This window comes from Manis pentadactyla, chromosome 9 (assembly GCF_030020395.1).
Source record: "Manis pentadactyla isolate mManPen7 chromosome 9, mManPen7.hap1, whole genome shotgun sequence".
NCBI classification, from domain to species: Eukaryota; Metazoa; Chordata; class Mammalia; order Pholidota; family Manidae; genus Manis; species Manis pentadactyla.
This window is the reverse complement of record NC_080027.1, coordinates 68,326,307-68,470,485: the sequence shown is the minus strand read 5'-3', so window position 1 is coordinate 68,470,485 and position 144,179 is coordinate 68,326,307. Positions and strand designations below refer to the sequence as shown.

General features: G+C 41.0%; 1 protein-coding gene and 1 long non-coding RNA gene across 5 annotated transcripts; one reads left to right on the top strand and one right to left on the bottom strand.

Moving 5' to 3' along the window:
* The first annotated feature begins 43,074 nt into the window (after positions 1 to 43,074).
* On the top strand, positions 43,075 to 91,513 carry BDNF (brain derived neurotrophic factor). Of its 4 annotated transcripts, none has more exons than XM_036879079.2 (2): positions 43,075 to 43,289; positions 90,263 to 91,513. In XM_036879079.2, the coding sequence occupies exons 1-2, from the start codon at positions 43,287 to 43,289 to the stop codon at positions 91,025 to 91,027; spliced, it is 768 nt and encodes a 255-aa protein (XP_036734974.1). In that variant the 5' UTR covers positions 43,075 to 43,286; the 3' UTR covers positions 91,028 to 91,513. The 4 variants fall into 4 exon arrangements, with proteins under 4 accessions (XP_036734974.1, XP_036734977.1, XP_036734976.1 ...); XM_036879082.2 differs by lacking the exon at positions 43,075 to 43,289 and adding an exon at positions 44,197 to 44,362; XM_036879081.2 differs by lacking the exon at positions 43,075 to 43,289 and adding an exon at positions 62,410 to 62,732.
* On the bottom strand, positions 82,088 to 139,155 carry LOC118909010 (uncharacterized). Its single transcript, XR_005023459.2, has 3 exons — positions 138,990 to 139,155; positions 119,223 to 119,454; positions 82,088 to 82,379 (listed from the first exon to the last, which is right to left on the bottom strand). It is a non-coding gene; the product is annotated as an uncharacterized LOC118909010 (long non-coding RNA).
* Between the last annotated feature and the right edge of the window lie 5,024 nt (positions 139,156 to 144,179).

The window sequence follows — 144,179 nt, the reverse complement described above, 5'->3', positions numbered from 1 at the left end:
CACAGATCACCATTTTCTCTAGGGAATTCATCCTTACCCAGGCCTTTTTTCCCAGACACACACTCGTGCATGACACACACACACACACACACACCGTGCATATCACCAATTCCCATGGAAACCAAACAAGGGGGGAAATCGAAAGGCAGTACAGAAGCTGAAGAAGAGCTCTCTGACCCTGCTGCCTGTTTCTCCCCAGGCCTCCATCTCTGAGACACCTCTTAGATTTCTGCAGGGCTATGAGCATTCTATTACTGTTTAACTTATAGAGAAAGGGTGATTTCTTTAAGTTGAGAATAAATAACCAAATAATTGAGCATCACAATGAATAACTAAGAAATGTTAATTTTAAAGCAGCAACACAGCCACAGGAGTGGGCAGAAGCCACTTAGGACTTTTGATCCCAAAGCCACCTATGCCCAGTAAATATTACAGGTGTGGGAAGCAAGAAGGAGAGAATGAGGGAAAATATGAGTATTAAATATTTTTCTCCATCCCCAAATATCTATAAATAGGGACTGAATAAATAAAGTACAGCCATAAATGGAAAATTGTGTATCCTGTAAAGAATGAGAGAGAGTTTCTAGGTATTGAAAAGGAAAGATATTTAAGGCATATTTTATGTAAGAAGAATTACAGAGCTACATTGTTATATTAATCCATTTAAGTAAAAATAATTATGCATAGAAAACTATGTTTTTACTTATATTAGCATACATTTATAGAAAAATTATGGAAGAGTATAAACCAAAAGACCTTCAGTAGATTTTGGGGAATTTTTATGTTCTAAATCTTTCATTTCTGTGAAGTTTTTTCAAGAGTGAGAATCTACTGCACTTATAATCAGAAAAAGTAATACAGCCAAGTGAAATTATCTTTCTGTGCTCTTTGGGGACTTGTAACCTTGAGACTTGGGGGAACTCTATATGACATCTACCATAGCATTCCCAGAAGCCTTTATTTCCTTGCAGAAGCAGATGTATCTAGAAACACAGGCATGCCACATTCTAGCCAGATCTCTTTTCTTCTATTTTTGAGAAACCAAGAAAACCACAGTGACTTATGTTTATCATTTCTGGTCCAGCAGTCGCCAAGTGGGTAGGTGGCAGAGTTCCAGGTCTCAATGGATGGCAAGACTTCAGTGGCCAAAATGTTAAAGACCTTTCCTTCTTCTTCTCCTTCTGCGGTTTTTTTTTTTCCTCTTTTGTCCTGGCAAAACACATTTACAAAGTTGTTGTAATGACAGGTTATCCATCATTAGTCTGTAACATCGCCAAGGACCTGTCCTCCTGCCCAGTGCAGACTCGGGTCCCTTCTCAAATGAGAATGGCATCTGAAACATGTGAAATATTTTGACCAAGAAGAAACCTGAGGGAGGAACTTGGTCAGGGTTTCCCTTAACACAGTTTCTTGGCAGGACTTCTGATTGGAGAATGGGACACCCCTTTGATAACCAAGAAGACAGCATAGGATTAAAATGTGACCAAAGTCAGCAAACTGAGTGTTAAATTCTTTTGTTGTGCACAGTTGGTGGATCTAAGAAACCACATGAACCCCTTTCTCCAAGGACCACTGTAACTCTCAGCAGCCATGTTTGTTCTGCGTGATCTTCCCACCACCTCCCAATCCCAGTTTCATCTGGGAAAAGCACCTGTCCCACAAAGGCCAATCATATTTTCCTGGGATTTTGGAAACTTCCTGGAACTGGAAATCAGATTAATCAATTTCACTTTTGAGGCTAGAGCTGATAAGCACAAACCCCAGAAGCTGTGGCACTTATTGATAGTGTATGCCAACCAGCAAAGGAAGTCAGTCTTCAGAAAAGATCACATCAGAGAAGCTGCTCAGAGAGAAGCAACAATGAGATACCTCGGGGCACCAGACACAGATAAATACACACTGCCTGGCTCTATCCTTGCTCTTGGGTTCTTTAAGATCCTTCTGTATCCCTAAAATAAAGTCCCTTCTTGTTTGTGCCAGCTTGAATGTGCTTCTCTTACTGAACACCAAAACAATCATGGCTAAGTCAACATATGACAAAACTGTGACACTCAAATGAATTCCATGCATCAAAGCAGATACCTTAGAGGTTCAACATTCATTCAATACTGCTGTTCATGAAGTCAGTTTGAAACTTCCTCCTGAGAAGGGCTTTCAAAATGAGCCTGTCCCATTATTCGTTACGGTTATCACATGATTTAATTACTATGTTTATTGGGTGTTTACTCTGTAAGGTCCTGCAGTGAGAGCTTTACCTGCTCTATCCTATTAATTACCACAACAACCAAGGAGGTAGATTCTATATTATTATCCCCATTTTACAGTGACAAAACTGAGACTCAGTGATGTAGAGCAGCTTGCCAAAGGCTACACCATGAGTAGGTAGTGACGACAACATTCAGAAACTAGATCTGTATGGCTTAAAGCATGAGCTCTGTATTTCAATGCTGGCCTGCCTCACATCTTCTTGACTGAAATCTGTCATCATAAGCTTGATTAGTTATGGCAGTCAAGGACTGAATTGACATCTGGCTGATAGTGAAAATCACATTCATCCTCCATGGTCTGAGACTTGTTACCACTGATACAGGTCAAAAGAATGTGCCAATGGCACGGCCCCTGTGGAAAAGTTAGGTGGTTTCTCAAAAAATTAAACATAGAATTATCCTGTAATACAGCAATTCCACTCCTGGGTATATACTGAAAAGAACTGGAAGTGGAGATTTGAACAGGTATTTGTACACTAAGGTTCATAGAAGCATTATTCACAATAGTTAAAAGGTAGAAACAAACCAAACGTCCATCAACAGGTGAATGGATGCACAAACTGTGATATATGCATACAATGGAATATCAGCCTTAAAAAGGAAGGAAATTCTGACAAATACAATAACATGGATGAAACTTGAAGACATGATGCTAAGTGAAATAACCCAGACACAAAAGGACAGATATATTATATAAGGTATCTAGAGTAAATAAATATAGACAGAAAATAAATTGCCAGGAAATAGATGGGGGGTTGGGGAGAAATTATTGGTTAATGAGTGCAGAATTTCAGTTTAGGAAAACACAAAAGTTCTGGAGGTAGATGGTGGTGATGGCTATACAAAAATGTGAATGTACTTAATGCTTCTGAATGATACACCTAAAATGGGTAAATTTTATGTTATGTTTTGATTTTTACCACAATTTAAGGAAAGAATATACTAGAGCTCTAGCCAATATTTGTTTAGAACTGTGGAACCAAGCTAGCAGCTTTGAACAAAATGCATTCAATTCAATTGTGCAAATATTTCTTATTATGTGTCAAGCCTGCTAGGGGGTTATTCAAAGGATTTAGGGATTTATGAGACCTAGTCTAAGCCTCAAGATGGTCACAGATCTGGAGATATACAGAGATCTCAGAAAGCACAGAGATACAAGACAAAATGTGACAAAGCCATAAATAAGGAACAAATATACTTTGGAGGACTGAGAGTTCAAGGAAGAATTCATTGTATGTTTGACATATGAGATGTACTATGGGGTATCGGAAGCTGCTTTTGACTGAATATCTGTGTCTTCCCTAAAATTCCTATGTTGAAATCTGATCCCCAAAGTGACCGTGTTTAGAGACTGGGCCTTTGGGAGGTGATTAAGTCATAAGGGTGGAGCCCTCAGGAATAGGATTAGTACCCTAATAAAAGAGACCCCAGAGAGCATCCTTCTCCCCTTTTTGGCCATATAAGAACACAGCAATAATATGACCATCTGTGAATCAGGAAACAAGCTCTCATCAGACACTGAATCTGCTGACACCTTGATCTTGGACTTCCCAGTCTCTAGATCTATGAGAAACAAATTTCTGTTGTTTATAAGCCACCCAGTCTATGGTATTCTGTTATAGCAGCCAAAACGGAGCAAGACAGTAGCATTGTAGCAGGAAGGGGGCATTCTAAATAGAGATAATATGGCTTGAGGCTGTGAACCAACTTGAGGAATAGCCAATAGAAGATGGAATTAAAAATAGGCTCAGAGAAGGTTGACAATGAACATTTATTTGAGACTTACATTCTGCCAGGAACCATGAACAGTATTTTTCACATATCTCATTTAATCTTCACAGTAGTTAGGGAGTGTTGCAGAAGACGCTCCTGGTCACCTATCTGATAGCCTCTTTCCCTCCTGCTTCCTTGCAGCCGAGCCCTGGTTTCGTTTTGGGCATTCCTCTGGGACAGTCTTGTCTTCTGGAAGGATCTCTTCCCAGCTCCAGGGGATGAGTCTTCATTATTCCGAGGTAGTGGTAGTAATTCCATGCCTGTTGGCCCAGAGTATTTGAGCTAAGAGTAAGATGAAATTTGACCAAAGAACTTGGGCAAAGACTTTATTCCCTGATTAAAAGAAGAAAAATCTCATGAGGAAAGAGACCCCTCTTTCTGCCTCTGGGTGCTTCTGTTTAAGAATGTGAAGCCTGGGACCATAACTGTGTGACTCTAAAGATGAACTAGCCTTCTAAAGGCGATGTGAAGAGAACGGGAGGGAAGCTGCTGACTGGGAGGCCTGAGTAAGCTGACTCTGCGGCCACTTCCCTCCCTATGTTCTCTTATGTGAGAATTTAAGTCACTTTAAGTTGGGTCTTCTATTTATTGCAGATGAAATGTTACATGTGAGTCTCTGCATAGGTAAGAGATAAATAAGTAGCCTGTAAGTTAGAGATCAAGGTGTATGAATCCAGGTTAGGAGATCACTGGGCAGGGGGTGGGGGGTGGAGGGCGCACATTTAAACAGTAGTTTGGAGCCTCAAACACCTGGGACACTAGCATGCGGTCAGTCCTCCTCTGGCTGTGTGAGCAGCTCAGGAATGCAAAGCATCTGTCACATTACTTTAGAGTCGCACCTCTTGTCTATGCCCCGGGGGAGGGAACGGGATGGTGTTTCCGTGGTGACTCAGCCCTTCCCCTTGAAAACTCAAGGAAATGTCAAGGATGTCCTTGAAGGCAACCTTCCTTCCCTCTGTCACCGCTGTGTTTATACAGGGCAGTGCTGGGAAAGTCTCGCTCTTTCTTTACGCTTGACTTGTCCCAATGTCTCCCATCTCCTCCACTCCTACGGTGTAGGGGGCCGAATGTCAATCCAAGCCCCTCCTGCTGCCTCCCACACATTCCCAGGCCTTCTACGCAAGCTCCAAGGTGGAGTGACCTCCCTCACCAGTATTTTTAACACCCATTGAGAGGCAGTTACAACTGTTTAAGATAAAAATACAACTCTCCATGCTGGGAGAGGTTAGAGGAAGGTTTTAACCAGAGGCAGACATAGGCTGCCAGGTAGAGCTGTGGATGGGGAGTCAGAGAAACCTGGATTTGCATGCCAGCTTGGATAGCATGAGCTATGTGTCCTTGGGCAAGTCATTTAACCTCCAAAGACTCAGTTTTATGGTCTGAAGCACAGGAGTAATGCTACCTTGCCCTGCTTACCTCACAGGGCTAATGAGAAGATCCAAAAGAGACAAACACGACCACTGTGCCACTCAGAGGACTGGACCTTGAGGGACAAGGACTCTAACAGGAGTTTCCATTTGGGACAGAGGAAAAAGTTCAGAAATAATTTAGTACACCCAAACTGAGGAACGTTCCTAAAAGAATCTGAGAAAACAGAAGGGCATATATTCACTGGGGCTTTGCATATGTTATCTCATTCAACTGCCCCTGCTCCCTAACAGCCTTGTTCATGGGCATTTTCATCTTCATTTTGCAAATGAAAAAAGCCACCCCAGGAATCAAAAGTGCCAGTTGAAGGTAGATTCTGGCCTCCTAACAACTCAGGTTATGACTGGTTTTTCTGGAAGGTTAAAGGTTTCCTAAGTCCTTTTGGCTCCTTCAGAGGAATGAGAGGGAACAAAACCTTGAAAAGTAATCTTGCAGCATTGTGAGAATGTTCATGCCTTGCAGTTATAGCCCTATCCCGGGCAGTGTCTGAGAGAGTCTAATAGAAATAAGGCTAAAAGTGACTGAAATGTTGTAGCTGTACCATAAACTCTGTTGAATAATGAATAAAAGAAACTGATATGATAGTCCAAGCAACTTTCTAACTGTATAACCATGGACAAACTATTGAATCAGGCCTCATTTTTAACTAGAAAACTGACTGTATGTCTGTCATATCTAACCAATGGGGTCCGGCCTGGAGCCATAGGATGGGAAATATCAACTGTGACAAGCGAGGGGAGGGGGCAGAGCTGGATGTTAGAGGGAGCACTGGTGTACGGAGAGATCTCACAGCCCAGCCTTCTCATTTGTAAAGTGGAAGATCATGTTAGATCCACAGCTCTGAGCCTTGTTTTTTTTTTAAACAGTTGAAAGCTTTTGCTACCTGAAATCTGACATGGAGCCCCCAAATATTAGGTGAGCATGCTGCGTAGACTGAAACAGCAGAGCTTCCCCACCAGGATCATCCCCTAATGAATCTTCCTTCCCTCCTATCAAGGACACTTTGCAATACATTGGACCCCACAATATTTGTGGGGTCTCCCAAGCTTGACTTCAGTGCTAAGGAAAGATAGACTTCCTGAGTGTTTCCAGTGAACTGTTCCAACTGCCTTCCGTACGATAACTCTTCACCTTCACACATCCTATAGATTAGATATTATTATTAACCTCTTTTTACACATGAACAGGCTCAAAGAGCCTAAATAACACTGTCCAAAAATTAAGACTCCTAACAGAGAATGCCTCCTGCCATAATGGGAAGAAATTTCAGATCCCCAGGGACATCTAGACTGTTGACCCAAAGAAAACTAAACCAAGCTTAGAACAGAACCTTGGTTTTAAAGGATATTCCAGTCACTGATGAAATAATATTTTGCAGAAAAGCTTTTCCACAACAGTCCTTTCTGAGAGCTGAGCAGAGTTGGTTACATGGGCGTGGTATCTGGGTAGCGGAGGGAGATGTCCAGAAAAATTCATCGTATCACAGGCTCCTATAACAGCACCGGATGTGTCAGAACTCTGCCATGTGGGCTGATGCGGTGACTCTGTGTGTGTAAACAGGCACTCTTTAGGCGTTTTGGGGGGAAATGACTTTCCTGTTGACTCTGAGTGTGGATGTAGCAGAGGCTTGGACTGTACCCTGGCCTTACAGTGTGAGCTTATGCAAATGAGTGTCTATGTGCCTCTGAGAAGTGCTGAGAAAAGAAACAAAGCCATTGTCACTCAAACGAACAGCCCAAGTTCCTGGTAATGCTACAGAATGCACAGAGACTGACAAAAAAAATTCTTGTTCCTAGCACAAGGATCCTGCTCTCAGGAACTAGCCCAGCATCTTTCCATTTACACTTTGTGGCTGTCATTTGTGTGGCCAGACATATGACTTCCATTCATTTTGGTGTCATTCTATGCCTACTACATGCTAAGCATTTGTTAAAACCTTCACTGGACATTCACTGAGGCTCTTGGTAGTACTTTCCTCATCAAGAAATGTTCTCTGAAAGCCTATTATACACCAGATACAGTAAGGGTTTCTCCTGTCTTCTTTCTTTCATCCAACCAAAGAACATTTGTTGAGCTCCTATTGTGTATCCACCATCTAAATACTCACTTCATATGGATTTATTAGATGTCTATTATGTGCTAGATGTTGAAAAAGGACTGGGGACAAACATAATTCAGACAGTGCCCTTTTCTCTAAATCCCAGCACAATGGCTTTGTTTTCTGTAACTTGTCCCATATCATTTCATCATTAGATTCTAAGCTAATAGCAGCCTGCAAACAAAACGTTAAGAGCAATATCTTGGATCCTTGGATTCCATGCATAAAAGTACACCTGTAAAGATAACAACTATAAGTGGAAATTATGCAGCATTGGTCTTATCTACTTTACAGACTTAAAAACATATTTATCCCATGAATGCTTGTCTCCATATTATAAAAGAACTAGAAATTGGGGAATAGTTTGATGTTGCTATGAAAACAAAACAGGGAAAGGAAGAAATGGAAAGGCCAGTTGATACAATTTCCCCATCAATATTCATGGTTAAATCGACCAGATTGTTGTAGCATAATTTGGGGAGTTTGCTGTTTGGGATTTTTGTCTGTATGTGTTCAGGGCATGCAGTTCCAAGAACAACTGTGACTTGACTTCTGAAGTATATAAATTTACACATTTCCATCATCATCTTCTCTATCACCATCAAATGTCAGTTCTCTTCCATGAAGGCAGAGGGTGCCATGTGATTCGCTGAGCCCAAAACTATTCACGCTCTCTACTGCCCAAGCCAAGCTTTGTCCGCCCATGTCCAAAGTGCCATTTAGCCCATTCCTGAGGTGGAGGAAACTGGGGCTCATCAAGGTCAGCTTCGGCCAGGGTCTGAGTTGAAGCTACCAGGCTGAAAGGGCATCTACTTCTCTTTCTGAGGGTTCCCTTGATGTCAATACCTACCACTCATCATTTCCAATTGTGGAAAGTTGGCATTTGTTTCAGAAAATGCCAAATGTGTTTTACTTGTCTATATCAGTGATCTGTCCTTAATTACATTATTTTGAAAAAAAGGAAAGAATCAAGCAAGCAGATCTTTCTACTTCTTGCTTGGGTGACTTAACTGAACCTCAGTAAACTTAACAGCAGAAGCACTAATACCCATTGAACAGAATTACTGTGAGGATTAGATATAGCATCTGATACATAGTAGGTAATAATACTATTATGGATACTATTATTAATGTTAGTTGTTGAGTGCTTACATGTGTCATTTGGTAGCGAATGTTATTTCTTGAGTTATCTGAACTATATCACCTCTAAAATTTACCTTTGTTATCTGTATAACAGGCCTAATAATATTTTACACATTTATTTTAAGGCAGTGGTTTTCAAATTTGAATATGGATCAGAATCCTGCAGTATCTTTCTTAAAATATTGATTGCTAGTATTTTGGAGTTGGTAGGTCCAGGTTAGAAACTGAGAATTTGTAATTCTAACAATTTTCCAATTGATGCTGATATTAATGAACCCAGATTCACACTTTGACAACCCTTGCTCTAAGGATTAAATTTATTGAGCATTTCTTCAACAACTATTCATTGAACATCTACTGTGTGCTAAGAACGGTTTGAAAAGGAGTGAACCAAACAAAGTCCCTGTCTTCAAGAAGCTCACCTGTTAGCAGGAGAAATAGACAGTAAGTAAACCTATAGGTAAAAAGGAACATTTCAGTCATATGAAGTGAAATAAAGCAGGCTAAGGGGGTTGTGAGTGACAGGGTTTCAATGGAAAAGATATTCCAGATATAACAATCAGGGAAGGCATCTCTGAGGAGGTGGTATTTGATAATAGATATGATATCAATGATAACAGAACACGACATTTGATCTATGGGAAGAGCATTCCAGTAAGAGGGAACAGCAAGTACAAGGATCCCAAGGAAGAAACAGATTTGAAAAGATCCAGGAACAGCCAAATGGCTAGTGTGACCAGAATGCAGTAAGCCAAGACGAGAGAATGAGGATACAGAATCGAGAAATATTTAGTGGTGCAAGATCATGTAGAGCCTTGTAGGCTGTCTCAAGCAGGTTGCATCTTATTTGAAGCATGATGCAAAATGCCTGGAGGATGTTAATTAGGTGAATAACACAATGTGATTTATATTTTTTAAAAAGCATTCTGGTTGCTGGGCAAGACAAGAGTGGAAGCAGGTATAGAGTCAGGCTGCTGAAATCCTCTAGATGCAGGGTGAGCGGGGGCGTGGCCTAAGGTGGTAGCAGAGGATATACTGAGCAGTGATCAGATTCACATTATACTTTGTAAATCAAGCTGACAAAGGCTTGCAGGTGAGTTGGGAATAACATGAAAGAAAGAACGGGAATCAGGAATGACTCCTGAGATTTTTGGACTGATTTAGAAAAACAAGATCATCTGTGAGAAAGTATCTGGCATATAGTAAGGGCTCAATACTCACCTGTTTATTTTGGAATTGGTACATTTTCAGTTTCAAAATTCTAATGCCACTAAAAATGGCCATACGCCGGTGTACCACACAACTTATGTCAGCTGATATGAATGGAGTTGTGTCAAGCGGGTACTCTGGGAAAGTTCTGACTTTCAGAGCTCTGACTCTTTGTCAGTGCCATTGATTAGATTTTTCTACCTTTCTTCAACCAAACTCTAATAAACTGAGTTGAGTGTCCAGAGTGAAATCCACTGTGCCAGGGGCTGAGCATGTGTCACCTCTCTGGGGATATTCTAGAACTCAGAGGCCTCCCTCTGAAGAATGAGTTTGTAGCAAGAAAAGGAGGCATCATGTCATTAGTGATCGACACTGACTTTGCCTTCTCTCTCCCTAGTTCACTAAGATTCCTTGATCAAGGACTTTGGGCTAGTTGCATCCCTTGATTACGGGGGTGGCTGAGAGTGTTTATGATATGCAGCCTAGAAAGGCCCGCCAGCCTGTGTGCTCCCCACCACCCTCCCTACTGAGTGGGACTGACAAGCTTGTTGCTACACCAGCAGAGACAGAAATTCATGCATTCTGTGGGAGCTTTCACATTTGGACAATAGATCTCTCTAAATATCATCAAGAAACAAATATGACTCATGGAAATTCAGTTGTATTTTTCAAGAAATTTATTCTCATTGTTTCTAGCTTAGGTAATTTGGTCCATGTTACTCAGTGTGAAGAAGGCAAAGTTTGTTGTTATCAGCTTCTGGAGTCTACCTTGCCTCCTGTGCCTTCTTCAGCATTTACTACTGGATTTCCAGGATCCCCAGGGATGTCCACATCAGTTCCCTGTTCCTCTCCTCCCTGGACTTACCCAGCTAGCTACCCGTGCTCCAGACCTGAGTTTACCAACACCCATCAACACTTACTCATTCAGGAAGCACTCACAGATCACACTGTCTGTTTCACAAAGCATCCACTCTGGGTACTGCTCTTGTTTATTATAATAGCCAGTATTAGTCAATTGCTTATCATGTGTCAGGCCGCTGCACCAAGTGCTTTCAGTAGATTATCTCATTTAATCTTCACAGTAATCCTATGATTTGAGTACTATGACATAATTGTTCCCATATACAGTCAGGAATCTGTGAAGAGGTGAAATAATATCCAAGACCAAAAGAAAGCTTTTAGCAGGGTGGGATGCAAATCCAAACCTTTCTGATTCATAGTCTATGCCCTTAGCCACTGTCATATTGCCATTCAACACAGAAGAAAGCTAGCATTTATGGAGCACCTATCATGTGACATGCCCTTTGCAAATGCTATCTCATTTGATCCTCACAGCAGTTCTTCAAGATAGATATTAACATCCGTTAAAAGGAAACAAGGGTCTTAGAGAGGTTACCAATCTTATTCTAAGACCCACAGTGATTTTAAAAGTGACTGAACCAGGACACAAAACCAGATTTCCTGGATGCCAGTGTCCACGTGCTTTCCGTTGCATCAACTAATCCAGCTTCACTGAGGAGCTTTGGCATCTGGGGATTCTTTGAAGGTTGTATAGGACTTAAGAGATGGAGATGGAGGAAGAGCCTCTGGATGGAAAAGGACAGCATGAGCAGACCTAGCAGCCAGAACAGCTGGGAGAGCACACAGGAGCCACCGATGGCCTGGTTTCCCTAGGGTGCTAACCCAAGGAGAGAACATCCTTACTTTCTACATTTCATACATCCTGTCTTCCTTCCTCCTTTGTATCTTCAGTATCTTTCTGCTGTACAATGACTTACATGATCTTTCTCCTGCCTGCTTCTCTTCCTTCATGGATTTTACTTTATCCACTCTACAGCAGCCTCACTGGCCCCTTTCCTAATTCTCAAATTTATCAGCTCTTTTGCATGTTAGAGTCCACTGAATTTTCTCTGTGTTTCTCAGTAACTTTCTTCTACTTCATCTCCCCACAAGAAAGATCAGTTCAAACGTCACTTCTCAGAAAGGACTTCTCTGCCCACATAGTTATTCTCATTATGACATCTGCTTACTTGCTTCTTCAATAAATGCATCCTCAAATGTTCACAATTCAAGAAAAAAAATACAGTGTTTGTTATAGGCCTTTTTCCAAAATTGGCTTGTCTGCTGATAGACCCAGAATCAGTACACAGCAGAATCTTCAGACACTTTCAGAGGAGCTTCTTGACATATGAAGTTTGAAACTGAATACAGTCTGGTGGAAACCAAAACTGTGTAACAAACCCCAATTAGAAGAAAGCAATTGTGAGAGTTCAGGCTTTAAAAACTTGTACTGACAGATTAGAAGGATGAAAGAACTGTTTGCTCCTTAACCTAAATTTTATTTGCCCTGCTGACCTGAGATCATAGCTAATAATCCCAATGGTTTGGGAGAGTCCCTAACACTCGCATAAGGACAGATTTCAGAGATCATAAATAAATATTTTTAAATAATTCTCAGTATTAATTTCTAATATGGTAAATGTTGATAGGGTATAACCCATATAAACAAAAGTTCTTTGGGGGTGATAAATAATTTTTAATTGTAAGAGGATTCTGGAGCCACAATATTTGCATACCACTGAATTACACAAACCAATACATTCCATTTTTTGCTGAGGACATTTTTAATTGGGCCTCTGTCACTTTCAGATGAAAGAGCCCTGATACAGTGTTTCATTTCATAAGAAGAAAATATTGCCATGAGAAGTTGGTGGTGCCCTATTGGCCAAGAGTGAACTTTATGTTTTTTGGACAGAAAAAATCTTTTCCCCCTACTTGTCCCATAATCCAAAAATGAGGAAATGGCTTGCAGTAAATGAAAGAATCCAAGGATTGTCAGAGTATGTTACAATGTAAACCACATACAGGAAAAAGATCCTTCTGTCTCCTAACAAATAGATCTATGAAGCTTCTGTAAATACTGGCAAAGTATTTGCCAACCCAGAGAGACCCAATTATATATAGATAGCTTTACAAAAGAAATTTTGAAAAGTTTGTGTTTTTTTATTTTTAAAAGTTTTAAAAATGAATTCCCATTTAAGAAAATATATAATGCATTGTGATTGAAAAATATAAAAATAGCATGAAATCCTAATTCTACTGGAAAATTTGAGATATATCTAGAGCAGACACATGGATATGCTAGCCTCCCAATTAAGTCTGGCAAATGTGATTGAGACATCGTGCTTACAAAAGGGTTCTCTCCCCCTTAGTCAATTCAGTAAAGACACAGCTGCAAATAGCTTCTCTTTGATTAACAATGAGAGTTGCTGTCTCTACACATTAATCTCAAAAGGAGTAAAGAAAGAGAATGTCCTAAAATTTTTTTACCTAAATCTACCTTGGAAATATCATGCCTCTCTACTGTTGTGTATAGTGATTTGCAAATAACATATATTTAATTCTAATCATAACATGAATCCAATATGGTGTATTGACCTGGTGATGAAGGCAGTTATAGATGGCTAAGAAGTAACTAAACATGGTTCTAATAAAGGTCCTTGAGACAGGGTGGGCCAGAGGATAAAGGAATAAGATCTCAAGTGGTGGGCTGGTGGATTTAAAAACTAAGCCAAATTTGGGTTTATCCTAAAAACGATGGCAAGTCACTGAGCTATATTTAAAGACCTCATATGAGAAGGGATCATGGAAATCAAGGCCGTTATGAGAGCTCATGGCTACATTTCTAAACTGGGTAAGAAAATCAGGGACTCTCTTACAGAGGAAGTGACATTGAGGTTGAGGACCAAAGGAGGAGAGGAGCTAGTAGAGAAACAAGCGGTGAGTGTCCTCGGCAGACATGTAAAAGGCAGCATATTCAAGGAGCTGAACAAAATCCAGAAATGGCCAAAGCATTCCTGAGTAGGTGTAGGAGAGAGATGTGACCAGAGAAGCAAGCAGCGGGTAGACCATGGAAGGCTTTGAAAGTAGCTTTCAGAGTTCAGACGTAAGCGTGAGAGCTTTAGCAGTTCATTGAAGGGGACGGCCATGCCCACATTTATGTTTAAGCAAGATCAATCTGGCTGCAGTCTGGGGGAAGAGACATTAGCCTCTGGTTGTGGTCCTTACGTCAACACATGCGTATTACCATGAGTTGTATCTGCATAAATTTTCATAACTGGAAAAAAAACCTTCCTTTGCTTGCTAATTTTTTTTTCTTGATTTAAAAGTGGAATATAGGATTAAAATAACAGGGGTCCTTCAAAATTTGCAAAGAAGGAAACAAGATGTGTGTACTTGAAAAATTTAATTGTATGTTCAGTGCATGGTAGATCAGAGCCAAGATGGGTAAAGCTACCTAAAATTTGAAGGACACTGGTCAGCATAAGCATTTTGCCTAAATAAAAAAACCTATCCAAAAGGACAACTGATCATCCTTGTAACCCCAGATAAAGGCAAACAATGGAGGCAAAGTTTGGTGTTGTGATTCCAACCCCTATCCTGGAGAGAGAGAATCTCACCCAGTGGACTTGGCTAATAGGGCACCATTGCAAACTCATTCCTATTGTGGAGATAGATGTATGTTAGATCAATGGTCTCTACCCTGACTGACCAAGAGAACCACATGAACAGTTTTTAAGAAAAAATACAAATACCTTAGCACTAATCTTAGGTCTTGAAAGTTTGGTAAGCTCCACTGGTCCCAGAGATATAGCCAGGGTGGAGAGCCACCATTGTGTCAGGTCATCTTAGCCTGACATTGAATCCATTTCATCTCCCTCATACTGATTCCATGTTCACCACATAATCTCCTGGTTATGATCTGGTTTCCATTATAGGTCTTTGTATAGGTAAAGAAAGTACAGGTTCTTACCACACAAGTATTCCAGTTCAAATGATTATTTCATTTCTTTTTTGTGTCTTGATAAACTGACGTTGGCAATTTATACAACAATGTTACCTAGTTAATATTCCTAGCTAATATAAGACTGTCCTTGAGAGAATAACACTTCTCTCTAGGTAATGACAAATCAGGTTTCAGAAGCTGTAAACCTCAGACCATCTAACTTGATTTGAGGCTTTGTAGGGATCGGCTCGTAGGTGTTACTAACTGATTTTTCATTAACCATATACAAATGATTTGTTTTTCCCCAAGAAATGATCAAATAAGAATATTTTAAACTCAAGCTTATAGAATTGTGGTTTAGAAGTGAAAAATCCAGGTACTGGGACATTGAACAGATTCCTTAATGAGTCCCCTGGTTGTTCTTAAACTAAAAACCCCACTTAACCTTAAAAATACTGTTTTCATCATCAAGGGGAGTGTTCCCTGCAGTGTATTAAGCTGCTGTAGGGTGAAAGGGAAAATATTAGAATTTAAATGTAGAAATGAGTATCAATGATGCATCATAAACTTCACAGACCCAGCAACAAGTACTAAAAGAGGTCTTTATTTTATTAAAATATTAAACGACTATTCAGTTAAATAAATGGGACTGAAGCTGAGCTGCAGTAGGTATTGTTCTGACTTTACAACAGAGTCGCTACTCTCTTTCAAATGTAAATGGAGGGTATCTTTTGTCATCAACAAAAGTTACAAGGAACAATGGAGAATGGAAGAAATGTCATAAAAGCAAATGGAAGAAAGCACAGAGGTGGATAATTCAGCTGCAACATCCTTGAAAACATGCCAAAAATCCTTATCTACTGAGCGAGCTGCAATGCGGATTGAGGATTCTCTTATCCCCGAAAGCAGGGCTCCTTGTTTTCCTGTGGTGATGGCACTGGGCCAGAGTGGCCATCCAGAGGAAATTGGAAGAATGAAGTTTACTAGAAGGAGGCCCAGCTGAAAGCAAAGAGAGTTTGTGAGTGAAAGGGAAGAAAACAATTGCTCACTGTCTTCCACAGCCTCCTACGGAAAGCCAGCGCTGGAGGTGGGCTGGGAGCCTCACGGTCCCTGGGGCTTCTGTAGGAGACACCTCTAGTAGACAAAAGAAAAGCTAGTGCCTCTGTGCTGGCTCAGACAGCAGTAAGAAGCTGGGCCTCTTGACATTCCAGCAACCCATACGCCCTTACCACATAGTCCAGGTGTAAGCCTACAGGGTGCTCACCCTACAGTACCGATTTTTATGTGCCCTCAATTTAACCTGGTATTAGAAATATAAAAATGAGATAAAGAAGAGGGTGCAGCATTATTTGCTCAAATTGCACCTTTCTGGGCTGGTGATAGGGGTAGGGAATGGTTAGTTAAGCAAAAGCATTTGGGAACTAGAAAGCTGTAACTTTGTATGCCAGTGTTGTCCTTTACTACTTGCATGATCTTGTACACACTACTTAACCTCTCTGGGCTTTCTTTGTCTCATCTTTTAAATCAGAATATAATACCTTTTCCATGGGTTGTTAAAAGTTAGATGAGATGCCTGATAAAAGTTTTAGCCCAGTGTTGGGCAGAGAATGTCTTAATCAGTAAATTAAATGGTATCAGGGCAAGAGAACATTCTGAATTGTTATTCAATGCCCTCCCCACTCCACTTCCACCTTCATTTCTTATTACATTTCTTCACATGACACTTCAGCCATGGTAGCTACAAAGGAGTTCATCCTTGCTGAAAAGGAGGGTATGAGCATGGAATCAGGGAAGAAAAGTGTTTCGTTCTTGAGTTTCAAGAACAATGATGCAAGTGTAAATTCAAAAAGATGTATAAGAACAAATGATCGAGTTCTGTTTTCTCTCTCCAGACCTCATAAAGATGCCAGGTTTGACAAGAGAGAGGGACTATTGAGACAGACAGGATTAAAACAGAATAGGAAGAGGTAGCTGAACTTGGCTACAGTCCCATTAGTCGTCAGCCCAAAAGAGCCACAGCACAGACTGGATCAGCACCCTCATGGGGCTCTCCCTCCATGCCTGTGATCCGTGTGCATCTCCTGACTTGAGCAGCTGTATTCGTTTTCTTTTCATCATCTGGTGGGGATCACCCAATGATAGCAGCCAGCATGGTGCCCAATGATCACCCAAAGATTGTCCAAAAGTGATCCCCATTTGTTCCCTAAGACTTTGTTTATTCCCATCCAACTTACTTTATGACTCCCCTTCAGTGACCAGAATACTCATTAGCCGAGGCCACTTAAAAGAGTGATGGTGGTTAAAAAAAAAAGTCTTCCATATCTAGCAAAGATACTACCTGGCAGAACCAGGTGGAAATCCCCCTCTGAGCCAGGACAGTGTAGATCACCTGCATTCCCATGTTACAATATCTGGTGTTATTTTTAACCTGTACCTATTAAATCCCCAAATTCTGACCATCCTTCATGCTTAATTTAATCTCAAGAAGCAAAATAAATCTCAGCATTCTCTGATTGCAGGGGAATACCATTAACTGAAAACATTGTCACTATCTTCTGATCTCTGAAGAGGAGGAAGACACTGTAGGATCTCACAGTTCCTTTAAAGACCAAGTCATAATAAGTCTTGTAAGAATGTCAGTTTTTGTGTCAAATGAGGTTGGAGAGATGTCTGGAGAGTTTTGAGAAGAGGAGCAACTTGACCAGACTTCTACTTTAAAATGATCTCTCTGAGTGCTATGCTGAGGGATGCTAGAAGATACACCACCTAATTGAGCCAGGATGGGAGCAGGTAGCCCGATTAAGAGGCTGATGAAATGACCAATGTAATGATGGCATAGACCAGGGGAATATGGAAGAGTGGTGGGAAGTTGTTGGATTCTGGTTATATTTCAGAGATAAAGAACTAACAAATTTTTCTGATGGATTGGAAATGGGATGTGAGAGAAGGAGAAGAGTAAGGATGACATCAGTATTTTCATCCTGAGTAACTAGAAAAATAAAACTGTCACTAACAATAGGGGAAGTCCAGGGGAGAGGCATATTTTGGAAGCAGGGGCAGGAATCTGTAGTTCCCATTGGAGCACATTAAATTTTAGTTGCTTTGTTAGGTAACTAAGTCTCTATCAAGTAGGCAATAGGATATATAAGTCTTGGGTTAAAATGAAGTGGTCTGAGATAGAAGTCTAACTTTAAAGTCAAATTACATAAAAATTATTAAAGTAATGAGACTTATAAGCCATTGCATAAGTTGAATTACATAAAAGATATTTAAAGTCATGAGACTTAAAACTGATTGTAAATAGAGAATAACATCAAAACTAAAACCAGGGTCTGAACCTATGATCTAGAAGTCTAGGGGCTGAGAAACAGTCAGTCAACTAAAGACCAAAAGGAGTAGCCAGTAAGATAAGAAAACCAATAGAGAGGGCTCCAATAATTAATTTTTATTGAAAATGAATAAGTGACTGAGATCATGGGCTCTGGGGCAAATACCAAGTCTTAGTCATCCTTGCATTAATAGATACATATGGTGTTAAAAGGACAAATATAATTATGAAGGTAATTAGTCCTACTAGTAATGTTTCCAAATGGAACTATCACAGGAAATCCAGAGTACCAGTTCTGGGCCTCAGTTTCCCATCTGAAGCTATAAGGCATCTCAGTTAAGAATGTGAGCACTGGGACCAGTCTATGAGAGTCTCATTACAACTCTATTACTTACCAGCTACATGACTTTGACCAAGTTATTTAGCCTTTCTCTGCCTCAGTTTCATCATCTGTAAAATGAGGATAATAACAGTATCTATCTCACAGGACAACTAAAAAGATGAAAGCATAAGACATATAAACTCTCCAAACAGTTCCTGGCATACAGGAAGCACCAAGTAGCTGTTATTATTATGTGGCACATGATAGGTGGTCAATGACTGATCCAAATTTGTTTTATTTGGATTCCCTCAAAAGGAAAAACGAACTAGAAAATTAAGTTATAGTGGGGACATTCCAAAGGGGCTCAACATTTTCTGTTTAGTGATATCCAAGTCTAATTTATTTTTTTAGCAAATGCCAGACTTAATGTCCTTTTGCTAATGCAATATTTCTCTTTGCATATGTGCATACCCTCATATTTTAAAAATCTTTTATGGGTGCAGAGCAAAGTCCTTGTGTTTAGTTTGTTCAGGCTGCTAGAACACCATAGCATAGACTGGTGGCTTTTAAACACAAAGATTTATTTTCCACAGTTCTGGAAGCTGGAAGTCCAAGATCAAGCCTTCAGCATATTTGGAGTCTAGTAAGAATCCACTTCCTAGCTCCCAGACGGCCACCTTGTTATGATATCTTCACATGGAGGAAAAGTTGAGGGAGCTCTCTGGGGCCTCTTTTAGGAGGGCCCTGATCCCATTCATGAGGGCTCCAGGAATTAATTAGGCTCCATTAACCCTCATGAATTAATCACCTCCCAAAGGCCTTACCTCCAAATACCATCACTTTGGGGATTAAGCTTCAATTTAAGAATTTTGGGAGGACACAAATATTCAATCTATAGCACCTTGTTAAATTGAAATGCCTCACTAAAAATATATCCTGTGCTTTGTTAACTTATTAAGTATTAGACTTTTCTAAGAAAGCTAATCTAACAAGAATCAAAATACTTTCTCCATCAGGGAAGAAATGGAAAATGAATAATTTTTTTCTATGTCAAATGGAGGGGAGAAGAGATTACTATAGTAATTTCAGTTTTCATAATCTTTCCACTCACTCCCATTGAGTGTTTTAATTTTGTTTTGTACTCTGAATTGTTTTTTCCATGAAAAACCGTTCCTTTCCCCCTTTTTCTTCATCTCTACTCCAGTGAAGACAATTGAAACTGAACCCAGTTTTCCTTCTTCGAAATGTGATACACAAAGATAATTCAATGCATAGTTGATCTCACCAAACAGATCAATCAGAGGGTGATGATTTGCTTTTGAAGTGATTCTTTGCTTTTCAAAAGAAGGTCCCAATAGGATTTCCTTCACTTTCATCTGCAGGACATTGCTAATACAGTCTATTTTTGACAACTTAATTCAGCATATAGTAGATACTTAAGGAATATCTATTTTTGTTGATGATATGATCTACCGATATAATAGGTGTTTGTATATTGTCTGTGTGTGTGCATATATTTATATATCTATCCCTCCCCTAGAGTCAGGATGGAAAATGGATTTTATTGCTCATTCCAACTCAGATTGATTGGAAAGAGCTACCTAGAGCACTGAGTTTAAAAGAATTTTGAGACCAAATCCAGGTTCAGACAGAAAGAGCACCATGATCTATTGGAAATGCCAGATGTAGAAGCAAGAAAGGAAAGTGGCTACATATGTACATACCTAGCTCACTAGCAGTAAATATCTTCAGGGAAAGATAAGCATCTTTGAATGAGCAAGCACAGCGCAGATTATGATGTGCAAACACAGCATATATTCACTGAATTCAATTAAATGGAAAGATAGTGACTTTCAAGAATTATTTGCATTATACCAACAGGCTCTCTTATACACATCTAGTACTATTATCACCCAACCAACTCATTTATTAAGCATCTACCACTTGGAAGAATTCCCTCTATAAATGGGTTGTCAAACTCCCTCCCTCCTTTCTTAAAGTGGTTAGAATGTTCACACACATAGACACACACACCTAAATCATAAACCCATGATAATAGATTTTGGTTTTGTCTTGGTTTTCCTGTATGTCTCCAGGACCCTGCCTACAGTTACCTATACCCTAAGTTCCTGATCTCCATGAGAAGTTTGGCCTGCTTCTCTTTTCTAAATCATGACAGCAGACAAATAAAACACAAGTGACAGGTCTAGCCTAGAAGTCATATAAATACTTTGTCACACTTCTGCCTTCAGTATCCTAGACTAAAGAGTAAGTGATGATGGTCTGTTAACTAAACCAGATACAATCTCTGAAAAAGTACATGATCCAAAGGCTTTCTCACCATCAATAAAACTGTCACAAGATTATGAGAATTTTGACTATTTATAATAATGGCAATAAATTTAAGGTCATAAACACACTTTGGTCTTTTAGCAGGGAACTTCTGGTCTTGGGTAACATGGCTAAGCAATGCATAAAACCCTGTGACAAAGTCAATAATCATGTGGGAAATCTTACAAGTAGCACATGGCCTACTTTGTTTAGCAACTTAAAAGTTTTCTCAATTTTCACTTAAATATACTATTAAGGAGCTGGCTTGCATGGAGGAGTTTCTGGGGGTTGGTAAATACTCTAAAGCTCCAAAGTTTAGAAATCACATGCATTTTTTAAAATAAGAGTTTCCAGAAAAAGTGCAAAAATAATTAAGAAGACCTCCAACAGGGCCTTTACTGGGTAATTCATGACCATCCTCATTCTTTGTTTTCCATGCCCCATCTCCATTCATCTTCATTCCAGTGAAATTGTTAGTTTTTTCCAAGAATACATACTACCCATGACAAGGATGAGAAGGGTAACAGGGTCATATCCCATGCAGCAATGCTTCCATCACTCGTACTTAGCCAAAGGAAGTGCTTAGTAAACATTTGATGATGGAAGGAATAAACCATCTATTTATAACAGTGGACTCATTGAGCTGTTCAGTAAAACTATTACAGACCCTGAGTTAGGGTTTGATTTGGTATGATTGTGTTCACAACTTGATTTTTTTAAGAGCTACAGATGAAAGAAGGAACTCATTCTAATTCTGAATTTAAATATCACAATAGATAGCAATTAGCACAGATATCAAAGGAGTGGAGAAAATTTCATCGAGGGTAAGGATGTTATTATTATAACCAAAGAAAGATGATCAGATGCAAACCTATTATAGCAGCTGCTAATAAGATAAAGCTTGATAAAATGGGTTAAATTACCTCCTTAATATTAAACAAATGATTTTACAGAGGTATCTTGCTAGAACTGAACATGAGGGCAAGTCATGGCATATTAGATCCCCTGTTTCTTCATTCCATGACAAAGATAGAAAATAGGCAACTAAGTGTAACTGTTATCATAGCAATATTCTTAGTGCCACCTCCCTTTCCAATACCTTTCACGCATTCTTAATTATTCCTATATAAGAGTGAAAGGCAGGTAGATCAGGTCAGGTTCAGGGGGTTTAAGATGCAAATAAGTAACCTTCTAGAATTTATAGTTATTTTGACAAGGTGACACATGACCTCTGGCAGTTTTTAGAATTAAGACCATGCCTCTATAAGAAGGGGAGTTTAGATTCTCATTGTATTTCATTCTCTTCCCCTAAACACATGAATCAGTGTCTGGGATGGAATTCTCATGTCTCAGTGTCATTATTTAGTGGACAAATAATAAGGTTCTGAAATAGCTCTGATATAGTGTGCAGGAACAGCCTTTCCTCCATGGGAATCATTTGAAATCAGACAATGTCTTAACTGGTCAAAATTATTATTAAACCTTAGCAAAACTACATAGTCCTTCAAAAGAAAGAGCAAAGTGGCTTTACAAATGAGGTGACATCTCTGTTTAACAGCCAAGACAGCAGTGTAAAATCATTTGGGACTGGAAGCAAAGTCTACCTTATCCAATTGAAAATGCAAGGGAATTCGAAGGTGTCAGAATGCAATTATCCCTGCTGGAATTTGTGCAGGCCAGCATCTGACACTTCCAAGCTATGTCGTAGGCCTTTTTAATGAACATGAGGCCTCCAGATTGGATTCCACCTCAATTCAGGGTATAAAACCTGCACTCTGAGAATATAGAGTGCAGAGATGTTAATTAGTTCACTGCTGTCAGGTTCAGAATTACCCTCCTGGAGATCAATATGTATAACACCTTCACTTCACCAAAGGAAACTGAGGTCTGAAAAACATCACACAGTAACAAAGTGAGCTAGTAACTGCTTTTCTGTGCTCCCTTTTGTGCCCCTGAGTCTGCAGTTTTCTCAATTCAATTTAATTCAACAACTATTTCTTATCTCTTGCCAGCCAGATCTTTGGCTGGGCTTCTGGGAATTTATTGAGATGAAGGGTACCTGGTTTCTGCTTTCTAAAAGCTGCCACTCTGTGGAGGGACGGATATGGACACAAGTAATTCTATTAGAAAGCAGAATGTGTTATGGGCTAGAGTAAAGGGTAGATAGGACCATGGGAATATGTCAAAGGATAAGAATCCCTTCTCTGGAGGAATCTGGGAGACTGCCCTGAGGGAGGGCTACCTTTCTGTGCTTCCAAGACTCCACCCTCACTTCCCACTGGGGTTGCCTTCTGGGTCAGAATCCCTGCTCTGCATTTCTCAGACCCAAGCTTTTATTGAAAACTTCCCTAGAATTCATCCTCTTGGGCTTTCCTGAATTTTGGCTTGGGGATAGGGATGGGTCCAGGTGTTGCAGGACCTTAAGTGTATACAACCTGGGGAACTCTGTTTATGAAAGAATACAATGTTACAAATACAACCTTAGGTCCAAAAGTGACTTTTTATTTAGAATATGAAATCAACTCTTTACAAATCTTGTTGAAGACCTTGGGACTTGGGTCCTTTTCTTCTCGGGTCTCTGTCTATTTGGCAGAAATGCTTACAGAGAAATACTTCCAGATTGCTAACTGGCTTCCATCCCCCACTTTCAGCACTCTACAGCTCCTGGAAACTCCTGCCTCTCTGCTGAGATCCAAGCAAGTAAAGTGCTCCATTAGCTGCATGGTAAATCTGCTTTTGCTGGGGTTGATGATTGGCTCAAGATCACACGGTAAGTAAACAGGCCAAGGACAAGAACCAGAGTCACTTGAGTGAAATGAGCACAGACTTTGAAGTCACACAGGCCTGGCTCCAGTCCCATCTGGGCACTAACTAGCTGTGTGCCTTCAGGCAAGTCACTTTCAGTTCCACCTTTCCCTTCTCTTGAGTGAGAATAAGAATATTAAGCACATAAAGCTGGTAAGTATTCTAGTCGCCTAGCACCATTCCTGACTTAAAACAATGCTCAATAAATGGTAACTGTCATCAAGGCGATTTCTTTTCCTTAGTAATCCTTTCTTCTTCCTCTGTAATAAAATTCCTAAATTTTAGCGGGGCACCTGGATGTCCTGAATCAAGTCCACATTTCCCAGCCTGTATATGAGATAGATTTGGCCACAGAATTAAGTTTTGATCAATGGGCTAAAAACAGCAAAAGCAGTGTGTCTGACTCCTGGGAAGTGTCCTTAGTGACAGAGTACATCCTTCTCCAACCATTTCTTTCATGATGGTGAAGAAGTGGCAGCCATATTATATCCTGAGGTGACACTGCGAATGGGCCACATATAGCAGAAGATAGTCAAGCTAGAGCCTGGTCCCTGACACCATGGAATTGTCTTACTGTCAGGGGCTACCTACTTGAACTTTTGCCTAGAAGTCAAATTTATAACATTAAATCCACTGTTCATTGAATTCAGTTAGCAGCCAGAACTAACTTGAGAATACATTGTCCCATGCTTTTTACACTTTGCTACAAGGCCTCCAGTTTGTAATGTCGTTGCATGTGTTAATCTTGCCAGGTGGAACTGGAATTTTAAAGGATATTGAGTCCTTAAACTGAAATGCCACAGTTGGAAGGAGTCAAGGGTGGGGAGTTTGGCGCTGTGGTAGAGTGATGAGAGCTACTTGTTTAGAAGGCACATTTTGTGGATCTCCAGTGACAGCGACAGGCAAGATGACCAGGTTTCAGCGTCCAAGGCAAGAGCAGAAGCAGCATGTCTATTGCCGTGTCCGTGGCTGCTGTTTACAGGTTGCTCACTACCTGTCTAGCCAGATGGTACCTAATTAGCACATTAAAGTAGCACAAAACCTCACACAGCAGGGGTGATTATCCTTACTCTACAGATGGGGAAATTGAGATCAGAGATGTCCAGTGACTTTGAAACAAAACAAATAATTTGTCAATGGCAGAGCTTATCAAAATCGAAAGCCCAGTCCCTTAATAATTAACGTATTTACGTCTTTCACAAGATGACACCTGGAAAGAATGGATTGTATAGAATTGATGTAACCATAAGCATCCAGTAAATCAGTTCAGAAATGTTTATTACATCATTGTTACAAGCTACCTAAACCATAGTGGCTTACTTACATCAGCAACCATATTCTGTCCAATGACTTTGTGAGACAGGACTTCAAGTAGGGCTTGGCTAGGCAACTCTTTCACTCCACATGACACTGACCACAGTCACTTGATGGCCTTCAGCTACAGCTGGTCTGGAGTTTCCAGGGAAGTTTCACTGACACCTCCAGCTTCTTGGCTGGGCAAACGGAAAGGCTGGGCTCAGCTGGGCCCTTCTGCCCCTCCGCATAGTCTCATGGCCTTTCACATGATCTCTCCACCAGGGTAGTTGGATTTCTGAAGTGGTGGCACCAGGCTCCAAGAGTAAGTATTTCAAGACACAGGAAGAGGAAGCAAGAATATCCTAAGGCCTGGACCCAGAGACTATTACAGTGTCTCTTTCACTGGTCAACTCTTTCAGTTGGTCAGAGCAGTCACAGACCCCATCAAAATTTGGGGGAGGAGCACATAGATCCCAAGTCTTGATGGAAAAGCTGTCAAAGAATCTAAAGTCAGCTTCAGTCGATCTCAATACTAAACCTGTTGAGGAAATTTCACAGAAACAGGAAGGCAGATAATGTGGATGTTTGAAATATGTATTCATTTGCTAGGGTTGTCATCACAAAATACTATAGGCTGGGTGGCTTTAACCACAGAAATTTGTTCTCTCACAGTTCTGGAAGCTGGAAGTCCAAGCTTAAGGTACCAGCAGGGCTATTTTCTCCAAGGCCATTAATCCTGGCTCCCAGCCACCCACCCCCTTGCTTTGCCCTTCACGCTCTTTCCTCTGGGGCCATGCATCCCTGGCGTCTCTCTCCTTTTAGGACACAGATCCTACTGGATTAGAGCCCCACCCTAACATCCTCATTTTAACTTAATCTCTTCTTTAAAGATTCTGTGTCCAAATATGGTTACATTCTGAAGTACTGAGGATTAGGACTTCAACATATGAACTTGGTGGAGGGGATACAATTCAGTCCATAACACCTGTCAAATTTAATGTCATGATATGAGTGGGAAAACTGACATCTAGAGAGAGAAAAATGATATGCCAAGGTCAGACAGTACAATTAGTAATAAAGTCAGAATAAGAGTTCTTTCCAGTACAGCCCTTTCCTAAACAAGTCAGATGATTCCAGCATTTATGTCCTGCCTTACAGGAGGCAGGAAACAGAAATAGAGAAACCAAGGAGGGCCCAGTGTGAGAAACTGGGTCCTCCTTCCCTCTTGAAATTTCAGGCTTTTTACAATTGTCTTATTCAGAGTCATTGGTTCACAGGCCTCTCAGCTGACCCAGATCTCTGGCCTGCTCATTCTTTTTCCCGTTTTGTAGCTGACATTTCTGTGGTTCAGGTCACTATTTAGATTCTGAATCATAGTAATATTGAAGAATATGATGTCCTTGTTTCTTCCTTAACACAGATCTGTCAAGACTTTGGGAACATCTCCTCAGAGATTTGCAAAAGCAGACCCATTCTGGGACTCTGAGTCATCGCATTAGTGCCCCCTAATTTGCAGTGTATACCCCATCTTTGATTTGTAGCTCTTGGGTTTCAAGAATAACCTGCATGTTAGAAAGGAGTTGGCCTATGTTCTGCCTTGGCTGCTTCTAGGATATATCTGCCACCTTTTAGGATGGAGGTGGGAGAAGGGGAGACTCCAGATGTGGTTTAAGATTTCCCAAAACATTGGTGTTCAATGCTCTTCTTCCAGTCTCACTTTGCATTCCAATCTATTTTTTCTATGTTGTATGAGGTCAGTAAACAAGTCTTCCCACAGATAAAAGAAGCAGTTTAATCCCAACTCATATAAGAAACTTACATTAAGCTTCAGTTATATACCAGCCATGATGTGGAGGGCAGAGGGGGCAGTATAGTTCATTGAAGCCAGTTCACTGGTTTGTTGCAATAATCTAACAAAAAGTAGACTGAAAAAAAAATAATGGATATATTAAAGGAGGGAGAAGACAAGGAGGGGTAAGTGTAGTCAAGTGTCTCAATGCATAGGCTTTGAAATCTGAGTTTCAATTCCTACTCTACCACTGTCTGACTTTGGGAAAGTTAGTTAACTGCTCTGTGACTTAGTTATAATGGTCATATTATTGAGAGAATTAAAAAGAAGAATGTAGATACTGTCCTGAACACAATACCTGGCACAGAGTTAGTACCCAGTAGATGGTAGCTATCATTTTAACCTGTCTCCTGGTGTAGCTATAAGGCTTTAAATGACCTGGACTCTTGATCTCTCTCACTCCTCACCTACACCGTAAATCTACTTTTCCTCCAATGTTCCTCACTCAGTAAATTATTCCTTCAAACATGCCATTGCTCATGCCAGAACCCTCTCTCCTCCTCATTCCACATCAACCAATCAATTACAAATCCTTTGATTTACATCCCAAATATAGCTCATTTCTATTTTGACTTTTCTAAGTCAAAGCCTGTCATCTCTCAGTTGAGCACTGAAAGGAAAGGAGCGACACATAGCAGCAATTCACCAGAGAATTCCGCTTTATTAGGGAAAGGTGCTGGGTTATATAGGAAGTGGCATGGGGTGATGGTGGTGTTACTTCTATGGGGCTGGTGGCTATTGGCTAGGTGCTGGGATTGGGAGGGGGGAGAGAGGTGATTGGGCTTCAGGTGGCACCAGTGGGAACCAAGGACTCGGAAGAGAAGCAGGAATTTTGCCATCTTATGGGTGGGGGCCCTTCATTCCCCCCTTTCTCCTCTATGGGGTTGTGGACGTTGCTTTCTCTCTGACTGCTTCCTGCTGAACGGGGGCAGAGAAGGGAGTGAGGGCTTGAGGACCAGGAGGAAAGGGTTGATAGGACTCCCCACAGTAAGGACGAGTAGATGTGGATTTCTTCAGGTTGGAAATCAATGAAGGTTCCCTGTAACCATAGGTTGAGGACCTGTTGATTCCGATGGTGCCAAGAGGATACGGGTGCCAGAAACCAGGCGTCTGTGGCCATTGTTTCCAGGAACAGTTTCCAGCGGAGAGAGGGGTCCATCTCAGCGTGTGGTGAGGAGGTTACGTGAGGGTGAGGGATCTTCTGTGGCTAAAAGCTGGTAGTTCCTGAGTAAAAGCTGGTTGAAAAGTTTGATTAGAGTTTTTACCGACTTGGGATTTGATAAACTTTACTATACAAGGCAAGAAGAGACAGGCTAGAAGAATGATTATTATAGGGCCTGCAATGGGCCACAGCCAGGTGAGGAAGGGGTTTGTTAGTATTGAAGAGAATGGGTTGGAATTGGAAGCAGAGTGGAGGCTGGAGGCAAGGTCGGTGAGTTTGGTAATGTCAGTTTCTACAATGCCAGATTCATTGATGTAATAGCAGCACTCTTCCTGAAGGAAGATGTAGGTGCCGCCCTTCTCGGCTGTAAGCAGATCTAAGACCCGCCGGTTTTGAAGGGTGACCTTAGCTAGCGAAGTGACCTGTCTTTGGAGAGAGGCCAGGGAATTGGCAGTGGATGTCAGGGCTCTCTCAAGTTTGGTGTTGAGATCTCTAATTGCCCATAGAGAGTGACCCAAGGCTACTCCCGGAAACCCTGCCCCAATGGCTGAGGTGGTCAAAGAGATACCGACCATGATGGGAAGGAAAGCAGCCCTTTTTGTGCGTGACAGCAAGGGAGGTTGGAGCTCAAGAAATTCTGCCATGCTATAAAGTGTAAGCTGTGGGATTAGGGTGATGAGAATGCAGGGTATATTAGAGTTGGGAGGCAGTGAGTTAAAAAGACTGCCATTACACCAAAAGAAGTGACCTGGTTGCGTAAAAGTCTTAGAGCCGGAGGTAGGATTGTAGATAGACAATGAAGTGCGCTGGAGGGGGGAGGGGTTGGGCCTACACAGTGGTGGATGGTGAGATTATCTGCGTATTCTGGTTCCCATAGGGGTATATCTGCCAGGGGACGGAAGGGTTGTCCTTCTGCATGGAAGGAGTAGTTGGAAATATTAAGGGGCACGGCGGCCAGCAGTGGCGCTGTAGTGATGCACACAAGAAACAATTGTCAGTGTTGAGGGTGTGGTTGAGAAAGATGGTGGTGTCTTGAATGAGCTGTAACCAAGAGTAGGAGTGGGAGTAAGAAGATGAAGAGGTGCCGTCAAGAGTTTGGACAATAACTTTTTCAGAATGTCTGATGTCTGATGCAACTTGAGAGATCTGAATGAGAGGGAACATACTCTCAAGAGATATGAAGGGTACCGTGGGGGGTCGAGGACCCCCCATAGTAAACTGAGGCTGTGACTCCAGTGGCCCATCGAGAGTTCCAGGGATCTGGGGTTGATAAGGAGAATGAGCTATTGGGATATTTTATGAAACGGTTGGAGGAGTAATACTGTGGGTACCGGGAGTTACCCATGTAGTGAATGGCGCAAGACCTGTAGGGACATTCCCCATAGGTGTCTGGCCATCACCTGCAATAGGCTTGTTTTTGGTCATAGAGGAAGCAGAGGTAGGGAGAATAAAGGTAGCTGCTAGTGAACACTTCAGTGGAGGGAGGAAAGTGGAGGTATAAAGGCTCAGAGCAGCCTTTCAGAGGGCAGTCTGATGTGGCAATGAGGGTAGTAACTTTCATTTGATGCTGTGTGTAAGTCTGTCTAACTTTGAATCACCATACAAAGGAGGCTGGGGTGGTGGGGAAAACAATAGGAATGAGGGAAAAAAGCAAGAGAGCAGTAAAGGAGGAAAAAGTCATGATTCGGGTATGGATGGCAAAGGGGGTGAACGGGAGATGCGGAGTTTCAAGGGCTCAGAGGGATGAGGCGTGGAAGAGTAGACAGCGTCTTGGGCTGTATCCAAAGGACTCTGGATTGTGACTGATGGGTCTTGGGTGTCCAGAGAAGGTGGGTCCTGGGTGTTTGGTTTCAACCTGGAGATATGAATCCAAGGGGTGACAGAGTTATCAGGCAGTAAGAGCTTGGCGGCCGAGGGGGTGCAGAGAATAACTGGGTGTGAACCTTCCCATTTTGGGGTGAGAGAGGGCCGATCCTCTGGTGGCTTATAAAACACTAGTTGGCCGGGCTGTAAGACAGGGGGATTTGGGGAGGCAGATGGATCAGGAAGGAGCCAATCCTGATATTTCCACAATTCGATGCGGAGGAGAGAGAGTAGCGGAAGGGCCATATCGGGAGGAATCGGTCCTTTGTGGGAAGGGAGCCCTGGGGGTAGAATTGGGCAGCCGTACATGATCTCAAAGGGTGACAAGAAGGAAGGTTTCTTTGAGAGGGCCCGAATGCGGAGTAGAGCTAAGGGAAGTAAGCGAACCCAGTCAAGGTGTAGTTCTAGAGATAGTTTGGTCAGGATGTCTTTTAGAGTCCTATTGGCTCTTTCTACTTTTCCCGAAGCCTGTGGTCAATAAGGACAGTATAGATGCCAGGGGAGTGAGAGCGACTTGGAGAGGTTCTGAATGATTTGGGCAGTGAACTCAGGGCCGTTATCTGATTGGAGGGAAGTGGGCATCCCAAACCTAGGAAAGATCTGGGTGAGGAGGATACAGGCAACTGCGGACGCTCGTTTGTTAGTGGTGGGGAAAGCCTCGACCCATCCTGAAAATGTATCTACTAACACGAGTAGGTATCTGGTACGCTGTATGGAGGGCATGTTAATGAAGTCTATTTGCCAATCTGCGGCAGGGACATTACTCCTTGCTTGATGAGCCGGGAAGGGTCGGGCCTTGAGCGGGGTATTAGGGTTAGTGCATTGGCAAATGGTGCACCTGAGGGGGTTAGGTCAAGTAGGGTTTTGTCTTCAGGAGAGAGAGAAAAAAAGGATTGTAAAAAATGGATTAAGGATTGGGGGCTAGGATGGAACAGATCGTGTAAGAGGCGGAAGAGAAACTCTTTGTCCTGGGAACAGAGGGTGTTTTGTGATAAGGCTAAAACCGCAGGGGCAGACGGATCGCTGTCTGGTGCTTCTTCTGATAGGGCAATCGACCGGGCTACTCTGTCAACTTTATTGTTACCTCTTGTAATGGGGGAGTCATCCTTTTGATGTGATTTGCAGTGGACTATGCCCAGTCGGTGTGGGAGTTGTGAAGTCTCTAGAAGTTTAGTAATTAAGGCTGAATTAGTGATGGAATTTCCTTTTGTGGTGAGGAGGCCTCGTTCTTTCCATACTGCCGCATGAGACAAGAAAATGTGGAATACATATTTGGAGTCAGTGTATAGTGTGAGAGACGTGTCCCGGGCCAGAGTGCAAGCTCTGGTGGCTGCAATGAGTTTGACCTGTTGATTGGTTGTACCGGGGGGTAGGGCTCGTGCCTCGATGACGTCTTTGAGGGAGACTACTGCGTATCCTGTGTAATGGGTGCCCTCATGTTTAAAGGAGGACCCATCAGTAAACCAGGTGAGGTCAGAGTGTGAGAGGGCTCCTTCAGAGATCGTGGAGTGGCACAGAAGGAAGTTGTGAAGGGCTTCCAGGCAATCATGCGAGGGAGTATGAGGAGAGTAGGGTAGAGGAAGAAGAGTGGCCGGATTCAGGGGCAGGCAGGGGAGGAAAGAAATGTCTGGATTTTGGAGGAAAGAGGACAGTAAGGTCAGGAGTCTGGAGGGAGGGAGAGTCTGTAAACTTTTGTAAGTTAAGAGATCCTTTAGGTGATGTGGGGACAGAATGGTAATGGGTGCCCCGAATGTCAGTTTATGAGCTTCCTTCTCCAAGAGCTGTCCAGCGGCTAATGCCCATAGGCAGGGGGCCCATCCCCGAACTGTGGGGTCTAATTGCTTGGAAAGATAAGCTACTGGGGCAAAGGATGGGCTATAATATTGGCCTAGGACTCCTAGAGCTTGACTGAACCTCTCATGAATGTATAATGAGAAGGGCTTCGACAAATCAGGAAGATGGAGAGCTGCGGCTTCCACAAGGGCTCGACGGAGTTTAATGAAGGAGTGTCTGGGTGAGGAGGATAATGGTTCTTCAGGGGGGCCCTTGCTGAGGTCGTATAGGGGTCTTGCCAACTGGGAGAAGTTAGGGATCCACGCTCTAAAATACCCAGCCAGGCCCAGAAAGGAAAGGATTTCTGTCTTGGTTTTGGGAACGGGCAGGTCAGAGAGGAGCCGTTTTCTGTCTAAGGTAATGGATTTTCTTTGTTGAGATAGAAGGAATCCGAGGTAAGTGACAGAAGGGGAAGAGATTTGAGCTTTGACAGGGCATACCCAGTAACCTCTGGAAGCTAGAAGGTTAAGTAGGGAGGCAGTGTCAAGTTGAGACTGTTCCCACGAGGGACTGCAGAGTGGAGTGGAAGATTGTCCACGTATTGTAATAAGGTGTACTCGGAGTGATCATGATGAAACTGTTTGAGGTCCTGAGCTAGGACCTGTCCAAAAATATGGGGACTATCTCGGAAGCCTTGTGGCAAAACTGTCCAAGTGAGTTGTTCAGAATGTCTTGTGTATGGGTCCGTCCAGGTAAAGGTGAAAAAATCTTGGGAGGAGGGGTCCAGAGGGGTAGAAAAAAATGCATCCTTGAGATCTAGGACTGAGAAGTGGGAGGCCGAGGCAGGGATCTGCGATAAAAGGGTGTGTGGATTTGGAACTAAGGGATGGATAGTGACGATGGCCATGTTGATGAGGCGAAGGTCTTGGACGAGGCGGAAAGATCCGTTGGTTTTTTTAACAGCTAATATGGGGGTATTAAATGGGGAGTGAGTGGGTCTGAGGTAATTTTTGTTTAAAAGATCTTGAATGATGGGTTGAAGGCCTATGAGGGCTGAAGTGGTTAGGAGGTATTGGGCCTGACAGATATACTGAGAGGGGTCACATAATTTGATAGAGGCAGGAGGACATAGAGCCATGGAGGGGCTTGTAATGTCTCAAACTTTGGGATTTACAGGATGTATGAGGGTGGAACTGGAGCTTTCATTGGGTAGAGGGGGGTCGTCAGCTATGAGGGCCATTAGAAAGGGAGTACTGGGGGCTGTGGGAGTGGATATAGTTATGGAAACATGGAGGAGAGAAAGGATGTCCTGTCCTAGTAAGGGGATGGGACACAGGGGCATAACCAGGAAGGAGTAAGAGAAAGGTATGGGATTGTCTTGGATTGTGCATAAAAGGGGGGGGTTAATGGGAAAATCTGTTTACCTCCTACCCCGACTATAGGAGTAATGGCAGGCGTGGTAGGGCCCTGGTATTCTCGCAAGACTGAGAAGGTGGCTCCTGTATCTAGGAGGAAGGAGATGGGGCGACCATCTACTATTAAGGCAACCCTGGGCTCCTGGTTGGTGACAGAAATGGTCGGGCGAGAAGTCCCCAGGCCCCGTCAATCTTCTTCTGCCAGCCCCACTACAGCGGGCTTAGGATGGGGGTTGTTCATCCAGCCTCCCCTTTGGGTGGCTGGGCAATCAGACCCCCAGTGGCCCTTTTTGTGGTATCTGGGGCATGGGATGGTAGGAGATCTGGGGGAGGGGCACACCCTTGACCAATGTCCTTCTTGTCCGCACTTGAAACAAGTCCTGGGGAGGGCTTGTTTGTAGAAGGGCACCCAGGTTGTGGTTTTATCAGCTGGGTCAACATTTGGAAATTGGCCTGATCAGCCTTTTGTTTACGGCGTTCTTTCTCCTTCTCCCGGTTATGGAAGACTTTAAAGGCCACAGTTAGGATCTCAGTCTGTGGGGTAGCGGGGCCCTGTTCTAACTTTTTGAGTTTAGCTTTAATGTCGGGGTAGCTTTGAGCTAGGAAGTATGTCATAAGGACATGTCTCCCGTCAGGCGTTTCTGGGTCTAGGCTGGTATACTGTAATAGGGCTTGAGTGAGTCTGTCTAAGAACTCGGAGAGAGTTTCCTCCCTCCTTTGAATTATGTCTTGGAGCTTTTGAAAATTGACTACTTTACGAGCTGCCTTTTTCAGACCTGCTATTAAGCAGGAGGCAAAAATATCTCAAGAGCGGAGACCCAAGGCAGTGTTATAATCCCAGTGTGGGTCTTGTTCGGGGACAGCGGTGGGGCCAGGGGGATAGGTGGGGTCAGTCCTGTGGGTTTCGGTAGCATGCGTTTGAGCGAAGTCCCAAACTCATCTGCGCTCTTCAGGAAGGAGGGTATTGGCCAGGAGCGTGAAAATGTCATGATGTGTGAGGCTGTATGACTGGAGGGTCCATTGAAACTCTCTGATATATGTCGTGGGATCAGTGGAAAAGGAACCTAGGCGTTTCTCAAGTTGGGCTAAATCTCCTAAGGAGAAAGTGACTTGAACGTGCACGATGCCTTCGGATCCTGCTACCTCCCGGAGGGGGGCGATAATTTTGGGAGACCCTTGGGACCGAGTCTGAGGGGGACTGAAAGGTTCTGGCTCAGTCTGTGGGGGAGAAACAGGTGATGGGGCAAAGACATAGGAGGCTCCTGGGACTTAGTTAGAGGGGGGCTGAAAGGCTCAGGCTTGAACTGCAGGGGGGGTGAGGTGGGGGAGGAGATGGTGGTGGAGGAAGGGGGAGGGGTTGTTGTAGGAGAGGAGGGGGAAGGGAGTGAACGGGAGGCTTCTGCCGGGGTGGAGGTGGCTGCGAGGGCGGAAGAGGGTGGAAGGGTTGTGGGCGGGGAGGGGCTGAAGGGGGAAGCCTGTATGGCGGAGGTTCGTTGGCTGGGTCAAAGGTAATCAAAGAGGAACTAGGAGTGTGTTGAGGGGAGGGAGACGGCTTGCAGGCTAGGAGAACTTGGGGCGGGGAACAGGTGGTGCAGAGGCTGGGATTTTGAGCTAGGAGGTGAAAAGCTTTGATATAGGGAATCTCCTTCCATTTTTTCAGGTGCTGGCAGTAGTTAAAGAGATCGCGAGTGATGTTAGGATCAAGAGCTCCCCCTGCGGGCCATTGGTTATGATTGTCTAGGGGGTATGTCAGCCAATCTTGGGAGCAGTATTTACGGAGAAGTTTTGGTTTTATATCAGGTGTCAGGGAGAGGGTAGTTAGATGCTTGAGCAGGCATTCAAGAGGTGAACTTTCAGGGAGGGATGAGGAGGCTCCCATGGCTAAAGGACAGAGAAGGAGACAAACAGGGGAAGACGAATGGAGACCCTCGGACTGGGAGCAGACCGTAAGGAGACAAAGGGCATCCCCGATGATCCTTGGTGGTCTGCGGAAACTCATATACGAGTCGGAATTTCTTAGGAAGTGTGGTTGTCACCCAGACTTCTCTAAGAAGGCAGAGTGCCGGAGTCATGAGGAACCTAGTACTAGGAATTTTCGGCGGAAGGAACGGAATTTTCGGCGGAAGGAACAGAAGGAGGGGGGTGGGAAGGGAGCGTTCTCATCCGCAAAGGAGTCACCTCATTTATGGCTGTTGGAGGAGGGGCCTGAGGGTCCGCCGCAGCCGTGAAGGCCTAAGGCGGGGAGAATTCCCTCCTCGTCCCCGAGCATCAGGGCCTTGCCGGACGATCACGGTCAATGGCACTGCGATAGCTCAGGGAAGAGCGGCCCGCTCTGGGGGAAAACTTACCCAAAGGCCAGAGAGGAGTGGTGAGTGTGAGGAGCCAGCACCGGAAAAAGAGGACGAGGGAAAGCTGCTGCTGGTGTCGGGGGGAAGACGGGGCCCAGTTGGGGTGTCCCGTCTCCCGGGTTTCAGCACCAATGAAAGGAAAGGAGCGACACACAGCAGCAATTCACCGGAGAATTCCACTTTATTAGGGAAAGGTGCTGGGTTATATAGGAAGGGGCATGGGGTGATTGTGGTGTTACTTCTACGGGGCTGGTGGCTATTGGCCAGGTGCTGGGATTGGGAGGGGGGAGAGAGGTGATTGGGCTTCAGGTGGCTCCAGCAGGAACCGAGGACCCGGAAGAGAAGCAGGAAGTTCGCCATCTTATGGGTGGGGGCCCTTCAAGCACCACAGTAGACTCCTACCTAGACTCCATGCCTGTAGTCTTCTAATACAGTCTTCAAAGGAAAGCCAGAGTACTCATATTAAATGTTAAGTTGATTACATAACTTCTTCAATGTAATGGTTTCCCAAATCCCTGAGGATAAAATTCCAAAATGTTCTACAAGCCCTGTGTGATCTAACCCCCATGCTTATGTCTCCAGATCCATCTCACCCTCTTCCTCCTCCTCACTGTGCCCCAGTTGCATAGTGCTTTCTGGTGGCATATACAAGTTAAAGCTTCTCCTACCTATGATGGTTTTTAAAGTGTTATAAAACTCTTTTTCAGTCCCCCACTTAATAGGTGAAGTCTCATTTTCATCTCTTTGCATGTAGTCCAGACTTAGTGACTCAGTTATAACACACAGAACGTGATCTCCAAGGATAAGTTATAAAATGGATAGCTTCTGCCTAGCTTTCTATTTCTTGAACTGCCTGCTCCCAGGAAGCCAGCTGCCATATCATGAGGACACTCAGGCAGTCTATGTAGAGGTCCATGGGAGGTACTGAGGCCTCCCTCCAACAAACAGCACCAATTTATTATTTATGTGAATGGCTTGGAAATGGCTTCTTCAGAGAATTGCAGCCCTGGCTGACATCTTGCTGTGACATCATAAGATATCTGCCCTGGCCAGTCCCCCAAGCCAGAATTGCCCAGCCAAGCTCATCCAGTATTCCTGACCCACTGAAAATATAGATATTATAAATGTTGGTTTTAATTTTAAGCTACCTAAGTTTGGAGTGATTTGTTACAAAGCACTAACTAAAACACCAGTAGGAGCTTCACAATGGCTTCTTTCTCTTCTGGGAGCATGCTTTCCTCCTCTATTTCTCAGGCTAACACTTATTCAACATGCAGAGGATGATGGGATAATGTGAAAGTGGGCCTGGACAATACCATGTTGTCTTGGTGGAGGCAGAAGCAGTTAGAGATAATAGAATACACATGAGCATCATATATTTCTAAGGAGAAGCTGGAGAGAACTACCTCCTTCTACTATCTGTTTTCTGGAATTATTGACCATTCACAGCAGCCTGAGCAGTGGTGGACCCTCAGCAATTCCCACCAAGGGTTGTCTTACTTAAAAAGACAGAGAGCTGAAAATTAATTTTGACAGAGCACAAAAGTTGACTGACTTGTATGGCTGATATCTTCCAGATAGTTAATTGGGGAATTTTCAAAGTTTCTGGAAAGTATACATACTCCAATACCAAACAGAGAAAACTGCACAATTATCAATTCTATGAGCTCTATATTCCCCTGCTGTCAAAGGATGAAATGGACCAGAGTGACCTGCAAGTCCCTCCATCTCTGAGCCTCAGGTATCAGATGGAGATGTTGGGATCTCATATGCAAAGTCATGGACAATGCTTTTTTATTAACTGAAAATGAGAATGTTTTCCAGCATTAATGCAGAGGAAAAACTAACTTAGAGGAACAACCTTACACATTGTAACTGATAATTTACATTTCTTTGCTGAACTGATGGACAAAGTACCATTTGGGGATGAAGAGGAAGCAAAAATGTGATGTGTTATAGAAGCAGAGTCCTTGAGCCTGGGGAATGTTGGTAAAGCTCACCATGTGCTATGAGTACAGGACTTCTATAGGATTACTAAGTGCCCACCTGAAAAGGTTCTCAATGAAGAAAGAGGTAAGGTCCCTTTTGCCTTCTCATTTCCTGTCTCTCACTTTTTTCCTGATCTAAATCCAGTATTTACTCCTCCTTTTGTGACTACTGAAATTTTGCCAGTAGGAACACTGCTAAGTGAAGGTATTTAGAAAAGCTGGAGCCATTCTTCTGGCCTTCATTTCTTGCCACAATCCTTCTACTCTTGTTTCCATAAGGCACTCTTGTCCTATTACTTACACTGCTTTTAGAATGATATTACCTCAGTGAGGTACCATCTTTTCTCTCCTTACAAAAGAAAACAGACCTAGTTTCTTTAACCTTTCAGCAGAAGCAAATTCCCCAAATCCCTCTGTCATTCTGGTTGCCTTCTGCTATGCCTTCTCTACTTCCAAAATATCCTATTTATAGAAAGAAACCCAAAATGCGCTCAGGAGTCATAATATGACCTAACCAATCTTCTTTACATGACTGGAATAATTTTCCCTGTCTCCTTTTCAGTTTTGCAATGTCCCCAATATATTACAAGCCAGTTATCTTTTCCTTGATTCCAATATATATGAAATGACAAATATTTAAACTATGTCCAATGTTATTGACAATAAGTTGATGTCCACTGCGCTCAGGAACTTTCTAGAATTAATGGGTTCAAGAGTAAGTTAGGGTTTGTGCTTTGTGCAATATTAGGGTTAAAGGAAAAGGTCTAATCCTTGAATTATTTTTTTGTTATTTGGCATTCACTTTGGTTAATAAGGAGATTAGCTAGTTTTCGATGAAGCCATAACGCAAATGACAGCATAGGATGTAGCAGCATGTAAAAAGTGTGGTCCACCCCATCACCTGAGAATTAGTAAAAAATGCCAGATCTTAGTCCCCACCCTAGACTCAGAATCTGCTTTTTAACAAGCTTCCCAGGAGATTTGTGTGCATTTTAAATCATGAGAAGCATTGTTTAGTACCTGTGAAAGTTTCACTCCAGATATTCTAGGAAGATTAGATCTCAAATACTCCTTATTAGACCTTACCACAACATAGTCTTTATTACATTTACTAGTTTTCACTTGCCTTTCCATGATCCTAAGTTATATGACTCCTTGGGGATTTGCTTTCTCATTTTATTTGATTCCTAATGTGATCTTACATTTAGCTAAGTATGTTTTCTTGCAATCCCCAACCTGACATGTTCTTGACCTGTCTCAATCTCCTACCAACTTTTCATATTAACGTCACTTCTCCCCTACTTGCCACCCATACTTCCTCTTATTCATCTCTTCCTCAGTATTCCATGTGTCCTATTCAGCCTCATTATGGGGTTGTCTGGTTTTCCTGAAATTAAGTTAACTCATGTCCAGATCTTCACTCATGTTGACTTGTCAGGCTCAGGAATGTACAGAGGTTACTGTAACTAAATCATAACTTTTCAAGGCTTTCTCTTGCTTCTTTTTGATGCTCTGATTGTTTCCTTTCTAACTAAACTAGGTTTGTAGATGGAAGATTCCTTGAGTGTTTTTAAATATGAGCTCAACACCAGGTTCTTGGCAATCATTGCCTATTCTTGTTTTCAGAAAGCTTTCCAAATTGTGCATCGTGATTCTTTGCCTCTCTGTCTATTGCCTGTGGAGAACCATTAGAGATCAGGAAGTGACTAAGAGAGCCAATCTTTCTTCCTACCTGGTCAGAATCACTTCTTATATTATAAACAGAACTCTTCTGCTGTCTGTTTTTTTTTTTTTTAAGCCTCCAAAACAGCAATTAGGTCACCATCTGAGGCTTCTTTACAAACACTCTTCACTGATTATAACAAGTGATCCTGAGGTAATGACTGGGAGACTGCACTGTTGACATCTTGGTGATACTTACCCAAACACTCTGCAACTGTACTATCTTCACCCTAAGTCCCTAACTCTTCACCGATTAGGTCTTAGGTCTATTAGACTCCAAGACTCTTTAGGGTAGGACATTTTTAATGTATGGATCACTAGCCCCTATTAAAGTGCCTGGCATCAAATAAGTATTGAAGGGGAAGAGGAGGAAGTAGGAGTAAGATAGAAGGAAGGAAATAATTTATCAAACACAAGGTGAGATGAAGATCTTGACAACAGATTTAGAAAGACAAGTTGGAAGGAAAGAATGAAAGTACTCCCTTATTACTTCTGTGTTGATATGGGGGAGGGAATACCCAACCATTCTTTTTGGTTTGACTTGCTGAATTGCCTCTTAGAAATCAAGACAGTAGACTTTGTCTAAAGAAATATTTCAAGGGTCTATTAATTCCCTAAGAAAAAGCAATCCTCTTTCATTTCTGATTTTGTAAACTCCTGTTTTGTTACCTCTCTCCTACTAATTCTGAGACTTTTCACACCCCTACTTAATGATATTCTTGTGTCTCCTAGTCTTGATAAGCCCCTTCTTGTTAATTTTTATACCATCATCATAAAGATACAGGCAGAGAACAAACTTTTATAGCTATCTCTTTGGTAGAAAACTGCATGTGTACATCAAACAATTCACCTATAAGGAACACAATATTCATGGTTTGAAAGCCAAAATCCTTCCTTTTAGTTGATTCTTCTTTTTAAGTTTGGCTACATAGTTAGGCAGTGATCATTAAGGAACCAGATTTGTTTACTGCTCAGTTTGAAACTTTCTTACCATTACCTAAAATGAATGGGGTCAGATGAACCTAGAGAAGTGTAATATTCATATCACAGTTGAGTAGAGTTTAAAAAATGAGATGACCTCAGAAATAAGTGCTCCCGAGATTAAAATTGTGGCAGGTGCAGTGCTCGGCATCTATTTTAGTAAATGAAATGACAGCAACCTTTGCTTATATTAAACTGGATTTCTGCAGCTGGAAACAAAGAAAGTATGTAAAAGAGTGGAATGAGATGAAAAAAATGTGGATAGCTGATAATGTACCAAGAGAAGAGAATTCTCCCTTAGACCACTGAGAAACTCAGAGAGGAAAAAAATAATATGGCCAAACTTTATCCCTTCATTCCTCTCCCCAACTCTCTATAGCAACTCTCATTTTATAGCAACTCTTGTCCCTCATCTTGGTCCATGAGTTGCAGGTTTTAGTAATGACACCAAGAAAGAAGGGCAATGGTCCGAAATATTCCTTGGAAAATATTTGTAATACTACCGCATTTTATCTAAATCATTTCAGTTCCTGGGCACCCAAGCTAACAATTCAGGGTATACCACTATAAAATACGGAGTTAATTTTCAGAATAAAGATCCATAACTGATAGTCTCTATACAAACCACAAACTGCTGACACAGAAGTCAAATAAATGCATCACACATGACAATGGGAATAATTGTGTTCATATAGTGATCACCTGTATGTGTTACTTCAAGATTTCAGATCTGTACTAAACTCTCTGAATAAGCAAGGGAACTTAGTTACAGCATTACGAATTTCATTCTCAGGAAATCAGTTTTGTCTACAAAACCTGCACCCCAAGACCTCTGAGAATGGTTTGTACCAGCTGTCCCAGTCTTAGGGCAGCATCTGCTGGCTAATTCATGGATCAACAAAAAGTGGCAGTTTGTGGACAATCTGAGCAGTCCTTTTAGTTGGAGGGAACTGCTGTGTTGATAACTGTGGGGGTATTTGGCACTTTTTTATGATGACCAATCTCAGGGCCCCAGGAACCTGGCAAGTCTAGAACTGTTCCTAGTGCAGTTGGTCAAGCATTTGTATGTTTGTGCCATGGCTAGAGCCTAGAACACACTGGGTTGTATCTGGAAACATCTCTAGAGTAGTAAGAACTCAACACTGGACTTATAGTAATAATAACCCACTACCAATGGGAATTCCAATGTACAGAAGTCCATATACAGAATTAGAAAGTAAAGCCTGTTTTTCATAAAGGCATTTCTGGAATGGGAGGGGCAGGGGAGCAATTGAAGCAGCCACTGAATGTTCATGTGTAGCATGTCTAATCATCCAATCATGTAACTGAGGCTTTTACACATAAAGAAGCATGAATGACATTAAAACACAGCATTTCTGGTTGGCATAAAGAAACTGGAAATTGGTAAGGGCTGGGTGGTCTGAAAGTTAAGAGCTAGCCACCATCTTCTGCAGCAGCTCTCCGCCTCATCCGTGCAGTCAATAGCGCCACGGCCAGGGCCTGTGACGCGGCTGATGGGCTCCCTTTCGTGGGAACCCTGGGTGGAGAGTAAAATAATGGTGTTGGTGCCAAAACGACGAAACCTGAAAGGCGTTTTGGGACTTCCCAGGGCACTTGCGCTCCTCAGAGCGACCGGCATCTCCATAACAACTGGCTTACATTCATCCTCGGTTTCCTGCTCTGCTGTGCAGGCGCCGGCGGGGATAGGCAAAGGGCAGCTTCAGTGGAAAGATACCTTGGGTTAGCACCTCCCTCCGCTGGGGGACCTTGCCAATGATCGAGTTACAGCTTGTTGCCTGAGATTTCCCGAGTTCTCTCCCAGTCTCCGGCAGCGATCGGCGCCCCTCTCCCACCTCGCCAGCCTTTATTTTTATTTCACACTCAGGGGACTTGGGGGTGGGAAAAGAGGTGGGTTTGTTTTGTTGTGCTTTTTTTCTTCTCCTTGAAGTTCAAGTTACTTTCCGACAACACGTGACCCCTCCACTTTGCAGCCTGCGCAGCCGCTGGTGGGGAAGCGCGGGTGCCAGCCGCGGGGCTTCCTGGGAGAGCCCCCTCCCTCGGCTCGCAATCCCAGCCCCGCTCCTTCGGCGCTCGGCTGCTCCTTCCCGCCGCGCTCACCCCAGCACCCAGGCGGCCCCGGAGCCCCCGGATGCTGCGGAAGCGACTTCGGGGAGGAAGCACGAGAGGAAGCGGGACGCGGAGCGCGGAGGCGCTGCGGTGCACTCCTCTTGCCTGTGTCCGCAGCTCCATACTCCGCGGCGCGCCATGCCCACCTAGCTGCGCACCGGGGCTGGTAAATCACATTTGAGAAGCCATAACCCATTAGAGCAAACGCAGACGTAACTTTATTTAACTCAGCCGCTCCGAGAGCTCGGTTTATACAGGTTCCTGTGGGCAACTAGTGGCTCGCCCCGGTGCCTCTCGCCTAGTCATCAGTCCCCTGAGAAGGAAAGGGAAAGTTGCCGAGCTGATGCGCGCTTCGACGCATGTAGTTGTTCCCAAGGACAAGTCACTCACATACCGCCCTCCGCACCCCACCTCCCGCCCCGGCGCCTAGACCCCAACCCTCCATTTGATCATAAGTCACGACCTCAGCAGCTGGAGATCTTTAGTCATGATAGGGGAGGAGGAGGGGTACGAACTTTTCTAAGAAGTTTCTTTCTTATCGAGGGAGTCACAGTGAGTTGGTCACGTAAATAGCAAGGATAGTCGTCGTCGTTGCCGCCCCCCACCCCTCCCTCTGCTCTTTTCTGGCATTATTATTAAAGCGGTAGCCTGTTGGCGCTGATAAGCAACAAGTTCCCCAACGGTCTTCCCGCCCTAGCCTGACGAGGCGAAGATTTTCTTACCTGGCGACAGGGAAACCTCCCGAGCCGAGCTCAGCTTTGCCAGAGCCCCAGCTGTGAACTGAGCAGTGGGCAAGGGAGCGGTGTGCAGGCTGAGTTATTTTTATGAGGGTACCCTGAAACTCCTCACTTTCCCCGGGAACTTTCTGTGCCAGGACCCAGTGACGGGCTATTGGGAGGCAGCCCCAGGAACAGCCCGATATATAGCAGGGCAATTGGACAGTCATTGGTAACCTTGCTCATTCATTAGAATCACGTAACAACTCAAAAGGAAACGTGTCTCTCGGAGTGAGGGCGTTTGCGTAAATCTATAGGTTTTTCAACATTGATGCCAGTTGCTTTGTCTTCTGTAGTCGCCAAGGTGGTTGAGAGTTTAAGCTTGCGGATATTGCAAAGGGTTATTAGATTCATAAGTCACACCAAGTGGTGGGCGATCCACTGAGCAAAGCCGAACTTCTCACATGATGACTTCAAACAAGACACATTACCTTCCAGCATCTGTTGGGGAGACGGGATTTTAAGACACTTGAGTCTCCAGGACAGCAAAGGCACAATGGTGAGTAGCAATAAACCCTGCATTATAATTGAAAAATCTTGACATGTTGCTTAACAACGGCATATCACAGCTAGCTTTTCCTAGCACTTCACACGCCAAAGAACAGCAGCTACTGAGGCCAGGAGAATCGGTTTTTTACATAGTGCAACTTTAATTGGAATCATTTGAGATTTAACACAGCAGTGTGGAACTGCGTGGAACAAACTTGGAGCTGGAGGGGGTGTGTGTGCGTTATATTGGCTGTTCAAGGCTGATGCTTCTCTCCCAGTCTTCTTGCATTCCATTCTTTGCCTTTATGTGTGTGGTGTATGACCATATTCTATGATTTATATGTGGGCATGTAATTGACATTCACAAGGGGGTTACTTTCCATCTAAAAACAATAGTGCCATTAGAGGTTAGAGTTAGGGGGTGGAGTGGGGGTAAGGATGGGGTAGAGATTGGGAGTTTGGGTTCAAATGGGGGTGGGGTTGGTGGGAAAGAAAGAAGTCAGAAGTGCATTATCACCGGTAATGAAATGGGTAATCCTCTCATAGAAGAAAAGGGTCTCATCAACATTTGATCAACTATTAACAGACTGTCTTTGGGAAAGCTATCCGCACGTGACAAAACGTAAGGAAGTGGAAGAAATCGTCTAGAGCAATATCGAGTATCACTTAATTAGAGATTTTTTAAAGCGTTTTCCTCCTGCTGTGCGGAGTGTGTAATGGAGAGATTGGAATCCATTCAGTACCTTGGACAGAGCCAGCAGATTTGTCCGAGGTGGTGATACCCCAGGTAGCTGTCTTGGCCCCGCAGTAAAGCCAGCCCTGTGTCGCCCTTAAGAAGCGTCTTTTCTGAGGTTCGGCTCACAGTGAGATCGGGACTGGAGAGAGTCAGATTTTGGAGCAGAGCGTTTGGAAAGCGAGACCCAGTTTGGTCCCCTCATTGAGCTCGCTGAAGTTGGCTTCCTAGCGGTGTAGGCTGGAATAGACTCTTGGCAAGCTCCGGGTTGGTATACTGGGTTAACTTTGGGAAATGCAAGTGTTTATCTCCAGGATCTAGCCACCAGGGTGGTGTAAGCCGCAAAGAAGGTAAGCACCGGGGCGGGGACCCCCTGAAACCCCAATTCTTGAGCTATTTTGATACTCGATCTTCCCTAGAGGACGCGTGGTGGAGGGGAGGAGGTAGAAGGAAAGCGTGAGAGGGGGGTTGTTTCTTGGTATTTGCCCAGTTTGAATGGCCTTAGGTGAGAGCCTTGGGGTAAAGAGAGAAGGCGCAAGAAAAAAAAATCAGTCTTCCTGCGGATATAATGAGTTTAGTTAACTTGGACCGGCAAACGTCTGATTCAAATGTAAGATTTCTCTTTTTCTCCCCTTCACCTCCCTCTTTTCCGTTCTCTTTTCCGGTGTGTGTGTGTGTGTGTGTGTGTGTGTGTGTGTGTGTGTGTGTGTGTGTATGTGTGTGTACAGTAGATTCATTACTAATTCTGAAGCTTTTTACACAACATTCGATTTCCTAAATTTTGACTTTTGTACCATTTAGAATCAAGCGGTGGAAGTGGTGTGCGGTGAGGAAAGGGGAGGTGGAGGTTGGGAGGGTAGGAGGTAATGCTAAATCTCCAACACAAAATGAATCAAGGTAATTTCAGCTCTTCTAGTGAGGATTCATTCTCTCTGTATCCCTCCCTAGCTCCTTCCCGCCCCCCTTCCATCCCGCCCCCTCCTCCTGCCTCCATCCCTCCCTCATTCTATCTCTTCCCCACCGTCGCTTTCGCTCCTAGCTAGATGTTCCTTTCTGGGTGATTCCCCCACCCCACCCCCGTTTCCTCCCTCCCAACAAGTTTCGGGCGGTGGCCTAGAGGACTCCCGCTTTCTCAAGGGAAGGGGAGCCTCGGAGACCGTGCTCCGCACCCTCCGGGCCGAATGTCTCACTGAGCCCAGGTCCCAGTCAGTCGGAGTAACTACGGAAAGCGGGGCCTCTGCTTGGGAGGAAAAGGTCCTTTCCCAGCCGAAAAGCCGGGGAGCTGGCCGGGGGAGGGGGCCTTGGCGGCTGGAGGCGGTGTTGAGGAACACTCGTAGCTCCGGTCGCCCGCTGGACAGAGTCACCAATCAGCTGGGCGCACAGACCGCCCAGCCACCGAGAGGATGCACCCGGAGGCGCGGGTGGAGGGCGGCGGGCTCGCCACCGGGCCGCCCGCCGCCGCCCAGGTGGGCCAGGGGGCGGGGGAGACCGTGGCTGCGCAGAGCTCGTAGCCTTCCGTTCCACCTCCCCCGCCTCAGCCCCGGAGGGACCCCGAGCGGCCAGAGAGCTCGGCAATCTTGTCCTCTTCTCTCTCCTATGAGAGCCCAGGGACTTGCGTGCCCCCGCACGGGGGGCCAACATTCTCTCCGCACACTTACAACCCTCTTCCACCCCCTTCTTGGGCCCTTTGTTCCGGCCGAGGAGCCCGGCCCTTTGACAGTTTTCGCCCCAGGGCTTGGTCTTTCTGGACTCCTCCTTCCCGGATCAGCCCTTCTTAATAAAGAGGCAGGGGCTTGGTGTGAGGCGGAGGAACTAGGAGAAAACCGATTTCCGAAACTCTGGACTGCACTATTCCAGCGAGCGAGTGAATCCCAACTCTGCTCAGGTAGAAAGGATGGATTCACAGGCAACGCGAGGATACTGTGGAGATTAAGAGGGAAAAAATAAAAAACAGGCTGTAGGATCAGATGACGGTGATAGGCTGTTCCGCACACAAAGAGCGTAGCACAGGGTTTACGGAGCAAGCCTGCAGCGAATGGGGCACAGATTGTTCCGAGATCCAGTCGTTTTCTCAGTGAGATCTACGCGAAGGGAGGGGAGGGGAGGGGAGGAGCAGGGTGGGGAGTGAGGCGGGAGGGGCTGGGCTTGGGGGCGGGGGGATTTCTGATCAGTCTGATGCAATTCCAAGCGTGCTGCAAAGGAACTCCAAGGAGTCCGCATCACCATCGCCACCCACCCTTCCCAGATGGTGCTGTTTTAAATACGGATCTGCAGGGCTGAACACAGAACTGGGAGATTTATTGCAAAATCCTGAAAAGGGGGGGAACGCGGAACGGAGGGGCAGAATTTAAAGGTGCAACGCTTGCTTTTCCCCAATCAAGAGACAACCGGTCGGAATTTTTCTTTTTCTGTTTTTTTTCCTGTCTGCCTGCCTGGATTCTAATTCACCAAGGAAGTGGTGTAAATATTGTGACATTTTGAGGCGGCTTGATGGATGAGAAAAAAATCATCTGTCACTCTAAATTGCAGAGTTCCCTCTCCACGAGATGCCTTGCTAGCGAATACTCTACTGCCTAATACAGTTGCTAGGGCTTCAAATGAATGCATCGTTAAGGGAATATTATCCTTTTAGTCGACTTGCCAATTTATCTGACAGTCGAACCGAGAAAATTGTAGCTTTTGCGTCCCTGGGAGACAAATAAGGAAACTGCTTAACAGTCTAATTCTTGTAACCTCGAGATCTTTTAACAACTTAAACAAACCTCAAAAGTGTCGCGTCATCCTCTCTCTCTCACACACACATATCCTTGACTTGTGAGATGAAATGGTTTCGCCTGAAGTGTCGTGGAAATGAGTGTCACTTTAAGAATGGTGCGCCTGAAATTCACTGTTTATGTGTATTTACATAGAGCTCCTCAGCATGAAGACAAAAAATTTCAATTATCCAGTTTGAAATAAGACCGAAGATTAGGAGATAAAGAGGAGAGGGGAACAAAGGGGAGGAGGGTTTTTAAAAAATTAGCAGTAACCTACTCTACTTTTGTATCCCCTGGTCTTGCATATTATATTTCTGTGTGTGAGATTTCAGCTGGTCTTGCTCCCCCAATGGAATATACCTGTATTGATTCAGATGAAAATATATTCATCCTGCCTTTAGCTTTTTCAGTGTCATTGATAGTAAGACCTACAACGCAGCAATTTTTGTAGGATGGAAGAGAATGTCTGAAAGGGCTTTGCAAACTGGGAAGCAGACACTCCTTAAGCGGAAGGTATCACTGTAACGTTCTCTTCACACACAGCATTTTCATTTGGTTGAATCAGAGTACCAGTTATTTTTAAATATCATCTAATTTGTATAGTCAAGGCAGTAAATGGAGATTTTAAAAGCAACTTTTTTTGTTGGCTTTCGAAATAGTATTTGTCAATTATCTATCAATGTAAATTGGAAAGAAGGCCTTTAAGAGATCTAAAAACAACATACATAAAATTCTTCATTCACTTGTCATACTCTCCATATAAAATCTCTAATCTAAATTCTTAATAAGAGGAGAAGCTAGTGAATTTAGTTTCTTTCCTTTCCCTGGCCTGTCCTCTAGGGGAATCTTTAATAAGAAACAGCATTCCAAAATCAGGAGTGGAAGAGGCAAGGGCCTGGATGGCCACAAAATAGATAATCAGCCACAAAACCAACAAATAGAAATGAGAAAATCAGCATTGAGGCATGCCTTAATGAAGGATTTTTATTTTTAATTCTGTGATTTGGACACCAGAATCCAACTTGCTCAAATAACATTCACTTGATCAAATTGCTTACAATCTGTCAGTTAAAATGATGTCTAACTGAACATATTTTTTATTGAACGTACTTCTACCGAAGGCCAATAAAGCTAATCTTTGCTTTTAACTAAGACAAACTAACCATTTAAATGATTCTAATGCATATGAACTGATACCAGATTTTTAAATTCTGCTTAAATCTAAATTTTTTTTGAAAACACAGACTTGCCAGAAAAATATCTATTTTTGTAGATTTCTTTTCACTCTATGGATAATTTAACAAGTTGCCTATTTTAATTTTACAACTGCTACCTCAGAAGTATCTCAGATTATCTTTCTTTGGTATCTCTGCTGATCTGCTACTGCTGGGTGTGTGTGTGTGTGTGTGTGTGTGTGTGTGTGTGTGTGTGTGTGTGTGTGTGTGTGTGTGTGTGTGTGTGTTGTGTGTGTGTGTGTATGGGTGGGCATGTTTGTCTCTGTAGTTTCTAGTGAATTTAACAAGCAGGTAGTCTGTTAAATTTACATGCCATAATCCATGTAAAGAACAGTATGTGGTACTTAATAAATAAAAATAAACCTTAGCATTTAGTGAAGCTTACAATTACTGAATCTTACAGAAATGGGGAGAGTGACTTTAAGGGGAGAAATATTACATTCTTAAACAGTATATATAAAAAGATTTTCTTCCTCCTTTGGCTTAAGAGTGACAATGATGTCAAAAATATGAAATCTTTCTTCTTGTACTTTGAAAGATAAAGCTACTGCTTGAGATAGATACACATGTTCCATGAAGTTTAATACCCCAAAACACCATGGTGCAAAGATCAAAATGTTAAATAATGTATACGTGCCTCCATTTTCATTTGCAAATTTTGGAGTGTTCGTTCTGAGTTTTTAAAAATTCAGATGGACTTTTTTCCCTCTTTTTCTAACATTCTAGATGAGTTGTATAAAGAATTCTGTCATAATGCAGCCTCTATTTGTATTTCCCAGTAATAGTACTTTATGCATATCGTGCTTCGAAAGTTCTTTACAGGTTTCCTTATTTGATCTCTTTAGTAATAATGTTGGGTAGGAATTGTCAGTCACCTTTTACATATGCGAAAACTCAGGTTCATTGTTGTCCAAGACCACATTGCCAGTAAGAGGTAAAGACTGGCTCAGAATCAATTTCTTCCAATTTCAAGGACTGTGCTTGTTGAGGGAGTACCTTGCCACCTCAAATCCCACTTAGACATTTGAGGAGATTATAGGCATTATTTCCTCATGTTTTGATTTCTTTAATTAAAAAAAAATCTACAAAGAGTTTCCAAAATTCTGCAGGCCTAATGTAAAGTTTTTACCAGTCTATGACCTCTTCCTAAGCCACTCTTTCACTCTCCCACAATTGGAGGATCAAAGAAACGAGGGATCTTCCTGTAGCCAACACACCATCTAAAATAAAGCACAGTCACAAATTTGCCCTGAAACATCACAGAGAATGGGAAGAGACAAAGCCAAGGAGCACTTTACTCTTAACTTGGGAGTCACAGAATCTGAGGGGCAGAGGTTCCCAGAGGTCACTTAACCCAGCCCATATCTGATGCTGAATTCATGCTGGCTTGTTTACTTCTAACGCTCTGAAATTTCATACCAGTCTTGGATGCCTGGGATCTTGCTTATCTTGGTAGATATTCTGATACCTATGGGCATCATGAGCTTGACTGGCCATTTCCCACTTAGCTGGAGGTATACTTTCTTTACCTCTTTCAATACCTAAGAGACTCTAACATTCATACCTTTATTCTTGAAGCATTAATTGACAACCTATTATGTACCAGGAACTGTGCTGGAGTCTGGAGATTCAGCATTGATCAAGACTGAATTGAACCTATCTTGGTGGGATTTTTAACCTAGAGACATGACTGGTCTTTCAATTTGCTCTGATCCCTAGAAGGAGACAGGCTTCTGGATTCTTACCTTTTTTCAAGAAGGTGCAGTGAGCAGATTAAAAGCCTGAACTCAGGCTTTGCTTCTGTATGGTTGTCAATAGCTGGAAAAATCAAAACTCAATTAGTTTCTCTCAATCTCTGTTTCCTCACACATAAAACAGGGAGAATATTCTCAGGATAAACTCTAAATTCCATTTTAGCTCTAAGTGTTATAATAGATAACTATTGTTTGATGGAAAGTAGGGCCTAAGTCACCCTAACCTCTGATGATTCACAAGTTTGGTGCCACAAATTTTTAACTTGTTTTTTAAAAAGTACATTATAAGTAGTCAAAGTGGCTTATATGAACCCAGTGTAGAAAGAATCTGGATATTGAATGAACTGTTTTCTAAGAATTGGTAACTTGGAAAGTTTTAATTTGAACAATGATCTCAAATTTCTGCAGATTATTCTTTAAAGGGATGGGATGATGAGAGACTTGCTATCAAATTAAGTGCTTATTTTCTTTATGCCATCAGAGGTTCTAATTTTCAGATCATTTCCTTTTAAAATCAAGATATTGCATCCTGAAATTGTCTAGGCCTCATGAATAATGCATTATATACACATGATAATAGATAATTAGATGGACAACCAGGACAAACATGAAATGGAACTGGTAGCCCAAGGACTGCAGAAGGTATGTGGGCTCTCTGACATCCAGGAAATTCTATAGATCTGTCCTTAGCTAACTCAGCCTGGTGGAGATAATTAAGAAAAAATGTGGGTGTAGAAAGGCTGCAAGCCATTCCCTGGGATTGGCTAGATTGCTGCAGTAGTTCAAAAACAATTGGCACAGCCACCCACACTGGACATGATTGCCCTTTGATGAGGCAGCTATTGACTTTTATAAAGATGCTATATTTAAAATAACTTCTGATGTGCTAGGGATGACAGATATCATTCTTGGATTCTATTTTAGACAAATGGCAAAATATATTCCAAAGCATTAATTTCAAAATAAAAGACTTTAAAGCAAGCCTAGTTACTAATAGCCAGAAGTTTAGCAACATGTGACCTCTGAATTAAACAGTTCAGTGTGAAGCTAGAGGAACATGTGGCCTATGTAAGACATTTTGATGAGTTGTGAGCATTTCCTGGATCACCACAGGAAGTTGAAAGTACTTTGGCAATGTTTTTAACCTCTGAGTGAACGTTGAATGCACTCAAAAACCTTCTCACACTGGGAAAGGGAAATCCAATCAATTGCCCTAAGCAGCAGAAGAAAATGCTCTGAGATCTCTCTGCCGAGAGTGCATGTTATAATGTTATGGAATCTAGAAGTTTCTTCAGAATGTGCTAAATCCCATACTCATCAGCATGAGAAGGAGTTGGAATTGATTTATCTCATCTAAAGCTTCAAGTAAAAAATCAACTATCTAATCCCTAAGTAATAAGATGACTGTGAGACAAAATACCTAAATTGGGTGATTGTAAAAAGGCTTCATAAACATCGAAAGCCTTTGGGATGATACACTGCAGAGTGAGTGAACAGAAAAGGAAAAGGGAACATGAAGAAAAACTGAGCAGAGAAATGATAAGGGAAATCAAAATAGGTTTAGTATTAGATAGCAGTTATTAAATCAAAGTGCCCTTTCTAGGAGTCTTCCTTAAGCCATTTGACCATTGAGTTCTCCAGTGTCATGCTCATTATTGTTCTGGTTACTTCGGTAGAAAACAATTTATTTTGCTTTTACCTTCCTCCTCCAGTAAGGGTTTCTTTCTCCCCAACAATTTCCATAATCCATCTTTAAGAATGGCCTTGTTACTGTTTCTCCTTGTGGTATGTTGTAGTAACATGGGCTTTGTAACTACTCTTGGGTCATGGACTCCAGTCTTCTTGGCAACCTGGTTAAGCCTTTGTAAACCCTTTTCAGAATGTTTCTAAACAAATACAATAAAAATGTATAAGCTTACAAAGGAAGCCAATTACATTAAAATACAGTTATAAAAACATTTTTAAAAAGCGTATTGTGTGACAAAGCCACACATGTACTTTTTGACATATTTAATAAGACGTAGCAGTGAAGTAAATACTGTGATTTTCGAAAGAGTGGTAAGCATCAATGTATTTTGTGATATCTGTAACAACTGATTCGTGATATGAAGGTGTCTGATTTCTATTGGTGACAAAGTGCAACTATTACTATGTAGCATTTCCTAAATATATTTGACAACAGACTCTGTGGTGGAGGAGACATGTTAACATAGCAAAGATTAAGAAATGTTAACTTAATCTCTTGCTACCTTTCAGTATTAGCCTTTGAGTTTTCCTTCCTGGAAAAAGGAAACTAGCATTTGGAGAAAAATTTTAAAATACTCTCTTTTGCCATTAGACAAGTTGCCAAGTGGAGAAAAAAACCAACTGATGAGATGTCTAGGGTATAGTAGGCATGTGTCTATGGATAGAGCTTGCTATTACTTTACAGTTTACCCTTAGTACCACCAGCACTACCCTACTGGCCTAAAAATTATCACTACATTGAGAAAGAGAACAAGTTTAGACACTGGTCATTTAGTCAGTGAGCATTGCTTCAGATACCTGTTATGACTTCACTAACCTCAACAGACTATAAAGACTTCATTTTTATAATTACTTTATATAGTATGGGAAAGTATATGCAAATGATAATAGGGTTGGAATAACATTTATTTTGCATTTATCCAAAGCTAACTTGTTTTCTTTATATTTGGCATATATTATTTAACCCTCAAAGCAATTTGCTGAAATAGATTATATTCTAATTGTATAAGTAAGGAAACTGGAGCCCAGAAAAATTTTACAGAGAATGTTAAGTGAAAAAGCTAAAATTTAAACCTAAAGTTTTCTGGTTCCAAAGTCCATTATAAAATCATGTCTCCCTCTCTGATAGCTACCACCAAGATTTGATTTGGGTCTCCCATTTTCAGTGTTGCATATACATTTTGTTAAGAGATCTATATCATTACCCTTGGAGATGGCTGAGAATCTCAGAATTAGTGGCCACAAGTGCTGTTTTATAATTATATTGAATCTTCCCTAACCAATGAAAGACTTTCAAGTCACTCATTGTCACCTATCCTTTTTGAAGCCCTATTTTCATAATCACAGAATGGATAGAGTAATAATACTTGAAATGTGTGAGAATCAAATAAATTAATAATAAAATCTAACTTTACTGAGTTTACTGTGGTAAGCAGTCTACAGTTTCATAGTTAATTGAATCCTCACAACAATCTTTCTAGGCAGAGATTGTTTTTAATCCTATTTTAAAAATAAGGACACTGAAGTACCAGCTAATCAACTATCCCAAACTAGCAAAGCCAGTAAGTGGCAAAGCTTAACTCAAACCAGGTCTAATTCTAAAGCCCTTTCTTTTAATCAGCAAACTAATATGTATATCCCTATGAAATCTTAGCTGTTATTATTATAATTGTTGTCATGCTTAAAACACTAGCAAGAAAAATAACTGTCCAGAAATAAGTACATAGTCACTGAAAAGAAAGACAAGTATATGAAACTCTTTACCTACCCATGTTTCCTTCCACTTACTTTAGGTTATTAACCCAATGGATGATGTCAAACTCCTTTCTTAACTTATTTAGGGAAGGCCCAAGTTAGTTGACTTCTGAAAGTTATTGAGTAAGAAATGTTATAAATTGTTTAGGTTAGGATTTAGTGTGTTTAGAAGCCATTTCATAAATTTGCCTTTTCAAACTTACTGGCTGTAACACTGCAGATGCTCTGGTAAGGAACACCCTCTCCAAAAACACAGTGGATGACAAACCTCCACAGCTAACATGTTGTTTACAGATATGGAGGAGAGGATGGACAAGCACAGTTTTAAACATAATTACAAGGCTTACAGTCCCTTTTGGGGACTAAAATGTTTATTGGCTTTCCTTATGCAATTCAATGTTCTTCCTCCAAAGGTTCTTCTCCAAACTTGGAACTTCTCTGGAAATAACATATCATTTGGGAGAATGCCAAAAATTGGTATCTGGGTCCTTTGTGTCTTTGTACCAACTCAGAACTCAGAATATCTCAGAACTCAGCCCTACCAAACTAAACTGAGAGGTAGTCTGGGTAAGGGAGTTGTACATATCAGCTTGGGCATCTTCCTGATAGATCTTATCCATTTTCCTCTTGGAAAGCAACTCCTAGAAAGGTGCAATTTTAAATGAGTGATTGGATGCATACTCTTAAGTCAGTGGTCTTTGCAGGGCAGCTAAAGTCACATGAGGAATCGAAGATGTAGAGCCCAGTGGGGATACCTCATTCTGCCTCTATTCTGAGTTACGCAACTAAGAATGGCTTAAACTCATAATGTATTTGATACATACCAGAGCTCCAGAAAACATCCCAGCAGGAAAGAATGATCTGAAAGGACATTTTGGTGTATGAAAAAGTCCACCTAGAGCCTCATCAGTGGTAACTACATAATATGAAGGAGAAGAGAATGAATCCTTCCTTGGCTCAAGGCTCTAACTTGAGGGGAAAGAATTACATGAGATCCAAGTTTAGTTCACCAAGTGATATACCATTCCTGAAAGAAGTCCAAATTTAGATGGAAAAAAGTACCTTAAAGATGATCGGTTCACAGGTTCCCCTAGAGCATCAAATTCACCTGAATCATTTGTTCTTGCTGAGCTGCCAAGCTTGACAACCACGGCCTCCAGCCCACTGCCCTTGTTTCATTGGTTGGGCAACTGAGATACACAGTAGGGAAGATCTCTCAACTTATCCAACAAACATTTCTATGAACTTACAGTATCAATGTGAACAAGCTTGGGCTGGTGAAGTGACGCTCAGGTCGCATGGCCAGAGAGCGAGTTTAAACTAGGACCTGGATTCTCTTAACTGCTGTGTAAGCCTTAAAAATTATATCATGTAACAATGATATTTCTTCTATTTTTCCAACAATCATAACATAAGAAAATAATGGACAATATATGCAATATTTTATTTATCTTGATTTTCAAAAGAGTGTTTTGCATTTAACTTAGCTTAATTACCAAAGTAGAAACATAATTAACAAAATATTAATAGCATGCCAATCAGACAATATTAATATCAAATTGGTAGGACAAAACTAATTATATTTTAAACCTCTTCAACACTCCGTGGTTATATTACTGTTCTTGAGACACTAAGACAAGATGAATTGAAATATCAGGTTTTCATTAATTCCTATATATTATTCCCTGTGTTTTCAGTTACTTCATTTTATTCTAGATTCTCATCTGAGATTTGACAACAGCTTTACTTGGTTTCCAATGACAGAATCGCTGTTGCTTTCCTCCCCACCTCCAAGAAAACAAAACAACACAAAAACTTGATCTATTTTCCTTAAAAGGATCAAGAAATAAAGAAGGAATTCTTAAATTAGTTGTATTTTATTATGATCTCTAGTCTTAAAAATGTTAGGAAATATTTACTAATTTAAACCTTGCATTTTTTTAACCCACATCATTTTCCAAAGAAATATTCTTTAAGGCTGTTTCTTTATTCTTCAAATGACACACATCATATAATTCCACTTGTGTGATTAATTTCTATTATTAAATACTATTCTGAAATTGTGCTCTTATAAACATCAATTAATTAAAAGGTAAATTAGATACTTTATATATTCTTCTTAGGACATGGAGGGCAAAATCATATAAATAAATAACAATATGAATTATTAAAACATACAACAAAAAGTAATATTAGAAAAGAATGTTAATCAGCCAAACAAATATTCAAGAGTATGTTAAACTTCTACATGCTTTTTTGAGATAAATTGGCATCATGTAGGTTAGCATGATTCTTTTAAGGAATTCAACTTATTTTTACTCACTTTAATTAGTTTTTGTGTGCAGATAAAATAGAAGGCAATTGAAATTTGGCTTGCAAAGTAGTTCTAAGATGATCTACATCCACAATCTGGTTGTAATGCCATGAGAATATGTTTATTATGTGAGAATGGTAATTCAAGTTAGCATTCGGTATAGACATAAAGGAATGAGCAATGCAAGCTAACTTTGGTTATTTATCCTGGGAACTTTTTCCTTTATTAAAAAGTTCAGAATATATAATAGCACTGGCTCATTCTTCCTAAGGCCTTCAGAAAGACATGTCTATGAAATGAAAGATCCTCAGTGCTAAACATTTTACTGCATTTGGGGGAGCACGAAATTTGGTAATAAAGTGTTGGGGCTTCATTTTTTTTTAATTCAGCATGGTGGCTGTCTTGAGGAAAGCTGACTGAATTTGCATAGGCTGAATTTGCATCCCAGAAATATATTTAATTTGTATCATGGAATGAACATATGACTTCCAAAATTGTATTTCTAGCCATATACTCCCTAACTTCACACACATCATCGCCCTCTCCCAGGTCATGATTACCATTCCAACAGAGAAAAATGAGTTTCTCCAAGTGAATATACAGCAATGACTAAGGGGGAAAAGCAAGTGAAGGGTCTTGGAATTTAAGTGTGTGTTTCTGCTTTCTCCTATTTATTCCCCATTCTACCCTCTCCCTCTTCTCAACTTTTATGAAACATTATATTTGTCCTGTCCCTATGCATCAACTTCACTTTTTCTTAGGTACAACTGACTTACTACTTCTTGGTGCCCTTCTGTAAGGTTTCAGAAGTACCTCCTTACAGCAAACACTCTTAGTAGTCTCCTTTTGGTCACAGAGTCCTGTGACAATTTCTCAAAATGATATTATGAAGGGGAAGTAAATGTTCTCTTCTCCTACCCAGTTTCTCTTTAGAGTGTTAATTTCATTTCATGTCTGTCCTAATTTCTTGGGACTACTGGATTGATTTTTGCAGTTACCCTTGAATGCCCTAAACATGTGCTTAGCAGTCAGCCATGAGTAGTGGGAGCAGTACTTCTGCTGATCCCATGCTCTTCAAATGGGCTACAAACAATTAGAAGGCCTCAAATATTTGGTCCCATTGGATTGTGAAATTGTAATGGAGATATACCTGACAAGTGAAATAATCAGTTAAACTTGATTCTAGGTATCATGTAGGTTACCATGATTCTCTTTTATATTTAGTTTTACTCTATTCTAATAAGGCTTTATATGCAGACAAAACAAAAAGAATGGTTCAATTTAGGAGAAATTTCAAAAGCTTCAAAAGCAGTCTAATGTTTCATAGACCTTACCTTCTGAGAGAAATCACAGCAAAATAAACACCTGAAAATATGAAAGCACCATCCCAATTCAACAGTTAAAGGTCCATAACTTGGGATACTAAGTGGAGTACAAAAAAGAATCGTTTATTCTTCAACAATTGTGTTGAGAAGAAAAGAAGTAATACCTAAAAGTCCTACTTAAGATCTGTTTCTTTTGAAAAATGCATCATCTCAGAACTAGGGAAAGATACAGCTTTGGCCTGAAGGTTCATCTTTTTATGAAACAACCACTTCCATCTCCAAGTTGCAAGGGAAGGATTTGTCAATCTGATTGAATCTTTCCTTTAGTTTTCCCAACAGCTGTGTTCAGATAATTCACCGCTCCCATGTTTCCTGAGCCCTGGATAATTTCACACACATGTCTAGTTTGGGGCTTCACATTTTCAGAAGAATATGGAGATCTTGGAGGAGGTCCAGGGTAGACCGAGGGAAATGATTAATGGATTGGAAGTTGGAGTTTATGAAAAAAGGTTGTGAGATTTGATTTTTTGCTCTGAGAAAAGTCTTGAGTGGTGACTTAATAACACAAGGAAGTTAGTAAGCAGCTGTTCTCCATCTTCACTAAGGTTGGATGAAATGAAATAAGATATAAATTGCAACAAGAACAAAAATATGTTACAAGCGGGAAATTTCAAGCACCAGAATTGCTGAATTCTTAGATCCTCAGAAGAAGGATGTAGAGTCTACGTCCCTGGTCTGCAAAGACAGGCCTATGCGTAGTGAAGATGAGATAATTTCTTTAGATCCCTTCTGGATCTATCTTTTTATAAGTTTACCTAATCAAAATGTAGAAAAATTATTTGCCTGAACTATGTCTCATTTCCTCTCTGCCACTACATTTACCCCTCACACCCTATCCTTTTGTCAATCTCACGTAAAACACTGCTATCCAAGGATAGCTAGGGCATCGACCAGCCTTAATGGGCCCTCCGCAGTTGCTAGGTTCCTTTCCTGCTTTAGGAACAAGCCTCTTGCCCATCACTACTACCCACTGGCCACTAGGGGCGTGATAATGGTCATTTTTTTATATGCCAAACACATGGCGGGGAATAAAAAAGCAAACAAAACATTTTACAACCTTTAACTAATTTGTAAGTGTCCCTATAGATTAAAAGATAAATCTTATGTCCTAGAATTTGAACACATAAAGGGCTGACATGTGTTTTACTCATTTGCCTCTGTTATAGTCCATAAAGCAATGTCTGACAATAAGTTCTCAACCAATTTTCATTGAATGAAATGCAACTGAAGTGAACGTAGTAAACTGTATGTAAACTGAAATGCATGTAAACTGAATGTAATTGAGTTAAATGTGTAAGGTGAACTTAGTAAGCTGAATATAGACTGAAGCTGAGAAAGTCCAGAGTTTCAGATGTTTCCAAATGATTCTGTGTGCTAGACAAATCCCAAACCTAACCCTTGCTACCACATGTGTGCCGTAGATGATTTTATTCTCATGTCTGTGCCAGCTAGAGGGCTTGGATAAGAGAGCCAATGTACATCTTGCTCAGGTCCCTTGGCAAAAAGACCATTGGAGATAGGCACTGTATAGATTCAGAATCGTGTAAAAATAGGCCAAATTCATAATGTAATTTTTCAATACTCTGTAATTATTTCAATACTCTGTTCAGTAATTATTATTTTACTAAATTTTTTTTTGCATGTTTCTAACTTTTTCCATGAAGAATATAAAATTTAGCAGTAGGAAATCTATCTTCCCAGTCATCACACAGCCTAAATAGTTGAGTCTAAAAATAAGGTAATCTTCTTACAATCTGATTTAATGCCCCTAAACCTTTTGGTTTAAACATGCTAGTTCTTCTCATGGCTCTTCCAGTAAGACCAATAAACACTTACAGTCAGCTGTCATTGTTAGTTGTAACTTTTGTCCTAAGTCCACACCTGCATCCCTTTTGATGCTTATAGAAACATTACAAAGAATAAACTAATTTATTCTTCCCTATTAGTTTTTAAATGCTTTCAGGGAAAATCTGGTAACTCAGAGGGTTACAAGTTGATGATTCTCATATGTTTGGGGCTTAATTTCAGTGTTTCATAGTGGTTTTCGTGCTGTTATTCTTGATCCAACTAAATATTACTCCCAGGTGGGATCAGTGTTTGATCTTCTTGCTCTACTTTCCTAATTTTGGCCCTTCTAAAATTTTCTCACTGTGGTTCCTTTCTTTCGTTTGCCACTCATGGCATGCCTGGTTATATAATTCCTGTAACAGGTGCTGGCCAACGTGGACACACTTGAGTATGGCACAGAGCTATTCCTCTGGTTCTTAGAGAGCTGTGAAACGCTTACAGAGAAGCAGCATACCTCCTATTAAGGCACTATCGAATGAATAAGGATATTATTTCTCCCTAAGAATTTTCTCAGGACAGGCCTTAATAATTTAGAGGATTGTTAGTGACATAGTTCAAAACTGGATTTGAAATCAGGCAGCATGAATTTGAGAATACCTTTGTTACTTTGCTCAGCAGGAGAGTTTTCAGGTTACTTATTATTTTCCCTATGTTAATTATTCTAATTTTCAGCTGATGTTGAGGTCAATTCATTTGATTCTAGACAAGTTTTTTTTTTTTGCAATGAAGTCTGAAGGCAGGAGTAACTAGGAAACTTTTAAATAAACATAATTATACCCAAAATGCTTGTAGTGATAGTAGAATTGACCTCAGCCAATTAAAATTATTAACAGAAAAAAATACGTCAATGTCAAATTTGAGCCTACTGCCTCTGTTCCCACTTGGGTAATGAGGATTAGTTTATATTTCCTGACAAGAATAGATGGAAATTCACATTTCTGTGCCTTTGCCCTGACTTTGTCCTTCTAGATAGAACATTGGGTTAGGATAGTATTAGACCATAACCAAAAATAAATATTTTGACTAATTCAAAATTAATTTTTAAAGCTCCACAGAAGTGAAATAGGGAGCATTTTCTTTTCAAGCAGTGAATATTTTCCTCCTTCTGGTAATTGAGAAAATGTTCAGATCATAAATTTGGAATCTTTGTTCCTAACATAACAATCATGTCAGAGCCTAATCTTAAAGAATCACAAATGTGCCTTCGATATTTTCAGCATCACCCTTGATCATCATAAGAAACTTGTTTTGTAAAAATTCAATCTTAGACCTCCAGCACTAACTATATATGCTACCTGAATTAAACAAATTTTAAAAATTATTCAGAATTCCATGTAAGGCACTGGTACCATTTTAGTTTATCCTGGCTTCATTGTTTTTGAATATAAGATATACAAGATATACTTTTAAGGCAAATAGGCAAGTGGTTTAAGTCTGGTTATTATTGTTTTGGTAACTATAATCGCAGATCAGAAAGTTTAGAAATGCTCAGAAATATCCAAAGGTCTTATTCATTAGAGGGTTTATCTGAATTGGCATTTGATCTTTTATTTCTAAATATTCCTACCATTTCTCACTCCACTGTCTTTTCCTCAGTAAAACTGCACCACACACTGGAAAGTAAAGATACAAACATTTATTTGTATAATGTCAAGAGAGAGCAGGAGGAAGAAGATTGGCCACAGACACAATCAGAGTCTCAGAAATAAGAACCCTTTTTACTTCAGCAGAAACGCTGATGTGGCAATGTGAATTTAGCAGGTAGAAGATTTGCCAGTACTTCCAAATGAGCAGGACTGACAATGCTGATTCTCGACATTTACTGGTAGGTATTTCTCCTGAAGGAAGTAAATTACAATTGAGCTAAAAGCCTTAAAAAATAACTCATTTCAAGCAAATTTAATGTTGGGAAGTAAACATCTGTTTAAAGTCAACATAAAGTTATATATATATAAAACCCTTCAGGGTAGGGATCCTCTAGTAAAGTAATACCAGTATTTTTTTTATATAAAACTAGCCTCTTAAATTGCTTTGCAATATCAAAAGAAATTGTGTCTGCATTCAGCCTATACCCTTGGGAATCAATACAGAGGTTCTTTGAGGTGGCAAAGCCTCATGGCCTCTGTGCTTTATTGCTTCTGGCTAGCCTGCGTATTTCATATACATTAAATGTTCCACAATAAACTTCACCATCTGTGCTGTAGGGTAATTTGTATCGGTCATGTGTTCTGTCAGGCTGATAGAGGTGCAAAGCTAAATGTGTGACACTCTAAGAATATGCATATTTTTGAATAATTTGATTATTCAGTCCAACAATTTGCAAAGACTTTCTGAAAGATCACACATCCTGATAACACCTCCAAGGAACGCATAGCTTCTGTTTATTTTGGGGTGAGGGGAGTCAGGGATATTTCCAGCTGGAGTTCCTGAGCTCATTGAAATCTTGTCTCTGGTATTTAGATATGTGAACTTGGGCAAATTAGTTCATGACACTGAGCCTTAGGTTCTTGGTTTATAAAACAATAATTTCTGTCACTAGACTTTAGAAGCTCTAAATAGCTAATAAAAATGAGCACATTTTGTTAACTGTAAACCCTTGAGTAAACTGAACTGAGTACATTCTTGATAACCACAAGCAGGTCCAAGGAAAGAAAACTTTGTAAAGTTTTCCCTTTCCCCAAATCAATGTTGGAGTGTTTAGGGAAATTCTTACAGCTGTGAGACTTAGCAGTTAGGTCAAACGCCTTCGAGATTACAGAGATTACCCATAAAACTGCCTACCAAATTTTGAGAGGATGGGAGATTCCTCTGGCACCGATTTATGCATCCTTTTCAGAAAGATGTTTCTCAAAATGTGACCTCGGATTTTCAGCATCCGAATTGCTTGAGGTGCTTGTTGAAATGCCAGTTCCTGGAACCTGCCTCACTCTTACTAAATCACGATTTCAAGAGGATAAATCTGCATTTTAACAAGCACTTGAGTTCTGCTCCGAAAAGGTCGTAGGACTCAAAATCAAATATTGTTGTCTGGTTCCTTTTTCTAAATTTTAAGCTCCGTCCTAGTGCGTAGGATCGGTTGAACTAATAGGAAGAAAATACAGCTTTAAAGCAGGAACCTAGGAAGACGGTTGACAGCGTTCGTCTAATAGCAAATTGAAAATGGTCCTCTGGACGCTAGCCACTTAAGTTCTCTCCAAGGGTCTTGGCTACCGGCAAATAAGAACCCGAAAGACTGCTGTTCTACTGGGTGGGGGAGGGGGGCGAGGGAGAGGATTAACTGAGCCAACGCCCCCTTCCCCACAACCAGGTTAAAACAGAGCCTTTTTATTTATCTTTGCTGCTTAGGTTCATTATTAAAAGGGTTGATTTATGTGTGTAAGTTTGCTAGGGAGGGAAGTGAAAACATCTGCAAAACCATGCAATGCCTGGAACGGAACTCTTCTAATAAAAGATGTATCATTTTAAATGCGCTGAATTTTGATTCTGGTAATTCGTGCACTAGAGTGTCTATTTCGAGGCAGCGGAGGTATCATATGACACCGCACGTCAAGGCACCGTGGAGCCCTCTCGTGGACTCCCACCCACCTTCCCATTCACCGCGGAGAGGGCTGTTCGCGCTGCCGCTCCCCCTGGCGAGCTAGCATGAAATCTCCCTGCCCCTGCCGAGATCAAATGGAGCTCCTCGCTCAAGGGGCGCGAGTATTACCTCTGCCATGCAATTTCCACTATCAATAATTTAACTTCTTTGCCGCAGAACAGAAGGAGTACATACCGGGGCACCAAAGACTCGCGCCCCCCACCCCCCAACCTTCTTTTTAACCAAAGGGAACGTGAAAAAATAATAGAGTCTGGGAGTTTGGGGGCCGAAGTCTACCCCAGAGCAGCTAGCTGCCTTGATGTTTACTTTGACGAGTAGTGACTGAAAAGGTGGGTTTATTTTCTTTCTTTCTCTGTCCATTTTTCTCTATTTGGTCTGCTAGAAAGCGTGTGGCTTTAGTGAGGTCCGTCATTGCCTCAGCTTCCTGACTGGAGCAAGTAACTTGGTGTAACGTTATCTGGGGGCGTTCATTAATAAAAAATGCCGTTATTATCTTGATTGAATTCCTATCAGGCAAACTCCGGGAGGTCAGTGCACGAACTCTGTTTAAGCCGGCGTGTTTATAGCAGCGGAGTAAACCAATAGCCCCCAAGCTCCGTTTGATTTCATTGTGTGCTCGCGTTCGCGAGCTCGGTCGTGCGGGAAGGTGCGGGAAGGTGTGTCTGGCCCAGGAACTGCACGCCCTCTTCCCCAGAACTTGGGTGCCGGGATGACGCGGAGCAAGTTGCCAGGGAGGGGAGCGAGACCCCGGGGCGCTCGACTGGCACTCGCTCCCTCCAGCTCCAGCGCGCACAGCCCGGGTTTCCGCGGAGGGCGCGAACGCGGGCTTCCCCGGGGCGGGGACTAGGTCGCCTCTCGGAGCGGCGGGCGCAGCCTGTCTGTCCTGTCTAGGTGCCCCCGGGAGGGCGCGAGGCTTGCGGGCCTACGTCGAGGGGCCTCGAGGACGGATGGCGCGGGGAGCGCGGACCCGGGGAGCTCCGGCAGTGGCGGGAGTCCCGGCGGCAGAGCCCGATGAGGAAAAGGCGCGGCGTTCCCTTTAAGCGTCCGCCCCGCACGGGTATCAGTGGCTCCCGCGAGCCGGGGGGCGGGGGGCGGGGGGGCGGTGCCGTTGGACCAATCCACGCTCAACCGAAGAGCTAAATAATGTCTGACCCGAGCTCCAGGCGCAGGCAGGAGCTCCTGGTCCTCGCCGCTGCCGCCCCGGGCGCACCCGACCGCTCGCTGCCCCGCGCTCCCCGTCGCGCCACGGGCTCCGGGGTGGGGCCGAGGAGCCGGCCCGGCGTGCCCCCCACATCCCCCTGAAGCTTTGATGAGACACTTCAACCTCGGCTGCTTCTGCTGCTGTTGGGCCGCCAGCGAGCGGCTCCGCGACGGGGGCCGGGGCTGGGCTCAGGGGCCAGAAGCGGGACAGAGATGTGACTCCTCCGCCGGGGACCCGTGAGCTTTGTGTGGACCCCGAGGTAGGCGAGCACCCGCTATGGGGCTTGGCGTGGGAGCTGCCCGTCCGCTGGGGAAAGTTGGCCTGGGGGCCCCGAAGTTGTAGGAAGAGGTCAGAACTCCATCTTCCCTCCCGCTAAGACAGGGGGAATTTGGGGGTCGCTGTTGCGGAGGTTTCTCCTCCATCCCACGACCCAGAAGGACAGCCAGGACCCCCGAGGCAGAGGGACCCCAGGAAGCCCTGAAGTGGGGGAAAGAAGAAAGGAGAAGCTGCGCGATGGGAGCGAAGGCGTCGCCCCGGGGATGCCCCGGAGGCGTCCTCAGGCACAAGAGAGGCTGTGAGAGACATTTAGGGAGCCAGCTGTCGGGGGGGCCCTGGCTGAGCTGACGGTGTCAGGACTGGAATATGCCTCTTTCCCAAGGGCCGTGCGGTCTCCGCACACATTTTGAGGGGGCGCTTGCTCCCTCCGCCCGCAACCTGATCTCCGGGCCTCCGAGTCCGGCTTGCACACCGTCACCTGCTCCCCAGGAGTAGAGACCACACGGACTTATCCAAGTCTGATCCCCGCGTATCTTGGAAAACTTGAGACACCCCCCCCCCCTCAACTCAGACTTGAAAGGGGCTGCGAGACTCCAGGGCTGGCTGTGACCACGCTGCTCCCCATATCCGCCCTTCCTTTGGGGTACCTTCCAGGGAGTAAAAGTTTGGACTTTCAGGGTCTGGGTGGGATGTGTGTGTGTGAGAGATGTCCTGACTCGGATGGATCTCTGGGGATGCAGAGCCGCGAAGTAGGAGTGGGTGAGTGTGCGGAGTCGGGAAGGTAATAGCTGAGCATCGGGGGCTTTAGGCCCGACGGGCAGAGCAGGGGAATTGCAAAAGACTGGGGACACCCCGTGGCCAACAAAGCCTCAGGGCTGCTGGGCTGAACTGGAGTCGTGGTCGGAGGATGCTGTTTGTGTGTTGGGGTGGAGCGGGTGGAGGGACCAGAGTGGACGGGGCGAGGCGGTGAGGGGGCAGGGAGAGGGGGTGCTAGGGAAGGTAGAGGGTGCCCTCTGCCGGCCAAGCTGCCCAGAGCAGCTGCTGGGCCAGGAGGCTGGGGGGTGGGGAAGTGGTGAAAGGTGGCTTTGGGAGCTGGTAGTAGGAACTTGTTGAACCATGCTTAAGGCTCCGGACTCGTCGCGCCTCTTTGGCTTCAATGCAGGAAGTTTTGCACGCGCAGGAGGAGCTTAGATAGGCTACGGTTGGTGGTGTGTTAGGGCTTCCTGGATCTTATTTTAGTGTCTTCCTCAAGTATCTTGCACTTTCTCCCCAATGTCAATACTAACCAGTAAACATTTTCTGGCAAGAATGCGGGAATGTTCTTGGCCAGAAGCAAAGGAAAGCATATTTTTGGGTTTTTATTAATTCCAGTATAGAAATTTTTTAACTGAAGAATAGTTGACATAAAATATTATATTAGTTTCAGGTATACATATAGTTCTCTGTTAACGCAAACCAATATGTAATTGGGTACGTTGATTTTTGACTGCATGTAGAACATATTATGCTATTGAGATTTTTTTAACTGGTTGGATTTCTCAAAAAATACCTCCTTTTATTTTTATCCAAAAATCTATTTTTATAAGAGTTTGTTAAAAGGTCAAAGCCATTTGGTCTTAAAATTATTTACTTCTTTATACACACTCACTTTTATTTATTGAGATATAATCGCAAATCTAATTCATCTAAACATGGGAATCCTCAATCTTTACCTCATGCAACATTATCATTGCTAGGTTGGCTGTTTCTGAGATAATGGCAAGTAGTACCACAAGTTATTATATGTAATAGATCACATCCCACATAGAAATTATACTGAAAAGTTTTGGCCCTGGGAATGACACCCCTTTAAAACAGTTACTAACCTCTGTTCCCTGATTTTGCAAATACTTTGCTTAAAATTTTTCTTCTGTAAGTTTACCTCTGGACTAGCAGCAGAGGTAAGAGGAAAGAGACCTTTATTGAAATGTAAAACCATAACTTTACTGGAATTTAAAACACGTTGGTTACCATTACTGGAATTGCAGGGCCATAAGGTCGTTGTCCTTTACTCTTCCACTTTATTTTGCAAAATGTGGTAAATGTTGGTAAATACAGACCAAAAATAAGCATTATGCCAGAAGTATTATGTATGTAGAGCTATTTTAAGTTACCACAGAACATTTTCTGTTTATAAGTAATAGCAGAATGAAATGATCTCCATATAAAAAAGATGTATCCACATGTTTTGAAGCATTAGACCATGGCACACACACTTAGACATCACTTTTTTTTTTAAGCAAAATAACAGTGATTTTTCACATACCTTGGGAGCCTTTCTTAGCCTGTTCAGAGCTGAATTTAGTAACTGGAAATCTTGTTTGTTTTAAGGTGTTATTATAAGTCATTTAAGACGTATAGTAAGGTCAACACTGAGTATCCAGAAAATTATTTAGGAAATCTGTTTTAGGTTGTCTTTTCAGTAAATGTAACTTTACTTGCAAACAAAAGGAACCAAGAAAACAATTATTTGCCTAAAATGCAATGATCAAATCAAATGTTCATTTATACTATGATTTAATTGCCTTAATCTTATAATGGCCAAAGGGAGTTGGAAAGGTGCTGGAATATTGCTGGTTCATTTTGATAACCAGAAAGAGAGAAATCCTGTAAATGCAAATCTCTAAAATCCTAGCTCACAGTCTCTGGGTTTCCTATGTAGTGGGGTTACCAGTAGAATGTAAGCTGTTTTCTTCTTCCTGGAATCTTTTTAGAGTCCCAGCTTTGCAATATTCACAATGCAGATTGATTGGTAATCTTTCAAACATAAATAGTTCTGGTTTGTAGCTCAGCAAACACACAACAAGCCGAGCTTGTCCACCTATAGCAAAGAGCTTGTTTACATTTTTTTTACATTGGTCTTTAAAACTTATAAAATCCCCCTCCATGCACAGCTCTATGTCCAGGTAGTGAACTTGTGGAATGTTAACAGCCAGAAGCTTCAGGTCTCAGTCATAGACTGACTGAATCTTGTACTAACCTTCAAGAATATTGAAAATGTACACAATGGAAGGGTGATATACAAGTAGTTAATCAACATTTTAAAATTTAGGAAGTTAGTCCTAAACTAGAGAGAAGAATGATTTTAGACTTATGGAATGAAAACTGAGAGTATGGAGAGTATGTGATAGCTAATTCTGCATATCTCTTAAAATGAAAGTCATTTCCATTCCAGAGGTCCATAATACTGAATTTATTCTGATAGTTGAAACATAATTTTCAATTTGCATCTCCTGTGTGGAAGATTGCAATTTGTGTGAGTGGGCTAGCTGGGCCCAGGGCAAGTGCATATAGCCCTTTAATAGGGTAATTGCTAACTTGTCTCAACTTGTTTTCAAATGATTGTTACAGAGAACTCAGTTTCCACTAATTGCAAAATTGCTGCTTAATTGAAGGACTCTCAACCATCTAGTGCTGCCATTCAGCCACTGGCAGGCTCTGTAACCTCAAACTGTGAATTGCATTTTAAAGAGGAATGAAGGAGAGAATTTGGGGGAAGTCTAGGTTTAAATGAGAGCTATTATTCAGCGGAGGAAGAAATCATTTGGACAAGAACCACATTAAATTGTGTTGTGATATGTTTTCTTTAGTGAGAAGAATAAATAACATGCCCAGATGGGCTTCAAAAGTGAATGAGCAAACTTACTGGTCACTCTCTGCATCCATTTACTCTGTATAGTATGTAATGTGAAGCAATAAATGATGTTGGTAAATGAAATCCGTATGTCATTTGTATGTTGGAGTTTAACGCCAGGAAACAGGAAGCCTTTGGTATTTTTAAGTTTAGGCATATGTGTCCTCTAAGTCCCCTTAAACTTCCACTGAAGGCATAGAATTGTTTAATCCTAAATAATTTTGTACTTAAATGTATTCCTCGCTTTCCAGAATACTTATACTAAAGCCTTAGAAGTCATGGACCCAATTATTAAATATGTGGAATTATTATTGATGACAGACACAAAACAATAGAGCTTTCTAATATACTTTGAAAACCTTTGTGGGGTGAGGGAGTGGTAAATGGATGTGTAGGGAGGTATTCCTATTTCTACAGAAAAACGTATCTGGTCAGATAAGAAGTGTGGAGCCTTTGGTTAAAATGCAAGTATTCAAATTCAAATACTGGGACAAATTCAAATTCTGGGACGCTTATGTTCTTGGTGAAACAAATCAAACCAAATACACTGGATGCTAAGAAGTGGCTCATTGCCCTGATGTCTCATTTGTACATTGCCTGAAGTTTGAGGATGGGTTCCATTAGAGGAACTGGGGGGCTGGGTGTGTGAGATGATTCAGGGGAAGCAAATTTACAACCTTCAGTGACAGCCATAATAAAGTAAAAGTTTATTTCCAAAGAGCCCAGACAGTGACAAATGTTATACAGTTTTCCCCAAAGGTTCACTTAAAAGAACTTTTCATTGGTTGTCGTTATAGTAATGTCCTGCTTTTGAAACCTTGCAGAACCTAGTAGCTCTTAAATGTGCTTTCATCTGGGTCCCTTTAGTCTGACTGAAGCTTTATGACGACCTTCTGTGTTTTTGACGTGCCTCTGCATTTGTGGAGGGAGCAGGGCAGGCAAAAGATGATTCCTTAATTAGTAGACAGTATAACTAGGAAATGTAAAATTATATGATAAAAAGTTACTTAACTTCAAATTGACATAAAATAAAACTAGAAGGCAATCTGTCATTTAATTACAACTAGTAAGTATAAAATGAAGATTTATGTAATAGAAATTCAAAGAAAATACACAGGCGGTTCCCAATAAATTTCAGCAACTTAATCAAAAATTGAAGTAATAGTGCCACCTAGAGAGCAAAATCACCAGCTTTACAAGCCAAATGGCTTATTTGATGTATGAGCCATTTTTCCAAGGCTACATTTACTAGGATCTCCTTGTCACCCTATTCAGGTTTAGTGAGTGTAAATGGTCGGCTGGAGTGGGGTGAATGGGGATTACTATGCATTTGGGATTGTAGAAGAGATCCACAACTCAATTCATACACTAAGTCCTTTTAGCATTTTAATATAGTAGCCAAATGTGGAATAGCCTGCCAGGAATAAGGGCTGTGCTTCTTTTTAACACTTATTATTTTCAAAGATATGTACTGAAACATTGAATACAAAGATTCTGATTTTATTCACTTGCTACAGGCAATTCATTGCACTTTTGAGATAACAGTAATACCAAATAGAGAGACCCTAAGAATGTCTTTGATCAATGATCTAATTTTCACTTTAATGATTAGAGAAGAATTAAGAATAAAATAAAGGGTCTATATGTAGCAAGACTTTAAACATCAAAAAAAGTAAGAGGAAAAATAAAGGATGTGGAAATTTTAAGAATGGCTTCAACCTTAGAATAGATAAAGATACATATCTGAGCCAGCACCACAAAACAGTAATGGGACCAGAAACTAAATTACAAATTAGCTTCAAATTCTTTGATGAGAAAGCCTGTGCTTAACTCATTTTAGCATGCTCCCACAGTGACATCTCAAATTGCTGGTACCAGAGGAAGCACTTGAACAAATAGATTAATAATTGTTTCCGATCCTGATTCAAATCTAACCATGTAGACAGTGAAAGAATTTCAGAGAAAAATGTGTTTTGCTTTGCTGGCAGAGAGGCAAAAGTTTGAAGATGTAAGTGCAATAATACTTTCGCTTCTAGTACCTATTATACTTTATACTTTAGCTGGTTTAGGCCTAAATTTCTTAATACAATTGGATTCACTCATAAAATGATCATGTTTGGAATATATGAAATGTTCAAGTTGACTTAGACAGTAGCAACTGTAAGCTTACTGGTGGATTTCTGCTTAAGTGTTTTCAAATTTTGTGGAACCAGTGGAGACGCCAGTGATTGTACTTCGGGGAATGGAAAACAGTATACGTTAAGCTTGTGCCAATTTCTGGTAAGCAGATAGCCTAAGGTCACTGTAGTGTATGTACTTTGTGTCATCTATGGAAGCAATCAGGCGCAGAAAACTTTATTTTTCAGGAGAAAAATTACTAAACAATGATATATACACAGAGAACAAGAGAAAGAAGAAAAGGAACACACTGAACAAAATCTATGCCATATGAGATGTCATCTCTTCAGTTTTGGTTTTAGAACTGCTACCATCAGCATTTGCGGCATTCTCTGATGCTTGCTTTCTGCCTTCATGCACTCTTGAAAACTGAAAGTATGCCCAAATTGGAGCAAGTTTCTCTATCTTTTCACATGTTTATTTATTTCTTGAATTATAGGGAGTGTTTTTAAACACAGATAAATTTCTTTTACATCATGCAGAATCTGAAGGTCAAGAAATTCGCTTCATGCTGCCTGGGAAAGATGCTTGGCGGACTCCCAGGCCACATTCCTAGACGCAACTGTCGAAGGTGTTCTCCCTTATGCAATGTTGGGAAAGTACATCCAGCATTAACATGTTGGCTGGTGATGTATCTGAAAGCACAGATGATATGTTTACCGTATTGAAACCTAAAGCCAGCAAACATTCTGTTGAATGATAGAATCTGGCTCGTTTACATTTACTTAAATGTAAAAATATTATGATTAGGTAAAAGGCAATTGTATAAATACAGGATAGAATAGGGAGTTGGGACAAGGTTTGGGGGGATGACTTCTCAGACTTAGGAAGAAAACCTGGGTATTTGCAATAACTGTAGGTTCAGCATGAGTCAGTGGTGTGGCTAAGGGGCAGTGAATATAGCTATTACAGTTTTGCTCTGTGCTAGTAGATGCATAATATGCAAACAGGGAAGCTAATAATTCCCCTCCATTTTTCAAATGCATCATAAATAGAATATTATCTTCAGTTTAAGAAACTGAAATTGCTTTAGGTGCATCATTAACAAGTTGGTGTTCATTGAGCTCCTTGTGACCAGAATGCATAGGGAATTTGAAACCACTGCATGTGAGGAATGACTGAGAGAACTTAGAATGGGTGGATAGGGGAAAAGAAAACAGGTTGGAATGGCAAATGTTTTTTTGTCTCCCTTAGCAGTTCTAATATCATGATGGTAGCTACCTGTAATGCTGGGTTAAAAAGAATTCTGAGGCTGTCCAAGCTCAAGAGGAAGAATATTCTGATTGGTAGTGCCCTCCATGCTGGGAGATTAGAGTGGTATGTTTTTGACATCCTTTTTTAGAAGATAATCTTCACAAATGTGAAGAACTGGCATATGGAGGAAGGAGTAGATGTGTTTTGTGTTGCCCCAGAGAGCAGAACTCGGATCAGTGGTAGACATTTAGCTGCTGTGTGTGGTATCTAGAAGAATTTTCAGTTTCGTTTAATTAAGGAAATATTGAATGCTTACTGCATACCAAGCATAATGAGAGAGATTTATAATCTAACAAAAAAGATGCTTCTTTGGAATATGATCAGTTTCCTATTATACATGTTTAAGAAGAAATTGAAACCCTTTTAGAAAGGATGCGTACCAACATCTTTATGGGAGTTAGATACACAATACTTGGAAGTATCTTTGTTCTCCCAAGTTTTTCGAAATTGATCGTAAGTGAGCTCCTTATTCTTAGTCCATATGCAATCCTCATGTGATATCATACATTGTTGATTTTGAACCCTCTACCTGAAACTGGTACAGCATCATGCATTGAGGATCAGAAATCCTTCCCATTTCTTTACAGAGTGTTGCACTTTTACTTTTCCACACTTCCATATGGATTCTCAAAAGCACTTGTTTTTCCTTTGGATCAGACTGAGTGGAATGTTTTAAAAAAGAGTCCTGATCAGATTCAGATGTCCGGATTGCTTAAGAAATTAACTTTTGACATTAGATTTAGAGAGTTCTAGCAGCTGAACTAAAAAACACGTCTCAACATTCCCCTTCCCCTTCTGGGAACATGAACCATTCAGAAATTGTAGTTTTCCAAAGAGTTTTTCTTTTTAAGTGTAAACTGTCAAACAAATCGACCCCTCTTGCAACCCCTTCAGGCTTCATAATTTTTGTAACGTATTTATAATTTGCTCTTCTATACACTTGAAGGTTAACCAACATGGAAATGTCATATAAAATGTAAGTTTAGACCATAGGAATCCCAGCCCACACCAAGTACTCATGATTATTGATTCTTTATGATCTCTCAGATTGCTTCCAAGTATTGATATGGTCAGCCAGCAAACAATTTGCTATTTATGTTCCCTTTACAACATCACAAATTTTATAGTTTAAGCTGCTGCATGTATGTTTTCTCTTGTTTCAGAGCTTTTCTTTAAAAAAAGTAAAGGTGTTATACAGAGGGAATGATTTTTTTAAATTCATTAATTCACCAAGCATTAGTTGAGCGTCCAATGAATGCCAGACCTGGGCTAGATGGACTTTCTTTTCTCAATGGATCCATCCATCCTCAGTGCTACTTGATAAGGAGCTCCATTGATTCTCCCATATGTGGCTTCCTTTATTTCTTCTTATACTTACTTCGAAAGAGGTCTGGTCTTAAAATATAATAATAATCTTGAGCAAAATCCCTGAGTTATTTGAGAACTTCCTGCCCATACTGTATTTTCAGCAGTGGACTGTGACATTTTAGAAGAACTTACTTGTCTTTTAAGAGTTTGATATTTTTTATTCCCTGATGGTCAGGTATCATTTTGTGTTCAAATAAAGACAATGAAAATGCTTATTAGACATTGTCTTAAACATTTTATTAGTTGAGGATATTTCTCAAGGACTTCTTGTAATAATACCACAGTAGAAGGTGAACTTCTAGACCAAAGATGTTGTTCATTTCCACTGATTTTTTTATGATGGATTTTTTTGTTACATGCACGGACACCTTTGGGCCTCTTAGCATTCAGGGCTGTGTCTTTCATTTGGCAGTGATTCTAAATCTTGTATGTTTGCCCCCTAAGGAAACTTAAATTGTGAGAGCATGTCCATTTACTAGGAGCTGGTTTCATGATTATGCTGAGTAAGGAAAAGAAGGTGGAAAAATCAGTTTAGTGAATACTATCTTGCCTTTAAACATTAGTCAATAACATGTTTAAATTTAGTAGTGGTGTCTATTTAGAATCTACTAAAAACCACTTTCAATCCATTGGGTCTCCTCTCACTGTGAAGTCAGAAGGTGTTTTTACTCAAATATGTGGTATAAGTAAGAATCCATATGTGGTGTTCATGCATCATATAAATATGCCAATATAACTAGAGCACAGTTTGGCATCATCAACTCAGAAATGTTTAACTTCTTGATACATAAGTTAGCAAATTGATATATAAGGAAGCACATTTTCACATAGTTTTTTTGGTGAATCTCAAAAAAAATTCTAGGACCATGAAGTGGCAATAGGTCCCACTTTCCTTCTAATAACAAACAAAATATAATCTATATTGATCAAAAACCTGGGCCAACAGCCTCCTCTCCTCTGTCTGCTTTCCCTTTTCATCCTCTTTTAGGACTGCCCTTGTGCATATGTCAATTACAGCATGTACTACATTGAGCTATAATTGTTGGTTTGTGTGTCTAATCTGTTCCTTTGCCTCTCTAAGAGTGATGTCCCCACAGGGAGGGATTCTGCCTCATTAATTTTGGTATCTCTGGTGTCTTTACTCAGAGCACATCTCTTAAATGAACAAGAAGTTGAAAAGTAAATTTTAGGGGAAAGCTAAGACCCAGTCACCCTGAGCTGTGAGTGTGACACGTCAACATCCAGATGAAAAGCTTTCACAGATAACCCCGACCACCGCAGGATGGATGACCTTTGTAGCTCTGAAGGAAGAGGAGGCAGAAATGGGACCTTTGTGTGTGGGGGTGTGTTTTCTCATGGAATAAACATGATCTATGACTAAGTTTTCTTCACATGAGGGAAGAGAGGAACATGGTTGTTTATGACCTTTAGCTTCAACCAAGTGATGAAACATGAATTTGTATCTCTGACTCCAAGATACACCTTGGTGTCAGCTCACTGTCCTTGTGTTACTGTCAACATTTTTTTAAGAATTACTTTTGATCTTGTGAGCATCAAAAGCAATTCTTACACAGTTAATCTAAGTGATTAACTGTGTAAAATGACCATTTGGGTAACACTGAAACACTTCCTTTGAATGCTATTGATAGCTGGGTGTACACTCAACCTCTATAGGTCTCTGATTTTCTTGTTATACTTAAAAAGCAGTGGTGCTTTTAAACTCAGGGTTCAGTCACTTGAAGAATCCATATTAAGAGTTACCAAATTAGTTATTCCCACTTTACATGAACCAACCTTGAAAATAGTTTTCCTAAAGCAAAGTACATCTAAACTTGGCAAGTTCTTAATAACTTCTGCTGAATGAATAAATTAATCATTAACTAAAATATAATGTGTTCATATTTCTAATCAGAGGTAGTTTAAAGCTCTTGTGCAAGAAGAGACTCTGACTTGAAATAATATAGGAGAGTGAGCCTCCTAGAGAAATTTCTCTAAGGAAATTTGGTCTACTGTGAAACTGAAGCTGGAAGTGAGAAGGACATTGTATTTGACCCAGGGTAGTGCTGTAGCTTCTCAGCATGGCCTAAAGTCAAGGTCTGTTTCATTAAGAGGTGGTCCGAGAATGCATTGCACCATTTAGATTACTGAGACTTAGCTGGAACCAGGCACCTTGCACAAGGGCCTTCCTTAACCAAAATAGAAAGTTCTTTGCTTTCTTTTTTGTGAGTTCCATATTGCCTTCAGGTTTTCTGTACAGCAGTACCAAGTTAGAGCCACTCCAGTGAACTTCCTTGTGTCTTATTTCCTGCCTCCCAGAATGTTTCACTTCAGGACAGTGAGGAAAGCCACCCTTGGATTTTCATGATTAGTTTAACATCATGGTGCAGCTCTGACCATCCATTTAATGGGAGATCTGCTTTCCAGATGACTGTACACATGGAGATGAGAAGGGTTGTGTTTTTTTTTTCCCCTCTTTTGCCTTTTTAAAGCGTGGTTTTTCATTCAGTTTCTGAATCTGGGGCAAAAGGTCTTCTGGGGAACATTTTTAGAAGTCTTTGAAGTTTGCATCTGATGGAGGAGGGTTGGAGGCCTACCTGTCTGTGGGCATCGTCTCCAACAACTATACCAATCACAAGGAATACGGACCTTTGGGGTCATTCGTTCAACACTGATCTTGCGTTTGTATCTAAGTCTGTATCCTTAAAATTTGTTCCCATACATGTCATGTCTCCCTCATTTCCCTGGTAGTTTTATAGAATTTACAGTATATTCAGTTGCAGATGACCACATATGAAGTCATTTAACCATGTCTTCCTCTTCAAGTCTTTTTTTGTCAGCCTACTCTTGTTTTCTGTGTGCATTTAGATTCTACCTTTGTGAACCTTTCTTTCCTCCCCACCATCTCAGCATCTCAGAGAGTTTTGGGAATGTCTCCGTCCATTTATGTTTGGCTGTGCTCACCCTCAGGCTGCTATCTGTATTTAACAACAGTTGTTTGTAGAGTTGCCCTCTAGAGTTTATAAAGCCCTTTCCATTGTGTTGATGATCCTTGGCATGATGCTGTGTGTCAGACAGGGCGAGAGTTCTTGTCCTTCTTACGATCCAGAGCTGAGGTCACAGGATCCTTCACTTTGTCAATTCATGAATGTTCACCCATTAATTTGCCCAATTTTTTGATAATAAATGGCTGATTACCAGCCATTTCATAGGGTCCACTTAATAGCAGGTGGGAAAGGCAGGACCAGAACTCAGGTCTCCAGCCCCCAGCCCCAGGGACTGTCCTCTACATCCAAATGTCCCACCTTGTACAGGCTTCTTCCAGAGAAATGTCCCAGAAATTGAGATGGCACCTACCATACCTCTTGATTTTAGTCTTCAGTAGGACACAAATAATGGAACCGGTGTACATCTCTTGAGTGTCTGTCACATCAGAGCAGTGTAGGATATTCTCTGGTGCCTGAGAATAAAGCCACTAGGTCAAACATCTTTTAAAAATTGGTTATTTTTCATTTAATTTTTGACAGTTAATTTACACACCTGATTCAAAAATGAAACTAGTATTTAAAAATCCACATTGAGACATCTTGCCCCACCTCTGCCTTGCCCACTCGTGTTTCCCCACCCAACACAGACCATCTATAGGGGGTATTTTGTGTTAGTCTAACGTGTGCCTTATGGAAATACAAGTAAATATGAATATGTATTATTTTCCCCCATCCTACATCCAGAAATAGTATGTCATACATATACTGTTCTGACCTTGCTTTTATCACTTACCAGTATACCTCAGAGAGTTTAACATTTCTGTATATGGAGACCTAACTTGTTCTTCACAGCTGCATGGCTTCTATTATAAGTATTCAGTATAGTTTATCTATTTACCTACAGCTAGGAACTGGGCTATTTTACTTTTCTATGCCTTACTTATATTTCTGCTATTATATGCCTTGTTGCAACTGATAGCCTGGGATATACATTTTGTACATGTATGTCTGTGTGTGTACATTTATTCTCAGAAGTGGAATTGCTGGCTCAACAGGAAAATTGTTTTGTAATTGTGATACTGCCTACTTGTCCTCCAAAGGGTATGCATGGTTTGTAATCCCACCATCAGTGTATGAGAATGCCTTTTTCTCTGCAGCCTCAGCAACAGCGTGTGTGTCAGTCTGAAAGATGAAAACTGGGAAGCAAACTTCTAAAAGGGCTCAGTTTTGTACCTTGCCCCTTGTTTTCAGTGGGAACACGACACAGTTGCAAGAGTTGGTGCAGGTGCCAGTTCCAACGGAAATAATGCTTCATCACAGCCACAGGCTTATGCCAGCACTACTGACATGCATGGAATGGACCTACATTGCCACTTGCAGAATTTCCTGCAATAGAAAGTTAAGCATGCATTCATTATTCACCTAACAAGCAATGCCAAATTAAATGAGCACACCCATGTTTATTGGAAAAGAAAATTGTTCTACTACAGTGCACTGTGTCCCAAGCTTTCAATCCTTGTTTCCCAGCCATTAACCTTATTTCTAGTTAGTAAGTTCAAGAGATCTATCCCAAATAATAGAGGGAGTCTTACTAAGCTTAGAACTTTCATACCCAGGGAGATGTACTTTTAAGAAAATGATTCTGGACTTCCTTCTCCCATGATTTGTAATTAAATAATTAGTACTTTATAAGGTAAAACCACTGGGGTACAATGTAAATGTTGAACTATAATGTAATGTTGCTACACTTGTCCCTTGAAGTTGCCAGGCAGTTTCCTGCATTATATAAGTAGGGCATCATGTAAAAACACATGATTTATAGCCTAGATAACATCTGCACATTTTGAAAAGCATATATTCCAGGTCCTCTTCACATGACTCCTTCCCATTCTTATTGTAAAGATTGATTTTCAGTCTTATTTTTCTCTGAGGACAGTGTGCTGTGTTTAGAAAGAAAAAAAAGTCCCCTTTAGTTCCATGCATAGAAAAATGTGGTAAATGGAGCCTGGCAGAATGGTTATTCAATCCAAAGGGGTGTTGTTCTTTTTTCATAGAACTTTTGATGGGGCCACTTTAAAGGAGAAAGCCACTCCTCTTCCCCTATATGGACTAGTTATACTTGGGAAGTTGCATCGATGACTGTATCTGGCCTACACAGGAAATAATTTCTGGGCATAATGGTGGAGTGCCAGAAGCTAGCTGACACACCACTGACAAGTACACGTTTTCTTTTGTTAATACCTATGAAGGTTTTCCTAACAGGCATTTCCAGTTTTGTTCTCAGGCTCCTTGCAGCTGCTTCTCTAGAATTCTGCTCTCTTCCAAGGGCTGACTATGGCCAGAAGCAAGGTATTCTGTCTTTTGTGCTGTCCTCAGCTAACCCACCACACACATTCAGGATGGTTCATGTTTTGCATCAGCCTAGTGTGGCTGTGAGGTCCCTGTGGCCTTTGCCATTCATGCCAAGGGCCTCTGGGTACCATTCTGGAGGCAGGGAGCCCATGTGTGGTCTCTACCCCATGACCCTTGTTCCTGTGGCTGTCTTGCTCTTGGCTCAGTCTGAAGGTCCATGCTCTTTCCATCTGTTCTGCTGTCTTTGTGGTCTTAACAAATTGTCCGAACTACTACTTGAGAACAAATTTGAGATTCTCTGGCCATACCGTTCTTTACATTCGCATCTCAGCCCCTCCACTCTGTTCTTGAGTAACAGGACTAATGGCGTGGGTCACAAGTGGGGTGGCCTGGAATAGCAGGCTTCTAGACTTTGAGGGGATTAGGTTGAGGTACTAAAAAGAAGAATTTTATATCAAAAGTATTTTTTGTAAAGGTATCTTGGCACTTGGATCTTGGTCGAAATCATTTTTACTCAAGATGAATTGACACAGGAATATTTGGCAGTTGTGGTTACTGGTCTGAAAAGCACACAGAAAGTTCCAGTGCCCAAAGAGATCTTGTCAGGTGAAAATATTCTGACATCTCAAACAAATAACCTTCATGCATAGTTTTGACACTACACTCTAGTATGCAGGCATGGGTGGTACCTTGAGAAAATTGATTCAATATTGGGAAAAGCGTATTAAAGAAGAAACATAAGGGTTATATTCAACCTCTGTGGAATTGGTGTGTGAATAAACTCCTTATCAGGAATGATCATATGGGCCTTTACTTATATAAATAAGAAATTGATGCATAGCATCTGCAGGTTAATCTCTGCCAAGTAGACCGCCCTCAAAATATAAGACACCACATCCATATGGGAAGAGGCTTGCAAGCCAGCCTTGGTTCAAATTCCATTTCCACTGCATGCTGTGCATGTGGTCGGAGACAGTTTATGGATTTTGTCTGAGCCTCAGTTTTCTTGGCTGTAAACTGGATAATTAGATTATCCACCTGATAGCTAATAAATGTTTTTATTCATTATTTTAAATCATTTTTAACAAAACGAGAAGCTTGATATTACTTACCTAGTTGCCCAGAGCATCTTCCAAACATCTACCCCTCATACACACCGTTAGCACCACCACCAATAATACTGTGTCTATTTACAGATACTATGTAGAAACCTGGCCCTTCTCCCATTACTTAGATTAAATATATTGATGTTTGAGTTTGCATGTTTTTCTGTAGAAAGCACTGTTTAGTGGAAAGGGATGGAGACAAACAGATGGCCTCATAGTCCTGATGTGGAACCACAGAATCAAAAGCTTCCATATAGGTACAGCCTATTGGCTTAAGTGATGTGTATACTTTCTGACCAGACATATGATCTTTTGTCATCTCAGATGTAATATTTTCCTTGTATTTTATAGAAGCTCTAGAGCACAGCCAGTTTCTTGAATAGGGTCCACATGGCTCTCTATGCACAGAGCCCAGAAACTGGCTTAGTTGTGCTATTCAGATACAGAGTGACACTTAGAGGAGCTGGGGGCTGGGGTAAGGAAGGGGGCAGGAGAACATAATTATTTTTGCTCCTGCGTTAAGCTACAGATAATGAGCACTTTCCTGTACTTTACAGTAAGTAATTAAAAGAAATTATAGAGTTGGATGCAAAAATAACCTGAAGGACAACTTGATGTGTGTGGAACCACCAGTTTTCTCCATGTGTGCAAAAGGTTAATCCTCGTTAACACTCAAAACATTGAGTTCTACAGAAGGGGTTGCGTGTCCACACATGTTTCAGCATCTACCCACACGCTTCTATGTGGTATGACTGTGCATCCCAGAAGAAGGGCTGTGGTGTGTGCATTTACGCTTCAGTGGAATTTAACCAACTGATTCCTGAAAATGGTCTCGTAAAGGTGAGCAGCAGAGAGCTAATAGCCTTCTCTTGCTAATTTCATCTTTCCCCTGGGATTTCTCGGTAGTAGTTTAAACAGGAATGCTGCTCTAGAGGCAACTTATTGGTCTAGTTTCTTCTCCCCACCTATTTTCCCCTCTTGCTTTTTTAAATGCGTGTTCTGTGTACTTCAAAGGAGAGGTACTCTAATCCGGAGGGAGGTCTCTTGCCAGGTGAGAATGATCTGTCCCATTCTCATTTTACCCTTTTGAATTAGTTGCATTGGAGCCTTCTAGTTTGGATCTAAGATGAGTCTAATTATGGACAGATATTCTTTCTATAATGGCAATTGCTCAGATAACTAATTAACCACAGGAATACAATGGCTATGGAAAATTTTGGGAGAGCCATCTGTGGAAAAACTGAGACGGGCATGCCTTTACCACAGTTCTGGGGTCCATGAGGCACATGTTTGTGTAGCTATGGTGGTTAGTGGGTGTTAGCTCACAGCTGTCAAATTCCTGTAGCATCTTAGGGCAGGAACTCAGAGTGTCCAGAGACACCCTCAAAGCAACCTGTTGATTTGAAGTTGCCAATTCTGAGGAAGGAGCCTGAAATAGGATGACTGGTTTTAACTTTCCCTGTTCTTCTTTTTTCCTAAATTGTAATTGTTCTGGCATGTTCTCAATCTCCGCATTATGGAAAACTTCTCTTCCTAAAGGGAGAATTCCCTTTGTCCTCTGGTTTGAGAGAGTTACTGTATGTTCTCCTCTTAGGGACGGGGATGAGGTTGTATCACCCTTGCGGTTTCAGGTCCAGAGCATGCTTATGCCTGGATCCAGGAACTTGGAAGATGGTGCTTTCACACCGTCAGCTGGTAGTAGGTGTGCCTTGCCTGTAGTTTGCAGGAGGCAATACGTGAGTTGTGTTCACCTCTGTACTCTGTGGGGCTCAAGGTGGAACCCAATAATACTTAGAAAACTTCCTGGGAACATAGGGTTCCCTGTTATCTCAGCCCCACCCATTTGCAAATGATTTCACAGTAACACAATCAAGATTCCCAGTACAAGATATTTGCATTTGTATGGATGAGCTGGTGACTCCTTGGTGTTTGGAAACTAGCAGTCTTTGCAGTCTTTTCTAAACAAACTGTCCAGTGAACGATTCTCCAGTTCTGTTTATGAAACTTCCCCATCAGTTATCATCAACTGTCAACTTCCTGATAATGTTGTTCAACTCAGAAATGTTTATACTTTGGAAATCTGGCTTATTTTTTGCCATTTTGGATCCTTAGTCTTGAGGCAAACGATCCCAAATGTTGGAACCCCCAGGAGAAGTTGGGTTACCTGCCAGGTAGTTTATTGAAGTAGAGAGAGATTTGTGTGCAGAGGGGATTTTGATGCTTGATATTTATACTAATGAGTTTTAGGGTTTTGTTGTTTTGCTGCTGCTGTTTTATTTTGTGCATTTTAAAAATTTCCTAGTATTTGATAGGACATAGCTGGATCTGTTAATTGTGGGACAAGCCGAGAAATAAAAGAGTCTCCATTGAGTGAGTGAGTCACTTCTCCCTGCCACTGTCCCTGTTTCACTATGTCAGGACAGAGAGAACTTACAAGGATTAGAGACATCTGGCTGAAAGTAATATTAATGTGTCTGGAAATCTGTCACCTGCTGTAGCTGGTCATATCATTTCCAGTATCATTTTGAATGAGTGAGAGATTAGGCTTTGTAAGTGATCTGGGAGGCCAGTTATGCTTGTACTTGCCTTGTAGCATTGAGATAAAAATCAGTGGTTGAGCGGAAGTCCAGATTTAGACGAGTAGTTTTCTGTAAATTCTCATTCAGTCAGCCACATTTATAGGTATCCTGTGCTTTATGGTATAAACACAATAGTGGAAAAGCCAGTTGACATAAAAGGAATCCAGATTTTACTTAATATCATAAAAGCAAAAATACTGTCCCTTAATGGATGTCCCAATAAAACAAGTTGAACCAAGGAGGGAAAATGCCCATGGCATGCTCAGAATGTACCACAATGTTTATGCTGACTTTAAACCTTCATTCGGGTACCTTAAGTAGCTTCCTTTCTCTTTATTATTTATTCCAGTGCTTCTCAAATTAATACATATAGGAATCAGTTTGATGTATATGAATCTTGTTGAAATGCAAGTTCTGATTCAGTGGATGGGGTAGATGGGTTGTAGGAGGGGAATTTGCATTTTTTATAAGAAATCTGTGTTTCTTATAAGCGCCTAGGTAATGCTAATACTGCTGGACCGTGACTCATACTTTGAGAATCAAGACTTTTAAAAATTTTAGCCCATGGAAGCTATTTCCTAAAACTTACTTCAGGTCCAACAAGTTTCTCCTTTTTTTGTATTTTTAATAACAGATTTGGATTGCATTAATTCACTTAATTTATAAATGTAACACTCAAAACATTATCTGGAAACCTGAGGCTTTGGGTTGCATAAAATTTTATTATTGAAATTTTTCTATAAGTTCAAAGCCTTTAAATACAGTTTAAGTGCCTATTTCACAATGATATTTGTTATTTCCCTACTTATTACTATTTCCAGAGTCATTTTCCCTTTATAGGAAAGTTTACCCCATGCTTTCCCCATGGAGTAGTTGAGATCAATGCCTATCATTAAACATGGTGTATACTTGTATAATTTATCCAGTCCTTCTTTACAGAGTGGGTCACTGAAACTTCATGGAACCAGGTATATAGTATCTTCTTAATTGACATTACTGTCTACCCTGTATGGGAAAACACACTGTTTTGGGAAATTTAGTAGTTAGAACATTGTTGAATCTGAACTTTTAGTTCATTTATAACAAATCCCACCTGAAATTCTAAAGAAAACAGACCCCTAATTAAAGAGGTTAGACTTTTCAGTTGAATGTTAACTGCCATTTGGTTCTTATAATCTAAAAAACAATATTTTTAAACGGTCTATTCATTTGATATGCAAATGACTTGTATTTGCTTGAAACATCTTTATTTCAGAGATGTGGCCTGTTTGAGATGGAGGCAGGGGAGGAGGGCAGGGCATGGAGAGCACAGCCAGCTCTGGGTGGTTCTGGCTCTCAGGTTTTCTATCCTGGCTACAGTAGAACATTAGGTTTCTTAGGGCAGTAGTGAGAGGAGAAATTAGAGACTTGGGGTGACAGCATTTGTACCTGTGATTGGAATGGCAGGTGGGATGTTCTCTGCCCAGTTCTGGTCCTTGTGCCAGGCATTTTCTATCCCCTATTTCAGAATTAATTCCACATTACAACTCACTTTAAGACTCACTGCTCTTTCTTTAATTGCACCTCCCTAAATACTATGCCAATATTACCAGCACAAAGGGAATTGAGTCAATTTAGCATGTGTGGGAATCTAGTTTGTACAAGGAACTGTATATATTGTGGTAATTCAGAGAACACCCAATCTCTACCCCAGTCAAGAATATGGTCTAGTTTTACCCTTGGGTATGCTAGGTCTCTGGCCAATACAAAAATCCTTACTTTCTCAGGGATGGGATGGGGAATAGACTAGGGGATTAAAAGAGAACTGGAGTTTTAGTGCTTTCTATCAAAGATATATGTGAATTTATCTATCAATGATTCAATGATCCATGGAAATAAACTTTTGTTTTCTCCATGGCAGTTACATGTATGTATCACTTTGGGTCAGAACTAAGGACCAGCAATTTCTCTGGCACTCTTAGGCTAATAAATGTCTTCAAATATCACTAACACCACAGGCATACTAGGGGATCAGAGTTCTCTGGTATGAAGGATGGTTCTTAGGAAGTGTAACTGTATACCCTTGGACATAAACTACATTATGTTAAAAACTACACTTTAAAGGCACTTCCTTCAAAGCTTTGGAATATCTGCATTATGAGATATCATTTACTAAAATATTTAATAGTTTCAATTGACCGGTCGTTCAAGTAAGTAGGTGAGCCATCTGTAATGGTCATTAGCTTTTCCCTCCATTCTATTTATGGATTCCAAGTACCAATTATTTTCTCCAAGGAATGTAAGGTTCTTTGTTTGGGTTTTGTGTGTGTGTGTATGTGTGTGTGTGTCTTCTTGGCTAAGCAATATATACCTAATGGGAAAATAATACAGAAATAATGCAGAGGGATGGAAAAAACTAGTCCCTATAGTTGAAGACCTAGTTTTCCTTGGAATCTGAGGTTCTGACCTTGTTCTATCAGGGGAAACACAGCAAGTGGATGAGTTGATTAAAAACTCTGATCCTCTTTTCTTCTGTATCAAATGGGGATAATTATAGTTACCTGCACCTCTAGGGTCCTATGAGTCTTAATTACTTACTATTTGCAAAGTGTTTGGAGATCTTTGAATTAAAAGTGCTGAGCAGTGGAATCCAACTTCAGTGTGATTATAATTGGAATGAGAGTTTATATTCTTGCCTTCCCTCTACCTCCCCACCTGCTCTCCTTTTGGCCAACCCAGACATTACTCATGGTTACCACGTCGCTCTGCGCAGTCCTGTAACCCCTATTCTTTTTGCAACTCACTTCAGCCTAAAAATAGATAAATAAATAAATTGATAAAGTTAAAAGATATATCCAGGCCCTTGACCCCAATCATATACTTAAGTACACTACCTAATATTTATTTTTAAAGCCCAATAACCACCAAGAGTAAGATCACTGAACTAATTTGTCTCTTCCAGCCTATCATTCTTTCAGGTCTTCTTATACATGGTGATAAACTAGGCTTCTTGAGACATTGCCCCCACTCAGAAACTCCCATTGCCTCTTCTGTAATCTATAAGGACAGCAAGGTGATTACACTAGCATTACCTTCCGTGCATTCCAAAATCTGATAGTCGTTCACTTATTTCCCATTCTTGCTCTTCCAGAAGATTCCCATACCTTCCCACCTCCATGCCTTTAACCAAGCCACTGTCCATCCACTGGTGTCTTTTCTGGATATGTTTAAATCTTTCCATCCTTTGCAATCATCTTCACAAAGCATTCTTCATTCTCTAATTGAAAGGAACCTCTTTTTGTAGAATTTTACCTGTACCTTTCCTGGGTCATTTCTACCTTTATATTTTAGTTACTTTTCATGTATGTCCTACCACCCTTGTAGATTGTAAAACTTGAAAGTAGATTCCATGTCTGATGAACAAACAAACAAAATTAAGGCTCATATATGCATGTAGAGAAATGATACAAATGAAAGATCATTTTATATTGATTTGCAGGAGTTCTTTAAGTAGGTCTCTGGTTTGCATCGTGCATGTTAAGAATTGATAATTTCTTCAACATTAGTGTTATCCTTGTTGCTCATAGGACTGTCTAAGGTGAGCAGCAATGTGTGTTTTAAACTGTTTTTTTTTTTTTATTACATGCTCATAGACAAAAACCAAAAGGGACTAGAAACAAATAAAGCTTTGTATTCCCCCATTTGCCTGAATCAGTCCATATTATTGTTTGGTTCCCTTTCTTTGCTTTAGCCATGGAAACCTGGGTCTAACATGCCTACAGTTTTACAAAGCTTTTTTTTTTTAGAGGAAAACTGCATTGTCTGAAATTCTATCCACTGATGCCTTAATGCTGAAGGGTCTTGGAGATCATGAATAATCTAATACTACAAATTAGAATATTAAGGTGTTGCCTTTAGAAGTGGGGCTCCAAGATGCACACAACTGCAGAAAACTGTGTCCACATTTGATAAGCAACTTCTTTGACCATCCTTTGTAACATAGCTTCTCTCCTCCCTGAAGTTAGATATTCCAAAATTGCTGTTCTGATGGTAAAAACTTGGACAAGAAGACAGATAACTTGTCAGTTTTGTGATATCTGATAGGTCACTCAACCTCTCTGAACTATAGTTGTCTCATTTGTGTAATATGGATAGTATTTCTTGGTAACAATCAAATTAGATGATATTTGTGAATATTCTGTAGTCTTTTAGACAAATATAAATTATTACTATAGCATGCTATCATGGATATTTGGTTATGTGTTTAAGACTTGTGAATCATACTTAAAAACTAAACTTTATTTCTGTTTTGTTGATTTGCTCTTTAGCCGTTTGACTGCATTTACCTTTTTGAGAATGAGGCTAAAAAACTTTCCTAGCATTTTATAGATGTAGTCAAGTTGATTGTTGTAAACCTTGAAACAGAATTGGCAGTGCTAGTGGATTTATTATGTATAAACAAGTATATAGACTAATGATCTACTTAGCAATATTGCACAGCCTCTTTACCTTTTGTGTAACAAAGACTCATCTGAAGAGCTAAGACATAAGAATCATCCTGGAAGTTCTTACTTAACCTTTTATGATTTCCTATGCAATATATAAAATTATTCATTGGAGAGTTTAGCAGAAAAAAAAGAAGTTAAAATCTGAGAATTCAGAATTTTGCTATGCTTATTACTATTACTACTTTCCAAGTCTTCGTTGGAAACAGTTACACAGAAAGTAGTAGGGTCATTAATATATTGTTGTGTTTTTGCTTTTTAAAAGTCATTCAAGTACAATTGTACCCTATCAGAGAAAGTCAGGAGATTCCTCATGGCCTGATAATTACCATCTATCAAATCCTTTCAAGTTTATACTTTGGATTTAGCACAGCCTATACTTGGCCTAATAATATCAGTGAGCTCACTAGTACTTCCATGAAAATGGTGTCAGAACTGTCTCTTCATATGGTTTAATAAGCCCACCTAATGTTTTCTTGAGTACTGTTACATTATTCTATGTTAAGCATTATGAGGGAATCAGACATGATCCATTCCCTCAGAGAGCTTATCATCCAACTGAAGACTGACCATAATTAGCAAACACTTTTAACAATTAATATGTGAGTGGGGAATGAAGTCCTAGATGAGATGTAGAAATTTTAGAGGACAAGGAGGACAGTATGTGCTGTAATAATTAGAGAAGGTGGCGTGGATGATTTGGTGCTTGAATTGGGTCATGAAGGATAAGCAAGGTTTGGTCAGATAGGAAGAGCTTGCCAAAAGAGTGGAACAAGTCACTTCCAGGCAATAATGCATATGGGACTCCAAGGACTCTGGCCTGATCATGTCAGAGTAGAGTGAGTAGGTCAAGGTCAGATTTGGGAGGGTGTTGGATACCAGGCAGAAGAGGTTCAATGTGACCTGGTGGAACAAACGCCATTGCAAGTTTTTGCGTAAGAGAACGATAAGATGAGAGGGCTTAGTCAGACAGTGGTCATTACAGTTGAACGGAGCAGGAAGGATGTCAAGTACATCAAGGGAACACTGTGGCCACAAATGGGATGGTGAAGGCTCAGCCAAGGTGGCAGTGGAATGGGGAAGCAGGGACGGACCAGAGAAATTTTAAAGAAAAAATGAACAAGGCTTATTTCTTTGAAAGCTGTACAAGAAATGTATCACCACACTTGATTCCAAGATTTCTGGCCTGTGGTCTGGGTGGTCCAAAGTATAAGAAAAATATTGCCAGAAATGAAAAAGTTAGGAAGTAACATTGTTCCAGCAACAAGTATTGAACGTGGTGTTCGATGCAGTTGAGTTTAAGGCCTTATAAGTGTGTAGACAGTTAGCATCTTAGGAGTGTCGCTCAGGACGCAGGACCAGATAGGGTTGGGGTTTATCACCAGGTAGTTAATTACTCAATCTATGCAGTTGTCCCGCTTTTGAAGGACGCCCATGTTTGGGCTTCAGGATGAAAGATAAGTAGTATTTATTCAGATGCCATTTGTTCCTCTGAAATATTTGCCTGTGAAACTGATGAGAAAATGATAAATAAAGTACTGACTTCTTTTGTAACAAAACAGTACTAATAGTGGAAGGCAGGGTAAATTTCTTTAAGCCAAGTATAGAAAGAGATAGCATTTAAAAACTCATTACTGGGGTAGTAACATTAATACAGTTTTGCACCTCTAGTTTAAGATGCCTAAGTACCTCGGTCATTTTAGGCAGTTAATGTGGGCACTTAGTAAATACTTAATAAATTACTCTGTTTCATTCATCCTTAGATGTACATTTTCTTATTTATATTTTGAACATCTTTGAAATTTGATTGTATCTTGCAGTTGATGTCATTTTATCGTTGTTGGCTATGCAGCAGTCACAACATAGGCATTATCGTAACCAATTCATTTTGTTTATTTTACATATGCATAAAAGTTATATATGATTCAATGTGTCCAAATAAGTCTGAAAGAACTCCTTTCAGAAAGTATACAGTAACAGTTTTAAGTGATAATGAAGGCAATAGTTTAATTGATTGCATTTTTTAAATTTCTCAACAATACATAAAACAGTGTTTTAAAATTATGGTATCTTAGATTTAATGACATACAGTACTAAAAGATAGCCGATAATGGCAAATCTGTACCAGTGTGATATAGATGGCTGGAGTAAAATATTCTAAATTTGCGTTCTTTCATCGACCTACATTTGAGGTTCCCCTTGGGTTGTTTTAATTTGGACCTGGAACATTAGGAGAAAGGGTTTTCATTCAGTGTTGGAAATACCGCCTGCCAGGAACAGAAACTTCCTTGGCGGATACGTTTCTTTGATGGTGCAGAATCCAGACATTCACAAAAGTTTGGTTATTAGCAGAGTGGATATCTCTGGTTTGTTCAAACCAGTGCCCTTCCTAATCTCAGACCATTGTGCATTCCAAGCAGTTCTGAGTGTTCTTGCAAAGTGAGAGTGAGTTTACAAGAAAACTTCTTGGTGTTTGGGGATAGTAATAAAGTATTTTAGTGGTAGAAAATGTGATCTCTTATAAAAGTAGGGAGCAGAAACATTTGGTTCTCAGTACCAGAGTTTTCAGCCATTTCTGCAGTGTGGCCCATTGACTGGAGGGACGTTGGTTTTCCATTCACTGATACTGCACGGGCAGAAAAACAGTCCCTTTTCCTTACTTACTGGCACAGCATAACAGCTATGGCATGTGTGTGCTCTTTTTGTAAGTCCTTGCTCCAGTACTGGGAAGTAGGAATAAAGTTAGACTGTTAGGCTGGGGGCAGCTTCCCTTTACTGCAGAGGGACACAGTGATTCAGGTAAGTGATTCTCAAGACCTTCACCATCTGATGGTAACCTTGGGCTGGTCTGTAGGTATGTTTTCATTTTGCTTGTTCATCCATTCTAATTGGCTTCCCAGAGCATGCCTGTAGAAGTAGAGCCAAATTTAGAGTATAGCAACCCTCTGGCAAACAGGAAAAGATTTATTTTGTGGTGTACTGTTAAGGGACTTCCCAGGAAACTTCAAAAGCGCAGAAAGAAGCACTAGCTGCCTATTCCAAAATGTGCAGAATGGCACTCAGCTTTTTAGAGCTATGATAAACTCAGCTCACACATGCACATGCACACACACACACACCAGACCACATTTCCAATAAAAAGAGAAGCTGAGCTTTCTTAGATGGATCTGTACAGACACCAGAAAAGGCAAGGCATGAGGGTCTCACAGTTAGTGGAGATAAACGTGGGACCACATATGGTAGGCATTTGAAATTGACTTCAGTGCCTTTTGAATGCTGATTTTCCCAGTTCTCTCTTAAGAGGACGTGTTGTTTTTATAATAGCAGCCCCCAGGCATAGACACATCATTAAAAGCAACATGTAGAAAATGATTTCTGCTTGGAAATAAGCAAAACATTTTTAGTTATGACCACCCAGGTATAATAGGAAAACAGTGGAGCTGGAGTTGGGAGCCCCGAATTCTAACATGAACTTTCTTCATGATGCAAGGCAAGTCCCCTGTGCCCTTTGGTGGCCTTATCTGTAAATTGGGGTGGCTCGATGAAAATATCTTTCTCCTTTGCTCTAATAGATTATCTCTACAAGAGGAAAAAAAAAGTATAGAAGCTGAAAGGAAAGGAGCGACACACAGCAGCAATTCACCGGAGAATTCCGCTTTATTGGGGAAAGGTGCTGGGTTATATAGGAAGGGGCATGGGGTGATTGTGGTGTTACTTCTATGGGGCTGGTGGCTATTGGCTAGGTGCTGGGAGTGGGAGTGGGGAGAGAGGTGGTTGGTCTTTAGGTGGCGCCGTCGGGAACTGAGGACCTGGAAGAGAAGCCGGAAGTTCGCCATCTTACTGGTGGGGGCCCTTCAGAAGCTCTTTATAGCGCTCTGACTTCTGTTTTATTTTGCTGTTCATGCCTAGATGCCTCAAAGCTAGAAAGACCCACTCAGACCCCGCAGGCCGCTCCTGTCACACATTCCTGCAATAGGACCACGTTGCTAACTTGAAAAAAATTTTTTACTATTACACTTGCCATTGTTGCTTAGTAACATTCTGATTTTGTGCTTCTTGTGACAGGCTGAGCAGAGATCATTAAAAATTAAATTTACAAAGCTGCTAAAGTGGGAGGCAGGAGGAGAGCTTGAAGTCACAATTTTTTCACTTGCTTAGAAGCCCTCTAACCTCAGGTTTACATGCTGAATCTTGAGACAAACACTGCACGTTCTGTTTATATTAAACCACATAGCGCGCACTACACATTAACTTGTGTCTGGTGCAGCTGGAGCTCATCACCAATACATAAAATCCTTGACCCTGCAGAGAATGGCCTGGAATTACAGTCAGGTGGCTGTGTTGTATCCCAGCAAAAGAAAGCTCTAACCAGCTTTGCGCTCTGTTTCTGCTTTCTCCTTACAGTTCCACCAGGTGAGAAGAGTGATGACCATCCTTTTCCTTACTATGGTTATTTCATACTTCGGTTGCATGAAGGCTGCCCCTATGAAAGAAGCAAACGGCCGAGGACAAGGCAGCGTGGCCTACCCAGGAGTGCGGACCCATGGGACTCTGGAGAGCGTGAATGGGCCCAAGGTAGGTTCGAGAGGCCTGACGTCATTGGCTGACACTTTTGAACACGTGATAGAGGAGCTGTTGGATGAGGACCAGAAAGTTCGGCCCAAGGAAGAGAACAGTAAGGACGCGGACTTGTACACTTCCAGGGTGATGCTCAGTAGTCAAGTGCCTTTGGAGCCCCCACTTCTCTTCCTGCTTGAGGAATACAAAAATTACCTGGACGCCGCAAACATGTCCATGAGGGTGCGGCGCCACTCCGACCCTGCCCGCCGCGGAGAGCTGAGCGTATGCGACAGCATCAGCGAGTGGGTGACAGCGGCCGATAAAAAGACTGCAGTGGACATGTCGGGCGGGACGGTCACGGTCCTTGAAAAGGTGCCTGTATCGAAAGGCCAACTGAAGCAGTACTTCTACGAGACCAAGTGCAATCCCATGGGTTACACGAAGGAGGGCTGCCGCGGCATAGACAAGAGGCACTGGAACTCCCAGTGCCGAACTACCCAGTCGTACGTGCGGGCCCTCACCATGGATAGCAAAAAGCGCATTGGCTGGCGGTTCATAAGGATAGACACTTCCTGTGTATGTACACTGACCATTAAAAGGGGAAGATAGTGGATTTATGTTGTATAGATTATATTGAGACAAAAATTATCTATTTGTATATATACATAACAGGGTAAATTATTCAGTTAAGAAAAAAAATAATTTTATGAACTGCATGTATAAATGAAGTTTATACAGTACAGTGGTTCTACAATCTATTTATTGGATATACCCATGACCAGAAGGGAAACAGTCATTTTGCGCACAACTTTAAATCTGCATTACATTCCTCTGTGATGTTGTGGCGGGTTGCTGTTGCCAAGAATTGAAAACGTAAAGTTTTAAAAAATAATAATAAATTGCATGCTGCTTTAATTGTGAATTGATAATAAACTGTCCTCTTTCAGAAAACAGACAAAAAAACAACAACAAAAATTTGAACCCAAACATTCCGTTTACATTTTAGACAGTGAGTATCTTCGTTCCTGTTAGTACTATTATCTGTTTTACTGCTTTTAACTTCTGATAGCGTTGGAATTAAAACAAAGTCAAGGTGCTGTTGTCATGGCTTTACTGGCTTAGGGGATGGGGGATGGGAGGGCTATATTTTTGTTTGTTTTGTGTTCTTTTTGTTTGTTTTTTGTTTTTGTTTTTGTTTTTGTTTCCACAGGAAGTAGGGTTGGGAAAAGAATTCCTTCAGTATATATCTTGGTTGATAAAAGTTTCATTTTTATGTTGTAAAAATGTTTGCAGTATCAATCAGCTGACTGGAAAATGAATAAAAATTAAGGCAACTCAACGAAATGCTAACTGCACTTCCCACGGTGCACTGCCTAGCCTTCCGCTCACTCTCCAGGCCTCGGTCCTGGGAAGCTTCTTCTGTGGGGAAGACCTCCATTTACTTAGAATACATTCTTTCCCCGCTTCCCCCTTTGGTTCCTTCTGTTTTATTTTCTCTTGAAGGAAGAAAAAAACAGTTGTGCACTCCAAAATATTTTACCAGTGCTGTGAATGAGTGAACAACTTCATCGTGGTACTCACATGAACGTAGAGAATGTGATTTCTTTTTTGTTTAGAGAAAAGAACAAGTACCACCAAAACCCCTCAAAAACGAAGATTCTTTTTCTTTTTTATGAGGGGTAAACATTTGGGTAAATCATGGTAAGGGTTAAAAATGCCTTGCAAGCAAAATGCAGAGTTCTGTACGGACCCAGAATTGCCTAGATCAGAGCAGGAGTCCACACTGCCAGTGAAATGAGACTAAACAGCCATATGGAGGCTGTGTGGAGCTGACATATCATTTCTGGGCAGTGCAAAAGGAATTCCAAATGGTCTGGGGGTGGGGGGGTGGGGAAATGGTACTTATGGCATTCCAAACGGGAGGCCTCCGAAGGACCCCAGAGGTGGCTCTGGAATGACATGTGTCAAGTTGCTTGGACCTCGCGCTTTAAGTGCCTACATTATCTAACTGTGCTAAGAGGTTCTCGCTGGAGGACCATGCTCAGCTGACTTATGCCCTCCACCCCTGGATAACTTTGCATAAAGATGGGTTAGCCTAGAGCAGGTTCTGAACCAAATGTGGCACTGCGATCCTAAGATCTTTGTGATGAGATAGAAGAATGTTTGGTACAGGAACACATCGCTTTGAAATTTGACTTGAGGAAACCAGGGTTTTGTCTTTTGACAGGGTTTTGTCTTTCAAGAACTTTTCATAAGGGGGAAGGGAACAGGAAAGGGCCCCAAAACTCAGGTTGGATGATCAAGGCTATCAGTCGAAAATCTTGACTAGAGACAAGACTTTGGGAAGGGGTCTGCACATCCAGGACATCAGAGGCTTGAACAGGGCCTTGCTCAATGGAAGAGGCCAGGACGGAGATGATAAAGTGTTGCTCCCCAGTGAAAACCACAGCAACCTCCTGCCCATTCTATCTGTTCATGCAGAAGGTCCCTGCTGCACCTCTGCCATTTTGAGTCAGGAGAAGTCAAGTTGGGAGCCTGGAATAGTGGTCCTGGGGAAATTGGATTCCATTGAAAATTAGTGCTAAACCCACTGTCCAAATCTGAAAATGTCCTGGACCAGGGTCCTTGAGAATTGCTGCATCTGAGTAGGGTAAGGAATAAGCAAAAGAGGGTGTTCACCAGGACCCAGGGAATGAAGATACCAACAGCAAATAATTTCTATTTGTTCAGTCTTTCACTTAGAATGAGCCTATCTTTTACAGCACCATCTGAATACCCACCTTTAAAAGAAGGAAGACTTTATGTAGTATAGGTTTGTTTTGTGCTGTTTGAAAATATGTAATTATTTTTAACATGTAATGAATACTTGGAATTGCTGTATGTTAACTTTTTGCAGCTTCCTTTTGAGGGACAGAATTATAAAACAAAAAAGGTCCCCATCACAATCTCAAAAGTACTGCAAAGGCACCATCTGTTCAGTGGTTGAATAGGAGGCATTTAGCAATTGTGTAATCACTGGCTCTCACTCACGCTCTAAGACACATCATGGTCCCGTGCTTGATGATTTACATTGACCTAAGATTTATTTTGTTAAAAATCTTTCTCTGTTGCTGTTCATTTTTGTTCTGTTTTGTTTTGTTTCTTTTTTTTTTTTTTTTTAAGTCTTGCTGTGGTCTCTTTGTGGCAAAAGTGTTTCATGCATGGCAGCAGGCCTGTTGTTTTTTTATGGTGATTCCCATTGAAAATGTAAGTAAACGTCTGTGGCCTTGTTCTCTCTATGGTAAAGATATTATTCACCATGTAAAACAAACAAAAAATATTTATTGTATTTTAGTATATTTATATAATTATGTTATTGAAAAAATTGGCATTAAAACTTAACCGCATCAGAAGCTTATTGTAAATACAAGTTCTATTTAAGTGTACTAATTAACATATAATATATGTTTTAAATATAGAATTTTTAATGTTTTTAAATATATTTTCAAAGTACATAAAATCTGGGGGTTCTGGGTTTTTTCTCTTCACTGTAAAACAAACATGAAAACGTGTTTTATTATAAATACGTGTGTTCCTTGCTTTAAGACCAACCTAACTAGTTGTAGCAATTGCAAAGCCCTCCAGAGAGGATGCTTATTTCAAAGCATGTAACGCCAATCCTGCAATCTATGAACTTCTGAGAAGCTCTGGGATTGGGCCTGTCTTCCACAATGGAAGACGGGAATATCATTTTCTAGGACACTTGGAAGTTTTCCCCTTTGAAGTGATGTACTTTCATCAATATGAAACCATGTATCCTAGCAACATCAGGATCCATGAATCAGGGCTGGCTGGCTCTATCTGATTATAAAATAACTGTTAGAAAAATCAAAGTAGGATTGCTTAGGGATAATGAGAATAAATTGGCCCAAATTTAGAAAGTCAATGACTGAAAAAAACAGAAATTCAATATTTAAAGGCAGGTCATGTACCCTCAGTTTGGAAGTGGTGCCATTTGCATTATGTATTTGTATCCATTGCACTGATTTAATTTTTGTACGTGGAGCATGCAGATTATATATCACAGTACCCATGGTCTAGCAGATTGCTAGGATTTCTAAAAAGACTTGCTTCTTTGATGGCTGCCAAGCTGCTGGGTAATTTAGTTAAAGTGTTTAAAGTTATCACTAAATCTTAGGGAAATAAATGGAAGGATTTTAAATTAGAGAAAGAACCATTAAGGAAAAAAAGCATCTGTTCCTACTCTCGAGACTCCCCATTTGAACACTGACAACCCATCTCAGGACGTGGTGAACTATATCTGTGCAATGTATCATTTCTATTTCAAACATACACACATGGTTTCCTCTTGTATTGTCTTATAAATAAGGATCAAGAAAGTCATAACAAACATTGACTTGTGTTACGTATATGGAAGAGCAGATTGAATGAGATGAATTACTTGATCCTAATGTGTCCTGAGAGTTTGCAAAGGACTCCTAAGACAAGCCCAAGTGGCCCACGTTAAGGCATGAGCCCAGCCATGGAATTAGAACTCTGGTAAACTTCAGGTTTAACCGGTTTTCATAGTCAAGGAAGATTAACATTTTTTTTAAAGGGTTGAGTAAAAAATTGAGTGAAGAGAGGTAAGAAATGTGACATTCAAATTAAGTTAAAGGAGTTTGGTAAACATGACTGGGAATTTTCATCAAAAGGTGAGGTCAGAGAAACCAGAAATAGAGGTATGTACTAAATTAACCAACTTGGAGTAAATGGGAGCAGCCATTTGTATTCTATTCACCAGGTACAAGCAGTTAAACCTGTTTAATCATTTAGATGCCTGGAAATAACCCAGATTGCTGCTTAGTTTATTGTTTTTCACCATATTAGTAAGCCTTTGTGTCATTAGCAGTGTTTATGAAGTTTTCTTTTTATTAGCTGCACTAATTCTATGAATACAAAATAGTTCTAAGAATCTTAACTGAGTATCAGAATGGATCAGTGTTCAATTTTCCCTTATTCTCAAGGTGCTTACTAGACTCTGGATAAAATGTCAAACACCTTAGGCATTGCAACCAAAGGATTCAGGCGTGGCCTCAGGTCAGCCAGCACTCAGGCAGCTTGAGGGCTTAAGCCTAATGTAAAACATACATACATGTCTTCTTCATATTCTCACATCAAGCCGATTCTGTGAGTCACTTAAAGAGGAAACAACTGCATATTTTGGTAAGCCATCATTAAAAATGTTAATAATTGGAACAATATATGTACATAAATGTAGGTAGATAAAGTCTTTAGTCTGGAAAGAGTCATCCATGGATTTGATCCAACCACAGCATATTGAACAGAAAAACTAGTGATGGAATCAGGGCCTTTTTTTTTAAAGTGGTGGGTGGTTTTAACTGTTGTATTAAAGTTTCATTGGTTGATCTGGGGGAGAAGGGGTTAGGAATCTGACTCTTGTTGGTTACATTAAACTAACAGGTGGTTGGTTGTACGAATCACAACCTAAAAGCCATACTTAGTACTAGAGTAGGTTCGGCTACTCCAAACAAGCCAGTGTTTCTGGATATTCCAGCTAATAAGTACCTGCCTGAACCTCTATCCCTTCTTTTGAGTATCCTCATTTTTCCCTCAGTTCTTGACACCATTTTCATTTTTTGTAGGGAAAAAAGCCAGCCTCCTTGCTTTTTGATATGTGATTAGATGCAACAGATTGCCTGATCAATGTTTATGTACTAAAAGAAAAGTAATGTGCTCTTACATATTAGATTCCTCATTAGGAAAGCCATTTAGGTGGCCTCTGTAGGACTTACATGCTTTAACCTCAACCCCTCTAACTGGTAGGCACAGAACACTAGGTTAGGAGCTTCCTGACTTAACGTTGCTTGTCTGATAACAACAATCCTGTATACTTGGTGTTGTCAGTAGCACGGAATTGTAAAAGCTGGTCTCCCAGTCGGTTAAATCTCACCACACACACTCATACCGTACAAACAGGACCTTTGCATTCATCATGTATTTTTGTGAGCTGCTAATATTTTATATCTGGCAAAACAAAAGTGATTTTTCTTTGGAAAATACCCTACACAAAACACCAAAGTTAATAATAGGGCATGTCTGAAGTCCAAAAGTGGCCAAAAAATATTGTTGAGGTATATGTTCTACATTTAGAAATCATAAGGGTGCTTGTGCTGCACCGCGCTTTGGTACTGAAATGTGTTCAGATGGGTCCTTAGAAACGAACTAGTCTGTGTGGAATGGCTGCACCCAAGGGAAATATTTTTCTCTAGCTTAAGTGCCCACATTTGGGAAAAATCCTATCAAGTACTGCAGTACATACTCAAATTAATGTAGTCAAGCTACATTCTCTATTGAGCCCCAACATTAAAAAAAAAAGGTTCTAAACTGCCATTTGATGGCATATCAAGGGGGGAAAGAGGGGAAAAGCCCCCAAACAAAACAGAAACACTCTGAACATCACAGACTTCTCCAAAAAATACTAAGCGGCGTTTACTTGGAGATGCAGTACCCACACTTTCCTCTAAATGGACTAATGCCGCAGTGCTCAAGGAGCTCTAACCAGCAGCAGCATTTCCAGGAACTTGTTAGAAATGTGAATTCTCAGGCCTTACCCTAGATGTACTGAATCAGAAGCTCTGGGAGTGGGGCCAGTAATCTGTGTTTCACAAGCCTAAGTGATTCTCAGGCCTGCTCAGAATCACTGGACTAAGGGAAATAAACAATCAGCCTGTCATGCATTCTAGGTAATTGGAGGACAGCACAGCCCAAGAAATTGGAACTGTGAGTTTGGGTCCCAGCCATGCCACTCTCTCTTTCCATAGCCCTGAAAACATCAAACCATCTAGATTTTCATTTCCTAAAAAACACAGGAGCAGTGGGTGCTCCCAGGTGGAGCAGTGTTGGGAGAGTGCTCTGATGATTTAAAAGCAATTCGGAAATGTGTGCCGGGAAAGCTCACTGCAGTTTATAGTCAACAATTTTTTTTCTTTCCTTTCAAAGCTACAGTAGTGGATTCAGGACCCAGAGCATGTAGTCATTTGTAACACATTTGGAACGAATGTGAGAAATGTGAAGCAACATGCAGCAAATTAATAAGAAAAAGATTATTCCATATGGGGAACTGGGCTCCGCACCTGCCAACACGGCCCTCTCTCTGTGAAACAGCTATATTGGTCACAAATCAAATAAGCTTCCTGAATTAATCAGCTATTAACATCCAGCTGAGGGGTCCTAGGTTCACCCCTCCAGAACGACCAGGTTGTAAATACAAAGGGGTCTCCAGTCTTTGTGGCAAACCTTTTCCTGATTGTAGGAACTGCTTTATGGAAACGAGGTCTAGAGAGCAATCAACTCAACTTCCCACCCCCCATCTCTGTGGGTATGCATATGCCTGTGTGTGTGCACACATTCCTGCGTGTTTTAGGCATTGCAAACGGCACTTGAAGATTTTCTATTTATGGGCTGGGGTGGAAGGTGTTCAAATACATTTCCCATCTATTAGGCGACATGGAAACCTGATCTCTTGACAAGCCCACCTTAGCCGCAAGGAGTCCTGTCATTAACTAGGTTGGCCGCACCATTTCCAGTCTCTGAACCTCCAAGCCCTTGTCTGTCATAGGCATAACTGAGCTGGATGGTCTTGGAGGTAAATACCAGCTGTAAATATCTATCATTCTGTTCTTCCTACTTCATCATTTGTGAAAAGAAATTAAAGAGCTTTCTGAATCACTTAGAGACTAGGGAACATTCTAGGAATTCACTGTCCATCTCTGTCTCCCTCCATCCATTGATGCCCTTACTGTTGGGCACTTGCCACAAGATTGAAATCAGGAGACCCTTGGGTCTGTATGAGAGTTGGGGAAGGGGGGACATGCCCCGAGGAAGGTTTTCACTTCACATAATTATGAAAATGTCATCCACTGTTTGACAATGAGGCAGAAAATGCTATGGGGAAGGTGCCCAAGGCACAAACTTTCTGCCTGGCTCTACACTACTTACTTTCAAAGCCAAACAACGATACTTTCCTATGTTTTCTGTCACTCCATATTATGGTGCCTGACAAAGAGAGATCCAGTGTGTTTTGCTGAGTCAGTTAGGAAATCCTGGATCGAGCCATAGGATTTGTATCCCGTAGAGTCACTGTTTATAGAACTCAGACAAAAGGGGTTTGCGTCTCAGTTCCTTTGAGTTTAAAGTGTCTCCGAGGACATGCAGCTCTCAGCTTGCTTCCTCGCGGCCCCTAGCACTGTGAGTACACCCTCTTTCCTGAGACAGTGGCCCTGAAGACAAGGGTGTCACATAGTGAATCATGGCTGCACCACACCCAACAGCAGACCTCTTCAGACCCTCAGGAAAGGTCATTCTGAGTGGGGCTTTGGCCAGCGTAGGAGACAAACCTCAATGGAATAGCAGAATCCAGAATCCCTCTTTCCAGCCACCCAGCCTGGGCTTATTCCTGGCCCAGAGTTCTTGTGGGACGCATCTATAAGAAACCTATATTTCTTTCTAGTCCAGTCGACTTCTGCTCGCAGCTCATGCCCATGTTCCCTTCCTGGTGACCACAGGACTCTATTTCTTCTGGAATCCGGCTTTTCACTTCTCAGAACATAGCACAGTAGCTGAGTATAGATTCTAGAGCCTGACTGCTGGGTCTGAATCCCAGCTCCACTACTAGAGCTGTGTGTCTGTGGGCAGACAGCTTAACTTCTTTGTGCCCCAATTTGCTCACTTGTAAAGGAAAGGTGAAGATACTACCACTTACCTCATAGGATTTTGTGAAAATAGAGTGAGTTAATACACATAAAGCACTTAGAAAAATGACGGACCCATGGAGAAGTCTCAGAAAGTGTTTACAAACTCTCCCTCTGTTGACTGTGATAAGCTGCACTTACCTAGTGCAGATACCAGAGACTCTTCAATATTCTCTGATTCTTAGAGAGAATCCCGTTTCACCCATGTTTCATTAGCATCCAGGGCCATTATGTCTTTTCTTGAAGACTCAGAGAGGCAACTCTTGTTTTAGCCACTAACAATACTCCTTGGCAGTCAAGCTGTGGCCAATACACACACTTAGGCAAATGGAGCAGGAGATAACCCTACAATAAAAGGCCTTTTTCTAGGCTGTACAGTCCAAATGAAGTCCATTATCCTTAAGTGTCCATCCCAGCTGAATGGAAAGGACTAAAGCCAGGATGAAATGGATCAACTCATGTAATCTGCAAAACAGGAAAGAGCCACACAGCTACATATCTAAAAATAGCTGTAGCACATGAGGAAGGTCCTCCTTCGCCATTCAGCTGCATGTCATACTGCCCACTATACAAAACAAGATCAGGCATGGTTCGGGCACCTTATGCAGATTCCCCCACTTAATCCTCACAGCGCAGCAGTCCACAGACGGGGTGGCAGCATTAGTGCTCCCAGTGTAGAGATGAGGAAACGAAGGCAGAGAGTTCAGGTAGGTCAGAGGTCACAGTGCATGTCAGCAGCAGAGTAGGGAGTAGATTCCAGGGGGCCCAAAGTTGCAAGCCACTATTAACCACTGCGAAATGAAACAGTATAAAGGACACTGGGAATATGGAACCAAAAGAAATGGAAAGTGGCCATGTGTCTAAGATTTGGGCTTCCATCACAAAGGAAGAGCATTCATGGTGCTTAGAATTTTTAGCTTTCAAGAGAACACTCACAGCTTTGCCCTTTTCCAGGCTGACGTGCAGAGGCTTGTGCTGCACAGAGGCCCTTCCAAAAGCAGACACCACGCTTCTCTATGCTGAGGGCAGGGTCTAGGGCTTTGTGCCAGCTGCTTCCAGTACCTGGAAATGGGGCAGCTGTCACCCCTTCAACCTCATTGCAAATCAGAAGGGCTTCCTGTGAATTGCCAGGATTGGGTAGACATGCAGAGTGTCCTGGAACTACTTGCTAAACTCAGGAATGCCCAATCCTCCCTAGATGAGAAATTTACAGTTATTTTGTGTTTGGGACTGGTTGAGGTGAGATAGGGCAGTGACCCAGGTCCTGCTGGGTCTGCAGTAGCCTTGGATGCCCCCATCAACAGAGGGGCAGCACATGTATCTCTCTCTAGTTCTTCTTTATGTAGCAGACATCACAAATAAGTCCTAGTGGAGCTTAGGTTTCAGCCTCATAATCCTTTGTAAGGTTCTGCTCTGTGCAGTCTCCACCAATCGAATAGAGCTGACCCCAAATGCACTCAGTTTGATATCCTGGTTTCCCCAGATCCTAGAGAGGGTGGGATAAACCAAGCAATAAAGGCAAGGTGCTGAGGATGGATGGGCCCATCAGGTTGAAGCAGAATTTGGATGTGAAAGAGTAAAGAATATTCTATAGACATGTACACAGAGAGTGGTATCCATAGGCTTCAGACAGATGATCCATATGCAAGATGCACAGTAAGGGACAATTATTCTAGGAATTGCTTGAGCACAAGGAAAAGAGTTTGGCACTAGGCAATAATACTACACTCCTATTTCATACCAGATGCTATGCTAGATGTTTTGCATGCTATCTAAAATACATATCAACCATAGATATGTGTAATTTCAGAGCCAAGGAAATTGGTAATACACAAACCTAGATAGCTTGCCTGAAGGTCACGCAGTTAATAAATTATCGATAAAGTCAGATTTGAAGCCACATCCATGTAATCCGAAGTCTCTCAATCCTTTTTCTCAGCAGCATTGTTTTATTTTCTGTCATTGTTTATATGTTCATTACTAAAATTCTTACTGCTGCCTTTATGTTAATGATCTCTTGGCATTCTCAGTATAACCCTGTAGTTTTTAGCATTTCTCTTTCTTACTCCCAGCTTTATTGAGGTATAACTGACATAGAACATTTTGTAAGTTTAAGATACACAACTTGTTTTGATATACTTATATATTCCAGAATGATTACCACTATAATGCTTGCCAACACCTGCATCAGGTCCCATAATTACCATTTCTTTTTTGTGGTGAGAATGTTAAAGATCTATTCTTGGCATCTTTCAAATATATAATACAGTATTGTTTACTGTAGTTGCCATGCTGTACATTAGAGTCCCCAGAAGTTATTCATGTTTAGGTGGCTGCTTGAACTCTTAGACCAACATCTCCCTCTCTCCTTCTCCCCCTATCCAAACCCCTCCCCACCCCTGGCAGCCACCATTCTAGTCTCTACTTCTATGAGTTCTGCATTTTTAGATTCCACATATAAGGTGTGATCATACAGTATTTGTCTTTCTCTATCTGACTTACTTCACTTAGCATAATACCCTTAAGGTCATGGTGCAAACATTAAGGTCCCCAATTAACCAGACCAGGGGCCCTAGAACAGAACTTCTAGAAAATACCTATGCCCAGGCCCCACCCCAGATGAGTTAAGTCAGAATCTCTGGGAGTAGGGCCCAGTGTCTGCCTTTTATAAAGCTTTCCAGTGTTCTGTTGACCAGCCAGGGTAGAAACACTGCCCTGGACTCTTCCTCCCTGTAAGCACATTTCAGAAATATCAGATAATTCTGGTCCTAATCTGATGGCTAGGATTTTGGCTTAGGATTCTAATGCCTGGGGACTAACCAGCTTGGACACTGGAACTGGAGGAAATCAAATACAAGTAGGCAATTCATCACAGAAATAAGAAAATTCTGGACACTAAAATCAACATTCAGCACCAGAATGGGATGACCAGAAAGCTCAGTCTAGCACTGAATCCTAAACTAGGGTCCTCAAGTTTTCACATTCTCTGTGATCAGGACCAAGAGAGATGCTAACTGCTACAAGAGGACTGAGCCTGCAGACTAGGGTCAAGTGGTCCGGCGGTACAGAGGACAGAATGCACAGGCCAGAAGGCAGGAAGCACCACCTGCCCTACCTCCAAGTAGCCTGCTTTGAGCCAGCGACAAACTTCCACACATCACTTCACTAAAGCTTGGCTTATTCTGCTGGACTCCAAAGGACTTTGTAAGGTTCAAGCAAAGAGAAGAAAAACAAATAATCCATGTCGGTTGTTTGGAATGTTTTCTCTGTTTTCAGAAGTGACCACTAGGTTAATATTTGGCGTATCTTCTGCTCCTTCTCACATTTTTCTCTCTCCCCCACCCCACCTCAAATTGCCAACTGTCCCAACTGACACTTTGTAGGAAAAAACATCTGTCTCACAGCCCCTTCCTGGAGGACTTCTTTTAGCAGCAATGCATGACATGCCTGGGTTAGCCAGGCCACTGGGCTAATCGAAATTGGCAAATGCTCTGTGTCAGCAGGCACCAGGGTGCTCCTGCCCCAGGCCAGCTGGCTAGAAGGTAAGTGGGCAAGTGCCTAGCTTCTTCCCTATGTTTTTAGAATAGTCCCAGTAATCACTAGCCTGTGGGATGAGAGGCTATTTTGGGCCTTCCTTTGTCCAATGGAAAGTTGGGGGTGGTGTCACCTGAAACTGCCAGGGAGCATCTGGTTTCACCCTTATCCAGGATATGTCCCCAGAGGAAGTGGAATCAATGTCGAGCAGACAAAAACGCGGGTGTCAGAACTTCCCTTTGTTTTTATTTCTGTGTCATTTCTTTTAATCTGTCCCTTCCATTTTCAGCTCACCTCTCCACTGTTCTAGTTCAGGTCTTGCTTAGATCTGGCCTGCACTCCCAGAGCAGGCTTCTGGAGGGCTCTCTACCTCCAACCTGTTACCTCTGTCCCAGACTATCCTCCCACGGCAGCAGAATGATCTCCCTGAAGGTTCAGTGAAAATAATGAATGTAAAAATGCTTCATAAAACATTACACAAATAGTAATAACCACAAACACACAAATTTACTGACTTGGCAGGAGATGGGGATGCAGTTCTTACTCACAGGAGAGGACACAGCAATGAAGTCCAGTGCTTTTGCAAAAGGATGAAATAGACAGACTGAGAGGAATGTTTTAGAGTAACAAGGACATAAAGCAGTGCACACAGTATTGGAACCTTCAGACGAGTCCTGAAGAAAGCATTCAAGGTGGACTTGTCTGCTCAGCAATTGTATGTCATTGTAATAATCCTGCTAATGCCCATTTGTTACAACCCCCAGTTGTGACTCAGGGGGTAGAGGGAGGAATAATTTCCCAGCCTGGGGCAGAATACCTTTGAAACTGAGAGAGGTTAGGTGACTTGCTGACATCACTCAGTGAGGGCGTAGCACAACCCAGCCTATAGATTCACGTGCTTTCCAAGGTATGTTGATATGGCTACACTGATGTAGATGATAGATAGAGGGAGAGATAGAGCATATGATTTCCCTCCCTTTAACTTGTTGACTGGCTCACCACTGATCAAGGACCATAAATCAGACTGGCATTCATGGCCTTCTAGTATGTTGTTTTAGAATATTTTCCTACTTTATTCACCAGACAATTCCTGACACTCCCTGCATTGAACTGCCATCCTACACCTTTCACTCCCCCTCCCTTGTACCTTTGTTCATTTCCTGTTTTCCTGCTTGATTGTAAAAACACCACCAAACTATAAACCACAGTAAGATTGTCAGATAAAATACAGAATGTACTGTTAAATTTGAATTTCAGATAAGCAATAATAATTGTTTAATAAGTATGTCCAAATACTGCATGGGGTATACTTAAAAATTATTTATGCTTACTTAAATTCAAATTTAAGTCAGTGTCTTGTAATTTTATTTAATAGATCTAGAAACCCTACCTGTAAGATGTTGCCCCATGTGCATCCTCTGGTTTTACTCTGTCCATTGCAAAGTGGGATTCCGCACTTCTTTGTATTTTCCAGATGGAAGTCAGTCTTACTGAATCAATATGTATTTCACTGAAGGTTTCTTAGTAAATATGGAAGATGAGGTTGAAATCCCCTAATCCCTTTTTGTCCAAAAAATTATTCTTAAAAATGGCCTTAAGTTCCTCTGTTCTTAGTCACAAAATCACCAAGTGTTCTTTTGACCTCTTCTCTACAGAGCATGAAGCCCTGCTCCCCTGCTCCCACTCTCTGCAATGCAGAGAAGCTTCCATCTTCCAAACCCAGGCACTAGCCTGAGGCTCTTTTGCATACAGTGAGGGACTTAACAGAGCACATTTTCAATTAAGTAAGCCTTTCCATGCAAAGGAATCATCCACTAAGAAGATTGAAAATGTTCCCACATATTACAGAACCAACAAGGTTCAATTCCATGAGGCCTTAAGGATTTTCCCAGTTGAAAGAAATTTTGCACCCTTCTCAGGTGGTAGTTATTTGCTTAGGTGACTGAGCCCCTTGTTTTGCTCTACACTCTTCTAAGGCAGTGGACATTTCCATTCACCTATGCACCCACCACAGTCCCTCCAGCCATTTGCCGGAAAGCTCTCAACAAGTGTCTATTAAATTGAATGACACAGTGTAACACCACATTTTAAGTGTATTTACCCCTAAAGCGCCACCAAAAATGTTAGCACAAGGAACGGATCCTAGCAGTCAGGGAAAGCTACCGGATAGTCCAATTAAGTGATTCTCTGTCCTTTTTGCACATTAGACATCTGGGGAGTTGTAACTCAGAGGGTAGAGGGAGGAATGCTTTCCCAGCCTGGGGTAGAATACCTTTGAAACCGAAATCAAAGGGAGAAATAAAGTGGGAGAAACCATTTATTGCTTACAAACGGTCGTCCACTTCTGCTTGCCCATGTCTCTCACAACCAGGCTGCAAAAAGGGACACCACCCCACCTCTCCAGTCCAGATTTGCCCTCGCTCCCCCTTGTAATTACCTACTGATACAGAGATTGACTACCTCTCTCCACCCCTTGGAAACACTTATTGATATGGAGATGCACTAAGGCCTGGCGAAGGATTTTGGAAATGTTGCAATTTTACCCACAGGAATGTTTACAAAAATCGTGATGTCTAGACACCATCTCAGATCAAGTGAATCAGAATCTTTGGGGGTGGAGCTTAGGTATCAGTGTTGTTTTCAAAGCTCCCAGGTGTTTTACTGGGCAGGGAAGGTTGAAAACTGGATGGTTGCTAGAGATTTGGACCTGCACTCTTCTCTGGGTCTAATTCCTGCCAGAGGAGAGAGAGGGAGTGTTATGAATGTCTTTTTGTTTTTTCCTTCTGTATGTGTTTCATGGTTCACAGTGCTTGCACATACGCATGGACACATGCATGTGCTGCACCGATAACACAGTCCAGCCATCAGCCCCTCACCATGTGCTCACTCTGAGTGTGACGAACAAGGTGGCTACAGAAGTGCTCTGCAAATGTCTGCTCTTCGTTTTGGCTGAGCCACATGTTACTTCACCAGATCCCAACTCCACCTTCACTCTTTCAGTTTCTGGTTTCACCAAGACGCCAATAACTATAATACATTTTGGTAGAAAAGGATGGAAAACTTGCTAAAGCAGAATTAGCCAGCTTTCCAAACCTCCACCCCCCACACACACCAACCTGATCTGACCATCCAGAGGAAAACCAAGGTAATGGCTTCCTCATTTGGACGCATTCCACTTGAAGCTCTTCCAGGCATTGTGAAGCAGAATTCCTTTCAGTGTGTGTGACTGTAAAGAAATGGATTCTTGAAATGGAGACTTTGAAAAATAAGGATGAGCATACAGAGAGAAAATGTGGGCCTGAGAGTCAGCAGATTGGAATCCCTGACCTTGCTCTGCCTCTCTCCAGCTATGTTATCTGGACAGGTCCCCTTGACTTTGTTCAGCCTTAGCCATCTCCTCTGCAAAAGAAGACACTGTATTCAACTGTCTTAATGTTCCCTTCAGCTCTAAATAACCCATGGATTTTAAGCCTTGAAACAGCCTATGAGAAGTCTTTTGAGACTCTGTGAACCACTTCTGAGAAACTACGTTCTTCCCTCAAGTCCTGTTTACACACATGCTTAGATGCACTGACATGAGCATTGGATGGGAGACAGACAACAAAGTGAGATCCCAGTTCCACCTTGAACTGGCTCCATGTTCTTGAGAAGGTCACTCTCTCTGGATCTGAGTCTTTTCAGCTGTAATCTGATAATAAACTACATCCTCTCTACTGTCCCTTTTAACTCTGCCATTCTAAGGATGTTGGGTGCTCTAGTGGCTGAGAGTGCATGTTACACTGAATGGGAAATTTGAACATTCAAAACATGAAGGAGAGATCAAAAGTAAAGATCAAGAAGACACCAGTTGTCCAAGAAAAGAAATGAACCAAGTTCAAATGCAAGTAGAAGGAAAGAGAGAAGGAGAGAGGCAAAGAATTCACAAATTAAATTCTAATTATATTTTATTGACTCAGGGAAAAATACCTACAATTGCATTTTTTTTTTGAGAGGGCATCTCTCATATTTATTGTTCATATGGTTGTTAACAACAGTAAAATTCTGTATAGGGGACTCAATGCACAATCATTAATCAACCCCATGCCTAATTCTCAACAGTCTCCAATGTTCTGAAGCATAATGAACAAGTTTTTACATGGTGAACAAGTTCTTACATAGTGAATAAGTTCTTACATGGTGAACAGTACAAGGGCAGTCATCACAGAAACTTTCGGTTTTGATCACGCATCATGAACTATAAACAATCAGGTCAATTATGATTGTTTGTTTGATTTTTATACTTGATTTATATGTGAATCCCACATTTCTCCCTTATTATTATGATTTTTATTTTTAATAAAATGCTGAAGTGGTAGGTAGATGCAAGATAAAGGTAGAAAACATAGTTTAGTGCTGTAAGAGGGCAAATGTAGATGATCAGGTGTGTGCCTATAGACTAAGTATTAATCCAAGCTAGACAAGGGCAACAAAACATCCACGGATGCAGAAGATTTCTCTCAAAACAGAGGGGGTGAGGTTCTAAGCCTCACCTCTGTTGATCCCCAATTTCTCACCTGATGGCCCCCCTGCGACTGTGCCTGTCTTAGGTTGTTCCTCCCTTGAGGAATCTTACCCGTCTCTGGCTAACCAGTCATCTTCCGGAGCCATACAGGGAAATGTGTAGTTGGTAAGTGAGAGAGAAGCAATATTGTTTGAAAAGGTTAGCTTTTTACTTCTTTGAAGATTTATGCCCTGTGGCTTCTATGCCCAGCATTTGTCTTGAGGTATCTTTACCACTTGGAAGAATTATGATACTCGGTAATTTCGATATGAGACAAGAATTCTACTTAGGGGTTGTAATTGTGAAGGAAGAAGAGAAGCTATAGAAGTAGCAGATGGAAGAAAACTTGGGAAGATTGATTATTTCTTTGACATATCTTCTTGTAGTGTAACATAAGCGTGTATAGGTTTTAAATTACTAATTAAATTGCATGCACACATTAACATAATAGGAATACAGCTACATAACCAAAGCAGACCTACAATTACCAGCCATATCCGGTGAAACCAAGAAAACCAGTTAGGCCCCCTAGGCATTTGTGAAAACTTATCAATGATATGATGGATATTGTCTAACTGAATTTGAATAGTTTGAGAAAAATCAGACAAATTAAAACAACACATTCCTGGGAACTGTTCACATCCCATATGTTCTTTTAACAGTAGATAGTCTGTAGTCGCAAGATTTTGGAGTGCTGCAACTTGCACTTCTCCTAATTCATGGTTGAGTTCCGACAGTATAGATCCATGTTTTACTGTATGTACAGGCCAGCTTAGATATCTCCTTCATTCCAATGGCAAGTCCAGGAACCGGTGGGACGAATGCAGCTACAACTGCAACAGCACCCGGATCTTTGTTGAAGTTTTTTGATGATCATCTTCTGGAATGACTCTTCCAGAGAACATTGATGTTGGAAGTTCTTCTTCATATCGTATCTTAATTCGTTTTCTGGGTAGCCAAATTAGGCTTTGATCCTCTGTATAAACACAAACAAACCCTTTGCCCACACTTTGATATGCCCTTTATACCATTGTGAAGAACTTATTGGAGATCACCACAGAGGAACTGCTTTTTTTTTAAGAGAAAGGAATATTATCAGAAAAATGTACTTCCATAGCTGATCATCTGACACCCTTTAAATGATCAAAATTAAGGATATTTAAAGCATGCATTAATCAGTGATTTGCAGTTAGTTTTATCCTATCAGGGAGTAATCCCTCCCTTTTTTTTTCTTTTGTTATCATTAATCTACAATCACATGAAGAACATTATGTTTACTAGTCTCTCCCCTATACCAGGTCCCCCCCACAAACCCCCTTATAGTCACTGTCCATCAGCATAACAAAATGTTCTATAATCACTACTTGTCTTCTCTGTGTTGTACAGCCCTCCCCTTTCTCCCACCCAACACATTATGTATGCTAATCATAATACCCCCTTTCCTTTCTTCTTTCCCCCCCTTATCCCTCCCTACCCACCCATCCTCCCCAGTCCCTTTCCCTTTGGTACCTGTTAGTCCATTCTTGGGTTCTGTGATTCTGCTGCTATTTTGTTCCTTCAGTTTTTCCTTTGTTCTTATACTCCACAGATGAGTGAAATCATTTGGTATTTCTCTTTCTCTGCTTGGTTTATTTCACTGAGCATAATACCCTCTAGCTCCATCCATGTTGTTGCAAATGGTAAGATTTGTTTTCTTCTTATGGCTGAATAATATTCCACTACAATTGCATTTTAATTTAGATATGTGTTAGGCAGAAAGACGGACGTGAGCAGGGTGGAGAGACAATAAAGTCTAAAGCCCACTAAAAGGGACTCAAAGAGTTAACCAGATAAAATCAGAGAGCCAGAAAGGACTCACACAGTTAATTAATTAGTCAAAGTTTCAAAGGCCAGGAGTGACTTAGAATGTCTGGGTATTCCCCAGAATGAAAACAATTCCCCAGATAAAGAAAAACATCAGAGTGCAGCCCATGTCTTCATTGTACCAATTAGATCAGGCCCCCAAGGCCAAAGATTGTCAGTCAAGGATGTCTCTGCCTTACCCCATGAAGCATAGCAGGGAAATGGGACAAGGGTCATGCCATTGTAAAGTCTACTTAGCCTGAAAAAAGGCCCAGCTTACTATTTAATTTAATCAATATGCTGTTCTTCCTCTTCTTCCAGCCCCTTAATCAATAAAGTAACTTTGTAACCAGGACAGGAGATAGACCTCCAAAGCGTAAATGAAACTATGTGGATAAAGAATGCCCAGATCCAGACCAACACAGTCATCTAAATAACCCTATTCTTAAAACAAGACTTCAAAGGAATTATGAATTACCTGTATACATATTACCTTATGCTGACCCCTTCCAAAAAGCCCTATAAAACCCCAAACCCTAAACCCTTAAGTGTGCCTCCTTTCTGAGGTTTCCCACACTCCCCTTTCTTCGAGGGTGTACTTTTTTGCCTTAAAAAAAGACTTCTTATTGCTCAACTTACTACATTTTGTCTCTGTGCTCTTCCCAGTGGTAAGCATCTTTGTTACTTTGCTATTTCATTCTATTTTTTAGACTTAAGCACAAGCCTTCACTCTGTCTCTGCTCTACTTCAGATAAGTAGGGAGGGGCTACTGAGAGCTCTGATTTGGGCTTACAAGTTTCCCTTGCTTGGTGACCCAGACAGGGCTGCAGCTGTACAATCATGCTCTTTAGTAGCCTGTCTGAAAATCTCCTTTCTTTTCCTCTTGGAAGTTCTCAGAACATAATCTCACTCCCTCCACTGCTCTGTGACTCCCCCAAAGCCTGGGGTGATAGGTACTTAATTCCCATGCCATGCAGATTCAAGTAGACTTTGAGTGCCAAGTGACCCTGGCTTTCAGGAGTTGGCAAGGGATCTGCCCCATGCTGAGCAGGAGTTCAATGAGCTTCCCTTTCCTCCTTCTGTTCTTTCTTGCTCTCTGCTGCTTGCAAGGCAGCTGCCATTTCCTGCTATTCTTGCTTTAATGAATTCCTTCCTTACCTTTCACTCTGACTTCCCTGCATCTCCAAACTGAATTCCTTCCCAACATATGGAGATTATATCACATTTCAGAAAGACAGCTCCTCAAATGAACAACTATGTTGTTTGCAAAATCAGCTCTCTTAGTGGCTAAAAGAAAAATTCTTTTTTTTTCCTGTAAACTGATGTGACTTTTTCAGAAGAGAGCTAACTAGATAAATAAGCCCATATTTTGTCAGTTCTTCCTGATAATCACCGTGTCTCAAAGTCTTAGGTCTTATTTTTTCATTTTGGTTCTTTTGCCATTGAGGTTTCACCTGAGTTCTCAGGACTCAACCCTCCCTGCCTTCCTGAACATACCCCAGGATACACTTTTATTGAAACATCCACTTGCCAATTCTCCATCTATGCTTTGCCATTCCCACCCCTGGCCCTTTGCTAGTCCTTGCTCAGTCCTGCTTCTGCATATGTGAGTCCTTCAAGACCTATTTCAAATGCCACTTCCTCCTGGAAGCTTCTCCTTATTTCCCAAGCTAGAAACCATCTGCCCCAGGCCGTATCCCGAAACCTCCACCTCACTTTACTCCTATCTCTGGTGGCACTTAGTGTTTTCAGCACTGTAAAAATGCTTCTAGAATACAACTTCCCTGAGAGCAGGATTTGTTTCTGAGGGTAACACAGAGGGTATGAGGCTGGACCTGCCTGTTAGAAAGACCTGGGTTTGAAACCAGGCTCTGACACTGGTTTCTGGGTGATCTGGAAGGGGTTAACTGACCTCTCAGCTTCAGTTTACTCCTCTAAGAAAGGTAAGCAGCACCTACTTCATAAGTTGCCAGGAGACTCAATGAGATAATATATGAAAGAACACTTAATTTAACACCTACCTCAAGTCAGACACTGTAAGGACCTGACATGTACTACACTCGGGAACCTCCCAGCAACTGTTATTAAGCCCCACTTTACAGATGAGGAATCTGAGGCACAAACTGTTTAAGGATCTTGCTCAAAGTCACATAGCTAGTAAATAGCTAGGCTGGCTCCATGGTCCATGCTCTTGGCCACTGTGCTATATTGCCTCTGTTCTGTATGTGTTATCTTTTTTTGTCTGTGACTAAAATTGATTTCTTTATAGAATTTAGCACACTGTTGGACTAAGGTAGATGCTCAAGAAATAATTATTTGAAGGGGGTAACTGGATATTTAATTTGAAGAAATTAGCTACTTGAATGGTGAGTTTGTAGTGAACCAACAAGCAAGTGGTGTGCCCACAGGCCTTTTCTGGTTTCCATCCACTGCCCCATTTCTACCATCTCCATCAGTTAGCTTACAATGCATGGCATTGGCCCTTGGCAGAAAAGATTTCATTTTAACAATTGTTCTTTTTCCAAGTAAATATCAACAATACTGAAGACATCAAAATATTTCTGAGGAAGAGTAATGACATAAAAAGATTACTATCGTGCTGTGTGACCTTAGGCAAATCACGTCATGTCTCTTAGACTTAGTCTTCTCATTTGTAAAGCAATGGGCTGAACAAAAGGATCTTCAAGATCTAGCATTTCGTGATTCCATGTTGTTATATGTTGCTTTCTTTTGATAGCTCAGTATAAGCCTTAAGGCACACAGGAAATAGAAATGTAGGATGTATTTGCCAAAACAAAGCAGAAAATAGGAAGAAAAGCATTTTTTCTTATAGAGTTATTATTTCCATCACTAACTATAAATTTGCGTGGTGTTAGTAGTAATAGTGCCTCCTGTAAATTTAATAATACCTTTGCATTTATACAAGGCTATTTGAGATTTTCAAATGCTTTCACCCTTATCATTAAAAGGTCCCCAGATGATTGAAAAACACTACAACAAAAACATGAAAGACAGAAGCATAGAAAGTCTGAATTCCATCTGTATATCTAGCATTTCTTAGGTATCTATCATTTCTAAGCCCTGTAAAGAAACTTGAAAGACACACCCTAAACTCAAGACTCATGCCACCTAAAAGTAAGACATGCAAACATATGCAGCTACAAATTAAAAGTATGAAAGTACTGTGCAAACAAGGGCCTGCCTAAACAGCCTGGAAACCAGGCAATAGGCCAAAAGTTCATTCTAGGATTTTTCTGCCTTAATAATAATAATCCCTTCCAAGTGTGTGCTGCCTTAAGAGTTTCTAGAACATTTCACATGCATTTCTTCATTTAACCTTTAGAACACATGCCACCACCACCCACACCTCCACATCTTTGCAGTACTCTACTATCCTTTATGTACAGATGGGGCAACTATGAAAAGAAGTACCGTAGGTCAAGAAATTAGTGTACTGCTGACACAAGATTAAACTCTAGATCTTCTGCCTCCAAGTCCTGCTCTTTTGTCACTTTTTAAACTATTCACCTGAGGTTTCCTGGTGATCAGGCAGTGGCTGGAGAGCTCTGGAGGTTTTGGTTTGTTAGAAAGAGTAAGAACAGGTGTGTGTGGGTAAGGCAGAAAAGCCCAGATACATGTTGGAAAAGAATGATGGTCTTTAGTTGCCTAGATCAAACATTCTGAATTGAAAAGATATTTTTATCTCCATTTACAGATGAGGAAACCAGGATTCAGAGCAATTAGCCCTGAATCACATAGCTAGTAGCAACCTCAAGATTTGAAACCAGGCATGCCTTACTCTAAATAAAGTGATCAGAAAATGAGTTTTGGTTTGAGCTCTGCTTTCCCTGGGGATCTTAGGCCAGTCAGCTCCCTAAGCCTGGCATCCTTAGTGTGAAATGAAGCTAATAATAACCACTGATAAGATCTTATTGTATATATTAGGTGAGATGATTTCTGTGACACACTCAGTACAACATCTGGCACATAGAAAATGTTTGGTAACTATTAGTTACCAAGATTGTTTGCTAGACCTCACTGCATCTCTTGAGTACCATGCTTCACCTCATCAACACCTTCCCAGAAAGGTACAAGCAAATGTAATGAACATGTTTGAAGCTGTCCAGCTCATGTTGACCTTCTCTGTGGACTGTGTTTGCCCCATAGAGGCAGACATAATGGACTGGGTGGAGCTGATTGGATCAGAGGTGAATGCTGATCTAAGTGGAAAAAATCCATTCTCCCCTCTGGGTACTTGAAATTGGAACTGGGAAAGACATGACAAGTTTTGCATATTTCTGGAACTATTATGTGTCAACCTGAGAATTATGGGATGGCCATATGCCATCCTGTGAACTGAGAAGGCAAAGATAGACAGTCTGAGAAAGGATGAAACCAGACTACAGAGGAAGGCAGTAGAAAGAGTTTACTGCTACAGTCCTTTCCGAGGAACCAGCTATCACCCTGTCCTTGGGTTCTACTTCCATGTTGTCACTTAAGTTGGCTTAGGGACCCCTACCCATTGCTGCAGTGACTGTAGCCCTGTTACTCAGCCCATACCATGCAGAAGTCCAAACCCCAAATCTCCTTTGAGTCATGAGGCTTGCTTCTTTAGGAAAGAGGACACTGACGCTGCATACCCAAGCACCCAGAGGAACACTTAAGCCAACCTGTGTCCTGATTGTAGCTGTGTAATAAGCCTATTTCAGATGATTGGGGCTTTAAAGACACAAGATAAAAAATATTTCCACCTAAGATTTCAGGGGTCCCAACTGGACCCTGAGTGACATCCATCACTGAGATCTAGTATGGCTCACGTAAGCAAGATAGTAAGGGTTTGCACAGAAAACTCAGTCTAAGGGAAGAAGGCATTAGAAAGACAGTAGAGGTGCAGTAACGAAGTCTCAGTCACCAAAGGAGAGGGACAAACCAACCCTAGCTGCGGATCATACCTCCTGATCCCGTTTGCCATGATATCTCTTGCATCAGCAAAGTAAGCGTCCTGTGGAGGCAGGGGTGCTGCGATAAAACCCAGCCAAGCTAAGGCTCTAAAAAACATGGAGGCTACCAGCAGTTTGGTAGCCACACCAAACACAACACACGGGAGAGAAGCATTTGTTCTACAAACGACTGCATGGAAGCCTGTATGGCCGTGACACCTCCTGGCAGTGGCACCCAGCAAAAGTGGCTCACCATGGGCTTTGCCAGAACAAGGCAGTTGCCATGTTGAAAGCCACAGGACAAATGTTGGAGACACACACAGCTCCTGCGGGCTCTTGGAAGTACTTGAAAGAGGGAAGATTTTAAAAATAATACTGAAAGTGCTGGTAGCAGCAACTGAGGGTGGTGGGGAGGTGGGAGCAGTGAAGCACAGGTTGGAAATGGCAATAACTCCTGGGACATAAATCTGCACTCCAGTGACCACAAAGATTGGGAACAGATGACCTGAAAAAAATTTAATGAGGCGGAAAATTCAGGTCAGTGATGTAAAGTGCAGATGGCTGCTGAGTTGTGGGACTGAAAATCGTCCAACCTCTTAACCTGAACCTCTCAACCTTAACGTAAATGGTTAGGTCAGTGATACACAAAGCAGTTTCTCTTCTACTTGGAATGCACTTCCTGCATTCTCATTAGGGCTGCAGAGAGAATGCCTGCTTGGGGAGGAGAAAAGCAAGACTCCACTTGGATTTTCTTGGTATCAAGTATGGTGACTGGTATAATATTAACTCTGAAGGTCTAACAGGGCCTCAGGTGCCCTGGGGATTCAGGAATGTGGGGTATCCTATTCACAAGGAGGAAGAGGACTCCAGGTGAGGCTATTGTGATGGAAAGATGGGGGGATTTTGTGGTTGCACACTGGGAACCTGGAGCCCCAACTTCAAATTGTGGTTCTACCACTTACCAAATGTGTGATGTTGAGCATGTTAATAAACCTCTCCAGACTCCAGTTTCTCTTTCTGTCAAACTGGGATAACAACGTTTAAAGACCATGGTTATAAAGTATCTTTTACTTTTTCTGTTAAGAACTAGGACTCTCTTTCAATGCCATTTTATTGTCCTTCCTATTCCCTCTTTCAAAACTCAAATGCCCAGAGGACCAGACAGAGAGCCTAAGGGAGTGGGGGAGGACCCAGTAACATCTTACATGGTTTGAACTGGTTTCGGAGGCAAGATTTAGGCTAGGATCCCATGGTTACCTCTTCTCTCAAAGCAAGCCAGCAGCCATGGACTGGGTGCAACCTGCTGTGGATTTGCTTTATAATGTGTTTATTAAAAAACTGAATTGGTTGTGACTGAGGGAGAAGGGAAGGTAGTGCCTGAGGCTCTGTAAAGGGGCTCTGGGTTACCCACGTTGAACCAAGGGTTCCCATGTCCCACCTGCAGCTCCCGGAGGTCCCAGGGAATGACACCTCCATGACTCCCATGTTCCTACACCGGGACTCAGGTGCTGTGAGGCTGAAACCCACCATGCAAGAGATTTCACAGTCTAGGAAGTGTTCTAATACCCTGGTTCTCTTCTGAGTAGCTCCACCTCTCCTGGGAGAATGCAGCAGTAGAGATTATCCTTTATGCAAAGCTGAGGGATTGTTTTTACAAAGCCTGACAGGGGATCAATTGATTTTGACATTATCTCTCAGGCTGCTGAAGCTCAAATGGGAAACACATCATCTTGGGAAACACATCATCTCGGGAATCAGGTAGAGGAGGCACTGTCACTGAAATAGACAGCTACCAACAAATGCAGAGGGAGGCCCCCTGAGACACACGGGCAGCAGAGGTCATCACGTTTCAATAACGCCGTGTCCTCGGTAGATTGAGAAGAGACAAATTCACAAAGAACATGACAATAGTTAGATCCTAGCCCAACAGAGAGGGAACACGCTTCCAAGGGCTTTATCTTCAATAATCAGACAATTTAAAAATCATCTATGGCTAGCATTGCAGGCAGAGTGAAAAGAGAATTCACATGCGTTAAATACATACTGTGTTCCATGCATGATGGATATATATATGCTCCAGCTACAGGACATGGTACAAGTTATTAAACCCATGTAGACTTAACTTGCATCTGTACAATAAGAATGATGGTGTACCTGTCTTGTAGGTTTATTACAAGAAACAACACAAAGTTCAAAAACCACGAAAGTCCCTGGTACTGGGCCTGGTACATATTTCATATTCAACTGATCATCATTGTCATTATCTTCTTATTTCACTGATTCCTCACAACAGCCCAGGGCTATTGTCTGCATTTCATGATGAAAACTCAAGTACACAGAGGATGCTTGTCCAAACTGCTTGTCCTAAGTCTTCCAGGTATTAAGTCAAGGAACTAGGACTCCAATTCATGTTTGCTTTGATTTTTTTCCCCACAAAGTTCTTTTTCTGGTTAGTGACATTAGCAAGCCAATTTTCTAAGTTTTTCTAACCAGGGTTATTTTTCTCTTCCACCAAAATTGAATCAGGCAATGTTTAATACCTGACTAACCCCTCCCAAGGCCCTCAATTCACTCTTGATGCCTTTTCCTCGCCCAGCCCAGTTTCACAATCTGATGCCCAGGACCAGGGCCACTATGGTCAGTGCCCCTCTGACCAGGATCTTGGTTTGGGGGCTGCATCCATCCCAGGCCACATAACTCACACACTGTGCAGCTGCCATCAGACGCAGACGACTACCTGGCTGGTCTGCACCTCCACACTGGGCTCTGAACCTCCCACTTTCTTGCTGCTCTTACCCCTTTCCTGAACTTTTCCCCCGTTCTCCATTTTGTTTTCTCCTTGATCCTGGCATCTGATTGGGCTTCTCCATCCTGACCCTCAGACCTTTGTTCTGCATAACTTCAACATAGCACTTCTGTCCCTTTCCATTCTTAGGATCCCACCAATTTGAGACTGGTACTCGGCAAAACTTGGCAGAATTAGCTTCTGGAAAAATATCAGGGAAATGAGATCCACAGCACGGTGAGACACTCCAGAGAACTGCTTTCTTCTCCAAGAAAAACTGAGAACTGCTTTCAAGTCATCTTTCACTTTAGGATCGAAAGCATATATTGTCAATTTTAATAGCAGAGCCCACCATTTATTTAATATTTGCTTACTTTGTGAAGAAAAAAAAAGAAAAAGCGGATAGAGGTTATAAAATATTTCAATGTTAAGAGGAACTGAATCTGATTTCAGGACCATTAAAAAGCTTGTTGCATGTGTTTGTGTGTGCATGTGTATGTGTGTATATTTCAAGGGGTAGTCGTGGGAGTGTGTGTGTTAGAATAAAGGAAGCATATTACTACAGTTTGATGAAATTTACATCTTACTCAGACTGAGTTTCAAAGCAAAAGGGTTTATCTGTGAATCAGTAAAATCAGAGACTCTGTTTGCTACCTGTTTACCAAAAGGCAGGCTAAGTAATCCAATGCACTAGTTGTAGGGGATGCGGACCTAAGAAAGCTAGAGTGGTGACTGCCTGGAACTTACTGTACGTAGGAAAAGACAAACTTGTATGTTGCTGTAATGCATGAAGATGGGGTCTGAGTCCTTAACCCTGCCAGAGGTCTCTGGGCTGGTTTCTTTTAAGGACCTCTCACATGAAGTAGAGATTTAAGGATAATAAAAATAATAGCTGATATTTATTGCAGAAGTATTATGTGGTAGGTAATGCTCTAAGTGTTTTCCATCTATTAGTATTTAATCTGATCAACTGTTTAATGAGATAAGGATTATCATGATGCTATTGTAAAAAAAACTAAGACACTAAAACACAGAAAGCTAAAGAAACTTGCCCAAAGTCACACAGGTGTCAGGAAGCTGAGGATTACAAGTTCATCAGAAAGAGAAAGGTGGAAGGACTCTGTAAAGGTACAGGCAAATTAAACAGTATGGGATGTAAAGGGGAACTGTGGGAGTTGTTTGATGCTATGCCCACATCCTGCAGGTGCAGTCCAGAGAACTCTTCTTGCAGGGCAGGCTGGGTGTGCTGGTAATTAGCACGCTAAGGTGTGCTGATGGGAGTTGGTGTATGAACAGCCCTGCGCCCTTGCTCTACAACAGGTAAGATATCTCTGGGGTATATGTTTTATGGTTTCTCAGCATTTCCTTTCAGAATTAATCTCCAGACATCCATGGTGACAGTTTGATAACACACCCCATATCCACATATCAGCCACTGCATCACTGCATTACTTCCCTACACCCTTCTTCGGTATATGCCTTATGTACCTTCCCTATACCCTGTACCTCCCCAATATAAGCTCCTTAACCTTGAATTCTTTCCTTCTTGGGAAAGATAAGCAAATACAAATTTAACATTGCTAAAATATAAAGTAGGAGCCTGAAGAGGCATAGCAGAGTCAATACAACCAAAATTCTGCCTTATCTCCATACATGGCTGCTGGTTACTACCCTAGGACAGTGTGTGCTCATGAACTCAGAGAACATATGATGTGTGTGCTATCATTGCAGAAAGTCCCTGGGAGAGCATCTGTTTGTCCCATCTGCATTTTGCACCTGAGACCCAGAGTGAGAAGTGACCTGCTGATGCACTTAGCAGGTCAGTTGCAAAGTTCAGGTTCTTGTTGCTGGAACACTAACAGTTACAGTCCTATTCACTGAGGCAAACTAAAGAGCTGTTTGGAATCCTTTTTGTAGCAACTGCACTACCTTTATGAAACATAAATATTAGGGTCTTGAGAAATTCATTTGGGGGCTCTTTCTCAAAAACCAGATTGTGGTAACCAACTCACCAGGGCTAGCCAGAGCACATAGTGCAGGAAGCAGCAAATTATGCTGCTGTTTGCAAATAAACTTGCGTGTTTAAGATTCATGAACCACCAGTTCACATCTAGGAAACAATGATAGAAAAATAAGAACACAAAGACATGTATATATGTACACAATATACCATTGTTTGTAAGAACGAAACAGTAGAAACAGCATGAGTATCCATCACTGGAGCAAAACCCAATGTCATTGAATAAAAGGTTAATCTAGAAAGATACCCATGCTATACAAAATGAAAAAAAAAAGTAAGTTGCAACCGCATATGTAAAGTCTGAGCCCCTATTTGTTTAAAAAAGAAAAGCTTGTGTATAAATACATATTTTGCTTTGTAAGCACAAGAACATTCTGGAAAGATACTCACCAAACTGTCGCCAGTATGTGGTGGTTTAATTTGGGGAATATTAACTTGCGTTTCTCCTCCCTGTGTTTCTTCCTTTCTTCCTCTAAACAGATGGTCAGGCCTTTCTGTGGCCTCTTGCCAAAAGGGAGTTTTTTGTCACAGGGCCAGAAGCCAAAGTTGTCTGCAAGACACTTCTGATCCTGGTCCCGAATTTTGTAAAACCAAACCCATTGATGAGATTAAACTTGGTACCCTGGAAGAGGAGGAAAGAAAAGGGAAGGCCTTTGAAATGGAAATGGAATAGAAATTGGTAAGTCCTGGAGCACTCCCAGGAGCAGGAACCTCAGATGGGCTTGCCTAGGGAAGCTGGGAATTCTAAGGCCTCACCAAAGATTGTTCCAGCTTTAAGAGAGGCAGCAGAGCAGGCAGGACTGGAAGAGATCATGCGGTCTAAGATCACAGACACCTCAACAGAAAAAATTATAGACTCAATTCAATGGCTGAAAAGACCTCCCTAGGACTTGGTGCTACATAAAACCTCAGGGCCCTTGCCCAACCCTGAGAGTGACAACAATGGCTGAGACTGAATTTCTAATAATCTGATAGGATGAAGTGAATGGTTGTAGGCTCAAAATTGTATTTAATTGATGTAAAATAAAGTGCTGTTTCTTGCACATCTGAGTTTGTAAAATAAGATTCACTTTCACTCCTGGTTAATAGAAAGAACTTCACTTTCTACATCATGTAATTTCCAAGCGGTAGGATTATGGTTAGTTTTGATTTTTCTTTTTTTTTGCCTCCCCACGCCCAAGTATTTTCCTGATAAACCTATTCTTAATGTTCTTTAATTTATCCCACCCTCTTATCTGGTGGTAACCTCTCTAAAAGGACAGTCAATTGCATAAGCCCCATTTCTGACCCTGAGACACAGGTCCTGGGTATTGGTCTAAACGTTACTTGGTAGATCCACTTGCGCAAATGGTCTGTGACACTTAAACCAATAGGAGTGTTCACTCCCCTGGGTCCTGAATTTCTGATTCTCCTGGACTCTGAATTTCACTACTGAAAGGAACCTTCACCCTACCACCTCTTCATTTATCTCCTGACTCAAGTACTCCCCTCGGTGTTTGTCCAGTTGTGAATTTACTTTCATGCTCATTTATTCTCCAGATTTTCTTGATGGGGTACTTTTAAAGTTTCTATGGAGGGTTTTCCTCTTAGGAAAACACCTCTCAGAGTGAGTAGGAAGGAGAGAGGATATGATGACTGTGAGAGCTGCAGGCAGTCTGCAGTGGACTCTGCGGGCAGAGTGCTACAGGAAACATGACTCCGTTTTGAAAAAGGTAGTAATTCCTTCTGAGCCCCCTACGTGGAAGAAAAGAGAAGCTCTTTTCTATGCTTAAGTCCTTGGATCCCACCAATCCATCCAGTTTAGAACTTACTGCTCTTCAACACACAACCTCCCAATGCTGCATTGATCCAATCTCCAGATCTTTGTGTAAGCTGGGGGCCCTTCTTGATGAGCCACCTCCTTTGCCCTTCGACTAATTTAATCCTATTTACCTCTCTGAAGCTTACTCTACCTCCTCCTGGCCACAGTCCCCTTCTCTGAATTCAGATATTACACATACATAGCTATGTTAGTGAGGGTTCTCCGGAGAAACAGAACTAATAAGAGGTGGTTATATCTGTATGTATACATATATATAATTATAAAGATAATTATAAAGATATATATATATAATTATAATTATAAAGACCAATATAGTTTAAGAAATTGGTCATGCAATTTTGGGGGCTAATAAATCGAAAATTTGTGGGACAAGCCTGCAGTTTGTAAATTCAGATAAGACTTGAAGTTGCAATCTTGAGTTTAATTCCACACCTAGAAATACTTTCACAGCAACACCTAGACTGACTGACATTTGGTCAAACCACTGGGCACCATAGCCTAGCCAAGTTGACACAAAAAGTTAACCATTATGTACTTTTATGATTCCATTATTTTCTCTGTTTGAATCATGTTTCCTCAGTAGGATTTTAAGCTATCTGTAGAACAAGGAACAGAATGACATCACAAGTTCAGGCAGAGATGTGTGCCCTCATATAGCAACCAAAGTCTCAAACACTAAATCTCAGAATCTCAATTCTGAATATCACAATCTCAAATAGATTTCCTGTGACTGTGAACTTAGCCATTCAGGGATAGATAACATGGGTTTCTTGTTCTTTCTGTTATAGCTTTCTAGATGCTTGCTGCAGAAATGGGGTTTCCACTGGAGTTTAGTTTGACAAGAGGAAAAGAAGCAACTCTGAGCTAAGCCTTGAGTTAGCGACTGTCAGAAAGGGTCAGTGGGGGTAGATTGTTGAAAGTTGTGATTGAAATGAAGTTCATTATTATCTTTGAATTTCTTTAGACCATGTTAGCCTTTACAGAACACACAAGGTTAGTTGTTGATGAACTGGTCAAGAGTAAGTCAAACATTACATGGGCTATCATCCTCCCCCTCCCAATACACACACATTGATCTGACTGGAATTTTAACTGAATTAATTGAAGATTGACCAATTAATTAGAAGTTAAGTCTGAGGTCTTAATCTTAGAATCAGTCTTCATGGAAGCTACTAGACATCTGAGTCAGAGAAAAGAAGGATACCAACAGGGAAAGCAGACAAACTTGTCAGCCTCACAGTTTTGCCCCTGCTAGCCTCCAGAATTAGCCACAATTAATAGCAGCACTTAAAAAAAGGGTCCCCACTCCAGTTGACAGTGACTGTAAGACATAGCCCCACTTACAGAATAGCTCCGGTGTGCTAGGGTTGAAATGTCTTCTGGCTGTTGTTCTTTCCCTGAAACCTGTCATCTCCCAGAGGGATGGCATGTATAATATAGTATTTTAGCATTTAATATAAAACACATACAAGTAATACTTCATTTGTCTGTATCGTATTCCTAGAAGTATATTTAGAATTTTGAGCTGTTCCAACTATCACACATTTTGCCAAATTTTAGTCATTGAGGGAGCTGTGTTTAAACATCTGTTGACTGCAGATGTTAAGCAGTGTGAAATACTTGTGGAGATGCCAGAATGCAATTAAAATCATAATATTTTTCTTAGTAACATATCATGCTACATCAATGGAAATTCAGAAAGATAAAACTCAATGAACAATGAGTGGTGATAATAATCTAAAATCAGCTGTGGCTTGCAGCAGCAAAGAATTTCTGGCTTCTGATTTATAAATTAACATAACAGTTATTTCCTAAAAATTAAATAAAATTAAATACATTTTAAATTATTATAAATTTCTTAAATGTATAAATTAAATTACCAGTGCCAATTTGCCCAGCTCTTGAAGAGAGTTTTTATTTTTTCACACCAGGCAATGGTCAGGGGGAGTAAAACATATGGAAAGACATCTTTTGGCTCAAAGGTAAAGGTAATTGAATAGCACTTTTCCCTTTATTTTTGGCTGGGCTACCGAATCAGAAGATGTAAGTGTTTAGAACACTGAAATGCCAACTCTTCTCCTGAATGCCAACATGGGAGTGTCTGATTTATACCCGGCTCAGGATTCAGGGGAAGATATTTGGAACACAGCCTAGACATGTGGCAACCTGGTCAGTGAGCTCCACTCTGAATAGTGGAAGAAATACATCTACAACATGAGCAGAGGATTCTTTTTCCATTCTTCCTAGGCACTGAATCTGCCTTGTTTGGTTGCTGGGTGAGAAAGTAGGAGCAATACTGGAACTTCCAGAAGGGAGGAGGAGCTCTCTCTTTAGTATGAATTAAGTAGTATCCGAGACCTCATGGTTCCAAATAGCTCTCTCTCTCCTGTCTGAAATTCTACTGCTAGAATTTTTCTTCAGGTATAAAAGCTTGAAAGCTTCATAATGTCCCTGAGTAGAACAATAAAGCCATTAGTAGTCAATGTCTCTAATTTTTTTTTCCATTTCAATTTTAGGTCTAATTTTATCTACTTCCTAAAAATGTGCTTCATATTTTCATGAGGACTGGGCCTACATACATAATTGGTTCAGACATCCTAATTTGTTGACTAAGTCAGGTCTTAAAATCATTCAAAATCTTTTTTTTTTGGACAAAAGTGAATTCATCAAATTAGGTAACACACTATTTCTTAAACCTATCATCAGTTGATTAAGCATCCGTTATTTGCCAACCCCTACACGACTTCCCAGAACAACAGAGGTGAAGATACATAATCTCTTCTTCTGGCACCTTATCAGTCCGATGGGAGCACAGCCACATATCCAGACCATTATTAGGCAGTGTGGGAAGTGGTTCGGGAGATAGGCATAGGATGTTCAAGCACAGAGCCACAGCCAGCCTCATACAGAGATTATATATTTTCACCTCTGTTGTTCCGGGAAGTCATGCAAGGGTTGGCACATAATGGATGCTTAATCAACTGATGATGGTTTTAAGAAATAGTGTGTTACCTAATTTGATGAATTCACTTTTGGCAATGTATTGATGACTATGGACTGGAGTTTCCAAATACATTGGAAAATTATAATGAGAAGGTGATAAATTAGTAGAGAGCATTTCTATAAAGTTCTTCTATGTTTCTATTCCTGAGGCAGGTGTTTGGACTGGGGATGGGGGTTGGAGAAGAGAAGAATGGAAATTGGAAAGGAAGAAAATATCATCTCAGCCATCAAAGAGATCAACATTTAATTGCAGAAAATAAGATGCAAGGGTAGGGAATTGTTAGAAATCAAGGCAACCTACAAATTTGTAAAGTATAAACATCAGGTTCTATGGGCAAACAGCAAGTGATGTGGGTAATGAGAAAAGGAAAATGACATAGGGTGGAACAGTCTCAGAAAAGTTCTCCCAGAGGAGATGGGCATGAGATAGACATGGAGGGATTGGTCATTCATGCAAAAGCACAGGGACCAAGCCACATATGCAGTGGGGTTCACACAGGCAAATGTCGAGAACTGGCAATGAGGGGAATGTTTTTATTATTATATGCATTTCACAAGTGGTAGGGGCAGGGGACTCTGCAATAAGAACCAGTATAAGGGTCTGAAGCTGAGGTTTGTGCAGGGTCTTTTACTCACTCATTATTGAGGGTCATGCACTGAGCTACATACTATGAATACAGGAATTAATAACTTCCTGCTATCCTGCATCTTATAATCTAGTCCTAAAAAGATACTTATATTTCTCAGAGCCTTCGTGTGTTGGTGTCTTATGCTCCTTTCATCTCATCCTTCAAATACTGTCTACCCAATAAAATTCCCCTGATCTATTCAGCCAAAATAATGTATAGTATACCTGACATTATTAAGTACCTCCTAGACCACTGTGCTGTACTAAACACTTTGTATGCTTTACTCACAAAAATAGTAAACATCTAAGTGTTTCAGCATGCCAGGCACCATGTTCTAGTCTTTGCCAAGATTACATAATTCACAACAAACTTTAGATGTATGTACTATGATCATCCCCATCATTTATAGGAGAAAACTGAAGCTCTGCATGGTTAAATGATTTGCCACGGGTCATCTTTAACTTTCTGGGAGAGAGGATGGATACTTAAGAGATGGGATGGCCAACACTGTGTGCCTACTGATGACACAGAACACGCGGCATGTGGCAGCATTGATAACATTAAGTGTGCTTGAGAAAAAAGTTGAATATAAATCTTGTTAGCTCTTTAGATCTAATTTTCAGTTTATTGAAAATAGAGTGATAAAGAATCAACATAAATGACATAATGAAATAAACAGAGAAATCTAGAATTTGAGAGTGTAAGGACAGCAGGACAGCTGACCTGATTTCATGTTGATATACACGCTTAACTAATGTAACATGATACAATATAACAGATGATGATAGGTAGATAGGTAGATAGCTGGAACTTGGTTTGGGTTGAATTGATTTAATGTTTGAGCAATATTTGGTTCCTGGTTTGAGCAAACCAATTTTAAAAAGACGTATTTGAATAAATGGAGAAATTTGAATATGACTGGCTATTGGAGGACACCAAGGAAATACCTGAATTTTTCTTGGGTGTCATCATGACCCTGAGGTTATGGAAGAAAACGCTCATATTATGGAGATATGTGCAAGTGAGTTAGGAGGAAGCGACATGAAGTCTCAGATTTGCTTAAAAATATTTAGCAACAATAACTACAGCAGAAAAGGATAAATGATGCAACAGGGCAAACGCCTGCTTATTGTTGAAGCTGGTTGGTGGATATATGAAGAATCATTATATTAGTCTCTCAACTTTTCTGTTTGAAGTTTTTTACTAAAAATTTCATTTTTAAAATGCATGGCTTAAACAATCAGCCAGGCTGAAAATGGATCCTTCTGTACCACAGAGCGTGGTCTTTTGCCCATAATAGATGGTGAGTTATTAGAACTGGAGTATGGAAAATAGTTACAACATGAATGAAAAAGGTCTTTGTGCTCCTAAACAAACAGTAATAGCAGTATGGGCTCCAGATTGGAAACCTCTCTTCTCTTCCAGAATGCTGCATGATGCTTTTTCATGAAAAATGCACTTTTTCTCTTTGCCCTTCAAGGCTACTGTTGATGTTAACTTTGACCAAAATTCCCATAGATAGGAGAGAAGCCAAGATGGCGGCATGAGTAGTGCAGTGGAAATCTTCTCCCAAAACCATATATATTTTTGAAAATACAACAAATACAACTATTCCTAAAACAGAGACCAGAAGATACAGTACAACAGCCAGGCTACATCTATACCTGCGAGAACCCAGCACCTCATGAAGGGGGTTAGATACAAGCCAGGACCTGGAGGGACCCAAGCGCACCCCAACCCCAGTTCCCAGCAGGAGGAGAGGAGTCAGAGCAGGGAGGGAGTGGGAGTCCAGGACTGCTTAATACCCAGCCCTAGTCATCTTCACTGGGAGTGCACACACACAGTGCATGTTGTGCTGGATACTACAGAAACGGAACAGTAAACCTGTGAGCAGGTTCCCACAGCCAGTGCCCCTGGGACAAAAGAATAGTCAGTGCTTTTTGAAAGTCTTAAAGGGACAGGAGCCTCACAGCTGGACAGAAGCATCCCAGCACACTCAGCCCAGCAGCTGGGAATCCCATGGAAATCCAGGCACCCTAACCTCCTGGGAAGCAGTGCTGCTCTGAGGCCCCTCATGGCAATTAACAGCCTTCCGCCCATTCCCCCTCTGGTGTGGCCCCGCCATAGAGGAGAAGCAGCCTAAGACTGGCCATGCCCCCAGCAGCCACGCAGAGTCTCTTCCACAGCCGCCGGGGCCAGACTCAGAGGCCCCATTGGCATGCAGCTGCCCAGCACAAGCTGCTAGGGGTTGCTGTTCTCACAAGAAAGGAAAGTGACAGGCAAGCAGGAAGGGACTTTGTTCTCCCAGCTGACACACGTGCCAACTGCCCATGACTACCTCTATCGCTATGAAAAGGAAGAAGAATTTGATACAGATAAGAATAACCCAGACATCCCCTGAGAGGGAACCTGGGGAGATAGATTTAACCAATCTTCCTGAAAAAGAATTCAAAATAAAGGTCATAACCATGCTGATGGAGCTGCAGAGAAAAATGCAAGAGCTAACAGATAAAATTGGGAGGTATAATACAGAAGTAAAACAATCTCTGGAAGGACTTAAAAGCAGAATGTATGTGGTGCAAGGGGCTGTTAGTGGAATAGAAATAAGAGAACAGGAACACAGAGAAGCTGATGCACAGAGAGATAAAAGGATCTCTAGGAATGAAAGAATATTAAGAGAACTATGTGACCAATCCAAACAGAACAATATCAGTATTATAGGGGTACCAGAAGAAGAAGACAGAGAAAAATGATAGAAAGTGTATTTAAAGAAATAATTGCTGAAAACTTCCCCAAACTGGGGGAGGAAATAGTCCCTCAGACCACGGAAGCACACAGAACTCCCAACAGAAGGGACCCAAGGAGGACAACACCAAGACACATAATAATTAAAATGGAAAACATCAAGGACAAGGACAGAGTATAAAAGGCAGCCAGAGAGAGAAAAAAGGTCACCTGCAAAGGAAAACCCATCAGACTTCTCAACAGAAACCTTACAGGCCAGAAGAGAAGGGCATGATATATTTAATGCAATAAAACAGAAGGGCCTTGAACCAAGAATACTGTATCCAGCACGATTATCATTTAAATATGAAGGAGGAATTAAATAATTCCCAGACAAGCACAAGTTGAGGAAATTCACATCCCACAAACCACCTCTGCAGGGTATTTTAGAGGGACTGCTCTAGATGGGAGAACTCCTAAGGCTAAGTAGATATCACCAGAGAAAATAAAATCACAGCAAAGAAAGCAAACCAACCAAATACTAACTAAAGGTAAAAAATAAAATCAACTACCCACAAAAGCAGTCAAAGGAAACACAAAAGAGTAAAAAATAAAACACCTAGCATATAAAGAATAGAAGAGGAGGAATAAGAAGTCAGAGAAATAAAGATTCATCAGACTGTGTTTATAATAGCTCAATAAGTGAGTTAAATAAGACAGTAATATAGTAAATAAGCTAACCTTGAACCTTTGGTAACCACTAATCTAAAGTCTATAATGGTAATAAGTACATATATTTCAATAATCAGCCTAAATGTAAATGGACTGAATGCACCAATCAAAAGACACAGAGTAATAGAATGGATAAAAAAGCAAGACCCTTCTATATGCTGCTTCAAGAGACTCACCCCACACCCAAAGACGTGCATAAACGAAAAGTCAAGGGATGGGAAAAGATATTTCATGCAAACAACAGAGAGAAAAAAGCAGGTGTTGCAGTTCTAGTATAAGACAAAATAGACTTCAAAACAAAGAGAGTAACAAGAGATAAAGAAGGACATTACATAATGATAAAGGGGTCAGTCCAACAAGAGGACATAACCATTATAAGTATGTATGCACCCAATACGGGAGCATCAACATATGTGAAACAAATACTAACAGAATTAAAGGAGGAAATAGAATGCAATACATTCATTTTAGGAGACTTCAACACACCACTCAATCCAAAGGACAAATCCACCAGACAGAAAATAAGTAAGGACACAGAGGCACTGAACAACACACTAGAACAGATGGACCTAATAGACATCTATAGAATGCTACACCCAAAAGCAACAGGATACACATTCTTCTCAAGTGCATATGGAACATTCTCCAGAATAGACCACATGCTAGGCCACAAAAAGAGCCTCAGTAAATTCAAGAAGATTGAAATTCTACCAACCAACTTCTCAGACCACAAAGGTATAAAACTAGAAATAAATTGTACAAAGAAAGCAAAAAGGCTCACAAACACATGGAGGCTTAACAACATGCTCCTAAATAATCAATGGATCAACAACCAAATTAAAAAAGAGATCAAGCAATATATGGAAACAAATGACAACAACAACACAAAGCCCCAACTTCTGTGGGACGCAGCGAAAGCAGTTTTAAGAGGAAAGTATACAGCAATACAGGCATATTTAAAGAAGGATAAACAATCCCAAATGAATAGTCTAAAGTCACAATTATCAAACTTAGGAAAATAAGAACAAATGAGGGCTAAAGTCAAGGGAAGAAGGGACATAATAAATATCAGAGAAAAAATAAATAAAATTGAGAAGAATAAAACAATAGAAAAAAATCAATGAAACCAAGAGCTGGTTCTTTGAGAAAATAAACAAAATAGATAAGCCTGTAGCCAGACTTATTAAGAGAAAAAGAGAATCAACACACATCAACAGAATCAGAAACGAGAAAGGAAACATCACAATGGACCCAACAGAAACACAAAGAATTATTAGAGAATACTATGAAAACCTATATGCTAACATGCTGGAAAACCTAGAAGAAATGGACAACTTCCTAGAAAAATACAACTTTCCAAGACTGACCAAGGAAGAAACACAAAATCTAAACAAACCAATCACCAGGAACGAAATTGAAGCGGTACTCAAAAATTTACCCAAGAACAAAGCCCCCGGGCCAGATGGATTTACCACGGAATTTTATCAGACATACAGAGAAGATATAATACCCACTCTCCTTAAAGTTTTCCAGAAAATAGAAGAGGAGGGAATACTCCCAAACTCATTCTATGAAGCTAGTATCACCCTATACCAAAACCAGGCAAAGACGGCACCAAAAAAGAAAATTACAGACCAATATCCCTGATGAACATAGATGCAAAAATACTCAACAAAATATTAGCAAACCAAATTCAAAAGTACGTCAAGAGATTCCTGGAACCACTACACATGTGATAAAATGACATAGAACTATACACAACTTTATACCAATGTCAGATACCTGTTTTTTGATATTGTAATAGGATTACATAGATGTAACCATTGGGGGTCAAGATGTCCCAAGGAACCTCTCCATACTATCTTTGCAACCTCTTGTGAATCTCTAATTATTTCAAAATAAAAAGGGTTTTTAAATTTAAAAAAATAATAAAGTACGTCAAGAGGATCATACACCATGACCAAGTGGGATTCATCTCAGGGATGCAAGGACGGTACAACACTTGAAAATCCATCAACATCATCCACCACATCAACAAAAAGAAGGACAAAAATCACATGATCATCTCCATAGACACTGAAAAGGCATTCGACAAAATTCAACATCCATTCATGATAAAAACTCTCAACAAAATGGGTATAGAGGGCAAGTACCTCAACATAATAAAGGACATATATCACAAACCCACAGCCAACATCATACTTAACAGCAAGAAGCTGAAAGCTTTTCCTCTAAGATCGGGAACAAGACAGGGATGCCCACTCTCCCCACTGTTATTCAACATAGTACTGGAGGTCCTAGCCATGGCAATTAGACAAAACAAAGAAATACAAGGAATCCAAATTGGTAAAGAAGAAGTCAAACTGTCACTGTTTGCAGATGCCATGATATTGTACATAAAAAACCCTAAAGACTCCACTCCAAAACTACTAGAACTAATATCAGAATTCAGCTAAGTTTCAGGATACAAAATTAACACACAGAAATCTGTGGCTTTCCTATACACTAACAATGAACTAACAGAAAGAGAAATCAGGAAAACAATTCCATTCACAATTGCATCAAAAAGAGTAAATTACCTAGGAATAAACCTAACCAAGGAAGTGAAAAACCTATACCCTGAAAACTACAAGACACTCTTAAGAGAAATTAAAGAGGACACTAACAAATGGAAACTCATCCCATGCTCTTGGCTAGGAAGGATTAATATTGTCAAAATGGCCATCCTGCCCAAAGCAATCCACAGATTTAATGCAATCCCTATCAAATTACTAACAGCATTCTTTAACAAACTGGAACAAATAGTTCAAAAATTCATATGGAACCACCTAAGACCAGAATAACTAAAGCAATCTTGAGAAGGAAGAATAAAGTTGGGGGGATCTCACTCCCCAACTTCAAGCTCTACTACACAGCCACAGTAATCAAGACAATTTGGTACTGGCACAAGAGCAGAGCCACAGACCAATGGAACAGAATAGAGACTCCAGACATTACCCCACACATATATGGTCAATTAATATACGATTAAGGAGCCATGGACATACAACGGGGAAATGACAGCCTCTTCAATAGTTGGTGTTGGCAAAACTGGACAGCTACATGTAAGAGAATGAAAATGGATCATTGTCTAACCCCATACACAAAAGTAAATTCGAAATGGATCAAAAACCTGAATGTAAGTCATGAAACCATAAAACTCTTAGAAAAAAACATAGGCAAAAATCTCTTGGACATAAACATGAGCGACTTCTTCATGAACATATCTCCCAAGGCAAGGGAAACAAAGGCAAAAATGAACAAGTGGGACTATATCAAGCTGAAAAGCTTTTGTACAGCAGAGGACACCATCAATAGAACAAAAAGACACTCTACAGTATGGGAGAATATATTCATAAATGACATAGCTGATAAAGGGTTGACATCCAAATTATATAAAGAGCCCACACACCTCAACAAACAAAAAGCAAATAATCCAATTTAAAAAATGGGCAGAGGAGCTGAAGAGACACTTCTCCAAAGAAGAGATTCAGATGGCCAACAGGCACATGAAAAGATGTTCCACATCACTAGTCATCAGAGAAATGCAAATTAAAGCCACAATGAGATATCACCTCACACCAGTAAGGGTTGCCACCATCCAAAAGACAAACAACAACAAATGCTGGCGAGGTTGTGGAGAAAGGGGAACCCTCCTACACTGCTGGTGGGAATGTAAATTAATTCAACCATTGTGGAAAGCAGTATGGAGGTTCCTCAGAATGCTCAAAATAGAAATATCATTTGACCCAGGAATTCCACTTCTAGGAATTTACCCTAAGAATACAGCAGCCCAGTTTGAAAAAGACAGATGCACCCCTATGTTTATCACAGCACTATTTACAATAGCCAAGAAATAGAAGCAACCTAAGTGTCCATCAGTAGATGAGTAGATAAAGAAGAGGTGGTACATATACGCAATGGAATATTATTCAGCCATAAGAAAACAAATCCTACCATTTGCAACAACATGGATGGAGCTAGAGGGTATTATGCTCAGTGAAATAAGCCAGGCAGAGAAAGACAAGTACCAAATTATTTCACTCATATGTGGAGTATAAGAACAAAGAAAAAACTGAAGGAACAAAACAGCAGCAGAATCACAGAACCCAAGAATGGACTAACAGTTACCAAAGGGAAAGGGACTGGGGAGTATGGGTGGGAAGGGAGGTATAAGGGGGGGGAAGAAAGGGGCATTATAATTAGCATGTGTAATATGGGGGGAGGCACAGGGAGGGCTGTGCAACACAGAGAAGACAAGTAGTGACTCTACAGCATCTTACTATGCTGATGGACAGTGACTGTAATGGGGTTTGTGAGTGGGACTTGGTGAAGGGTAAACATAATTTTCCTCATGTAATTATAGATTAATGATATCAAAAAAAAAAACAGTAAACCTGAAAAAAAAACTAATTCCCATAGATAAAATTTTAACTGTGGGCCTTTGCACTGTGGTTCACATTGTAAGTCTGGCTTGCATGATTATGGAGAGCTTTGAATGCAGGCTGAGATTTGGCCTTTTCTCGGAAGATCGCAAGCAACAGCCACAACTTAAACAGGGACATGATGAAGTCAATGCTTCACAGAAATCAGTTTCCAGTTCCTCTGCCTAACATACCTCCAAATCTCTCTTTCATATTGGCATTTCTCTTGTGCTAGGGTAAGACCACTCCTGAATTGTGGCTGCAGATGAGAGGGACAGGCAAAAAGACACTGCCCATGCTAATCACCATTTTCAACATGATCAAGCTATTTTTCCACATCACATCTGCAGAGAATAACAAAATTATTTCAACAAACACTCATCCAGGAACGGATTTATTAGAACAAATATGAAATTACTGATACTCTCCTGGGGGGAGGGGTGGCAAAAGACAGAAAGCTCTTGATGTAGCCTGTTTATAATAAGATATTTGTTTCTCAATTCCAGAAGCAGGCAATTGAACTCCCAGAAATGCACTGGCATCAATTCCCATGAATGAAATGACTATGAATCATTTCATTCTTGAAAATTTAACCAAGATGTGACTTAATAGGTTATGAGTTGAGTGGATGTGCAATATTTCCAGAAACCCTCAGCCACAATATATGGTCATATTATTGCTGTGATTCGGAACACTTCAAACATTCCTGCATCTGAGCCTTATGACGGAGAAGAAACAACATATCTGTTTAAACATGCTTAATGGATAATTTTGGTGGAAGTCCATCTTTCAGTGTTTCAGATGAGGTGATAGATAATTTTCACAGCATGCAATGTCCCACGTAGTAAGGACATCCTATTAAAAGCAAGTGTCTGGTTTTGAATAGTTCCCTCACCTAAACAAGAAATGAAGGGAGAGGGGACCAGAATTAACAGTCACTTCTTCACTCTTCTTTTACAAATCCAGAATCCCATTCTTCCATCACTTTGAGCAAGTAAAACTGTGGTATGAAATATAGTAGCCACTGGCCATATGTGACTATTTAAAATTTAAGTTAATTAAATAAAATTAAAAATTCCATTTCTCGGTTGCACTAGCCACATTTCAAATACTATCAATAGCCCCACGTGGCTAGTGTTACCACACTGAACAGCCAAGATTTTTAGAATATTTCCACTGTTGCAAAGAGAGTGGGGTCATTGACATGGTTCCCATTTCCACATTTGTTCAAGTTAGAAAAGCAGCATTTGTCTCAATAGCCTCGCAGAAAGATATTGTAGGATTGGTAAGAAAATACCTGAATTAGTTTCTTCAAAATTCATTCTGAAACTCTATAGACTCAGTTTAAATAGTATAAGATTCTGACTAAATAGCTTCTGAAATATTCAAAAAGAATGATCAAATCGAAAGAATTTTGGGGTCTACTTGAATGGTTAACTGGGTTTTTTGTATTTGGTAAACAATAGCATTTTATTATATCTCATTTGCAACTAAGGGAATGGCCCAGTTTATCTCTATCTTTGTCATCTATCTGTATCCTAGTGATTGGAAAAGCCCAGACATGATGAAGATGTGCTTATGTAATATGTAAAATCTTTTATATGTTGTCTTTTGAGAAAAAGAAAACAGAAGAGGACACAAAGCAGCAAATGAAAGTTTCTTCTTAAATGTGATTGACAGGAATGACTCACTTGTTCAGTGAGTGAGATGATCAAGGACAGGAGAAAGGCACCTCGAAGGTCTGGAAGTAAAATCACATTCAAAGCTCTAGAGTTGGTAGTGTACGTCTATTTCCTGGAAGACTTCTAAATCTAGTGAAATGATTTACCCAAAGATAAAATCAGTGTTAGATTAAGCAGTGCCTATCAGGCAGTGAAGATTAGTGAAAAAAAGCATCGTCGTGAGTGGAAAGTATCCACCATCATGTATTCAGCACAGAATGGAGCACCCACTAGTACCAGTCAATGTACTAGGCACTTAGAGTATATTAGGATAACTAGGCATTAGAGAGATAACCTAATGAATAGTTACAACCAAAAATAAGTACCATAAAGAAAGGGTAAGGGGTCCTATAAAAGCACATGACAGGAGGACCAAACCTACCTTTGGGTGTCAGAGAAAGTTTTCCTAAAGATATGACATTCAAGAAGACACCTAAAGAATGAGCAAGATTTATCCAGATTAAGAGGTAAAGAGAGACTGTTTGGAGAGGTATGTGTATAGACACCCTAAAGGAGAAAATCACATTGTTTGTTGTGTGGCAGGGTGCAGCAAGGAAGAAATAGGAGGGTGTACACAAGGCTGGGAGGCAGGTGAGCACCTGCTCATGCAGGACCTCATGTCAGTGAATAAATTAGTTAATGAAAGATGCATTTCTATAAATACTACCCTTGTTTATATTTTAATGAACAGTTATTACACACAGTAAAAGGCATAAGTATAGAGAAGTACATAGTTTGGAATGTCACTTAGTACCCAGATCTATGAAAAGAAGGATTTCCAGATGGAAGGAGACAGTATTTTCAAAGTCATGGAGGCATGAAGAATATGGTGTTTTCTGGAAATAGTTAAGAAAAAAAATTAAATTGTAAATGAAGCCAGATAATTGAAATTTTTAAATGATGCGATAAGGTGAATGAACTTTACCTGCTATGCAGCACGGAACGATTGAAGATTTTCAGCAGGAAAGGAGTAAAATGAGAACTTTGTGTAGGATGGTCAGTCAAGTGGTAGTGAATGGTTAGAGAAAGAAAATGTTAATGGATATTAGAGTTTGAATTTAGTGGTGTGGCCAAAGGGGATGTGGTCATGAGGAGCCAGAATCTGAAAGTCAATGAGAATGGGAGGGTAAGTTGTTGGTAGCCTCGCTAGCCTACATTTTCCTCTCCTCCCACCAAAAGCATCTGAATTTTCCTTTGGGGAACTGCCCCCACCTCAGCTTCAAGATATCTCCGGCTCCTGATTTTTAGTAACTGGTGGAGGAATGAATATACAGGTGACCCCATTTTGGCCAGTAAGAAACATGGTGGCATTTGTTGGGTTTTCTGTAGGAAAGAAGCTTCTTCTTGGTTCCCTTCCCTAGGAACTGTCCAGGTGATGGTCAGTTACTGTACCTGAAGAGAATGCAGTAAGGATGTGGAGTCTGGAACAGCTGCAGCTTTTTTATCTGAGAATGGGGAGCAGGGTGCGAATGAGCCCGTCACAGGGAGGAGGGCAGAGGCAAATGAATCACAGAGAAGCAGGTCTAGTACCCGATGATGTTGAGACTTTTACATGAGCCAATAACTTGCATGAGCCAATAAATCCCCCTTTTTTTTGGTCAGGCCATTTTGTGCCTGAATTTCTGTAAGCTCGACACCCATCACAATAAGGCTAACTGATACAGGAAAGGTAGGCGGAAATGAGTGCATTTGTTAAAATGGACAATTGATGAGCAATTATCACTAGGAAGGATTAATTTTATAACTGTATGACAATATCAGAATTGGCTTTGTAATCAAAAGAATAGGTTATAATCTCTAAATGATGCAATAGCACATGGTATTAAAAACAAAGAATCCACTTAAAACCACCTACTCTGCTGCTTATTTTTTTTCCAGATTTGTTGCTTGCAATAAAGAACCATGACTAAAAAATGAAATTCAAAAATTTAAAAAGGAATATCAAAAATCACTGGTAACTGCTATTAATATTTAGTGGAGTATCTTTCCAGCCATTTTTGCACATACAGATTTATTTTTATACAAATGGGATCCTAATGCAGGCACTGTATTGTAACCTGAGTTATGCACATAATAATGTGCCAGACCTATTTCCACATCAATAATTGAAGATTTACATCACCTGCTAGTAAGAAGCAGCTTCACATAACATTTTTACAAAGAATATCCTCAGGGTGGTAAAAAGAAAGGATTTACAGCAGCCAAAGTACATGACTCTGACCCTTACCTCCCAAACACTGGTTCTCACTTCTGCGGTTTAAATGAAACGATACCTCTACAGTCCTTAGTACAATGCCTGGCACTTGATAATGAGAATTATTATCATCATTGTTAATATTATTAATATACTATGAGCTGCAGGAGCCAAGATGAGATGTACAAGATGTGTGTTCGATATAGATATAAAATGGAATTGAGGTCCCACTGTACACAATAGAACTGAATCACTAAGAGAATAAGAAATAATCAAATATTATTGTATTCCTTCATTACCAATTTGAAGGTCAAATCATTTTTACAGCATAACTAATATAAAAATTGAGCAATGAGAGCATTGAAACAACTAAGCCCTTAAGCCCCCTATTTAATTCCTTCCCACCTCCCACAAATTAAGGTGAACAGAAACATAACAGTAGAGTCTATGGTATTTATGAAAAAGTGATTTTCTCTGTGTCCTTAGGCAAAATGCCTTCATTGACATAGGCTCCATCTGCATTCCAGGGAAAACTGCACGTTCTTCCTTTTTTAAATGTGTGTCTTTAAAATACCATTTGGCATCCACCCTACAAAGCTTAAAAATTAGCTTTGAAAAAAAAAAAATCACCCAAAATGTTGCTTTGAGTGTAGAGGCAAAGCAACTTGCATTCATGCAAATGATTCTTAAGAAATGTCTTTAAGTCTGTATTCTAACAATTGCATTTTTAAAAATACACACTGATCTGCTTTTAAAATGCTAGTCTCCTCATATTTTTCTTCCTCTTTTAGAAATGAACCTGAATTATGCAAGTGTATCTTGCATTAAGAAACCTAGTAAATGAAAACTCCTATATGCATCATAAAAAATTAGGAAGTCATTATTTACTCTTCAAAATGATTTTTGAAAATAATTCAAAGCAAAATCCCTTTAAATAGAAAACTTGCCAAGGAAATTTAAAACATGATTTAAATTTAATACTTTTCTAAAACTCATCTACTATGTACAGTAGCACAACAGTGAACATGAAAAAAATTGTTAATATATCCTCCATTATACTCTCAATAGTATATGTATATTTGTAAATACTTTAAGCTAGAAAGAGTTGGAGGTATCTTTAGCACAAATGGCCCTGATGATACAGGAACTCAATCATATCCAACGTGTATTGGCAAATGGTAATGATAGGAGTTGTTTGCTCATTTGGCTGTAAAATCCTCTAAGACAGGGACTATGTTTTGTTGATATTTGTATTAGTGTTCTTTTCCTTTTGACATGTTGAGTATTTGCACTCTAAAACTGCCATCTTGTGAATTATTCAATAAATAATTGGATTAACTGGAGGCCTTTAGAAAAAGTAAAGCAAGATTCCTACCTTGCCCTTTAACATTTAAAATTTAATTCCACATGGATCCCAGATTTAAACACAAAAAAACATAGACTTCTATTTCAGCAACATGAGAAAGTAGGACCTTGGAGACCCATTTATGGTACAGAACACCTAAAAGTTTGAATTAAGTTGTTAAGGTACATTTTAATGCATGGATGAGCTGTCAGGAGATTAAAGGGAATTTCCAAACCCTTGAGGGCAGAAGCATGAGCAAAAAGAAATAATCTAGTACTGAAATTGCTTATGCTTGCTAAGCCAAAACCTTAATGTTATTGGGCCCCATATGAGGTGAAAAGTTGAAAGGGGACAAAGCAGAATGAGAAAGTAAAGCAGGCATTCTACACTAAAGAAGGGAACCTGCACCCCTAAGTTTGGCATTCTCCTTAGATGATAAATAAGCTTGTGATAAGAGCAGAACGTTGGTTTGTCTCACGCTGACTAAACGGAGTGGAGGGGGCAGCGGAGAGGGGAAGGAAAGAACACTTCAGTCCAAATTCCTGACCCCAGGCTCCCACTCATATCATGTGGGGGCATAAAATTAAAATTAACTGTGCAAACGCCCTCCTAAAAAAAGTCTAGTAAAAAATTTAGTTCAAAATGGTAAAATATGATTGGATTTTGAAATAATGACTGGGGGAATAATAATAATATAGGGGGAAAATGAAATTGTATTCCTACCTTACACCATACACAAAATATCGATTCCTGATGGAGTGATGACATCTGAGAAAGGCAAAACTTTAAAGCCTTTAGTGAAAAATAAAGAATATATTTTTAAACTTGAAGTAGGGAAGGATTTTTTAAACAAGATACAAAATGCACAAACCAAAAAAGGAAAGATTGATAAACTTGATCATGAAAATTAAGAACTTTGTTCATCAAAAAATATTATAAAAAAAGGAAAATGACAATCCCTAAATAAAAATTATGACTATCTTGGAAAAGGAGCCTTACAATGACTAAACAGGAGCCCCATCTTCAGGTCAACATGGATGTATTAACCTATGTTCTTCAAAGAAGGACATGAGTTTGGTGGTAATGCCACCGTACTCATACAATCTGATCTAAAATATTATCATTGGAGTTGCTATAAATAGAACATATCTGGGTTTCCATGAGACATTGTTCTGATCTAGTTTGGCAATATCCTTTAGGGAATTTTTCCATTTGTTCATTCAACTGCTCATTCATTCATTCATTTTAATTAATAAACATTCATTGAGCATCTACTTTATGTTTAGCACCACACTAAGCCCTGAACATCCTCAAGAGAACTAGACTGGACTTAAAAAATTAATTTATTCATTCATTCAGCAGCTATCTATTGAGTAACTAAATACACCAGGCACTCTTCTAAGTGTTAAAATATAGCCAGGGGTAAAAATGGAAGAATCCTGTCCTTATGGAGTTTGCTGTCTAGTGATATCTGCTAATATCACATTAACTTTGATATCTAAAGCTCTCTACACATACCCTTACCTGTTAACCCAAGAATTCCAATCCATTGCAAGACTCTTTCATCATCAATGTATTTCTGGCTACCAAGGGGGTACCATTCATTCTACAGTTCAGCAGGCTGTCACTCACTGGCCTTTGCTCTACCACTCTGAGCCAACCAACAAAAACGGTGGCCTTAATTGGTCCAAGTTCTATTAATGTTATTATTAGAAATAGAAGTTTACATAATATTAATAGCTACCCTCTAGTGCCATTTAGTGGTGAGTACTAAGTCCCTAACAGGCATCAGTTAATTTTATTACTTATTCTATGTAATCTTTAACTTTGAAATATCCATGTCAGCATAACACAAGTTTACTAAGTAGCAAAACAGATGTTAGAAGCCACTTTTCTTTGGTGAAATGAGGAGCATTCAGATGTTGGATTGACTAGAAGTATTGTACAGGCATTCTCTCCATTACTAAAATAGAAGATAAAGCTCTAGTCACCAATAGACCAATACAGTCCCTAGGTTTTAGGATTCTGAAGAAAGGATGGTGTTACCTTCTGGTTACTACTAGAAATTTAAGCAGAATTCTGTCTAAAAACTGTCACAGTCACCCGAAGAGAATCATAGAGAACTGAGACTTTGTCACACAAAATAGGTGGCATGACTGGTTTGTGCCTACTTTTCTGTGGCAGCATTTGAGAATTTGACTTGGGACTTGTTTTCATTGCAAAGTAGTACCTGATAGACGTTTGGAGGAAGAAAGCTACAGCCCTCATCTACCTGTGACTATTACAGGCTACTTACTCTCTACCAAATAGAACACAATAATAACAACACTTGGAAGATCTAATATCTCTTTCCTGCTTTTTTCAAGGTGGCACAAGGAAACTTCATTTCTTTAGACTTAAAAAAATTGTATTGAATATGGTTGGTATACAATATTACATTGGTTTCAGATGAACAGCATAGTGATTCAACAATCATATACATTACTAAACGCTCGCCATAATAAGTGCAGTTACCATCTGTCAACATACAAAGATATTACAGTATGTTTAGCTATATTCCTTATGCTGTACTTCTATCCCTGTGACTGTTTCATATTTGAAATTTGTGCCTCTTTATCTCCTTCACCTATTTCACCCATCCCCCACCCTCCCTACCGTGGTAACCAGTCGTCCTTTCTCTGTGTTTATGAGTCTATTTTTGTTTTGTTTGTTTCTTCTCTTGGTTTGTTTTTCAGATTCCACATATAAGTGAAGCCATATGGTATTCATGGAGGAGCTAAATATTTTCGAATAAGCAAACAGGCTTAGGTCCCATTTGCCACAAGCAGATTATTACTATGCCATTTTTAAGAGGAGGAAACTTACTCGGTTTGAGACGTTAAGTCAGTTCATTAGGTTCTCAATATTAGTTAAGTGAAGGAACTGGGATTTGAAAGGTAAGTCTGTGTGATTCCACAACCTTTATACGAACCCCTTAATGATTACGTGATCATGCAATTCTGCTTCACATTGCTAGACATCTGTTACATTCTAGCCTTTGGAGGCAGAGCTTGGCTCTCACTCCATAGGTGAGTTGCATGCACACCCATTGTGAGTTTTCCTATTCAAGAATACGTACTCAGCCTAGTAAACTTTCTATCCACATCAACACTCCCTTGATTTTGGCCTTTCTCTGGCACATTTTGGGTGCACAGGTGGTTCTGGGCAGCCGACATGGAGGTCTTCAGCTGTGTCTGCCTCAGGAAGGAATATGCAAGTCATCCTGAAATCCTACTTCTTTCCTAAGACGCTTTTCTCCAGAGGTTTCTGAATGGAATCCTGCAGAGAGAAAACTGTAGGAAGCAGACAAGTTGCTAATCCTTTTAAAATAGGCCAATTGTTTGAACTTAGATGCTTGACAGCATACGAATATGCACTGATCAGTTTACAGCCATATAATCCAATCCACATAATGCTCTGCCTGAAAAAGAGACTTCTCGGGACTCACTCTGATAGCAGCCAAGGCTGGGAGATTTCCGCTGAAAGCAACAAGATGCGGAGGACTCTAGAGCTTCTTGCTGGGTAGGATGGATGGCCCCTCCCATGTTTTGATATTCTGGACCTGCTTATTGCCATGCCAGGATGACAGTGCCTTTCTGCTGACTTCAGTGGCACAGCTACCTTATGTGCCACTCTCCATCTTTCAGCCTTTTGGGCCACCTGTACAAATGGCCCAAAAGCTCTCTGGATGGTGCCTGTTTTCAAGGGGAAGGACTCACTTTGGTAACAACAATAATAATAAAGCAATCATTTACTGGGTGCTTATTATATGCCAGGTACAAATGTAAGTGCTTTACATATATTATTCTAGAAGAGCTCAGAACAGTCCTTTGATCTGGATATTATTGTTATTGTCCCCATTTTACTAATAAGGAAACTGAAGCTCAGAAAGTTTTCATGATTTGTTGGAGATAGAAATTAATCTGAGTCTCCTTGATATTTATCTCTTCTCTTAACCCCTATTCTTGCAGGTAGCCAACCCATGAGGCTCTTTTTTATTGCAGTTGTGCTGATTTAATAAGTTTGCCTTCTCTTATGAAGAAATATGTTCTGATCTATGTGTCTATGAATATGGTAATGACAGCATAGTATCTGGAATCTGGGGACCTGGAATCAGTACTGGGTCTATTATTAGCAAGCCATCTGATCTGGAACAGATTAATTTCCAATAGTCTGATTTCTTTATCTGTAAGATGGAAATGATGCAAACATCACCCAGTTATTGTGTGAATCAAATAAAATAGCAGCTCTATAATGACCAGTTCTCTCCCTTCCCCCCATATCATTTAGCTTGTTAATAACTATACTAAAACCTAAATCTTTTAAATCCCAGTCCTCTATGCTTTCTAGTTGACTGGAGAGTCTTTTGACTCTCCAGTTATTGTAACATGTGAAGCCAATGTCTTTGGGTCTTGTCTAGTTTGGTATGTTGGAGAAGCCTTAGCACATTGACAGCTGAAGGCACTAGTACATGAAGAAACAGGAGAACTATAAAACTCAGACACAAGACAGTAAGAAGAAGCCATTTAGTCCTGGGGTAAATACCTCAACAGCTTCTGAAAGTTTCCCTACTTTAGTATATAGAACTAATTATGTTTATTCAAAAATGCAGATAATAGTGTCATAGGTTATAGAAAGCAATTCATTAAAGATTCTCAAATTTTAAAATAAAAATATTTGCTTACTAGTAAGATAGCATGATAGCTGGCAACTCAACCATGCAGAGAAATATTCCAAAACCTAGCTATCCATTTATTCAATAATTGTTGAGTCACCTACCATCTGCCAGACACTGATCTTGGTGCTAGGAATACAAGAGTGAACAAAATATACACAATATATATGGATTTTATGAAGTTCACACTCTTGTAGGGAAAGATAGGCAATGAACAAGATAAGTATGTGGCTAGATAGATAGATGATAGACAGACAGATAAGGTAATAGAGAGTGCAGAGGAGAAAAATGTTACAGGGAAAAAAGTTATGAAACATTGAGTTTGAAGGCCAAAACTTTAGCTAGCCTTACCAGGAGAGTCCCTTTTTAACAAAGGTATGGAAGAAGTGAGGGAGCTAGCTCTTTCCATGTTTGGATAGCATCATCCTAGGAAGAAGGAAAAGGAAACGTCCCCATAGGGGAGCATGGCTGTCTTGTTGAAGACCTGCAAGGCCCGTGGAGCAGAGTAAAACTGAGTTGAGATACAGTTAGAGTGGTAGTGGAGCTGGGGGAGATAGATCACCTAGGATGGGTCTTATAGATACAGTAAGAACTCTGGCTTTTACTCTGCCTCAGATAATCTGAATTGATATCCATATTTATAAGATCATGCTGGCTGCTTCTTGAGAACAGACTACTAAAGGGCAAGGGCTAAAGCACAGAAACCAATTACGAAGCTATTTCAATAATCCAGGCAAGAAATGATGAATCTTGGACCAGAGTGGAGGCAATGGGAGTGGTGAGAAGGGGTTGGAAAACAGACAAACAAACAAATAAATAAATGTTGTTTGGAGGTGTTTTTTTTTTGGAGCTGATAGGATTTGATGACAGACATGTGGTCTGAGAGAAAGAGGAGTCAAGGGTGACACCAAAGTGTCTTGCCAAAGGGAGGGAAGAAAGATGGGATGATGTCAAGGTGCAGCCCCACCTCCGGAGTATGGGGAGCAGCACCTTTCGTGATCTACTTCTCTCTGCACTTTCCTTCTTGTGCTCTGTTTGCAGTTCCCTGAACTCATCAGAGCTCTCTCACCTACAGGCCTCACACATGTCAATCCTTCTTCCTATAATGCTCCTTAGCCCCTTGGTTCTCTGATAGCAGAACTTATCCTCAGCATATGGCTGGCAGTGTTCCAGGTTAAATGATCAAATGAATACTAACCATTCCACGTAACTAAGGTTTGTCTCTAGGGTACCACAGTGCTGGAAAGAAGTTTGGCCAGCCTGAGAGGGAAGACAGGAGCTGACTTACAAGAAGTTCTGGGGATATGGATGCCATAAGCACTAAAAGATGTGGGTGGATGGGGTGGACTAGAGCCTAGAGTGCTTTATTCAGATCCCCTTATCAAGCTTGAGGTGCTCATCCCCCAGCTGTTGGAAATACTGGCAGAGTTCTCCCTGGAAATTGTCTCAGCCACAGGGAACTACATCACCCAAGGCGATGCAGGGAGCAGCCTGTGGCCAATGACAGCTGGTGTGAGGGTATGTGGCTGATGTGGGGCTTCCTTGACTCAGTTTGGACAACTCTAAGGGGCCTTCCCAGCAGCAGAGTTTGGCTGAGTTTGGCCCCATAGTTTGGCTGAGGCCTAAGTTAGAACCACATTGTAGGCCATCTTTCCCCTCTGCCCATGCTGCCTTCCTCATTTCCTTATGAGGGCATGTCCTAGTAAACCTTTTCCAGGCAACTCCCCATCTCAAAGTCTATTTCCATAGAACTTGATCTAGGACAGGACACATTTTTCCAAAGGACAGCTCCACAGTGGACTTTAGTAAATAAGAGCCCTCTGTGAATTTCAGGGGCTCAGGGAGCAAAGGCGGCTTCAGGAGGTGAGAGCTGTGAGGCTAAGGCCCTGGCAGTTGGAAAGGTTTATCCGTGAAACTATGCAATATAATTTCATAGAAGATTATTCTATCTGGAGGCTAACAGATGGCTCTGAAGCCAAATTCGGGACTCTAATTCAACA